The sequence below is a fragment of the Vulpes lagopus genome, chromosome 12 (genome assembly GCF_018345385.1).
Source record: "Vulpes lagopus strain Blue_001 chromosome 12, ASM1834538v1, whole genome shotgun sequence".
In the NCBI taxonomy this organism is placed as follows: Eukaryota; Metazoa; Chordata; class Mammalia; order Carnivora; family Canidae; genus Vulpes; species Vulpes lagopus.
The window spans coordinates 35,693,199-35,837,377 of record NC_054835.1 but is presented as its reverse complement, the minus strand read 5'-3'; the positions used below and the strand labels follow the sequence as shown (position 1 = coordinate 35,837,377).

Here is a 144,179-nt window from a genome sequence, read left to right as displayed (position 1 = left end):
ACCCCTGACTCCCCCTGGGTTCTTGGCAGCCCTCAAGGGGGACGGAGGTCTCTACAGCAGCCTGCCACCAGCCAAGCGGGAGGAGGTAGAGAAACTGCTCAATGGCTCTGCGGGGGACACCTGGCGGCACCTGGCAGGTGAGCTGGGCTACCAGCCTGAGCACATAGACTCCTTCACCCACGAGGCCTGCCCAGCCCGAGCCCTGCTTGCCAGCTGGGCTGCCCAGGACAGCGCGACGCTCGACGCCCTCCTGGCTGCTCTGCGCCGCATCCAGCGAGCCGACATCGTGGAGAGCCTGTGTAGCGAGTCCACGGCCACGTCTCCGGTGTGAGCTGCCCCAGAGCCCCTGCCCTGCCCCCACATTCCGACGACGACTGATGCTCCAGCCAGCCCCCACGGGCCAGCGTCAGAGCTGAGCTTCTCTGGGCAGGGCCACAGAGCCCTGGGCCCCTACGCCACAGCCCTGTCCCCGCTCCTGTGTGGCCCCATCGCTTCTGATCACTCTCTCCAGCACCAGAAGTGCCCCTGCCACCTCTCCCACCCTGCCCCCAACCCCCAACATCACATCTCAAATCTTCTGCTCTCTTCTCCCCACACTGCTGGGTGGGCCAGCCCCTCCCACCTCCACAGGTGTCAGGTCTGGGGGGCTGACACCAAGGCTGGTGTTGGGGGCAAGGACAAAGCCCCAGAGACTCAAAGGGAGAGACTGAGGAAACCAGAGCCACAGGCTCTACACTGTGAACCTGGGGAATGAGGGACCATCATTGTGGCCTACATCCTCCTTCAGCCCCCTCATCCTCCTCTCTGGGCCAAAATGAAGATGATAAGAGGCTTATCAGAGTTGGAAGGGGGTTCTGATCCACCCCCCCCCTTGTTTTACATATAGACAGGCCCAGAGAGAGGGAGTGACTGGCCCAAAGCCACCCAGCAATGGGGAAGACATGTGGGCTGGCCCCCCACTCTCTGAATTAGGGGAGGCAGGCCTCAGGTTTGCTTGAGGGCAGGGAGCAGGGGTTGGGGGGCGCAGGCAACCCTCTGGGAAGTGTCTCAAAGCCAAATCTAGCCTGTCCTCTAGCATCTCCAGGCCCCGTCCAACCCCTGTGGAGATGGGGATGCTTCACCCAAGGCCTGGTCCATTGATCCATCATGGTCAGTGATGGCTTTGATTGAGCATGGTTTAGGGTTTGTGGAAAGGGGTCCCTTTGCCAGTTCTGCTCAGGCACATCAGTGTGGCATCCATGGTGTGGCCCAGACTACAGGTGCCTTCCATCCCGGCACAGACCCAGAGCCAACACAAGACAGTATCTTCTCCTAGAGCCAGCCCGTGGGGTCAGGGAATAAGGACCCCTGATCTGCAGCAAACAGACACACACACACACACACACACACACACACACACACACACACGTTGAGAAATCTGCTTTTCTACACGAGTTCTTTCTCTTGGGCTGGGACCGGATCCTGCCCAGGGCAGCTGCCAGAGAAGCACTGAAGGGATTTGAACTCAGCTTGCCCTCTTCCCTCGCCCCTGGTTTGGCGGGCCAAGGACGGCTGAGGCTTGAGCTGGCGTCTGGAGTCCAAGGGCCTGCACGTGGAGGAATGCTCCCCCCAGTCCTTCCTTTTCCTGCAAGCGCGGGTTTGGCTGGACTCCGGAGGTTGCAGTGGAGAGAAGCGGACCAGTGTGGGAATGCGGCAAGAAGGACCTGAGGGAGTCTGCGGCCCGCAGAGGCGCCCCTCCTAACTGTAGCGGACCCCGCGGAGGACTGTTGCTTCCCTAGCTTGGTGCCAGAAAGGGGCCGTGAAGTCTCATGAAGTCCCTCCTGGCCTGTTCTGTTTTGCTTGACGTTGGAATGAGTGTGGCGCCCCTCTATTTAGCATGAACGAACCCAGCCCCAAGCAGGGTGTGTGGTGACAGCCACCGCCTCCCCTTTGCCCAGGGTTCTCCCAACTCCGTGTAAGGGACTGGGAACCTTGTAAGTAAATGGCATTTCCATGACCTCGATCTGATGGGTCTGACAGCGAGGAGGAAACTCACCTGCTGGCCCCTCCCCTGTGCACCTGGAACCTGGAGAGTGGGACAGAATCTGAGTGTATTTATTGTCCTCCGCAGCAGGTGGGGAAGGGGCTGGGGTACCGCAAGTAGGTTTTAGCATGTGTTTGGTTCTGGGACCCCTCCCGCCTCCCTCTGGGCCAAGATGAAACCCTTTGGCAACCCCCCAGCTGGGGGCTGTGAGCTCCAGACCCCCTGTCACCTCCCCCTTGCATCCTGTGTAATCATTTCTTGGGCCTTCCTAAAACCTACACATAAAACATAAATGATGAGCATTATAATAGCAAAGAAAGAAAAGCAGTGCAAAGAGATTTTTCTGGAAACGTACGTGATTGGAGCCAGTGTGGGGGCAGAGGAGGGTTTTGTGTGGAGGGGACCCAGGTATAATTTCTAACTTGGTGAATTCCTGTCCTATTGTCCCCGCCCCACAAAATGGGGGGTTTTTCACAGAAATCGAGCAAATCCACATGTGTAGCCATGGAGTTAATTGAAGTGGGATAGGGAAGGAGTGGGGGCCTTCTGCCCCCAGATTTTGGAGAGGGAAAGTGAAAATGACCACGCAGGAAGCTGGCCAGCTGTGAACTTGACCAGATGTCAGAAGTGAAACTGACCACAGGGGAGCCAGAGGTTTGCCTCTTTGCCAGGGGAGGGCCGGGTCACAACCCCGCAGCTCGCAGCCACCCACATGGCCTGGGAGACACACACTCACACCCACACACATGCACAGACCCAGGGTCTGGCTCCAGATGGCCTGGCAGGAGCCTGGCTGCTTGGCCTTCAGTGAGGCAGGCCCCTCCCTGGCGGCTCTCTGGGGCAGGTCCCAACCCCGGCTCCTGGCAGCCTGGCTCTGAGCCCTGCCTGGCCCAGGAGCAGAAGGGTTCCCGGCCCCAGGCCTAAGGCCCCCACTCAGCCTCTGCTGATCACTTGGCCAGGTCTTCTGGTGGGGCTGAATCGTAGATGCCGGGGAAGGCCATGGGAGGCTTGCTTTTCCCAGAAAGAACAGCAAACAAATCTTCCTAGTTTCAGAATCATGGCAGGGGCCAGCAGGGTCCCAGCCAAGGGTTAGGCATGGGGTGAAAGCAGAGGGCTGCCTTCTATCCGCAACCCCCAACCCCACCATGTCTGGGAGGGCTATAAGGAGTGTAAGTGGAGGGTTATGATTCAAAGTAGGTAAGAGAAATGATCATGGATAACCCCCAGGGTGATGGGGGAGACAATCTCTGTCCTGAGGGTGCCTCCTGTCTTCTGGAGAAAACACAGCCCCAGACTTTGGGTACCTCTTATCTGATGAGGGAGGCACAATTCCTCCCCTAAGAGAGCCCCCATTCTGATAGGGAAGAGCCAGATGCTGCCTGTGGGAATTAGGGAGACCCACTCCAGCAATCCTGAGGGAGAAACAGTAGACGGGCCGTGTGTGGCATGCAGTGCCATGCTAGGGGTGAGAGGGGCACCCCAGCCCAGGCCCACCCTCACCAGGGGGTAGTGAAGACAGGTCAGAAAAAGGAATCTGAGCCCTTATTGATGAGTCAACAGGCTGAGGGAGGAGAGTATTCCTGGCAGAGGACATAGCTCAGCAAAGGCCCCAAAGAGAGAGACCAGAGTACCCAGGGGTCTGGAAAGGCTTTTGTGCCTGGAGCCCAGGGAGAGCAGAGGGTCAGCGGGGCCAGATGCAGACAGGCTCACAAAGAGACAGGCTAAGGGTCTGGACTATGTTCTGAGAACACGGGGGGGGGGCCACGGAGGGGTTTTAAGCAGGGGGGGGTGCATGGACAGACTTCCACTGAAGAAAGCACTTGGTCTGGCTGAAGTCTGGAGGGTGGAAGTCAATGGCAGCCTGAAGCAAGGGAAGCCACAGAGATGGCAAGAAGAGACCACTCTAAAAAGCTCCTCAGGGTGTGCAGAATTGGGAAGGGGGTACAGAAGTAGCTGATACCAGCCTAGGGTCCCTGGGGTCCCTTACAGACATCGTACTGCAGATTTGCACCGTCTCCCCCAGCACTGGTGGAGAAACCGTCTCTGTGTTCCTTCAGCCTGACCTCTCCATCCCTCCTTCTCTACCCACCAACCCCAAGGGCAAAAATGCTTATCAGCTTCCCATCTCTAATGTGGCCCTCAGGGTCTGCACAAGGCCCCTGCCACCTCCTCCAGACTCCCTGCCTTCCTCCAGCCATCCTCGTCCTCTTCCGTGTTCCCCCACACCTGCCCTCTTAAAATTCTTCAAGCTTCAATGTTCCTTTAGCCACGGGGCCTTTGCACATGCGGTCCTCACTGTCTAGAACACGTTCTCCTTTCCCAAGTGCTTCCTTAAGGAAGCTTTCACATACTGTGGACACAAATCAGGTCTCTTGATTCCAAGTCCAGAGGACATCATATTCCACTCCTTTTCTTCAGAAATCTTTGCAGTCTAATTCTTTGATTACTGTAAACTCCAGAAATCCAGAGATGGGGTCTGGTTTTGCTCACCTTCTAATCTTCAGCACCTTGCCTGGCATATAGCTGGCACCCAACAAAAATTTGTGGAATAAATGAATGCATGTGCACTAGAACAGCACAATTCAATGGAAATATTGGATATATAGGACTTGATCCCAGGACTCCAGGATCACACTCTGGGCCGAAAGCAGGCGCTAAAGCGCTGAGCCACCCAGAGATCCCCTGATTTTTAGTTTTCTAGTAGCCACATTACAAGGGTAGAAAGGAGCAGGTGAGATGAACTTCATATTTTATTTAGCCCAATATAGCCAAAGTGTTATTCGAACATATAATCAATGCTTTTAAATTATTAATGAAATTTGTTAATTTTTTTTTTCCTATAAAGATTTCAAAATTCAGTGTGTATTTTATTCTTACAGCACATTTCAGTCTGGACTAGCCCCATTTCAAGTGCTTATAGCTGCATGTGGCTGGCGGTCATCACACCAGGCAGACAATTCTAGAGTCATAAGTCCCAGAGTAGGGACTTGTTTGGAGCCCCTGGCATGCTCGGAGGACCGAAGGATGCCGCCTTGTTTCTTTCCCTGTCATCAGAACCCTTAGGCCTGAGGCCTATAGCTCTCCCCTCCCACCCTTACCCCCCAGCCCCGTGGCTCTCTCTTCTCTGCTCAGGTTGGGAAACCTCCCTTTATCTCTTTCGTTCTCTGGGCTAGAGGATGAGACCCTTCATCTTTGCCCGCCCACCAGCGTCCCTTGTCATCCCCTAGTGCCTCCTTCCCCTCTTTCATCCAGTTCAGTGAAGCTGAGATAAGATTGGAACCATGTGAAAGGCCTCTTCATCCTGTGAGGAGGGGTGTGGCGGGGCCACTGAGCCCAGGGTGCTCCAGGGGGCTGGGCCAGAGCTGGGGTCAGGAGAAGACATTTCCCATGATGCTCCAGGCTGTGTGTGTGGGGGTCTGCTGACCATATGCCTGAGGGTGGCGACTCCTCTGATAATGCAAAGCAGATTCCTCCCAGCTTTGTGGCAGCTGGTGGGCAGAAGGCCAGGGGACAGAACCGAGCCCCCATGCTTCTGAGTGCAGAAGAGCAGAGGCGGGGTGGGGGGCACCTGCAGCCTCCTGTCCCCTCTTTCCTGACTCTTCTGACACTCCTGCCCTCAGGCTGACCCTCCCAGCCACGCCAGGCTCCCTGCAGGGTTCTCCCCCTTTGGGCCTTCCCCCAGGCTCCAGAGCCCTCCCCCACCCCAGCAAAGACCCCCACTTCCCAGCACATGGCTTTGCTGGTCTTTGGGGGTGATGCCCCCATTCATATGGACACCTAGTATTCTCCCCAAAGGAGACACCGAAAGGCCCTCTTCATCCCCATGTGCAGGGGGATCCTTCTCAGGCCCAGCTGAAAGTTAGAGCTCTGCAAGGTGGTCCCCAACTCTACTCTCTCATTCCCCCAACCATGCCAGAGGATGCCAGGAACATTTTCCTAGGGCTCTGTGATGGAGGAATACTCAGGAACATTCCAACTCTCACCCTCCATCCCCTCAGGGCCCTGGGTCCAACCCTCTTCCCACAGCATCCGGGCACTTCCCAATCCCCTGTGCTTCCCTCCCAGCAATCCCTGCTCTGGCTGTTTCCAGCAACATTCCCAAAGGGCTCCTGGGAAAGGTAAGACCGGGTCTCCTCTCTGCTCAGATGCTCTCTCTGGAAAAGTCTGGGAATCCTCCCATCCTCTTCCCATATTTGAGTGACTCATAGAATCTGGTGGTCCTGTGCATCATCCAGTGGGAGCCCAACACCTCCCTGAGAAGCCCTCGATGCTCTCTGGCCTAGGCTCAGGGCTCAACATCCACATTCCAGGGGCCCAGCCCTACCCTGGGGCCTACGGCTTCAATTAGCAGTCCAGATGGTTCTCATTCTACTCCTACGGACCTTGGGATGCCAGCAGTCGGCGCCGAATGTGCGGGCCAGGGGCACGAAGCACTCCCACTTCCATTGGCCAACCTCGGAGCCCAGGGAGGCCATGCCGTCATGACCCCCTGGAAGATGGTGCTGACAGCCGGGAAGCCAGCCACCTGGGAGCTCTCCTCTCCTCACCCTGTGCACCAGGTCAGATTCTTGGTGTTGCAAGAGGGAGAAAACCCAACCCAGGGTGGTTGAAGGGAATGTACTGTCCATCAGAGGGAAAGGTCCAGGGGTAGGGCCGGCTCGAGGCACAGCTTGATTCAGAGATTCCAACAGCATCCCAGGACCTAGCTTCTTGCCTCCATTGCCTTCATTTCCTTCCCTGGATGATTCCCTCATAGTGATAAGATGGCTACAGCTTTGGGTCCTAGCCTTTGGGAATGAGAAGACCTCAGTTCTAGAAGTCCGTGGAAAGTCTCCAGATGCCCTTGGTTCTGACTAGCCCATCCCTGTGGCTGTGGAATGGCAATCAGTAATTGGCTATGGTGGAGGTCACACACCACCCCTGAGGCAGGAGTGTCACCCCTCTTGAAGCATGGGGACCCAAAGTGGGGGGATGGAGGTACAGTTACCAAATGGGGCTCCCAAATTACAAATGGAGCCCCCATCCTCGCTTAGCATTTGAGTTCCTTCCTCCTTGCCAGGCAACCCCAGAGAGGTGCCACCCCCAGACTCAATGCATCTTTCCAGTAAGAATCGCCATGAAACGACATGGTGGACATTAGGGTCAAAGGCCACCAAGAGGCACTGGGGGGCCCGAAGGTGGAGAACGTCCTCATGGCTGCAGGGACCGGAGGAGGAACTTGAAGGGGAGGCTTTGACCTAAATCTTGGATGATGGTCGAGATTTGGATTGCAAGGGTGGAAAAAAACGTGGGGAGAATGTTTCGGGCAGAGCTGGGACAAAGACAAAGGAACGGGGAGCAGGGAGTCATTAACTTCGACGGGCATAAATAATAATGGGAACAAGGGGAAAATCAGGCCAGATCTGGGCACCAAGTCCCCCAATGCCAGCCTGAGGAATTTGGACTGAACGGGCAGCTACTGGGTTTTATCTAAGCTGGAGAATGTTCTGGAAGGAGAGGAAGGAAGCAGGCAGGAAGCCCAGCTGGGAGGCTTGTGCTTCAGTCACGAGAACTAGCCGCGGGGAGGAAAAGAGGGAAGGAACTCAGGAAATATTAAGAAGGGAGAATGACCTCGCACTGGCACCAAATCGGATGGGAAACAGAACGGGCCGCAGAGGAGTCTCCAGGACTTCTGGTCTCGGGCTTTGGCAGCTGAGGGCCTGCTGCTGCTGTTCAGCCAGTCGGCGGCCCTGGAGGAGCAGACTTTCGTGGAAGATCTTGCATTCCCTGTTAAGTGTCAGAAGCCTGCGGGCCATTCAGGGGAGAAAGGCAGGAGGTATTTGGTTATATGTGTCAGGAGTCGGGAAATTCCAGGCTACAGTGGAATGTTTTTAATTATCTGCCAGCCGCTGGGTGAGGTCCCCACTGGACAGAGGGAGAGAGAGCCCTAAGACAGGCCTGCTTAGGTGACCAAGCAGAAGGAGACAGAGATGATCCAGAAAGGCCAGTGAGTGGAGAGACCAGGACCTGGCAGCATCGGAGCAGCCTAAGAAAGGAGCAAGTTACCAGGAGGAGGAATAGTGATCCCCAGTGCCAGCATGGTGGGGACACCATGGGGAGGGGCTGGGATGGCCACCGGGTTGGAGGAGGGGGTGCAGGAGGCATATGGCAGGTGAGACAGAGGAACCCCTATATAACTCTCCTAGAAGTTTTGCTGAGAGGGGAAGGAGATAGGGCTTGCCTGGAGGAGGGACTTCACTAGATGGAGGAGGAAGAAGGAGGTGATCTCTGTGGTCCAGGGGGGCTGACCTTGAGCCATCCCTCTCCTCTTAGATTCCGAAGCCTGGCTCCATCAGCCCAGCCCCTCTGTGTGATATTCCACAGCTTGAGGGACCAGGCCAGCAAAGGCGAGTGTGCTTTGGTCCTCAGGGCCCTACCCTCTTTGTTGCCCCAACAGTTTCACCATCTATCCGCCACCCATTCCTTGCTCGCCCTCACATCCATCTCACTGCCTCTGGTGCAGGATTAATTGGCAAGAACCAGTGCCTTGTTCTCAAGGAGCTCAAAGTTCAGTTAAAAGGAAGAGGGAAATTGTCTCAAAATCTAAATCTAAATCTAAATTCCATCTCTTTGGGGATTTTACTAAGCAGCCACTGGGCTCCATGAGCCAGTGCCCTGCTCCAGCCCTTCCAGGGCGATGATTGGCTAAAAGCCAGGGCAGGAGTGAAAAAGTGGCCAGCATCACATTTAGATTCCCACAGAAGCCACCTGAACAGCTCTGGGCACCAAGTCCCACCTCTTCCTGGGGTCACACATGGGCTGGGCACATGCCCAGAGAGTGCCACATGCCTGTCAGGCTGAGGCCTGCCTCTCGCCTCTCCAGGGAAGCTGCCAAAAGCCCCAGAGCAAGGCAAACCAGAACAGTGACTCAGGCGGGGGTGGGGGTTGGGAGGGAGGAGGCTGCCGTCTAAGCCAGATCATGCCCGCCCCACCACCACAGCACCAGGTGCAGGCTAGTCAAGGGACAGGAGAGGGAGCCCGGGGGCCAGGGCTGGGGGCCTGGCTCCCCGATCTGCGAGCATGCTACCCTTAATAGGAAGGAAGTCAGCTTGGCAGACTATGGCATAGAGGCAGTCTCAGGGTGACCCACACTCAAGAGTTGGTGCCCCGATACCAGGCAGCCCTCTGTCAACAAAGCATCTCCATCAAGGAAAGGCTGGCGCAAAGGGCTGGTCTGGGGAGCTAGGGGGCCTGGAGCACGGACTGGAATTCAAGCAGAACGATGGAGGGTGAAAATAAGCTGACCCCATTCGAATATTTCCAAAGGCTCGCTCCCCTTCTAGAATCCCCTGCCCCCTCCCACAGAGTGGCAGGGACAGCTGGAACCCACCCAGGGAAGAAGAAAGGGGATCCCTGGTGTTTTAACCTTGATATGGCCACCAACACCCCCTCCCTTCTGCTCCCAGCCCCCCACCCAGGCTGCAGGAGGCTGGCGCCACTGGGAGCCTGGCACAGAGCCACATAGGCTAGTCCTGGTGGAGAGAACATAAGACCAGCGCAGCCACCCTGCAACCCTGTGCCCGGACCCCTCGTGCATCCCCAGCCGCCCACCACTCTGCCAGTCCATGGAGATTCCTCGGGGTCTGAGACCTCAATTTGGGATTTAGAGAAGTCTGCCCTTTCAAGACACCCCACTCCTCCCTACCCTGGGCCCTGCTGGGTCCCACCAGACAGCCCCACAGGAACCATCCCTGGGCCCCTAAAATGAAGAAGACTCCTCCCACCCTTGCTGCTGGTCATTTGGGCTCTATCACTCAAAGGACACAGATGGAAACAATGTGAGTTTCAGAGTCACACAGTCCTGGGTTCAAACCCCAGCCTTGCCACTTCCTAGCTCTGGGATCTTGGACCTGGTAGTCCGTATCCTGGCAGAGCCTTTGTTTCTCAGCTGTAAAATGGGAAGAGACAGTGTCTACCTGGGAGGTTTGCTGGGAAACTTAATGTACGGGAGGCTAGAGCTAGCACAGCCCTGGGGCCCAGTGGGTAGCATCATCATCACCACCTCAGCATCAGAGACCCCATAGGAACCCTACCCTGCCCTTCCAGCCTGTCTCCCACCCTACAGTCAGACAGGTGACATGCGTTCCCTAAGGACAGGCCAGATTCCCCTCGTGAGGCCTTTGTTGCTGCGCCTGCTGCCTGTGGGGCCCTCACCCCAGCCCTGTCTGTAGCCTCAGCCCTTTCCAGCTCCTCCAGGAAGCCCTCCCAGACCTCCCTCTCACATTGCCTCCAGAATCTCCTCAGTGCTTTGCATAGGAGGGGCTCTACTCCACTTAGGGTTCTTGCTTCATATCTTTTATTAGATTTATATCTTTATAGCTTTAAAATATCTTCTATTAAATTCAAAGCTGATCCCTCTCTGCAACTCTTCCCAACTTACTTCACTGTTCCCCTGTTCCCGGCACCAGGAGCTCCAAAGCCCCTGAATACGGATTGCCTTCCCCTTCCCTGGAGCGAGCCCAGCCCATCTCCCTTCCACCTACCCGGACCCACTTCCACAAGACTTCCCACCATTCAGTGAGGACACTGCCATTCAAGGGGAACCCGGATGGTACTTGGAGAGAAAGAGAAAGAACCGAGAAAGCAGCACATGAAGGCGGGCCAGCACTGTGATTTAATCCAGCTTGACATGGTTTGGCAAAAGTCATTCATGGTTGTCCCTCTGGCTCCAGCCAGGCCGGCAGCTCTCGCCTTCCCCCACTCTTGGCTGATGATGTGGAGATGATGTGGAGAAGGAGAAGCCACCCACAGACACCAGCGTGCAAGACAGAAGGAGCCTGGCCCTACGGGCTGGAGCTGGAGGAAGGCTCTGTGTGTGTGTGTGTGTGTGGTGGGTGCGTAGAGTGGCTGAGTCTGGCTGCAGCTGATACAGCACGAGAGACTAATGCACCGGACGCTTGTCTGATTTCTGGGCTGCTCTCCCACATAGAACCCCCTACACAACCCCTTTTAGACTTTTAGTAAGGTCCTTCCTTCATTTCACCCGAACTGTCAGCTCTGTGGAAACAAGGGACTGGCTCTCACTCATCAATCCCTCACACCTTGTGCCTGATGAACAACTATTAGCACAACCACCCCACTGTACAGATGAGCAAATTGAGGCTCAGTGTTTAGTGACTCTCACAAGGTCACACCACAGATGTAGGGCAGAGATGGGAACCCATTTGAGACCTCGGCCTGGAAATACCCTGGACTCTGGTCACCATCCCCTAGGGGCAGGGGTCTGCAAACGAACAGCCAAAGCTCAACAAGTTCTGGAGGATTCCAGGGCAGAAAGCAGACTCCTCTGGCCTGCCCCCAACCTCACCTGCATGCATCTCAGTTCTCCTAAACCAACCTCCTAGCTTAGAAGGCCTTGAGCAAGGTCACTTGCCACCAACCAGAGGAGCCTCTCTCCTGGTTTTGCAGCAAATCCCAAGCTGTCCAGCTTCCCTTGCTGCCCTGGTTCCGCGGGGGAGGACCCAGGACCCCTGCAGCCAGTGATGCCCATGGAAAGCTGGGCAGGGTTCCAGTCGCTCTCGAGCCAACCCTGGGTAAGCGACAAAGCTCAGATCTCCCCCTTCTGCCTTAGACCTAACCTCAGCATCTCCTGCTCTTTAGAGCAGATTTTTTAAATGTCTAGAGCAACTGCTAGGAAGCCCCCAGACTGATGGGAAAGGCACGATTCTGGTCTCTGATCAGCTCCCGGTCTGATGGGAGAAACAGGTCACACGCACAGGACAGCACAGAGACAAAGAGCGGTGGGCACCCGTGCAGGGGGTGGGGGAGGCAGAGGGAAGGCCACACGGACGGACTGGTCAGCAGCAAAGAAGGCTCCGGCTGGAGGGGCGGGTGTTTTTGGCTGGAGGAAAGGCCTGAGGGAGATGGGGAGGCTTGCGTGGGTGGGGGCCGGAGGCCGCCTGCCAGGACCAGCAGAGGGAGCCGAGGTGGGGGTGTGTGCAGGACCCTGGCCCTGGGGGCCCCCAGATCCTGGACTGGGCTCCCGCTGAGAAACCTAAGCCGTGGGCCCTCCCCCTTTCCCAAGGCTCCGGTGCTAAAAAGCCCACGACATTTACGACTTCAGGAGGGTAAAGAGCCTGAGAAACGAATAGCAGACCATATGGATTTGTTTCCTGGGTTTAAAAAAAATCCCTCTAATTAGGCCGGGAAAAGCCATTGGCCTCTGTCTGGAGGCCCCTGGATTCAATTACTGCCCGGCCTCCCCCACTCTCCAGCGACCCTCTCCGCCTCCTCCACGCGCAGGGTCAGGGCTGGGCCCTTGGAGCAGGGTGGCCGGGGTGGGGGGGGGCACAAGGTTTGGATTCATTTCTGATGAGTCCACATTAAATCCCAGCCAGCAACCCCCACACCCCGTGCCCTCACCCCTCCCAACCCTTAACCCCTCCCAGCCCCCTTTTCCCCCCACTCCCTAGCCCCCTACATCTACTAGGCTCTGCAAAGGCCAAGGTCTTGGGACAGGACCTCCTTGGTTCTCTTCCCTTCTGCCAGGAAAAGCTTCTGGACATCAGAAGAAAAAGAAATCTTTGAGCAAGATGAGGGCTGTCATTATGGGTGTTTTCCAAAAAAAATGTTTTAAGAGTTGGTGTCATACCTTTTCCACAGTAAATCTAAATTAGCCATGAAAAAGTCCCTTACTCCTCCACCTGTGCTCTGGATTGTCTCAGAGTCTGTCCTCTTAGTCTATAAACACTCTCTCACTTCTCTTGTCCTATAAACACCTTTTCTGAGCACTGCCACCCTTGGACCTCTGTCCTCTCACCTTCCCTGGCAAACTCCAGATTCTGAGAGAAAGACATTCCCTCCGTCCTCCCTTCTGCCCTTGACCAAAGCACCCTGCTCCCCTCCTCCCCCAGTTGGTGCCCCTCCTTGTAGGATCTGGTGGGGCCTCTCGGGACTCACCCCCCAGCATCTAAGGGCCTCATCTTCCCTGAGCCACGGCCTTCCCTGTGCAGCCATGACACAGTTACCTGTCCACTGCCCCAAGGCCAGAGCTCCTGGGTCCCCTTCTGGGCCTTTACTCTCTGGGCCCTGCTGTCTTCCCAGCTCATGTGATCCACTGCCATGATGACCCCTATGTCTATGATCTCAGCACCCCCTCTCTCCTTGGCCCAATTTTCAGGGTACCTATAAATGCAGACATCTCCAACTCCACATGCTCAAAATGCAAGAAGAATTCTGCACTGCCCCTCCAAAAACAAAACAACAGTAACAGAAGTTCCCTCCCTCAGTGCTCTGTTCTTTTTTGTTTAATTAATAAACTTTATCTTTGGGGGGGTCTGGGTGGCTCAGTGGTTAAGTATCTGCCTTCAGCCCAGGGTGTGATCCTGGAGACCTGGGACCGAGTCCCACATCAGGCTCCCTGCATGGAGCCTGCCTCTCTCTCTGACTGTCTCTGCCTCTCTCTCTCTCTCTCTCTCTCTCTCTCTCTCTCTGTCTCTCATGAATAAATAAATAAAATCTTTTTTTAAAAAAAGTTAAAAAAATAAGTAAACTTTATCTTCTTTAGAGCAGTTTTAGGTTCACAGCAAAATTGAGTGGAAATACCAGGAGTTCCCACATACTCTGTCCTCACAACACACATCCTTCCTCCTGTCTCCATCCCGTACCACACATGCATTACAATGGATAAACCTACATTGGCATATCACGTCACCTGAAGTCCGTATCTACACTAGAGTTCACTTTCCCTGTACATTCTACGGGTTTGGATAAATGTATAATGACATGGATACACCACTGTGAGTATCAAGAAATTGCCAAATCATCTTCCAAAGTGGCTGTACCATTTTTGCATTTCCACCAGCCCTGTTGCTCCACCATCTCACCAGCTTTTGGTGCATCAAATCTGGGCCAATCTAATAGGTGTGGGGTGGTGTCTCACTATTGTTTTTTTATTATTATTATTATTTATTTATGATAGTCATACAGAGAGAGAGAGAGGCAGAGACACAGGCAGAGGGAGAAGCAGGCTCCATGCACCGGAAGCCCGATGTGGGATTCGATCCCGGGTCTCCAGGATCGCGCCCTGGGCCAAAGGCAGGCGCCAAACCGCTGCGCCACCCAGGGATCCCCTCACTATTGTTTTGATTTGCACTTTCCTAATGACAGATGATGTGGAACATCATACATCTCTTCGTATGCTTGCTTGTCATCTGTGTAGCTTCTCTGGTGAAGTGTCTGTTCAGGTGTTTTGCCTGTTTTGAATTGGGTTGTTCATTTTCTTATTGTGGACTTGTAAGAGTTCTTTGTATATTTGGGGTAACAGTTCTTTATCAGATGTATCTTTTGCAAGTATTTTCTCTCTGCGGCTCATCTTATTGTTCTCTTTGACGTCTCCTTTCCCAGAGCAGAAGTTTTAAATTTTAATCAAATCTAACTCACCGATGATTTCTTTCTCAGGTTGTAATTTTGGTGTTGTATCTCAAAAGCTGTCAGTGGGGTGCGTGGCTGGCTCAGTTGGTGGAACATATGACTCTTGATCTTGGGGTCATTGATATGAGCCCCACATTTGGCATAGAGATTACTTAAAAAGAAAATCTTTTAAAATCTATTTTGAAAAGGGACACTTAAATGGCTTAGCGGTTGAGTGTCTACCTTCGGCTTGGGTCGTGAACCCATGGTCATGGGATCAAGCCCCACATCAGGCTCCCTTGCATGGAGTCTGCTTCTGTCTCTGTTTACTTATAAATAAGTAAAATCTTTTTTAAAAATTTATTTAAAAAATAAATAGAAGTCATCACCATACTCAAGGTCAACTAGATTTTCTCCTGTACTGTCGTGTAGGAGTTTTATAGTTCTACATTTAACATTTAGATCTACGATGCATTTTGACTTAATTTTTGTGAAGAACATGAAGTCTGTCTAGATTCATGTTTTTGCACATGGATTCCTACATTGTTCCAGCACCATTTGTTGAAAAGACTATCTTTCCTTCATTGTATTGCCTTTGCTCCTTTGTCAAAAGATCAGTTAACTGTATTTGTATGGCTCTGGTTCTGGGCTCTCTATTCTTTTCCTTGATTTATTTCTCTGTTCCTTTGCCAATGCTACACTGTTCTGATTACCATAACTTTATAGTGAAGTCTTGAAGTCAAGTATTATTAGTCTTCTGGCTTTTTCTCTTAATACTGAGTTGGTTCTTCTGGGTCTTTTGCTTTTCCACATTAAATTTCAGAATCATGTTGTTGATATCCATAAAATAACTTGCTGGTATTTTGATTAGGATTATACTGAATTTGTAGATCAAGTTGGGAAGAATTGAGCTCTTGACAAAATTGAGCTTTTAAATACACGAACATGGAATGTGTCTCCATTTATTTAGTTCTTCTTTGATATCTTTCATCAGTGTTTTGTAGCTTTCCTCCTACAGATCTTATCCATATGTTGTTAGATTTATATCTAAGTATTTCCTTTTGGGGGATGCTAATGTAAATGATGATGTGTTTTTAATTTCATCCATTGCTGGTTTATAGGAAAGTGATTGCCTTTTTATATAGATCTTGTATTCTGTAATTACTTATTAGTTTCAGGAGTTTCATTGCCAATTCTTTTAGATTTTCTATATAGATGATCATTTCATCTACAAACAAAGATAGTTTGATTTCTTCCTTCTCAGACCTTTTATTTCTTTCTCTTGTCTTACTGCAGTAGTTAGGACTTCCAGGACAATGTTGAAACACAATGATGAGAAAAGCATCTTTGCCTTGTTTCTGATCTTAATGGGAAAGCTTCCAGTTTCTCACTATTAAGTATGATGTTAGCTATAGGTTTTTGCAGATGTTCTTTCTTCAGTGAAGGAAGTGCCTTTCTATTCCTAATTTACTGAGAGTTTCTGTCATGAATGGGTGTTGAATTTTGTCAAATGCTTTTTCTGTAATGATCAACATGATCATGTAACTTTTCTTTAACCTGTTGATGTGATGGATTATATTAATCAATTTTTTAAAAGATTTTATTTATTTATTCATGTGAGACACACACAGAGAGAGGCACAGACACAGGCAGAGGGAGAAGCAGGCTCCAAGCAGGGAGCCCCATGTGGGACTCAATCCCGGTTCTCCAGGATCACACCCTGGGCTGAAGGCAGCGCTAATCCGCTGAGCCACCCAGGCTGCCCATATGAATTGATTTTCAAGTACTAAACCAGACTTGCATATCTCAGGTAAATCCTGCTTGGTCAAGGTGTGTAATTCTCTTTATACATTGCTAGATTTGATTTGCTAATATTTTCTGAGGATTTTCACATCTATGTTCATAAAAGATATTGATCTGTGGTATTTTTTTTTTTAAGATTCTGTTTGTTTATTCATGAGAGACACACAGGGAGAGGCAGAGACATAGGCAGAAGGGAGAAGCAGACTCCCCGCAGGGAGTCCAATATGGGACTTGATCCCGGACCCCAGGATCACGCCCTGAGCCAAAGGCAGATGCTCAACTGCTGAGCCACCCAGGTGTCCCTATAATATTCTTTTCTTGTAATTTCTTTGTCTGGTTTATGTATTTGGGTAATGATGGTCTCAGAGTTTGTTAGAAAATATTCTCCCATCTACTGTCTTCAGGAAAATTCTGTAGAGAAATGGTAAAATTTCTTCCTTAAAGGTTAAAATTTACCAGTGAACCCATCTGGACCTGGTGGTTTCTGTTTTGAAAGGTTACTGTTGAATCAATCTCTTTCATAGAGACAAGCTCATTCAAACCATCTATTGGTGCTCTGTTAATTGATGGCACTTCTACCCATGAAGGCTTAGGGTCTTGGTTTTCATTGACTCCATTTCACCCCAATTTCTAACTGCAAACTAAGCAGCAACTACCTTGGTTCAGGTTTCCCCCCACTTCAGAGTAACCAAGAGTTTGGAAGCCATGTTCTAGGAGACCAGAAGGGTTGTTCTGATGACACTGAACGTCTCTGATCTCAGTTTCTTCATCCATAAAATGATGAGAGCTGGTTGTCACAGTCATATTGGATCATAGCACACTACCTGGCTCTGCAGTAAGTGATATTTACATGGTCAGATACTGGTTTTGGTTGTTGTTTTTAAACAAAGATCAACTTTTAGACAAATCACAGAGGACTTATCTATGGTTACAGCCTAGGAGGTAAATGTTAATGGCTTGATGTCAAAAGTACACCTCAGGGGCTCCTGGGTGGCTCAGTCCGTTAAGCATCTGCCTTCGGTTCAGGTCATGATCCCAGTGTCCTGGGATCGTGGTCCACAATCAGTGAGTAGCCTGCATCTCCTCATATAACTCCCCCTGCTTGTGTACTTGTCTCTCTCTCTGTCAAATAAATAAATAAAATCTTAAAAAAAAAAGTATAGCTCATAGTAGCTGGGAGGTGGAATGGAGAGAAGATAGGTGGTGACCAATGTGGAGAATCAAGCGATACCATCTATGGTGGGCTGAAAAAGCAATAGAGGTCCTGATGTGTGATGTTTGATGTTGCACAGATGAGGCATGGAGGGTCTGAGAACAGTGAAGTGTGACCACATTTGGGAGGGAAAGAGGGATAGGGAGGTTGAGAGCCAAATTTTCATCAGTCCAAAAAGGCAAGCAATCAATAATGCCTAAAGTTGACAAGTCAAAGAAGAGAAAAAATGTTTTAAAATAACAGTATAAAAATTAGAGATAAGAAGACAATCACTGTAGAACCTAAAAATAAAAATGATTCAAAAGTTTCCCTGGGGAGCCCAGATGGGACAGGGAGAAGTTGTTTTTCATTTTAGTCTCTTCAGCATTCTTTAATTTTTCAACCATATGCATATTTTACTTAGTTAAAATAAAGATGTTTAAATAAATTAATTAAAAAATTTGACTGAAGGATATTTTAGTTTTCCTTCAAGATTTTTGTTTGTTTATTGAGGTATAACTGACATATAAAAAGCTGCACAGATTTAAAGTGTATAATTTGATAGTTTTGATATATGTATACAACTGTGAGACTCTCCCCACAATCAAGATATGGCATATGTCCATCACCCCTAAGAATTTCCTCATACCCTTTTTTTTAAAGATTTTATTTATTTATCCATGAGACACACACACACACAGAGAGGCAGAGACATAGGCAGAGGGAGAAGCAGGCCCCATGTGGGGAGCCTGATGTGGGACTCGATCCCAGTACTTCAGGATCATGCTCTGAGCCGAAGGCAGGCACTAACCACTGAGCAACCCAGGCATCCCTCCTCATGCCCTTTGTAATCCCTCCTTCTTCCATACCTTCCTTCAACTCAATGCAACTACCGATCTGCTTTCTGTCACTCAGGTTATTTTCTATTTTTTAAAAAAAGATTTTATTTATTTATTCATAAGAGACACACAGAAAGAGGCAGAGACATAGGCAGAGGGAGAAGCAGGTTCCCTGCAGGGAGCCTGATGCAGGACTTGGTTCCAAGGACCCTGGGATCATGACCCGAGCCAAAGGCAGATGCTCACCCCTGAGCCACCCAAGTGTCCTAGTTTCTATTTTCTATAGTTTTACATAAATGGAATCATCTTGCATCTAGCATGCAACTTTTTTGTGGGGGAGGCAGATCTGGCTTCTTTCACTCAGTATAATTACCTTGAGATTCATTCATCTTGTTGCCAGAATCAATAGTTTATTCATTTTTTTATTTTTTTGGAGAATCATATTCCATTGCATGGATGTGCTACAGTTTGTTTATCCATTCCCTTGTTGATGAAGGGAACATTTGTGTTGTTTCTCAATTTTGGCTATTACAAGTAAAGATGCTATGAACCTTCGTGTATGGATCTTTGTATGGACATATATGTTACTTTTCTCTTAGAAAAACACTGAGGGGGTGGAATGGCTGCTGGATCGTATGGTAGGTATATATTTTACTTTTAAGAAACTGTTGGGGCACCTGTGTGGCTCAGTCAGTTGAACAACCGACTCTTGGTTTTAGCTCAGGTCATGATCTCATGGGTTGTGGGATGAAGCCTCCCCTCACCTCCCAATTGGGCTTCATGCTCAGTAGGGAGTCTGCTTGAAGATTCTCTCCCTCTGTCTCCCCTAACTCTCTCACATGCTCTCGCTCTCTAAATTAAATAAGTAAATCTTGAAAAAAAAAAAAAAACTGTCTGCTTTCCAAAGTAGTTGTACCATTTTGCATTCCCACTAACAGTGAATGAGAATCTCACTTCCTCTGTGACCACATTACTTAGCACGATCAGTTTCATTTTTTAAAAAATTTAGCTATTAATTGGTGTGTGTGTAGTAGTAGTATTTCATTGTAGTTTTAATTTGCATTTCCCTAATGACTAATAGCATTGAACACTTTTCATGTACTTATTTGCCATCCATATATCATCTATATTAAAATGTCTCTTTTGCCTACTGTTTATGGGATTGTATGTTTTCTTATTGAGTTTTGAGAGCTTTTTATGTTTCTGAATATAAATCTTTTATGAGATATATGCTTTATAAATATTTTTCTTATCTTTAAAAAAATAAGCCTTTTATTTTAGAACACTGTTAGATTTCCAAAAAAAAAAAACTGTACACAGAGTTCCCATATATCACATACCCAGTTTTCCCTATTATTAAATCTTACACCAATATGATACATTTGTTACAATTAATAAATCAGTATTGATACATTAATATTAATGAAGGTCCATTCTTTATTCAGATCTCCTTCGTTTTTGCCTAATGTCCTTTTTTTTTCTTTTTTTAAAGATTTTATTTGGGCGGCAGCCCGGGTGGCTCAGCGGTTTAGCGCCGCCTTCAGCCCAGGGCGTGGTGATCGAGTCCCACATCGGGCTCTGCGTGGAGCCTGCTTCTCCCAACGCCTGTGTCTGTGTCTCTGCCTCTGTGTGTGTGTGTGTGTCTCATGAATAAATAAATAAAATCTTTTTTTAAAAAAAGATTTTATTTATTTATTTAAGGGAGACAGAGCATGTGAGTGGGGGGAGGGGGAGAGGGAGAGAGAATCTCAAGGAGACTCCACATTGAGTGTGAAACCTAACTTGGGGCTTGATTTCACAACCCTGAGATCATAACCTGAGCCTAAATCAAGAGTCGGATGCTTAACCAATTAAGCCACCCAGGCACCCTCCTAATGTCCTTTTTCTGTTCCAAGTGCCTATACAGGATACCCCATAGTAGTCATGTTCTCCTTAGGCTGTAGCAAGCAATGTCTCGGACTTTCCTTGTATTGATGACCTTGACTTTTTTTAGGAGTACTGGTCAAGTATTTTGTGGACTCTCCCTCCATTGGGATTTCTCCATTGTTTTTATCATGATTACACTGGAGTTATGGGTTTGGGGAAAGAAGTACCATTTTTATTGTATCATATCAAGGGTACATACTAATAACATTGCTTGTCACTGTTTCTGTTAACCTTGATCACCCAGGTGAGATAATGCTTGTCAGTTGTTTCTGCTGTAAAATTATTCCTTGTCCCAACCCCCACTTTCCATACTGGACTCTTAGGAAAGAGCTCCATCTCAAGAATGGGAAACTATGCTCCACCTAGAGTGGGGCATATATATAAATTTTTTGGACTTCTGCATGGGAGATTTGTCTCTTTTCCCCCATTTATTTACTTACTCAATAATTTATATCAATATGGACTTAAGGATATTTGTTTTATGCTTTGAGTTATAATTCAATACTACTTTACTTATTTTGTTGCTCAAATTATTTACTTATTTTGTTGCTCAATAGCCATCTTTGGCTATTTCAAGATTTTTCAGTTAGGTCCTATTTTCCTTTGACATACCATGATTGAGGGGTTTTTTTGTTTGTCTATTTGTTTTGCTTTGTTTTGTTTGAGCACTTTCTTATCTCTGGCACTACAAGATTCTCCAGCCTCATCTGGTGTATTTCCTGCTCAGGTCTAAAATCAGCCATTTTTTTTCCCTCCAAGAACCCCTGGTTTCTTTTGTTGGAGAATGGTATTAGAAATTAAGAAATTAGAAATTTGTAAATGTCTTATCAGACCAAGGGCTAGTATCCAAAATCTATAAAGAACTTACCAAACTCAACACCCCCAAAAACAAAAAACTCTAGTCAAGAAATGGGCAGAAGACATGAACAGACATTTCTCTAAAGAAGACATGCAAATGGCCAACAGACACATGAAAAAATATTCAATATCACTTGGCACTGGGGAAATACAAATCAAAACCACAACGAGATACCACCTCACATCAGTCAGAATGGCTAAAATTAACAGCTCAAGAAACAATAGATGTTGGTGAGGTTGTGGAGAAAGGGAAACCCTCTAATACTGTTGGTGGGATTGCAAACTTGTGCATGGAGTTTCCTCAAAAAGTTAAAAATAGAGCTACCCAGCGAGCTAGCAACGGCACTACTAGGTATTTATCCAAAGGATACAAACATAGTGATTCAAAGGGGCACATGCACCCTACTATTTATCACAGCAATGTCCACAATAGCCAAACTATGGAAAGAAGCCAGATGTTCATCGACAGATGAATGGATAAAGAAGATGTGGTATATATATATATATATATATATATATATATATATATATATATATACAATGGACTATTACTCAGCCATCAAAAGGAATGAAATCATGCCATCTGCAACAATGTGGATGGAACTAGAGGGTATTAAGTCAGTTAATAAGCAAAATAAGTCAGAGAAAGACAAATACCATATGATTTCACTCATATGTGGAATTTAAGAAACAAAACATGAACATAGGGGAGTGAAGGATAAGTAAAATAAGACGAAAACAGAGAGGGAGACAAACTGTGGGAGACTCCTAATCACTGGAAAGAAATTGAGGGTCCTTGGAGGGGAGGGGGGTGAGGGGATGGGGTAACTGGATGATGGGCATTAAAGAGGGTGCGTGATGTAAAGAGCACTGGGTGTTGTATGCAACTGATGAATCACTAAATTCTACTTCTGAAACTAACAATACACTATATGTTAAGTTAAAAAAGGAAGTTAAGATCTGGGCACTAAGTATGCTTATTTCTAATTTGGTGTTGTTACTTCTATGGGCTCTCAGTTGACAGAGCACCAAAATATACGAATCCTAACCCATGTAGATCTTTTCTTTTCCTAAATAATTTATTTATTTAGGGAAGCCTGGGTGGCTCAGCGGTTTAGCGCCTGCCTTCAGCCCAGGGCATGATCCTGGAGACCTGGGATTGAGTCCCATGTAGGGCTCCCTGCATGGAGCCTGCTTCTCCCTCTGTCTATGTCTCTGCCTGTCTCTCTGTGTCTCTCATGAATAAATAAATACATTCATGAGAGAGAAAGAGAGAGGCAGAGACACAGGCAGAGGGAGAAGCAGGCTCCCCGCAGGGAACTCAATGCGGGGCCTGATCCCAGGACTCCAGGATCATGCCCTGAGCTAAAGGCAGATGCTCAACTGTTGAGCCACCCAGGCGTCCCCCCTTGTATCTTGTAGATAGATATGACTACAAATATTTCTACCTATAACCATATAGTAATGCTTCCAACTCTAATCCATAAATCATTCTATCATTCTAACCTCCTTTTCCCGCTTACCTACACCACTACCCCGTGAGAAACCTGGGTCTTGCAGCCTGCCACTTATTTATCCTGCTCAGTTCCAGGATACATCTAGACCAATAGCAGAATTGCTTACCGTACCTATATGAGTGCAGTGCTAACGTACAGTTTCTGTTGACTTTAGTCTCACAGAGGCTACTCAGTTCCAAGGCGACTTAGAAAAGTACCCTTTTTTCCCCATCTCCTTTTGCGATGTTGTTTCATACATTTTCAGTAGATCGTTTTGTCACATTCTGCATTCTTTCCTGAGGTCTCCCAACCTCTTAAATGATTTTTTAAATTTGCATACATGATTCATCATTCTTTGTAAAGTTCTACGGGTTTGACAAATGCACACTGTCATGTGTCCACTGTGACAGTGTCATACAGATTCGTTTTATCACCCTAAAACAGAATGCCCTGCATTTCAACCATTCAACCCTTCCTTCTTCCCCCACAAACTCCTTGCAAACATTGATATTTTTTTCGCCATCACTATAATTTTGCCTTCTCCAGAATCCTATAATTGGAATCATATGTAGCCTAAAAGACTGGTCTCTTTGACTTAGAAATATACACTTAAAATTCATCCATATCTTTTCTTTTATCACTGAATAATATTCCTCTGGATAGATAGATATATATATACAGTTTGTTTATCCCTTCATCCTTTGAAAACATCTTGATCATTTCCAGTTTAGGGCAATTATAAAGCTACTAAAACATGTGTGTGGACATAAAGTTTTCAAGTCAGTTGGGTAAATGCTTCAGAGTGTGATTGCTGGATCATATATTTAGCTTTGTAGGAAACTGCCAAACTGTCTTCCAAAGTGGATGTACCATTTTGCATTCCCACCAGCAGTGAATGAGAGCTCCTCTTGCTTCCCGTCCTTGCCAGCAATTGGTGTTGTCTGTTTTTAAAACTGGAGCCATTCTAATAGGTGTCTTGTTTTTGTTTTAATTTGCAATTCCCTAATGACATATGATGTTGAGTGTCTTTTCACATGTTTATTTGCCATCTGTGTATTTTCTTTGGGGGAGGTGTCCATCCAGACTTTTTGCCCATTTTTTAATTGGTTTGTTTGTTTTCTTGTTGAGTTTTAAGACTTCTTTGTATATTTTGGATACAAGTCATTTTTCAGAAATATGTTTTGCAAATATTTTTCCCAGTCTGTGGCCTGTCTTTTCATTCTCTTAACAGTGTCTTTGAAAAGAAGATTTTTATTTTGATGAAGTTCGAGTTAGCAACTTGCTTTTTTATGGATCCTGGTTTTGGGGTGATAGCTAAGAAACCTTTGCCTAACCCAAGATTATAAGATAAACAATATTTTATTAACATTAATCATTAATATTCTATTATTAAAATAAAAATACTTTTTCTTATGTTTTCTCCTAAGAGTTATATAATTTTAAGTTTTACCTTTAAGTCTGTCACATTTTGAGTTTGTTTTTGTGTAGGATGTCATATGTGGATCAGTTTTTTTGTTTTTTTGTTTTTTGCATAAGGGTATCCACTTGTTCTAGCACCATTTGTTGAAAAGACTGTCCTTTCTCCATTGAATTGCCTTGGTACTTTGTCAAGAATCAGTGGTCCTTACATGAGTAGGTTATTTCTGGAATCCATTCTGTTTCATTGGTCTATTTGTCTATCTTTATACCAGTACCACATTGTTTTGATTATTATAGTTCTATAATAAGACTTGAAGTCAGGTAGTGAGCTCTCCAACTTTATTCTTTTTATAAAGTTTTTATTTACCTATTTAAGTAATCTCTACCCCTAACGTAGGGCTCAATCTCACGACCCCAAGATACAGAATCGCACCCTCCACCGACTGAGCCAGCCAGACGACCCCATTCTTCTTGTTCAAAAGCAGGTCCATGGGGCGCCTGGGTGGCTCAGTGGCTGAGCATCTGCCTTCATCTCAGGTCGTGATCCTGGGGTCCTGGGATCGAGTCCCACATCAGGCTCCCCAAGGGAGCCTGCTTTTCCCTCTGCCTATATCTCTTATGAATAAATAAATAAAATCTTTTTTTTTTTAAGGAGGTCCAGAGCAGTACTTAGTCTAGGGCTAATTTCTCCCCATTCCTGAGTAGTCTACCCAATACTACATGGGTTGTGAGCTTTTCTAGTCCAGCTGGTGGGAACAGACACTATTCCCAGATGGACACTGTTCTCTCCTCCTTTCAGAGAAGAGATCATCTTTCCAAGCCTTGGATAGTTTCCTCATCCATGTGTACTGATCAGTACTCAGCCTGACACTCAAGGAGTCCCCTCTGAAGACCTGGGGGTGCTGTCTGTGCAGACCTCTCCTCCTGGGTACTCTCTCCAACCAACTGTAGACACTGTGTGCCTTGGTCTCCCCCTGGCACTCACTCCTACCCCTCCTCTCTGGGAGCCCCCTAGCCCCCTGCCTGGGCCCTGCCTCAGTGTCTCTCCCTGGGCCACAACCTGGAAACCTCGGAGCAGGAAGCTGGTGGATCTGAGAGCCCAGCTTGCCGTTTCCTGGTTCCCTATCCCTCGGGGATTACTGTCCTTCATCGCCTGACCTTGTTTCACATATCCTGTCTGGTTGTTCGGGTTGGTTTGAGAGGGAGGGCAAACACAATCCGTTCACTCCGTCCAGGGCAGAGCGAAGGGATTGCGAGGTCTCTTCCAGCTTGAAATCTCGCAGTTAATTAAGACTCCTGGCTGAGCCCCCTGTGCCACGCAAGTCTCCTTGCTGAATCTAAGATGACCCTGCCAGGGCGCAGGAGGGGGAGATGGTTGCGGCACGGTGAAGTGTGCAAGGCGTGGGGGTGCTGGGGGCGGGGCCAGGGGCGGGGCTACGGGCCAGATTCAAATAGGAAGCAGGAGAGAAGAGAACTCAGGGGAGGGAAAGTCAGGTACCTGGCGGGAGAAAAGAGCAGACGGAAGAGCAGTGGGACCCCAGGAGGCCCAGGGAGTCACCCTGGGGTACTAGCTGGGGCAGGCCCAACCTGCCTTTGTCTGACCCGGGAGCTCAAACTCTGAGCTGCTTGCAACCCTGTCTGCTCTGAGACCCTGGTGAGAAAGATCGAGGAGGAAGGGGCTTGCGTGGACCAGGCCTGAGGCTTGCAGCCCCCTGGAGGAGCACAAAGGGAGGGCAGACCCAGGTTTTCCTGGGCCCGGGGGTGCTGCTTCCCTCCGGGAGGCTGAGGCGAGTCTGTGCTGTGCCAGAGGCTCTGGCCTGGACATCTCACAGGAGTCCAGAGCTCCCATCCAGTGCCCCGCGGGGGTGCCGAGGACTAGGCTCAGGGGCAGCTCGGATGATTTTTTGCGCCCCTGAAGATTGTGAGGGTGGGGAGTGGTGTGGCCCTATCGTGTCAGCCTGGCAACTTGTTGAACATGCACCCCATGAGGATTTGGGTTCAGTGGGGCGGGGGTCTCTGAGCTCCAGGTGATTCTCCTGCAGCACGTGGTCTGGGGTTCCATCTGGAGAAGCACCATTCCACACAGTGGGCATCTGTCACCCGCAAAGTTGCTAAGAAGGTGGCCTCAGTGCTCTAAGGATGTCCCAGCCAGGAGTCCCATGGAGATTGAGGTCTGGGGAGAGCAGTGGCCTAGATGGAGGGAAGGAGCCCAGGCAGGCAGAGGGAAGCCTGCAGGAGAGGCTGCTGACACCCCCTTAAAGTCTCCTGTGTCCTGGGCTCCTCCCATCCCAGATCTTATCTCTGGGTGCCTGTCCCTGGAGGGAGCTTTCTTCAGGGCACCTCAGAATCCCTGGGGCAGGAGAAGGGAGCAGATCAAAGGGCAGGCGCCCTGACAAGGGAATCTGAGATGCCTTCTTTGTCTGCATCCTGGAGAGGCCCTGCCTGAGACAGGATGGATGGGAGCCCTGGGCCAGGGGCTGGGGAGGGGGTGTGAGTTGGAGAAACCCAATCCTGGGGTATTCACTGTGGACAAAAGGAGGGCCTTAGAGAGGGGGTGAGGCTCTTCTCACCAGCTGCTCTGGCTGGAGGCTTCCGGCAAGGTCTTGGGACATCCAGGTCAGGTTCTCTTTGGGGGCAGAGAAGACCCAAAAGGGGGTGGCGTTTACACCCCTCTCGGTCAGGGACCTGGGTTACTCATACCCAGGAGGAGGCCTAGGAGCAGAGCTGGGGTGATGCAGTAGGAATAGACTCCTCCCAGAGTGTCCTATCCCAGACACCCTTGACCTCCCTGCCCCTCCTGGGAGGGCAGATCAGCCACTTGGGTGTAACACTAACCCTAGGCTCTGGGTTCCCCCACATCTGGAGCCCCAGCTGCCGACCCACCATGAAGGCTGTGAACTCTTCCCCTGAAGCCGGGCCTGGTCTCAACAACAGGAGAAGAGCCGAGGGGAGTAGCAGCTGTCTGTGCGGGGCTGTCTGGGCCGTGGGCAGGCGCCGAGGCCCAGGAGGGGGGTCGGAAGGGGGAGAATCCATGTTTCGCCTGCCTCTATGGTAATTTGGGACCTTACAGTTGGTGTTAGGATTGAGGTGTGTGTTTGGGATACAGTTAACCTTATCCCAACTTTGGTCTGAATTCAAGGAAACTCGGAGATGAGGGCCCCCAAACAATGTACCCCTCAAATCCCCCACTGAGACCTCTGGGACTTCATACAGGCTCGCTGGACCACACCCTGATACTGCCAGGCCATGTCTGGAGGTGGAGCTGAGTGGGAGCTGGGGCGGGTATGGGTTTTCCTCGTACCCCATGACCCCCCACCCCTACCCCTACATCATTCCCTGGGGTCTGTTGTTCTCAAGCCCCCTGGATGAGTTCCTGAGTAACAAATTATCACAAATTTAGCAGCTTACAAAAACAACACACGTTTATGGTGTCCATGGATCCATGGATCAGAGTCTGGGTCCAGCTTCATTTCAGGGTCTCACAAGGCTGCGGTCAGGGTGCTGGCCAGGTGCACTCCTTTCTAAGTTCCGGATGCTCTTCCGAGCTCTCTCTTTTCTTGGAAGAATTCAGTCCTGAGGCTAAGGATCGGCTTCTTCCCAGAGGCTGCCTTCAGCTCCTTGTCATGGGGTCCTCTCACTAAGGACAGGTGACCTCCTCAAGGCTGACAAGAGGATCTCTCTGACTCTTGTTTTAAGAGCTTTCACCTGATTAAGTCAGACCCACCCAGAACAGCTCCCTTTTGATAACTCCAAACCAACTGATTCAGAACCTTACATCTGCAAAAGCCCTCACCTTTGTCATATTTCATCGGCTAGACACGAGTCACAGTTCTGTCCACACTCAAAGGGAAGGGATTATCTGAAGACACGATTCACTGGGCATCACCTTCTCCTTGCCTCTACCACACTCATCCATGGGGGGCCTCTGTAACATAACCATGTGCCCCTCCTCAGACCTCTGTCATCTCTGGGCTGTGTGACAGTGAGCATGCCCTTAGCCTGAGGAAGGGGGCCAGGTGTGGACCTTTCCTTTTTTTTTGACTTCCATTCAACAAAGGGCAGTTGAACATGCATAAGACATGCAGGTTGGTGAGGCCATGACCCTGGCCGCTGAGATCCCCATCCTTGAGGGGGAGGCCAACTCCACATAAAGAAGTCACTTTATACCTTTAGGGGAGTCCAGGAAAGTTTTAGGGAAGTCCAGGAAAGCTTCTGAAAGGAGGAATGCTCTGAGTTGGCTCCAGTGGGATTTTGAAGGTAGCCAAGGTTGGGGGTGGGCAGGGGAAGGGTTGTTCTGGCAAAGGGACAGCTTGAGGGAAGTGAATTTGGGGAACAATGTGGCTCCTGACCACAGGGCTTCAGATTGAAAGATCAGACTAGAAAGCCGAGAGGGAGGGCTGAGAACGGACCAGCTGGGGAGGCAGCAGGGAGCCATGAACATGAACTTCTGTGAGCGGGGGAAGGACATGATGATATCTTGTCACGGACACCTCCTGAGAGTCCTGTCTCCCTCTCTCCGTGGAGCCCCCGCTACGAGACAGACACTGGGGTTGGCGCTGTAAACACGATATTGAATCAGCAGAGAGGGGACCTCAGGATCTCAGACGAGTCGGGGCACACGCAGTAACCAAATCATCGATCACATCTGGAGTATGCGCTGGGAGTGTGAGCGGCTATCGGAAGAGCAAGGATCTGGACCCTGACCTAGTCTGCCGAGCCGCTGAGGCTGGGGGTGGGTGAGGGTGGCCCATGTGTCACACCCCGGCAGAGAAAAGAACGTGGATGTGTGCCTGGCCTGCTCGCCCACGCGGGTTCCCTCGGAAAGCAGACTGTCCCTAACAATCATCCTCTCTCAGCAAAGGCCGCCAGTGCTGCTGCGCGCCCAGCCCTGGGCCAGCGGCCCGCTCCCTCCACCTTCGCAGCTGTGCAGGGAAAGCCCCTGTGCCGAGCCCCCTGCACGACACAGACCACGCCAGCCGGAGGAGCTTGGCAGTGTGTCCCCAGGCCCTGGGAGCCCCTCTGTGCCTCCGTGACACACCAGGGGCCCGGCCCCACTGCCTCCCAGCTCTGCACACCCAGCCCCAGATGTTCTCACGCCCCTCGTCCCAGACACGGTCTCAGACAGCTGCACAGCTGGCCGGCTGGCCTGTGGGACAGCGGGCCTGCCAATAGCCCTGGGAAGGAGGGCAAAGAGGGGACACCTCAGGCAGACAGAGCCAAAGCACACACCGGTCAGAAGCCTGAGCAAGCAGGCTGATGGGTGTGGGGTGTTTAACCCCTTCTTTCTCAGCATGGCCCAAAGAAGTCCCCCACCAAGGCTTCTCTGCCGTTCCCTGCTTCCAGCCGGATGTCCGTCACTCCTTAACCATCCCAGCAGACTCCTTTGGCTGGACAAGGAGAGTCCTTCCTTGCTCTCTAATGAACAAGTTCACTCATTTTTACAAAAACAAAAACACAGGTCTTGTCCCCAAGGAGTCAGGGTCTGGAAGTTTTTTCTGTTGTCTGACCTTGCTCCCACTCTGACTTGGTCACAGCTGTCCCTCTGCCATGATAGCTGCCGACCACCCCTCCTCTCATCTCTAATTCTCCTCAACCTCCAAGCAGAGAGCCAGGAAATGGGCCCAGGAGCAGTAGGAGCAGAAGCGGTGGTGGCAGGGTCTGGAGGAAGGTGTTGCCTTGCTCTGGAGGCAGCACAGCATAGTGGGTGAAGCCTGGGCTCCCACTAGAGCCCCCCTGGCCCACCGGCAGCATGTCACTGGCCAAGCTGCCCAGGTCTCTGCTACCGTGTTTGTAAGGGGACATCCGTGCAGAGCCCCCAGCCCGATGTTGGCACATCGTAACCGCTCAGCCAGTGTCCTCGACCATCATTTGGGCCATAGCAGTGCCCAGCTTTAGGCAGACAGACATAAAATCAGAACCGTCTTGAATTCATGCTTTAGTGGCCGAGACAGACACTGACCATGTAAGCAACCAGCAAACAGGATCATCTCAGACTGTGGCAGGTGATAGGAAGGAACTCAGAAGGTGGTGAGCAGAGCTCTGGGTGGGTGGGTGGGAAGCAGCGTGGGGAGGGCTGGGTGTTTACCGGGGGGCCGTGGGCCTATCTCTCCAACTTCCTCATCCTGGTGTTTGGACAGAGGTTTGCAGGTGAGCAGGCCAAGACTTCTAGGTCCTGAGAGATGCTCAGAGAGACAGATTACAGGAGCACAGAGCCGGCAGGGGAGGTGAGGCTTGGGGCTTTGAGGCTAGGATGCGGGAAGGAAGTCCTGTGAGGCTGGGTGTGAAAGGCTCTGAGTGCCAGGCAAGGAGTCGGGTTGCTCCTGGGGCAGTGGGGAGCCATGGAAGGTTGGAGGCCTGGAAGTGGCTGTTCAGGTGCGGGTTTGGCTGCAGTGAAATTGGAAGGGCTGCCCCTACTCAGGGGGGCAGGTAGGGGGAGCCAGGGAGCCCAAGCTGGGGCCATGTCTGTGTTTAGGAGGAGAATCAGTAGCTCCTGGAGAGCATCCAGACCTCCCCCGCCCCCCACCCCACCCCACCGCCCCGGCCCGCCGCCCCAGAAGTCAGCAGACTGGGACTCCGCACACACTGTTCAATGCAACACCTCTCTTTGAGCATCTGCGGGGGGCCAGGTGTTGTGCTGGTGCAAGACACAGTCTTGAACAAATCCAATGAGGATCTTGCTGAGATCCCAGCCAGTGGGGGGAGACAGACATTAAACAAACCGCACTGGGAAGGATGACTTGTGAATTATTAAAGGAAAGTGGGACGGGCTGTCTGCTCTAGACCTGGGCTCCCTGAGGGCAGGGGCTGTGTTTCCCCTTCATACCAGAGATGCCTGAGGTCAGGGCAGTGTTTGCTCCGGAAGAGAGGGTCTGCTTCCTGCCAGTGCTGGGGCTGCTCCAGCCGCCAGGCACCCGCCCGGCTCCCCACTCCTCCCAAGGGGCCAAAAGCAGGGGGGATCGGGTTGTCTCATCCTGAAACACCCGCAGGCTGCCTGTCATTTCCTGAGCCGGTCCACTGCAGCTGGGGTTGCAGGGCCCCCACTGCCACCTACCTCAGGCACATCTCTGGGGTGTGGCCAGGCCTGGGGACAAGTCACCTGCCCAGGGAGTCTCTCCTGGGGCTCAGCCCTGCTGCCTGCTGCCCTCCCCGCCACTGTAAGCTCACTCAGCTGCTGACCCCAGAGGTGGGTGCTAATGGGAGCACTGGGCTGAGACCGCAGGTCCCAGCTCACCATCAGAAGGGGCCTGAGGGCAGGACTGGAGTTGGAAGAAGACCCGGGAGAGGTTACTAGAACAAGGAGGGCCTGAGAACAAGCTCTGGGAGGCATGACTCCCAGCCTCTGCCCTCAATTCCTGCAGGCCTTGGGCAATCCCTTTTTACTGGTCCGTTTTCCCATGACACGATGGGCTTAGGCTGGTCACTGAAGTCCCTTCTGGCCTTCAGTTTTTCCCCTTTTTATTACAAAAGGGACAAGACATTGTGGAAAACTGCAAGGTCAGAGACCTCGTGCAAAAGCTCCATGAAGCCAAATGAGAGGAAGTGCTCCAGCACGAGAGATTTGAGGCTGATACTAAGAAGGACTTCCTGGAAGGAAGGGGTACAGGTCTCTGGACAGAGCCTGTGTCACTGCTTCCCTGGGCCCCACCTGGCTGAATAGCAGGAGGGACCTGTGGCCAAGGTAGCATCGGGAGGTAGGTGAGGATACCTCTTGGCAGGATTTTGGCTGGGTCAGGCTGGATTTCCCTTCCTGGCACTCTGAGGCTTTACCTTTGACTCACCACCCCCAGGGAGCTCTCACCTGATGGGCCATATGCATCTTCTGCCTTCAGAACCCCCAGGGGAAGGGAAGAGTCATAGCCCCTGCCTCAGGGAAGAGAATTTTCCCAGGGAGAAATGACCTAAGAGCCAGACAAACACCAAAGCTCCCCTTCTGGAGGCAGCTGGACCCCCCAACTGTGTGTGAACCTGAAACTAGATCAGAGAGAGAGATGGCAACATGCCCAGCAGTGAGTTGCAACACATTGGGGGGCTTTTGGGGGCCAGGAAACCATGCACCCCTCTGCCCGCCCCCCCCCCGCCTGTCTGGAGACATGTGCAGGGGTGTAGGGGAAGAGGGGTGGGTGAAGGCCCTGCTGGACATCCATGGACCGATGTCTGAGCGCCTGTGCTCAGGCCTGGGGGTGGGAGTGCCCAGGTAAATGGTTCCAGGTGCGGTAACAGGCTCAATGCAGAAACTCTGCAGAGCGTTTGTGGTGCAGTTGTGTGCACTGCACAGGCAGTGCATGCGCATGTGTCAGGATGTGGACCCCTGGTGAAGTGGGGAGCCTGGGCCATTGGACCCCATGAAGTCACATTGGGTGGTCTCTGTGTGATGTCCCTGGGTCCCGGGTCCCCTGCACACAGAAAGGGGGTCAGAGGGTCGCATGAGGCTTCCCCAGCCTCATCTATCTGTGCTCTGAGCTTCAGAGAAAGCCCCACCGGAAACCCCAGGGGCCCAGTTGCCCACCTCCAAGGCTTCTGTCTGCCCTTGATCCCTGTCCTGGCGCCCAGCAACTGCGTCTGACCATCGAATGCAGGCTGGGCCAGCTGTCACTGTGACATCCATTCTCCTCGGAGGTCTGGGAGCGCCCACCCAGCTCCCAGCCGCCCCCCTCCCACCTTTCTCCCTTCTCACTGCACTCCCACAGCTGGGAATCAGTCTGAGGGCACCTGGCGCCGGCTCCGATAGCCACAGAGCCTCATGGGGTTCAGAGCCTTCATCCGTGACCTGGGAGAGACCTAGGGGACAAAGAGCTCTGTTCCCATCACCCACGGAGCCTCAATTTCCACTGACCCTGCCCCTGAGGACTCTCCGGCCTCAGCGGACTCTCCGGCCTCAGCCCCGGCCAGGAAGGAAGAAATCTGCTTATTTGCACATAACTTGCATCTGATTTACATGTGCCTCCAGGTTAGTCATTTCTAAGGGACTCCAAAATTCTGATCTCTGGGGTGCTGAGCTTTCTCTAGAGGCCTGCTTCTCTCTATTGCCTCCCCCCATCAGATGCATACTAAGGGAGAGTCACACACATAAACACACACACACACACACACACACACACACACACACACACGAAGAGGCCAAGTGCACCGTACACGTGTGAATTGGTGCATGGTACACACGACTCAGCCTTCCCTAGGGCCTCAGGCCCTGTGCTGGGTCCCCCTGCTGCGGCCGGCTGCCAGTAAGTGCTTTAAACAGCGGACTCCCGAATGGGCAAGACTGGCAGGGGTCCTGCACAGGAGACTATTTTTAGTAGCTCTCCCCCCAGTGGGTCCCCAGGACACTGCAGTCAAAGCTACAGTCCTGCAGTTGGAACCTTGTTGCCCCTGCAAGACGCTCCAGCCACATTCTCTGTCTTAACTCTGCTGCTCCCCCTCCCAGACCTTGCCCTATGAATCCTCAACACGGTTCCCTTGGGGGGCTTTGCCTTCGGACTTCATTCACCCTGCTCCCCACCAAGAAGACCTCCCTGACCCTCCTCCATGATAAATACACCTCTTTGCCTTTGCTCATGCTTTCCTTCTTCTTGGATGGGCTTCCCTCCAGAGGGCGCACTCCTATACATCCTTCAAATCCCACCTCCAACGTCACCTCCAGGGTAAATCCTCTACTATTACCACTCACTCCGCAAATCCAGAGGCCGAGCAGCGGGCTGAAAAGACAGGACTGGCTCCAGTTATCTGTCTAGGGGCTGGAGAGGGCTTTGAGGCCTGCAATCCTCCATTTGTAAGAAGGGGCTAGCCAATTACACGGAGCGCACTTTGGTCTAAATTATATTTTGTTTATTTTAGGAGGAGAGCTGTGTGCCAGAATCAGACAATGCTGTTTCTACCCTTTCTGCTGTGAACCTTTGGGCAAGTGTCACAGACTCGCAGGGCCCTGGTTTGCTTGTCTGTAACGTGGGCTCACCGCAGAGGATTATGAGGACCAAACAAGAGTCTGAACATTTATGGTCTGAATTCTCATTTCATCAAACAGGATAGACTCATTTGGCTCTAAGGATTTCTTTAGTTTAAGATTTTATTTATTTATTTGAGAGAGAGGATGGGAGTGTAAGCATGAGCAAGGGGGAGGGATTAGAGAGACAAACAGACTCCCTGCTGATGCGGGGCTCAATGCCAGGACCCCATGACCTGAGCCAAAGGCAGGTGCTTCACTGAGCCACCCAGGCACCCCTACTGTTCACTTTTTACAACAACCTTGTGTTGCTGAAGATATGTTTTCCCTACTATACAGGTGGGGTAAGTGAGTCTGTGTTTAGGGCTTGTCCTTGCCCAGATTTGAACCTGGATTTGGCAGAGTCTTAAGCATGGTGCCCTCCTGCGCACCACCCCACCCCATCATGGTGACAGTTCCCAGCAAACCGATCAAGTGCCCAGCCCATGCCTTCCTGATACAGCTTATTCACACATGGTCACCTCCTTCACTGTATCTCTAAAGTACATAGATGTGAGCTCCTTCTGGACTCAGGAACCAATGACAGCATGGAACACCCTGAAAAGGAGCTGCCCATTGGTCCGATTCTCAGAGCCAATCAAGGTTCATCAGCATCCTGAGAAGAGGACTCTGCATAGGGAAGGGGGGACAGGGGATGGACTTGGGGTATGGGGCTTTGTCCACACTGGCCCAAGGGTGCTGATTGTTCACTTCCTCCCCACACATTCATTCAGCCTCCCCGCCCTGAGAACCTGGTGGGAGAGACACTGTCCACTCTGCATGTCAGTTGGTGAGGGCCAGGGCTCCTCCTGCGAAGCTTGACCTGGAATGCATTGTCCTGAAGCCCCACCAACCCACTACTGACCCTGGATCAACAGCTTCATGGGGGCCCTTGGTCCTGCTGAGGGTCATCCCGGGGACCACAAATGGCCGGGGAGGCATGGCCAACATAGGTTTCCCCTTTGGCAGCTGGGCAACAACCAAGCCAGAGAGTGATTCCTCTACCTCCCACAGCAAGTCTGGGCCTGCCCAGCTCCTGGAATTGGTGGGAGCCCCCTTTCTCTGGCCCTGCTGGGGGCTTGGCCCACAGGCAACCGGAGTCCTCTGTGTTCTGCTGAGGACCTGGTCCATCTGTGGGCCCAGGCAGCTCCAGGGAGAGTAGCCCGGATAGCCAGAAACCCAGGAGAGTCAAATGAGGCACCGGAGAGGCAGCAGCGCTTCCTCTGATGCCAGGACAACCCACACCTAACAGCCTGCTGGGTCTGGAATGGCAGAGCCAATGAGGCATGAAATCAGGAAGGAGAAACTTTCTTGGGATGAGATGAAGCAAGACTCCGGAGTGAGAGGCCTGCAGCTCAGGGCTGATCCTGCCCACAGATGTGGGGCCTGGGGGCCCAGCCAGCTCTGGATTTGGGCAGGCCTGGTGGGGTTGGGCGCGGGGGGTGGGGTGGGGGGAGGTAACCCCCGGGGACACTCCAGGGAGGGAGGAGGAGAGGTGGAGGCATGGAAGGAATGACTCTCTGAGCCCTTCAGGCTCCAGATCCAGCCTGCTCCCCTCAGCCCAGGCCCAGAGAACCGGACACCCGAGTCCTGCGGACACTGGCGCGACCAGGGGAGCAGAGAAAAGGATCCGTGGATGCGGAGGCAGTAGACTCAGGGGCACCCCCAGGCCCTCAGCCCGCAAGTGGCTCTGAACCGCGCGGAACCCGCCAGGCCCGGCGGCGCCGCAGCGCCCTCTGTTGGCCGGAGGCGGAGGCGGCCCGTTCAGGGCTCCGGGCGGGCGGGGCAGGGTGGATCCGGGCTGCGCAGGCTCCGGCCCCGACGCTGGTTCCCCGGGCCCCGGGAGTCAGCGCCCACTGATGCGGCCATCCAAGCTGGGAGAACCTATTGTTGGAAAAACTGAAGCCAGGAGAGGGGAAATGAGAGGTCCCCACGGGGGCTTGAGCCAGGGACTGGACCCTGGGACTGGCTATGTCCCAGGGGTCACTCCAAGGGATGGCCAGGATTCCCAAGTTCCCCACCAACCGCCCCAAATCAATGCTAGACAGGCTTCCTATTCCACCTCTGCCTCCCACCCCTTCTACCCAGACCCTTCCTTTTTTTTTTTTTTAAGATTTTATTTATTCATGAGAGACACACACAGAGAGAGAGGCAGAGATACAGGCAGAGGGAGGAGCAGGCTCCATGCAGGGAGCCCCATGTGGGACTTGATCCCAGGTCTCCAGCCCTCTGAGCCACCCAGGCTGCCCTACCCAGACCCTTCCTATAACAATTCTAGAATCTCTCTGTCTCCCCCCAACCTCTCTTCTGCCACCATACCCTCGATCCTCTTCAGCTCACCCCAATCCCCAGCCTCAGGAGACTCTCTGTGCTCCCAGCCAAACAATTTCCCACATGAAGCCTTCCGCTTTTTTCTGATTTTTCTCCAGGAAATGAAAACTTTAATTTATTTCCTTTCTTTTTTTTTATTAACTTTATTGGATTTTCTTTTTAATTATAAGCCATAGTACTACATGTTCCTTGTAACAGCTTAAACAAACCAGAGGGATCTAGAGAAAACTTTGATAATCCCCTCTCTCCCTTTCCAGCCCCACACCTTTGAGGTCATTGACATGGTTGAAAGAGTGGTGGCTTTCTTTGTGTCTCTGAAGCCGTTTGCTCGACAAATTGGAGGCAGTGAGACCTGCCACATGTCTGCTGCCTGCCCTGCATGAACCTGGACTTCCTGGGGAAAATCAGACAGCAGCCTTGATGCCCACTGCCCTTAGGGGGCTTACATTCCAATGAGGGAGGGGAGACAATAGGGAGGAAATGAAGACATTTCTCTTTTTTTAATTTAAGATTTTATTTATTCATGAGACACACAGAGAGAGGCAGAGACACAGGCAGAGGGAGAAGTAGGCGCCCTGTGGAGAGCCTGATGGGGGACTCGATCCCAGGACTCTGGGATCATGACCTGAGCTGAAGGCAGATGCTCAATCACTGAGCCACCCAGGTGCCCTGAAATGAGGATATTTCAAATGGTGATGAACTTTCTGGGAGTGATGGTAGGTGATGGGCTGGGACTGATGGGTTCACCAGGCAGGCATCCCCGCAGAAGGGCTCCAGGAGGAGGGAGATTATAAATTGAGCCCCGCTGGAGGGCGCTGTAGGCCACTGGGATGGGTTTGACCGTTCGAAGGGCTCCGAGAAAGCCGCTGTCAGGAGGACAGCGTTGTGCAAGGATCAGAAAATGTCGTCCCTGTCTTCTGGGGAGTGAAGGGGAAATAACAAAGTGCAACAGGTGCAACAGTGCAGTGCGGTGGGGACAGGTGACATGGGGGAACAGTGTTGGGAGACATGGCCACTGCATTTCAGGAAAGCTTCAAGAAGGAAATGCTAAAATAAATAAATAAATAAATAAATAAATAAATAAATAAATAAATAAATAAATAAATAAGAAGGAAATGCTGTCTGAGCTGGGGAAGCCGCCACAGGTGAGCAGGTGTTTGCCCGGCAGCCAAGGGCCGAAGGTCCGCCGGAGGGGGCAGGGTGCACAAAGGCACCAGGGCCAGACAAAGCCTCCTGTGTCTGGGGAGCCACAGGGGGAGCCAAGGCCCCAGTCAGGGGGGTGAGGGTGGGGAAGGAAAGGGAGAGGGCCGTGGGCCAGGTAAGCAGGGCCGGGGCTCTCGCAAGCCTGCTGAACAGACTGCCCTCCTCTGCTCAGCGTGCTTCTGCAAGGACACCTGCACCTTTTTCACTTCCACATTCCACCTGTGCTAGTGGATACTTAGTACTTGTCTTTCAATTAGCTACTTTTTCCCCTCTAAAATTCGTTTTCAAGGGACATTTTATATGCCTTCTGTAAATGGGGAAACAGTATCCCTTGCTATATGTAAAGGAAAATAGAAGAAAAGCCGTAAAAAGAAACATTTCTATGAAAATTAACATTGTTCATCTGTGCTATTAAAAAAAGGAACCTCCTCACCACCACCACAAATACCTCACTTCAGGACGCCTTGGTGCGGCAGGTGAAAGTATGGGCGCTGGAAGCCAGACCACCTGGGCTCCAATCCCAGCTCTGGAGAGTATTCCCCGTGGATCCTTGGGATCACCTTGTCTGCTGAAGCTTGTTTTCTCTTCTATAAAATGTGGCAGTGACAGAAACTACCTCATTGAGTTGTGCAAATAAATGAGAGAATTTGGGTAACATTTCAGCAGTGCTCTCAGCCTGGCTTGGCTAGTTTGGGGCTATAGCAAAACTTCCAAGGATCTGAAGCAGGAGAGGGACTTGGAGGGTGGGGCCCTTCGTGGAGTGGGGAGCACAGGAGGCCACACGTCTGCGGGTCAGCCTGTGCGGAGTATGATTTTTGCTTGCCCTGAGTTGACAGTTTGTGAAATCCTGGAGGTGGCTGACTTCAGGCAGGGCATTCAGGAGTGAGTAGGTCATGCCTTCGGGCTGAGGTCAGGCCCCACGAGCCTGCCTGCGAGGGCCAGGAGTAGGCTGGTGCTGAGCTGGCAGGAAGTGGGTGTGGGCAGCCACACTTCCCTGGTGGTCCAGGACAGAACAGGGCTCAGCAAAGCATTTCCAGGTGGCATCCTTCCCGCTGCCCCTCCAAGTCAGCTGCTGGTCTCTAGGCCTCTGTGCCTGCAGACTGAGGCCCCTTGCTGGCTGTGACCATTCTTAGGCTCACTCTCCATCCCACCCCCAGGCACTGCCCTGCACCACTCCCATTGAAATCTTGGGGGCACTGGAGCACCAGAATAATGATGACCCCAAATGGGGTGGAGGGAGAGAACTAGGGAAGTCTTCCTCTGAAGTCCCCACTCCCCCTCTCCCCTGCCCCATCTCTGATCTGGCTTGGATGGAAGGCCTCAGATTCCATCTCCCTAACAAGGATGCTGCCCTGGGGAGCTCTTCTACCCTCTGGATCCCTCTGACAGTGCCTGCTCCCCATCCCCCCCCCCACCCCCCAACGCCTACCTAGCCCTAACCTCTCCCAGCGCTGCCCCTGAGAAGAGCTTCTCAGCAAGGATTCCTTGCTGGGTGGAGGTCGCGGTTGTCCCTCCCTCTGCCGCCAGGCGTCACCACCGGCCTGGAAATGGAAGGCGCAGCCCAGGGCCTCTGGACGCCCCGGCGACTGTCGGCGGGTGAGGGGCAGAAGCGTCCGGCAGCCCTTTGCCCCGTGCGGGGGTGGCGGGGGGCAGAGACGGCTCCCGACCTCCTCCGGAGGCGGCGGCCACTTGGCGCTCCGGCCCAGTGTCTAGGGCGGGGGGGGGGTGTCCAGAGGGCCGCGCACCCGTATATTCGGGCGGGTGTGGCCAGAACTCAGGAGGCAAACCCGAGGACCAGGGGTGCGGGAGACCGTGCGGATCCTGGGGTGCCCTGCCTCTCCGCCCACCCGTGAAAAGGAGGCGGGAACTTCTCACTACAGATGTTATATTGACCCGTTGCAGAAATAAAAAACCTGAGGTGCTCATTTCCGGGCACCAAGTCATAGGAAGCCCCTGTCCCCCTGGCAGCTGAGGCTACTTCCACCATGGAGCTGCCCCCCCCCCCCCGCGCCGCACCCCAGCTCCCGGGATTTGAAAATCCGTGGCTGAACAGTAACTGAATGGGAATGTAACGACAGCCAGCATTTATTGAGCGCTTACTATGTGCCCGACGCTGTTCTCAACAACCGCGTACGTGGACACTGTTATCGTCCCCACGAGGGAACTGGAGCACAGACAGGTGAAGTCGTTTGCCCAGCTATAGCGGTCCCCGGGCCATCCGGCTGCGGAACTGGGGCGCGCAACGACGCCACTGGGGGGGCACACGCTTGTTTTAAAGGGTCTTTCGGAAGCGCCTGCCCGCGGGGCGCGGGGCGAGAGGGGAGGGGGGGGAGGTCGGCGCTCAGGCGGGCGAGGGGGCCCGGGGGCGCTGCGGGCGCAGGTCCTCGCCTTCCCGAGGCTCCCCAAGTGCCCACCAGGTGGCGCGCTGACCCCACTCGCCTCCGACACGACACGCCCGCGCAATCTCTCCACCGCCCCCTGCGGGGAGTCGGTGTTGACCACAGCGACCCGGGTCCAGCCGACAGGTGGCGGACAGGTGACCCGGTGCCAGGTGTCGGCTCCTTGCCAGGTGTCCTGCAGTTCAGCAGCGCAGCTCCGGCCTTGTTTTCTCCCCTTTGCTCCTCACCTTTGAAGATACAGAGATGCAGCAGCAGGGAGCGTGGCCAGACTCCTTTTGTTCAGTGCTTCTCTGTTTACAAAGCATTCTCCACTAGCTCAATTCCCACGAAAGATGGGGGGGGGGTACTCTGTTCCCAGGGGAGAGCCAGATACACTCATCAGTCCTCACCTCATGAAATGGGCACTAGGATTCCCCTAATCCAGGAGGCTGAGGCCTGAAGAGGAGGAGAGGTTCACCCGAGATCACCCAGACAGCAGATCTCAGAGATGCCCCCTGGTCCGGGCCTGCTGGACCGCATGTGCTCGCCTTCTCCACTCGAGGAGAGCGCATACGTGAACCCTGACACCCAAGGTCCTTCTTGGCTGGTGCAATCCTGCCAGAGGCAGGGGCATAGACCACATGACCTCTCAAAACCTCAGCCTCGCAGGCTTGAGATGTGAGGGGGCAGCTTCCCTCGGGGCCCTCAGGGCCACGGGTCTCCCACCTGCTTCCTCTGCTCCCTTGCCCCTCCCCTGTCCTGGTGCCCCCTCTCTTTCCTCACTCCTGCCTCCACGACTGGCCGTGGCAGCCCCATTTTGCACCCCTGCTATGCTCTGTTCTGTGCAAGCTCCTTACAACCTCATCTCTGAAGATCCTCCAAGCTCCCACAGCTCCCAGTCTCATCCCTCTAGTGGGCCCTGCACTTGGCCCCCAGCTGTTCACTGCACCTGAGCACCCTGTAGCACTTGATACTCCACCTGTCGAGGGCAGGCGCTGCATCTCCCTGAGCAAACCTGCTCTTAGCCTTGTTCTCTGGACCAGAAAGCCAGAGGTTATCTTTGACGCCTCAGCCTCATGTCCTGGAGTCGATCTCTCTGTTGCATCCCTTAAACATCTTTCTTTCTTTTAGATTTTATTTATTTATTCATGAAAGACACAGAAAGAGAGAGGCAGAGACACAGGCAGAAGGAGAAGCAGGCTCCATGCAGGGAGCCGGATGTGGGCCCAACCCCGGGACTCCAGGATCACGCCCTGGGACCAAGGCAGGTGCCAAACCACTGAACCACCCAGGGATTCCCCCTTAAATATCTTTCAAGGCCATTCCATCCTTCCCATCCCCTTGTCTGCCACAAATCGGCCCATCCTCACCTCCCAGCTTCATTTTACCCTCTCTCAAATCAACCCTCCACATGGCTGTCAGAGTGGTCTTTCTAGTGATTGTTCTGAGTGCAGATTTGACCCATGTTTAAAACTTGTAATAAACCCAAACCACCTGAATCGCAGGATGAAACCCGAAACCTTTAACTGGACCCACGAAGCACCAGGCCATCCAGCCCCGCCTGCTAGCCTGGTTCCCAGTCTCATTCTCCCCTCCTGGGCCACACTTCAAAGTGCTGGACTCTTCCAAGTCCCGGGGTCCTCGCAGGTACTGTTCCCTCCACGTAGAAGACCCCCCCCCCTCCAGGCTGTGTGGTGGCCCAGGCCTCCTGGCCATTAGGTCTCAGCTGCAATGTCACATCTCACAGTTTTCCCTGGTCCTCTTTAGCTTCCCTCTCACTGAGAACTTGCTGTCCTGCCCTCACACCACTTGCCACCATCTTCTAGAGCTTGTGTGTTTGTGGGCTTGGCTGGTTCATCTCTGTCACTGTCAGAGCCTGTGCATAAGGACTGCCGATCACAGCTGTACCCCTACACCCAGCCCAGGGCCCGACATAAAAGTCGAGGCCCAATGACTATTTGTGGAACAAATCATCCTTTCATCTAAGCTTCTCAGAACCCCAATCCCATTGCTCTCATCTCTGGCCTTTGCAGTTGCTTCCCCTTCCGGGAAGGTTCCTTCCTTCCCCTCCCACCTGGGCTGATCCTCTTATCACAGGACCGATTTCTTTGCTGAGTCCTCAGCCTCCTCATTTGAATTAGGATTTCTCTCTGGGCTCCCCTGTCCCCTGTACATAGCACTCCATCATGACATTTTAAACTCGCAAACTGCCAGGTAAACATGAGAGATTGTTAACAATCATGATCTGCTGCGATGTGATGATCCGCCCTGCCCCACCCCCAGACTTCTTGGCTCCAGCTGGCTCAGGAGCATCCACTCTTTGCCTTTCAAAGCATCAGGAACCCCATTTCCCATCCATTCAATAAGCACTGGTCAGGCACCTCCTGTGCCGTTGGCTTTCCTGCAGCACTGGGTGGGGGGACGGAGGAGGAGAAGAAGGCAGACAGGCTCCTTCCCCGGGGGAGACAGAAGCAGGTGGAAGAGGAGGTGCTAAGCAAATGCCTACTGCGGCCAGCAGCCAGCGTGCACGGGGAGGGGGAGGCGCGGGGGAGGGTGGAGGCTGAGGGGCAGGCCTCGTGCATTGGGTTCTGCCCCTGCACTGAGCAGCTGCCCTCTGCTGGGCATGGAGGAGGGGAGCCTTGGGGACGATGACGACAAGGAAAGGTTAGCCTGAATGGCAGATGTGCAGGAGTGGGGCCTATGTCCTGCAAGCTGTGCACAGAGTTCACAGTATTTGGGGTCTGTGGTCTCCCTTCCCATCCTGGGAGCAGTTAGAGGCACCAAGGTGGGGTACAGTTACCAGAGGAATCTCAGCCAAAACCAGCGGTCACTTTTCTGTCTCTCCCTTGCCAGGCCGCCCTGTTCCTTTGAGCCGCTGCTGCACATCCCCTCTTTCCGGACCTCCCCACCCACCAGAGCTCATCAGAGTCCAGAGGTAACCTCCACTGGCATCACCTGGGACTGGGTCGGGGCTTATAAAAATACATGGTAGTGGGCTCCCAGCTTCTGAAAGGCTCCCTGGGGTAGGATCCTAGGATCTGCAGGTGTTGCAAGAACCCTCACTCTGCTTGGCACACTCAACTGTGAGAACCCCAGCGCTGCCGCCACTTCCGAGACCAGTCAGCCTGCCTTTCTTGCCCCTGGCCGTCAGGTCCTTGCTGGGGTCCTTTAGGGGCTGTTCTTCCCTCTGCCCATCCCTTAAATGACAGGGTGCCCGAGGCTCCCATCCAAGCCCCTTGTGCCTCTTGTATATCCGCCCCTCCTGCACCCCAGGTTAGACTTCATTTGGCCCTTGGGTGACCAGCAGCACCCAGACTTGAGATGACCAAAGCTGACCCCCTCACCCTTTCAGCTCACCTCAGCAAGCATCCTGCCTTCCTGCCCATGCCAGAAACTTGGGTATCATACTCGACTCCCTTTCTCCCTTCCTCTCTCGTCTCAGCAACAACCACATCCAGATTATTTTGCCTCCTAAAGATGTCCTCTGCAGTCCTCTCTGTCCTCAGACCTTTGCCTTAATCCCCTAACTGGTTCTTTCCCCTTCCTTCCCTTTCTCTCCCTCTAGTCTCTCCTCTCTCCGGTGAAGAGAGAGGAGCTTTCCAAAATGCAATCCGACTATAATCACCAGCCCCCTGAAAACCCTTCCAAAGTCCTAACCCGTGACCCGACACACTGAGAGCCTCCCGCTCCAGCCTCTTCTCCTCCCCTCCACACCTCAGTAACAACGCACAGCTTCTGCTTCCAACCTCCTGCCTCTGACCAGTCAGTGCCCTCTGCCAGGAATGGCCCTTGCTTGGCTGACTCTTCCTCACAACCTCAGCACCACCTCCTCCAGGAGGCCACCCCTGACCCTCCTGGACCCTGCCCGCACCAGACTTGGTGCATCCATAATGCCTGTTACAGGGATCCGTTATTCTGCTCACCACACTGAATTATAATCATCGATTTCCATCTCGGTTGCTCGCTAGCCAGTGAGATCCTGGAGGGCAGGGACGGCGTCCCATTCATCTCTGTATCCCAGACCCTGCCTGCCACCTGGCACTGAAGCCAGGCTCAGCTAGTGCTTGTCAGGTGAATGCAGAGGGGGCGCTCGAAGGAAGTGAGCGCCAGAAATGGCCGAGAGGGCAGGGAGGGCAAGCCTGGCAGGAGGCGCAGCCAGAGCAAATGTGTGGGAAGTAGAAAAGCGAGAACTTCCCTTTATTGCACTCCCACGACTGCCCGCCAGCCACTGTACCTGAGCTTTGTTTGCACATTTTGTCTCTTTTAGTTCTTGCAACAACAGATCAGGATACTGGCATCAGAGAACCAAAGCAACCTGCCCAAGGTCACACAGCCAGGCCTGGAGTGGAATCCAGGATTGTCTGGCCTGAAAACCTGTGCTCATCCTCCCGGGTATAGGACCTTCTGGGGATGGACAGGGAGTGGGCCCGGCTCCGCCTCTGCCTAGCTGAGCACCGGAACCAGCTGCCCACGCTCAGGCCGACAGCTTCTCCCTCCCAGCCTGACCAGAGGCTCAGAGGCCAGACAAGGATTTATCTGTTCCTTCTTCCCCTGTCTTTGGGGGTCTTTGAGAGACATGCACAGACCACCCCCCACCCCACCAGGGAAGGGTGCTGCCTCCTGGTGCTGCCCAGGGCGCCTGAAGAATGAAGGGGGCTCTGCGATGCTGTCTGGGTTCTGCAGAATCTGTCTCCCTCATCGCACTTGGCCCAGGCTGATATTAAGATTCATCTGCATTCCCCGCGCACCCGCCTGGCAGATGGTGGGGGAGGAGGCTGGGTGCGTGCTGGGGGCTGCAGCCAGAGACCAAGCCGGGCCTGGAGGGCCACAGAGCAGAGTGCCCACCCAGCGTGCTCCCTGGGCCTGGCCCAGGCTGGGGCTGCTCCAACTGCTGGGGTATCTCCTCACTCTCACAGCCTCCAGGGGTGCTAGGACTTGACCTTTGCTTTTTCTAAGGACTAAGAGGGTCCTGGAATTCCAGCAAGGAAACACAGATATGAGTGGGATGATGGAGGACAGGACCCCTCTACCCCGCCCCCCTGCCCCCCGGCCTTTGGGGATTTCGCATCAGGGCCCTGCTCTTCCTCCTGGCCCTGGAGGTTTGCAGAGGTCAGAGATTACAAAGGACCCCTTGGGATAGGAGCACCATGTCCCAGCCTGGTCAGTCCCTGGGTCCCAGGGAGGGTATGTAGTGAAAAGCACAGACACAGCTTTCAGGGAGACCTTACCTGCCTAGTCCTCAGCTTCTCACCCCAGCCCCAGAATTCAGCCTGGCCCCGAGTGACCTTTTCATCCAGGGCTCTGGCCAAAAGTTTCCCATCATAGTGAATGGACAGAGTGGTGGGGGCTGGTTATCGTAGCCCCTCCGAGTAAAGTAGAAGAGAAAGAAACTGACATTATAGCAAGGGAGCACAAGCTAGACATCTAGAAGAACTTCCCTCAGCACAAAAGCGAGTCTTGCAGAGAGAGTGACTTTCAGCTGTGGGGATAGGCTACTCGTTATTGACGTGCTTTTTTGGCTGTTGGAATGGGTTTGGAAAAAATGACCTTTCCCAAGTCCAGGTCTCCTGGGGTGCAGGGTAGGGCAGCAGGTTCCCAATGCCCGCTGCGGAGGAACAGGCGCCTTGCCAGGGGGATGCAAAGGGTAGGGTCCCTATCCCAGGGCCACCATCCTCTCGCCGCCTCGCCAACACGTCCCCCGCCCCCGCGTCCTGCCCCCTTCGTCCTAGGTCCCCCGGCTGCAGGCCGGCAGGGGAGGAGTTAACTCCGGAGGTACCGGCTGGGCTCACCGTACCTGCCGCCGCCGCCGCCGCCGGTGGGAGGGACGAGGAAGCGGGAGCCGCCTGGGCGCCAGGAGCGCTCCAGTCTGGCGGGGTGCTGCGCGGGGAGCGGGCGGCGGGGCTCGGCGCGGCCGGGGGCGTCCGCCAGGGGGCGCGCCGCGACGGGGCGGGAGGGGACGTCTGGTCTGGGGAATTAGCGCCAGGGACGGGCGCGCGCGCGGGTCCCCAGCACATCTGGGCGAGAGCAGCGCCGCTGGACCGAGGGGGGCGCCGAGCGCAGATCTGGAGCGGCAGAGGCAGCGCGCGGCTGGGGCCCTTCGAGGCGCTCGGGGCGCACATCTGGGACCTCGAGAGGGGGCCGCGCCGCGCGCAGCTGGGCCCAGGGAGGGGGGCGGCGGCTGCACAGCTGGCCCGGAGGGGGCGGGGTCGGTCCCGGGCGACCGGCGGAGGGGAGGGCCGCGAGCAGCGGGGGACCGGAGCATGGGACGGCGCGCCTGAAGCAGCAGGGGCGAGGCAGGGGCCTGGGAGCCCGGCAGGAAAAGAGGAGAGAAAGGGGCCCGACAGCAAAGGAGGAAGATGCAACTGACTCGCTGCTGCTTCGTGTTCCTAGTGCAGGGCAGCCTCTATCTGGTGAGTGGCCCGCGGGGAGCTGCGCCGAGGGGCGGGGGCCCGGAGGACGGGGGAGAGCCCGGAAACTTTCTCCCTGCCCCCGACATCCCGGGGATGGAGGGGAAGCCCGGAGGCTGGGGGAGAGGGCGGGTCCGAGGAGCGAGACCGGACCGCAAGGGTTAATAGGGGCGGGGAGAGGGTGCTCGGCTGGCCCACCCACTCGGCCGCCGGCGGCGGGAGGTGCGACCAGCACGAGGGAAAAGGCCGGCCGCGGGGCGCCCAGGGTTACCCGACCGGGTCCCGGTGCCCCGGGACGCGCGGAAGGGGAGTGGGGTGGGTGGCGGGGCCGACCACCTGCCGGGTCTGGGGCCGCGGGCTCTTCCCCGACCGCGGGGACCCCGAGGGCCCGGGACCTGGGTCCCTCGGCGCGCGGAGCCTGTCCAGGCAGGGGGCGGCCCCGCGGCCCCCGCTCGCGCCTTCCCTCCCGCTCCCTCCCTCCCCGCCTGTTGTTTTCCTCTCCTCTCCCGGCTGCGCGCAGCCCGAGCCCCACAGGACCTGGGCAGGCGGCTCCCGCCCCGGGCGCCCGCGGCAGCTGAGCGGAGCGCCCAGAGCCCGCTCCCCGTGCGCTCGCTCGCCGCGTCCTGCCGCCCGGGACGCCCGGGACTCCCACCCCGGCCCCCCGCCGCGGGCTTCACTCCCCTCCGACCGCCCCGCCCCCAGTCCTGCCGTACAGAAGCCTCGGCCCCACATCTGGACCTGCCCGTTTCCTCAAAACAATAACCACCCGCTCTGTGCCACCTCCCCTTTGCCACAGTGGAAGCACCCTTCCCTTCTCGTATCCACACCTGCTGTCCCACTCCCCACCCTCCAGCCATTCAGCTGCGACCCCCGTGGCCAAGTAAACAAGGGTCTGCAGCCCCAGGTCCCAGTCCCCCTGGAACCCCCTCTCCTGGCTGCCCCTCTCTACCCTACCCCTGGGCCTAGCAGGCAGGGCCACCTAGCACATGTCTAAAGGCATAGACAGGGCCGGGGTGGGGGGCATGAAGGCCCCGGGGGCCCCAGAGCCCTCCAGAGCCCAGCACTCAGGCATCCCCCTATCCTCACCCCAGGGGTCACCAGCAAACCTACAGGCTGCCCAGCTGTGAGCTGGTGCCCCTGGTGCTCTAACGCAGACACATAGGGGGGAGTACTCTCTTTAGAAGCTGAGTAAGCACACACCAGGCGGCTGCCCTCAGGAAACCTTGTCTACTCCCTGATGTCCTCCTGAGCTGTCCCGTGTCTGAGCTGGGTCACGCTGTCCTGCTGGCCCTCCCCATAGCTCCTTCAGGAGGCCTTCCCAGGTGTTGCCTGTTGCCATGGCTGATCCAGCAGATGCTGGCCAAGCCTTGGCAGTTTGGCAGAAGATTCCAGGTGGGGATGGAGCTTGGACAGAACCTCCATAAACGAACCTATGTGGTCCATGAGGCCAGAAGTGAGGGGTGAATCGGAGGGCTGACCCTCTGTGACTTAGCCTTCTAGGGATGTAACCTTTGAGTCCTGGTGGCCTCATCTGTAGAACGGGCAAATTAAGAACTCCTGCCTCTTGGAGCAACGGTGTCGGGGCATGTCATCATCGGTGATCCTCAGAGATTTTGACCTTCCATATCTTGGCCATCCTGGGTGTGGAATTCACTCCTGGGCTCCTTATCCCTTCTGCCAAAACCTAAGCTGCATTTGCACATGGGAGAAAATGTCACTGGGTTCTATTAATTCTCTTAACCTCAGGGGATGAAATATCCTAGGATAAGGGGGGCGATGTCTCATCCCACAGACTAGGGAGTCCCAAAAAGCAGGGGCTGCCCTTCTCCTGTCCACCGGGGCTCTCCCAGCACAGGGGTGGGGCTCTCCGATTCCACTCAGGGCTCCCTGAGGGCAGTAACTATGCCTCCCCATCGCGTTGTGAATTTCTCAGAGGCAGGGAATTTCCTCTGTGAAATCGTGACCTTATAACCTCTCCTGCGTCAGCACAGGGCTATGCTTCTGACATCAGCTGAGGACCATTCCCAAGATCGGAAGCTGGGCCTCCCCCATCAGACTGGAGACTCCCCAGGAGCAGGGGCTGTGTTTCTCTGGTGCCATGGCCCACGGGAGAGCATTCTCGACCATCTTTCCAGACTTGGAGTAGTGGCCAGAGGCAGGACAGTGGCGGGGAGGAGATGGAGGCGACCTGAATGTCACAAGGCAAGATGGGACCATGACACAAGCCAGAGTGTACACACCCAGCCCCTAGCGTAAGTGGGTGATGTGCAGGGATCCGTCAGCCTCAGATCGGTAGAAGGGTCAGGCTGTTGGTAGGAAACAGCGACCAGAACTCCTGGGTCCTCAGGGACAGGGCTCTCACTCTCCTCCCAACTCCCCTCACAGGTCATCTATGGCCAGGATGATGGCCCTCCCGGCTCAGAGGACCCTGAGCGCGACGACCACGAGAGCCAGCCCCGGCCCCGGATGCCTCGGAAGCGGGGCCACATCTCACCTAAGGCCCGCCCCATGGCCAACTCCACCCTCCTAGGGCTGTTGGCTCCGCCTGGGGAGGCATGGGGGGTCCTTGGGCAGCCTCCCAATCGCCCAAACCTCAGCCCCCCACCTTCGGCCAAGGTGAAGAAAATCTTTGGCTGGGGTGACTTCTACTCCAACATCAAGACGGTGGCTCTGAACCTGCTCGTCACAGGGAAGATTGTGGACCACGGCAACGGGACCTTCAGCGTCCACTTCCGACACAACGCCACAGGCCAGGGCAATATCTCCATCAGCCTCGTGCCCCCCAGTAAAGCTGTAGAGTTCCACCAGGAGCAGCAGATCTTCATCGAAGCCAAGGCCTCCAAAATCTTCAACTGCCGGATGGAGTGGGAGAAGGTGGAAAGGGGCCGCCGGACCTCGCTCTGCACCCACGACCCAGCCAAGACCTGCTCCCGAGACCACGCTCAGAGCTCCGCCACCTGGAGCTGCTCCCAGCCCTTCAAAGTCGTCTGCGTCTACATCGCCTTCTACAGTACAGACTATAGGCTGGTCCAGAAGGTGTGCCCAGATTACAACTACCACAGCGATACTCCCTACTACCCCTCCGGGTGACCCTGGGCGGGCTGCAGAGGCCAGGCTGGGGCTGGAAGGACAGGCCTGCCCAACGGAGGAGGCCATCTGGCTGGACACTGGGCAGGGAAGGGACCGGGGGGACCTCAGGCAGGGAGGGTGGGTGGAGAGGAGGAGATGCCAAGTGGGGCCAGGGCCAAGTCGCAGGTGGTGGTGGGGAAGGGGTCCTGAGTGTTGGCCCCAGCCTGAGGTGGTGGAGCGACTGGGACACAAGAGCACTGGAGGAGGAGTGGGTTCTCTGGGCAGCCCCACGGGGCTTCCCCACCAAGCAACGGGAAGATGTTGGGTCCAGGAGGTCCCTGGGGAAGTCAGACCAGTGTGGCCCCAATAAAGTGATGGAGAGGAGCCTAAAGCCTTGGCTCCCTCTTTGCCATCCTGAGGAAGAACAGCAACAAAGAGAGGGGCGTTTCACCAACGTGGACACCAAGTAGGCAACAAAGGATGGCAGAGATGGGGCTGCCTGGGCACCAGCTCTAGGTAGGGGGAGGGCCTCCCTGAGGTGGCCCCCCGTAAGCCCTTGACCTAGACTATGGACTGAGCTTGGCTTGAGGCTGAAGTGGTGACCCTTGAAGTCTTCTTGATGTCTTGACAAATAGACCATCTGTTCCCAGCCAGGCCATACCTTTCCAAGATTCCCTCTCCTGCCATTGCTGCCCACCCCACACCCTGCTCACCCTTGTGCTGATGGGACACCCATCCTTAAGCTGAGACAGAGGGTGATTGTGGGTCTCCCAACACCAAGGCCACAGATGGAAGTCCACCCTTGCGCCGTGTCCCTCTGCTATGCCATCCCCTGCTGGCTCCTCTAGGAGTGTCCTTGTCCAGTGGGTGAGCCTTGCCTGTCTGCCTGGGGCTCACCTGGGTAGAGCCAGCAGCTCCCCTCTTGGCCCATGGGGCTGGGGGCCGCCAGATGGTCAAGGGCGTGCTGGACCTGTTCCATGGTGTCTGTCTGTGGGTGGGGGAGGGGTGGGCGGGGTGTGACATCACCTGATTGTCGACTTCTGTGTGCAGAGTCTTGTTCTGGAACCGGGAATAAAGCTTTCCCAAGGCATTGGATTCCGAATTGTCTGGGGCAGGGAAGGGCCCTGGGTGCCCCATGTCCAGCCAGCCTTGCTCAGATGGCAGCAGGACATCTCCTGGAGACCAGAGCTGTGGTCTGGTCAGTGGCTGCTAGAGCTGCCACTCACTGACAGCTTTGGGGCTCCAGCCCCCTTTCTGGAGCCTTCGGGAAGTCTGGGCAGACATTGCTTGGCATGCTCCTGGATGTAGGGGGGCAGCGGCTGCAAAGCAGCGTGGGGAGGAAGAGCTAGTAGGTGGGATGGGCCATTGTATTTCTTGGCTTCCCTAGGCTATTATCTGGGTGGGCCCGGGGTGGGGGAACCTTGCTCTCGCCATCAGTATTTTGCTCCGTGGGCTCAGATAAGTCCATTCTCTTCTCTGGGTCTCTTTCTGCTTCTTTGTAAACTGAGGAGCTTGCCCCACCCAGAGCTTCTCCAATGTGAGTGGGCATCTGAATCACTGGGAGCATCGTTTAACACATGCATTTCTGGGCCCCAGTTTCTAATTCAGTAGGGCTGGGGTGAGGTGCAAGGATTTGCCCTTCTGACAAGGACCCATGGTGGATACTGATGCTCCTGGCCCAGGGACCACACTCTGAGGACCACTCACATGACCTCTGTGTTCCTCTCTGGCTCTGGCTCCCTAAGATGAAGAGACACCTCTGAGGTTCTCTCCCCACTGTGACTTCCAGCTGCTTCTCCTGGGGAAACCTCCTGGAAGGGTCCTTTCAGAGAATCGGAGTGTTGGTTTCTCAGTCTGGTGATGTGCTAGTACGGCAACAGGCCAGGTTGGGGGGAAGTGGGGACAGAAGGAGGCCTGGGAGCAGCCATTCTCCTGCCCCAGCCTATGGGAAGGCCTTGGGAAGGATGTCTGCCCGTGGCGCCTCGCCTGGGAGTCAGCTGGGCCCTTTGAGGCTCAGTGTGCAGAACACTGAGCCCCGGGTACCAAGATCACAATGCCCTCTCTAAGGTCATCTGAGGTCTGCTCACTTGGGGGGGCAGCACTCAGGCCCCCCGGGTCCCTTTTGGCCACACAGCCACAGCTAGGAGAGTCATAGCAGGAAGGGAAGGTGGTCCTGCCACTCCTAGCTTGTCTCCCCTGCCCACCAGCACTCAGCACAGCCCCCTTGCTCCTCTCACTGCAGATTAGAGCTGGACGAGGCCTTAGAAGCCACCTTGCTTATGAAGTGACCCAGAAAGGGCACATGACTCAAGCTCACACTCCTGTTCCAGCTTTCCCCTGCATCGTGCCTCCTGGGGCCACCTCTCCTGAGCAGAGATTTGTGACACTCCTCCCACCCGGCCATGCCACTCTCTCCCTTCCCACCTTGGGACAGGTGCTTGGAATTCAGGCAGGCCCAGGGGCTCAGGACCCCCTGAGTGGGGGGTCCGGGGCTGCTGGAACCTGGGGAACTCTTACCTGTGGATGCCTCCAAAACACCACTGCCTCCCGCACCCTGTGGGCACCGGAGGAAGAGGAGGGCAGTGGTCCTGACCCTCCTCACCTGGCCTGGCTGAACTATTAGCAGGACCAGGGGATGCTCTGACCCACCCCCTCTGGCTCCTCTTTCGCGGAGAGCCAGATGCTGTGGACAGCTGGAGGGCTGGCCTGCCTGGCACACATTCCGTCTGAGCAGGGGATGGGTTCATTTTAATAACTTCATTTCACCCTCGCACACACTCCACTGCCTCATCCCTCCTTTTCTGCCACACTAACCTGGCTGCTCTTCTCGGCTAGGATCTTGCTAATAGATTTTCTCCTGATTTGTAAGTCTTGTGGAATAGACCTTTGGGCCCTGATATTCTTGCCACCACCAGATATTTCCTATGCCCCGTGGTCCTCACAAAGGTGAGGGGTCTACACAACTGCCTCTCGTCACGAGGGCGCCAACCTCTGCCCCCTTGGTGAGCAATGTCTGTGACATCCTCCCCAGGGAGATGGATCCCCCCCAGGCACTACATAAACTGCTGCTTGATCTTGCCAAACACTGGAGAGCAGATTCCTCTGGAAGGAAAGCTCCAGAAAAGAAGCTCTAGGTCCTTCCCTTACCCAACCCTTTGGCCTCCCCCACCACTGCACTTCAGTGACAGGGCCTTTGGTCCTGTGGTCCAGCTGTGCCATCTATCTGCTCAACCTAGCTGGGGAGCTTCCCCAGGGCAGAGTCCTTGTCTCCTTCATCTGAGTGGAGCAAGCCTAGCAGATTGAATACTCTTTGAGGTCATGGCCCAAATCACCCTATGAGACTGAGGAGCTGGGGTCTGTAACCCCACATCTGATTGGAGAGCCCGTGAGGCCAGCATCTGTGCCTCCCTCATCAGATTAGAGTTTCCTGAGGGCAAGAACTGCAATATGGACCTAAGGAGGAAAGCTTGCTCCCAGAACACGTGGAGGCTGCCTCTGACCTTTGGCTTTGGGCGCAGGTACTGTCTAGGTCTCACTGTCCCCATCTCTGATGGGGCGAATCTTCCCAGCCGTCTGTGAAGCTGACAAGAGGGAATCCATGTTAGGTCAACTGGCAGCAAAGCTGAGTCTTCCTCTGAATGAAGCTTAAGGCAAAAGCAATAGGTGTCTAGGTCCCTCTTCTCTCCTCCTTCCCCCTCATTTTTCCTCCCTAGGATGAGCAAGCGGGAACTGAGTCACCCCCTTCCCCGTCCTTGGCAGGGATGCTGGTGACCTTGCGTGTGGCAGTCTCCTGAGGCGAGGCCCATTGCTCAGAGATGCACGAGGTGGTGGGTGGATAGGGAAGTGGGGGAAGGGTATGCATGGGGGTGGAGGCAGCTGAAGGTGAGGGGGTGACCAGGGATCTAGATTATCAAGTTGGGTAGCTATTGGGGGTTGTGGGAGACACAGTGAACCAGTTGCTACTGTGTTGGGAAGTGATCCAATGCCATGACTGGGAGTGGGAGAGAGAAATGTTACTTCTAGAGACTCTGAGTCCCGTGGTACAGCAAGGAGAATGGGGGTGGGGGGGTGGGGGGAGTGGGGTGACAGGCAAAGAGAGGCCCCACCAGCCCCACCAGGGAGGAGGCAAGATTGGGCGGGGGTGGCACCTGTCAATTATGCCAAAGTCCTGGAGTGGCAGCTGCCGTCATCCTTAAGGCGTAAATGCCAGAGGAGACCTGGCAGTCAGTGGTCGGGGGCTGGGCTCTGGTTCCATGGGGGCCCATTTCCTGTCGGCCTGCCAAGCTCAAAAGCTGACCGGATGATTCAAGTGACGGATGCCTACTTCAAAGCTTTCCAGTCCATCATCTCAGGGCCACCTGGCTAGATGGTCCCAAAGGACCAGCTGGCACCTCGCAAACCACAGAGGCTGCCCCTGAACCGGCAACATATGTGCTGCAGGAATTTATATCTGTGTCCTGATCCTGGGTCTGTAGTTCATTAGCTGGGTGGCTTTGGGCAAAGGACATCATCTGCCACACCTCCTTAGGTGAAAACCTAGGGACCTACCTACATTGGAGCATTGGGGGAAAAACTAAATGACTTACTCGACAAATATGATTTCTTCCTCCTTTGTTTTTGGATGTGGGCTTGTCAGCTTCACATAGCTGGGTGGAAGGGCCCTGGGCTGGAGGGAGGAGACTTGGCAGATTCTGCCCCATAATGCATGAGGCAGAGGCCACTAATTGTCCCATAATATGCGTTTCCCCTTTTTCCATAGGAATAGAATCCTTAGTGTTTAGCTGGGCATATGGCTACCTGAGGTAAATACTACATCCCTCTGCCTCTCTTGTACCTAGATGGGGTCCTGTGACTGAGATCTGGCCAGTGAGCCAAAGGGTTATTTGGCAACTTCTAGAAAGACAGTTGATAAGACAGTTGAAAGACAGTTCTCGCTGTCATCTTAGACCATGGGCATAAGAGTCACATCCTGGAAGTGACAGAGCAATGAGTGGGGGAAGGCTTGGTTGCTGAACGCCTTGTGAAATAGAAAATGTTGTGGACTAGAAACACCATGTTAGCCCTAGGCTGCCTCCCTTCAGACTTTTATGTGAGAGAAAAATCCAATTTCTACCTCATTTAAGCCACTGTGCTTTGGGTCTCCATTTCTTACAGTTACATCTATCACCACCCAACCCAGTGGATGTGTTTCAGTGCTTCCCTTCTGTGGACTCGTTTCCTCATCGGAGAAATGAGCTAATGATCACGTATCTTGCCGCACATCAGAGAGGTCTTATAGGCTTGCGGGCAGGAATGAACTGGGGAGAGCTCTGGTCCTCCCCTCCCCCGCCACCCCCAACCACTCCCTGGCATGGAGGCCCACAATCTCCATTTTTGGAGGTGGAAAGAGTGGCTGCACCATGGCAGGGAGCCCCTGACGGGCTCAGAAGGATTCTCCACCCCTTCTGAAAGGCCTCCAGTACCCAAATTCAACCCCTGCACGTCTGAGTCCCCATCCACATTCTGATGTTGGTGACACACAATCCTCGTTAAGGGCCTGACTGATCCCAGCCAGATGGGATCCTAATTTAATTAAAACCCTTTAATTACCTGCAACAACACAGCTTTGGAAGTCCAATGCAGGAGGGGCCCTGTGATGGGAGGGGAGAGGGCAGGGCAGCACAGTGGTACCTCCACCCGGTGGATACAAACTGCACGTAATAGCGTGGCCCCTGCCTCTGGCTTGGTCTGCAGCCAGGCGGGGAGCCAGGCCAACCAGGCCCTTAGCTGCAGAGTAGCAGGATCTAGAAACTGACACTGTCAGCGTTGGTTTGGTGCTTGCACTGGGACCACCAGAGGCCGCAGAAGCTCGGGTCTGAGCTGCCTGAGACCCTGGCCCTGCCTAGGACACTCTGGGTAAGAGCAGGCCCGCTATGGATTCCTCCCGAATTGGTCGGGCTTAAGAAATGGGGCTGCCTCCGCATCCACCGAAGGAAAGTCATGTCCCTGAGAATGGGGTCTTTCCTCAAGGACAGGCAACTGCCTGGGGAGGGGAACAAAAGCCAGTGGCCTAGGTGGGTTGTAGAGGGCTGTGTTGTTTCTTGGGCACCAGTAAGGACCTGCATGGTGCTGGGCGTCAGGTGGCTCCGACTTAGGAAGGCAGAAGGAAGGGACCCGGGCCAGGCCAGAGCCCACCAAGCCTTGGCAGGGGCAGATTCTGAAACCCAGGCTCTGTGAGCCGGGCTCTTCTTAAGCCTTGTGGACACCACACACTAATACCCATCTGTTCTCCCTTAGTGCTCATTCATTCAACAAATATTGTTTAATAAAGCCTCTGAAAGTTCCAGCAAGTCTCCATGGCACCAGGAGATCCAGAAAAGGTTTCGGTTCACACTTGAGCCATGGCCTTCAAGGAAATGTTCTATTGGAGTCAGCATGATGTCAGTGGTTGGAACTGGAGCAAGAAACTCCAAGGTGAAGGAGAAATGCAAGGGGAAATATTGGGAGCCACTGGGCCCTGCCACACCACTCCAAGGGTTCTCCTTCCAAAGCTGAGCTGGGGAGACTCCGTCCTTGGCTCTGATGGACATGCTCCCCAGGAACCTAGGCCTTTCTGCTCCCACCCTTCCCACCCTTCCCCCTCTCCCTGCCAAGCCTCACTTGGCACTCTGTCTCGTGTCCTCTGCTGTCCCCTGACACCCACAGCTTTCTCTGAAGATCCTGCTCCTATCTCTGACTCAGGTTGAGTCTGGAGTGCTGTGTCCCTGCCAACTTGGGGACTATAACAATAGGAAATGTGGATTTCCCCCCTAGACTAATTGAGAGACTGGACACAGGAGCTGTTGGTGCTTCAGAATGGAGATTCTGTGAAGGCGTGGGGTATGTGCCGCTGGCCAGCTGGCCTGGAGTCTCCCCAGAGGCAGAGACCCTACCTCCGAGGCCTAACTGATGAACAACTTGCACCCCCGTGTCCTGCACACCAAGCCCTTCATGCTGAGGCATGCCCACGGCTGAAAGGAAGCGATGACAGGAGGACAAGCCACTGTCCCCACCTGGCATGCCTGACCTCCTGGCTAGGAGAGAGGCCCACCTCTCCACCCACCTGTCCCCAGTATTATATGTTTTTTTCTCTAGAAGGGTCTTTGGAGACCCAGGTTAGCTCAGAGGGCACAGTGAGAGGGGCAAGTTCTCGAGCTGAATCACTGAGAGTCATGGGAAAAGCCAGGGCCTTGTGGATCTTAACCCAATACCTGCTCTTTCCATTAGAGCAGGCTTCCTTGCCCCAGATCCCCTTCATGGCTTATGAGGTAAACCCACCTGGGGAAGAATGGCCTGCTCAGTCCCAGGGAGCCAGGGCACCCCTACCTTGGGGTCAAAATAAGGCCATCCCTCAGCTGTAATGTGTTTGAAGAGAGTTGGGTTTACACCGTAGTTGCCATGTGATCTTGGCCTGGTCTCAGGCTTCTCTGGGCCTTGGATGGCAGTTCTTTCCCTGCCTCCTCACATGGTTCCTGTAAGGAACCAACTGACTCTGCGAATGGTGGCACCACGTCAGGGCAGGGCTACTGTCATCTAGCACTGCCTGGTCCTCCTACCCACCTGCCAGGCCCCACGGGCATCCCAGAGCCTCACAGCAAGGGGGAGAAAGCTGGTTCCTCTTTCTTTTTGGGGTAGGCCATGTAGGACAGTGGTCAAGAGCCTGGAATCTGAAGCCAGGCTGACACTTCCTAACTGTAGGCCTTGGGCAGGTTACTGAACATCCGTGTGTCTCAATTTCCCCATCTGTAAAATGGGGATAATCCTTACCTGTGAGGGGCTGTTGTGAATTAGAACATGTGTAGCAGTTGGAACTGTGTTTGGCACTGAGGCAGCGACCAGGTGAGCTGCTCTGAGTAGTCCCACACTACGGCCCTCCCAAATCTTGGCCAAGCCTGTGGGGAGGGAGTGAGGGGAAGAATGGCCATGGGTGCATTCATTTCTTGCTGCAGGAAGAATGTGCGGGAGAAGCCCACGCAGGGGAGGTCAGAAGTCTGTCCTGTCTATAAAAGATGATGCATACAAAGGAATCTATTTTTGTTTTCCTTGATTCCGGTGAAGAAATTGGGCCCTTGGTTGCCTTACTACTTAGCTCCTTGGGCCCAGAAGCCCCCTTCTGCACTCCAGAAGCCCCAGTGGTGCACTAAGGAGGTTCGTCTGTGTCCTCCCCTCCTGGGACCTCTGCTTGTAAACATACCACAAGGCTCAGAGAATGCAGGTGGCCACAGGGTCTTTATTTAGAAGCACAGGATTATAGAGCAGTCAGCCAAGCGTACTGAGGCAGCCTGCCCAGGGCCCCTCCTGCCTTACCTCGCCCTACCCCCTACCTTGTCTTTGTCACCTCCACTCGTCACCTCCATCTGTCACCTCCACCCCACGGATCAGTTTCTCATTACCCTGGATGGCCCATGGTCCCTCGCTGGCCCCCCTGAGAGCAGGGTATGCAAAACGTACCCACCTCAGACTTTACCCCTGAGGATGAGTCCCCTGGGGACTGGGCCTTGAGTGACCCATTTCTTCCACACTTTGAGAAGGGCCAAGGGCCTGGGGTACACGCACAACCTCGCTACTACATCTTGACTCACAGATGACGTCCGAACTTCATTGCTCTCATGGGAGTCTTCGACAGGGAGGGAGGAGACCCGGGTCAGGAGGTGGCTAGCCCCCGCCGGGCAGCATCTACACAAGACAAGAACGATGCTGGTTTGGGGAAACAGGGGCTAGGTGGAGGATACAGGAGTATGGAAGGGTATACAAATGCCCCATTTCCCAGTCTTGGCAGCGCCGGGCCTGGGATAGGAGGGGGCTGCTTACTCAAGCTCTGCCATCTGCCTCATCTCAGCAGAGATCAGCACTGGAGGGCTCGTTGTAGGCAGGCTTTTTTATTTTTTTAATGCGGCAGGATCAGGCTCAAGATGTCACTCCAGCGAGCCGGACGGGAGACAGGGGAGGGAAATGTCTAGGAAAACAGGGGAGAAATGGACGCTTCCATGCTCTAGGAGGAGGGAAGGACGGGGAGTAGAGAAGGAGGGGAAAAAAAGAGGAGCCCAAGAACAAAAATGGTGCGGAGGAGATGGGCTTGGATTAGCAGCTATGCATCACCCGTCTTTCCCTGGTCCCTCAGAAGCCAGCCAAAGCCCGAGGCGCAGGGCTCCCGGGTCCCAAAGTTCCGCCGGCCCCTCCCCAGGCCCTGTTCTCACATCTGCAAGTCCAAGGCCTTCTGCCCCGCCTCCTACCTTCCTCCCTGGAATGCCTCATGTCAAGCGCTACTCGCTTCCTTCCCGAGACTGTGACAGTGGCGATGGGGGTGATCATACATGCGCCATCCCAGGTGACTGAAAGATGTGGTGCGGGCTGACTCCTTCCTGATACTTCTGGGGACTCCCCCTCCTCCACACACCACAGCAGGCCAAGGGCGTGGAGCTCACGGACGCCAGGCTGGCCGCTGGACGCAGGTCCTTTCTCCGCAGGGAATTCTCCCAAACCTGCCCATTTCAGTGTCTCATTGCGGATTTACATTCCATTCCAAGAAATCAAAAAAGGGAATGGGCCCCAAAGGCTGTATATGGCTTAGGCTAGAACCAACTGGAATTATGTGGTGATGACATTAACAGTAGCAGCAGTTTATCCTTCTGAAGCCCTGTTGAATGACAGTCACCGTATTAAGGACTTGACATGTACTTTCTCATTAATTTCCCAAGAGAACTCTATGCCGTATGCCCATTTTACAGATGAGAAAATTAAGGCTGATGCAGACAAGTGCTTTGGCCAGGATCACGAGTGGCGGCCGGAGAGCAGAGCCAGGCTCCCAGACTCCAGATGCTGTGCCACCAAACACCAGCCTGGGCTGGCCCCTCAGCGCTGCACTCTTACCAACTGCACACCCCCTGCCCACCGCCACCTGGTCAGACCACTCCTCCACCCCACCCCATCCCAGTCAATGGCAATTCTCAGTCATTGACCTTATTCTCTACTTAACACTGGAAAACTCACAAGTCCCCAGGGGCACACTTGCTCTGCCCACCTTGACACAAACTGCCTGTGTCTGCAGGACTCTCCTCACACCCACAGAAGGTGTTCCTCCGCGGCCTTCTTAAGCTCCCCAGCCCTCTGTGTGCTCAGCACCTCAGGGCATGGACCATCCCCTCTCTACTGGAGACTTGCCACCAGCTTCAAACAGGTTTTGTCCTATGGGAAAGCCCACCACCTTCTACTCATTTCCCCCTCCAGGCACCGCCGGAACTTCTCTTCACAGCCATACCTGAATCCGGAGCCTGTCCTCCCTCTCCCGGCTCATGCGTCACCTCCCACCCCCTCCTCACCTCCCCCGACCCGGGCCCTTCCCTGAGTGGCCCTGGCTAAGGTCACCAAGGACTTCCATGTTACTAGCTCCAATGGACATTTTTAAATCCTTGCTCTCATTCGACAGCATTTGACACATTTAACTCTTTCATATTGGTCCTCTTCACTTCGATTTCTATTTCTGGCCACTTCTCCTTTGTGACTTCTCTTCCTCAACCGGTCTTCAAGGCTAAGGATTCCTTAAGGTTTAATCCCAGGGCCCCTTCTCTCCTCACTCTGTACTCTTCTTTGGATCCAACACACCCAGGGCTTCAGTTCCACCTATAGACCAGTATCTCCAGAACCTTCCGACTAGTCCCGTCTTCCCTGAGTGCTAGGCTCATACATTGAACAGCCCACATGATGCCTCTCATGGCATCTCATGATCAACAAATAAGATGAAATCAGTGATCTAATTTCCCTCAAGCCTGTTATCTTCCCATCCGTCTCTATTTGGGTGAGTCCATCCTGGTTGCCTCCTCGTCTCTACTCATCCAATCCATCATCAAGTTCTGCCAAATCTGCCCCCTAAATCTCTCTCAAAAAGATCTACTTCTTGGCTCTGCTACCTCCCGAGTGCATGTTCTGTTAGCTCTGGCCTTCCCTCTCCCCACTGCCAACATTAACTTTTCTAAACTCTAGCTAGAGATCTTATTAAAATGAAATCTTGTCACCCTCTTCCACCTAACACTCTTTAATGATTTCCCACCATTCTCAATTAAGTACCTAAATCCTACCCGTGACCTAGGGAGGTCCTCCCAGCTCTGGTGTCTAACTCGCTGCCACACTCGTCCACAGTCCAGCCACCCAGACTTCTGGGCTCTAGGGTGCTCTGAGTTCCCTCCCGACACTCAGGACTTGACATGTGCCGTTTCTTTTGTGCAGAGTGTGCCTACCCCACCTTCCCAGGCTGATGGCTCTTTGGCCTTCAGCTCTCACCTCAAAAGCTGCTTTCTTAGGGAAGTCTTCTGGCTCCCCCCAGATCAATTCCCTGCTCACAGGCTCTCAATGGTGCCCCATATATTTCTTTCAGAACACTCAGCATGGTTTGAAATCACGTGTCTGTCAAATTATTAAGGACACTCTCTCATAAGATTCTAGGCTCCATGGAAGTCAGGGAGCAGTTAGCGGGATTCGCTGTTTACCCCTAGAAACCAGCACAGTCTCTGGCACATCATATATTGAATGTGGAAATGAATAATTAGTAAAGAAAACAGAAGAAAATACATTCTTAAAAGCTAAACCAAGGCAAGGTTCTTAAATTTAGGTTGGTGTGGAAGACCCTGGGGATCACCCAGTGGTATGTTGACCACTCCCCTTTTTCTCTTCTGATTTTGTTCAGAGGTAGTGGGGGCAGGAAGGATACTCAGTGGAGATCACAACCCTGGAATGACTCGAAATTATACTGGATCATGTTGTCAGGGGAAATGCCCATTTTTCATTAGTGGTTCAATGAAATACTTCTAATACTTATAAGAGATAGAAGTAAAATGTTTATTTACCCAAAAAAATATATATAGTAATAATAGGACTATTGGTTCATGTATGTCAAACTACCTATAGATTGCTTAATATGGGTTTGAACTGCGTGGGTCCACTCGTATACAGATCTTTTTTGATACAGTGCAGTATTGCAAATGCATTTTTCTCTTATGATTTTCCTGTTATTTTCTTAAGCTTACTTTTATTGTAAGCATATAGCACATAATACACATACAAAATACGTTCATCAATATGTTTATGTTACTGGTAAGGCTTCTAGTCAACAGGATATTAAGTTTTGCAGGGTGGGGGTCAAAAGTTATATGCAAATTTTTGACTGCACAATGGGGGCAGGGGTGCCTCTAACTGCATTGTTGTTCAAGGGTCAATCGTACTTCATTTTACCATTAAACCACAGAGTTTAAAGCATTTTCAAGTGCTGTGGCATAACAGGAAATAATGAGGGGCACAGATGTTGAGAGGACAGATTTGAAACCATACCAATGATGTGTGCTGGAGCTGGTTCACGCTGGCTCTCTAGAGCCAACTGTTAAATTTTTAGGAAGGTTGAGAGTTGGTTAAATAGCCAATTAAAAATTAAATTATATTAACGTATGATTAACAGCAAAGGTAATAAATGTTCCAAATTCATCCCTAATTTTTTCACATTTTGCTATTACCTACACTCTTGAGGTTCTATATGTCTACTGTAACTGCATGGCAGAAATACTAAAAGCAGCAGTGAGCGGCATGCTTCCTAACTCTGTGCTTCATAAAGTTTGAACTGGGCCCCGGTGAGAGTATCTACACCATGGAAACTGGCAAAGCTACCCATTACGGGATACATTTTGGGGTACTGAATGTTACACATTTTGGTAGCTCACCACCTAACCAAACCACTGGCTCCTTAAAATATTTTAAAGGTCACTAGTAAACGTGAATCTAACTTTTACTTGGAAGATGGACAGATTGAAAAAGTATAGAAAACATAGGTCCATCTAAATTTAGGAAATCATTCTCAAAATTGTGTAAGGCTGAAGGTGGTGACTGTTTTCTTCAACTTAAACCTGTAATTATTCTATATACATTTTATTACAAATATCAGTTACTGGAGTGTAATTTTACGGAACCCGTACACCATGACTTCTAGACAAAAATAAATGTGTTGACTAAATTGAGGCATAAGTCCTTAAGAGTGGGCGGGAGAGATTCCTTTTTCCTCTCCCTGCCAAACTTCTGGAAAGCGTAGCTTCTACTCATTCTATATTTGCTTACCTTCTCGTCAGTCTTGGCTTCTGCCTCCTGCCTCCACCATTTGACAAACTGCTCTAAGGTAACCAGTGACCTCCTTACTGCTAAAATTCTCTTCTCTTCAGTCCTCAATGTCATGACCTCTCTGTTTCTGAGAGCCACTCCCCCGCCTCCTCCATTAGACTGAAGTAGTAGATGAGAAATCCCACTCTCTCCCCCAATCCTGGCTTGGCATGATGTTTGGCACCTTCTGGGTGCTCAGGCCATTGTTTGCTGGATCACTGGCCTTTTATTTTATATTTTTTAAAAAATATTTTATTCATTTATTCATGAGAGACACAGAGAAAGACAGAGACACAGGCAGAGGGAGAAGAAGGCTCCATGCAGGGAGCCCCTTGTGGGACTTGATCCCGGGACTCCAGGATCACACCCTGGGCCAAAGGCAGGCGCTCACCGCTGAGCCATCCAGGGATCCCAAGGACTGAGTTTTAATCCCTGTGACCTTGGAACATGTCATCTCACTTCACTGGATGTCTGTTTGTGATGTCAGAAGAAGATGAACCATGGGCAGGGTTGGGGGGGGGGTGTCTTCTTTCCCTTTGGCTTGTCAAGAGCTCACCTTAAGGGGTCTTGATAAAGCAGCTACAACTTCCCCCATTTCAACTGAGCCTCACGAGCAGGCATGTGTCCACTTCACTGCCAAGCAAACTCTCGGGAGTTTCATTTTTTCTTTGGGCCTTGGGCCTAAGCCCTAAAGCTACTCCTTTGCCTTCTGTTGCTTCTTAGCTCAGAGTCAGGTTGAGTGACCTTGAGGAAGTTATGCTATCACCTTCCCAAGCTATGATTGGGATGAATGGGGACCATGTAAGACAAGCTGGCAAGTGTTCAGAACTCCTGCGAGATCTGTAAACTGCGGGTCCTGATGCTACATTCCTGTACTTGAGTAACGAGTATTTTATCTTCATAATGTTTTCCCCGTAGAGTTGATCCCCTTCAACTCCTTAATCATTTCTGTTGCTTGTGCTGAATTCCCTCAAGTCTAAAATTCTTTTTTCCTGGAGCTGCAGGAATCAGAACCAAACAGTATTCCAGATGCCACTTTCTATTCCAGCATTACAGGATTTACAGAGGGGGAGTGCTCATCTTTCTAATGGCTTAGCAGCATAAAGATCTCATCAGTCAACAACATTCAAGTTTCTGCTCTCATCTGGAGGTCAAAGCTTCTGGTTCTCCCAGCTCATTATCCCAAATACTGATCATCCTACATTTGCTTTCTTGCTCACTGCCTCCGTGAGGTATCCACCTATCGGGTCAAAGGCCCCAATGTGGTGCGGTCACCTCTGAAATTAAAAGGGGGAAAACACATTCACCCTGTGCATACACGTACATAAAGAGCAGTCCAACGATCCTCACCTGAATGTTAGATTAGTCAGCCAGCCATTAGAAATGAATCTAAATGATGTAGGGCAGAGTTCAGTAAAAAGTCATGAGATAAAGGAAACACATGGGGCCCAGGCTGATTAAAAAGATAATTGGTTGTGGAAAATAAGGTTGGGTGCCAGCCAAGAGTTTGTCTTTGACGAAGATAAACCGAAGGATCCAATACAGTCCTATTGGGGGATTCAGATACTGTTCTCTAGGAGTTGAGGAGCCAGAACAAAGCAACAGTCAGTTTCAAAGTACAGCTTGACTCCCCCTCTGTTTGTTGTTCTGCTCATAAACATACAAGCTGTTTCCTTTCATCTGCACAGGCTCACACAATACAGAGAACCCACAATAGGTTTAAACCAGATTTATAAAGGGATGTGCAGAATGGGGAAGCCAGAGATCTTTCGGCCTAAGAAAGGATCTTGATGTCCTTGGCTAGAATTAAAAAAGAAAAAAGACTCTCTCTAAAGATCCACAAGCCCAGCAGACTTACCAGTGATAAGAGAAAGGCCTCTCTTACCTGAATTGTTAAACCCCATAAAGGTGTTTGAGATGCCTCACAGCAACACAGAGAGGTTTCATCTCCACACAGGGAATGGGAAAATTTTCCACGGATGGCCAGATATAGGAGGGCTGACAACAGGGAGGAGGGGAGGTGGGGAACAATGCCAGATACTCTGTTTGGACCTCAAACTGCAACTCCAAAGGTTCTGTGAAACTACTTGCCTGAAATATTGTTTTGATAAATAAGCTATATCCTTGTGGAATTGAAATCTCCAACTGTTCCACTGGCACGGACATCTCTGCAGTGACAGCACATGCCCCAGATTGTGGAGTTAACTTGAATTAAATTTCAGATGTGGGGGAGCTGAGGGAGGGGGTGGTGGCAGTGGGAGGTTTATGAACAGTATGCTGGGGCTCTGATGTTGTCATAACCAGATGGCTTCAACTGTATCATTTAAACAAAAACAAACATGTCCAGAAATAATATAATAATGACAGGAGAAGCATTGGGCAGGTTCACCTATACCTGAAATCCTAACAGCTCTGTACCCACAGTAAAGCCCACAATGGAAATCCCAAAAATATTAGGAAATCCCCAGAGACCTTCATCCTTATGGAAGCCCAGTGCCAGGACTTCGACCCTCCTGAGGACTTTTCTCTGAACCCACTGGCCCCCAACCCACAGCTTTCTACGAATGAGGAGGAAAGCAAATCTGAAGCCAGGCTGGAACCCTGGCCCCTGTGAAGAACAGGACAGGAGACCTATCTTTCTATAGCTTTGCTCTTGCTATTCCCATAGGAAGGAAGCTTTACCTCAGATTTTATACCGAAACTTTTCAGAAATGGAACTTCCTCCCAACATTTACATAATCTTTTCAGGGTACCACATCAGAAGAACTGTCACTCGACAATTGTGTGATCTGTTGCATGTCACTTGACTTCTCTGGGTTTCCACTTCTCTTTGCTCTAGAATGGGAGGGTGCTGTCTGTCACATGGTGGTTGGGAAGTGTCAATGAATTACTGTATGTGAAGGTTCAGTGAAAACTGAGAAGAGCTGAGCAAATGAGCGAATGGCCCCAGAGTGTCCTGAGAGTGGCCCGAGGAGACTCTGTACATGCTGGATCCTGGGCCCAGTGTGCTGACCTGGAAAGTGGAAATGAGGTGGCCCCAGCCAGCAGCCACAATGCAGGGCACTGGAGGTTTCCTCATGTATGGGACATGTGGGAGGAAACCAAGAAGTACGATGGAGTGGTTTCCAACAAGCACATCCTGTGTTTGACTGTATCAATGCTACACCATAGCTAGTCCATTCTAGGACCGCCAAGAGAAATGAAAACTGGAAAATCTGCAAAGGCCAAAGTCACTGAAGGGAAATTGGAAGGTAGAATAGGTTGAGGCTCCATCTAAGGTCAAATAGTACACATGTTGGCCAGGTGGCCAATGCATTTTCCAGCATGTCCCACTGTCCTGTCCTGTCCAACACTGCTATGAGAAAGGCAGAGGAGCCCAGGAGAGTCCTTGTGAGCCCATTGGGAACTCAGACATTAACTTTTCTGGAAACACATCAAGTCAGTGACAGAACCAGTTAGAGATAATAATTTCCCTTTATTTAATCTCCACATTCACGTCCCCTTGATCTTTTTCTAGTTAGCTAGGAGAAGGGAGATTGGGAGTTAGGTGTCAGAACCCTGTAGGGCATAGAAAAAGCCCACTTCCATTACCTGCATTAGCAAAGGCAGGAGCCTGATCCCTCATTAGGATGTGGCCTGTGAGATACTCAAGAAGGACAAGACAGTAATAGATGACGGGAGCTCACAGAGGAAGCTTGAGATGAGGGAGACGTGATAAATCCCCACAGACAGACATTTCACATATAATCTCTGGAACTGAAGAACCAATCTAGGCCTTCGAAATCCCTTAAGGAACTCAGACCCCAAAAACCAGCCAGGTAAGTGAAACAAAAGACCAGAGATACCACACAGTACAAAATAGTAATTATTTATATTTTCAAAAAGAAAAAAATTAACATTTGGAAGTTCTCCCCTGTAGGAAAGGGGTGAATTGGAAGGAACAGGACTGGCTCCTATGCAGGTGGCAAGTCAGGTACAAACAGCTGAGCAATCTGGGCTGGGATTTTTGTCACACAGTATTAATAATAAAATTTCCTTTTCTTTTCTCTTCTTTTTGTTCTGTTTTTGTGTTTTGTTTTTTTAGAAAAGGGGGGGAGGGAAGAGAAATAAAATCAGAGAAAAATGCCAAAAAACATTTTCCACAATATCTAAAAACAGAGAACCATAGTTCTTGTCAAGACAGTATGAATTCTGGATGAATTATTTTTTCCAGTTTTCAACACCAATAAAGATTTTTTGCAAAAGCCACCACATCAGAACACGCATCTTCCAGCTCAAATAACCTCCTTCCCCTCTCGCCTTCACTTGTCATTTTTCATAAAAGGATAAAAGGATGTATTCTGTTCTTGCAAACAATAAGTGCTAACAACAAGAAAGCTCTTCTGATACTTGTATGGTGGTGAGTTGTCACAAATATCCAAGTTTTAGCACAGCTGGATGGACTAAAATTTCTCTCAACATAAATACTACTGGAATCCACAAACTGATTTTTGAGAAATTCTGCAAAAATCTTTTCTTCTTTTCTTTTCCCTTCTCTTAAAACTAAATGTCCTTTTTTTTTTCCTTTTTGCTCCAGGCACCTGACGATTTGCTCTGCTCCGTCAGATGCAGACAGGTTTCTCCGAAGTACCACCGCTGGGATGTCCTCAGGGCTGGTGCCTAAACTGAATCCCCACAGTATCAAACTTGGCCAAGCCAAAGGGAACACAGTGACGCAGCAACAGGGTTTTCATTAGGTTGAGCAGCCCCAAGTCCCGGGCCCTTCCCTCCCCCCACTTCCCCCAAGTTTATTTAGTGCTGTTTTAAAAGTCTGGGGGCCACGATGCAGTCTTTTGCCCCCACAACAGAGTAAAAGCTCCACAGATTGCGCTGTCTACCTGGTGGTCAGTGGCAGCAACAGTGGCTGCTGCTTCAGGAAAATAAACGGAGTCTTACGACAGGCAGGATCTTAGGATTGCTTCAGGCGCTTGCGTGGGGGTCCCAGAAAAGGGCACTGTGCTGAAGCCAGAGAGCGGTATGCCTCAGCCACCAAGTGGGGATGTGACACCACCATTGACTTCCACCCGGAGGTCTCCAAGACATCCGAAGCATGACTAGGAGAAATGTGGAGAGATGGATTACCAACGGCGAGAGAAAGGGATGGAGTAAACAGTCCCTGGGCAGTCTAACTTCCCAGAGTTCACTATAAAGGATGCCACTGCAAGAACCTCAGGCCAAACCCTTACTCTACATGGAGTCTATCAGACAATGTGTGGACAGGTGATTAGGCTGGGGCTGCAGCAGCTCTGAAAACCTAGATTTTGAGCCCCTATACTCTCAAAAACGAAGGGTAGAATGCTGCTCAAGCTCTTCTCTACACTGTCAATGCTCTTTATATCCACCGGTGAGGCTAATACAGAGAAAGAGGAAGGGCTCTCTTGGTTGAGCAGCTCTGAGTTTGCACTTGGCTCTGCCATTATTGTAGTCCCTGACCACAGAGCAGATCACAGCCTGGGGCCTATTCGATCAAAAAGGAGGGGATCATAACCACACTCTACTGAATGGTTAACATCTAATAAGCAGCAGCCAAGTATCCAGCACAGAGCAAACAGTCACTAGAATGAACATTTAGGGGTCTCTTCCCACCCACCTTTGCCGCAATTGGTAAATTCCTTTGAAACAACCTTACCAACAGCCTTACACAAGAGGAAGTTGATTCCTGTTTGGGGGAGTTTTCTGTGTTGAAGAATGTTCATCCATTCACCTGGCAACCTTTAAGTCCCGCCTCAGCTGGGAACTGCTGCTATAATGGCTTTTTAAGTTCTGCTTCTCCCTTTTGGTTTTTTCCCAACTTTTGTTCTCCAAGAGGCAAGGTAGTAGAACATGCCCCACTGAGAATTACTGCAGAGTAATATGGCCAGGTCATTTGTCATTTTAGGATGAAGGAACTAGTCTACTGAGATGAATGCTTCTTTCTCCAAATAGTATTTAACAACTTTGACTACTGGTTATCCCTTCTCTTTTCCCCATTCCACAGTCAGTTGTGAGATACGTTTTACTAACATACAAAACACACTTCTGTTCTTCCAGAGATCTACATGCTCTAAGCCAGGGAATGGGAAGCAAAGGCACTACCATTCGGGGCACATCGCTTTTCCAGGCCAGCCACTTTTATCATTTCATCATTTCCCATCACCGTGAGGAAGGAAAACACCTCTCTCACCAATCGGATTAGCCCTATGAGACAGAGCAAAATCATCTTCCATTTTGTCAAGCGGAAGGGAAAGATGAAAACCCTCTACTTACTATTACAAGGGGTTAATGAAACCACTTGCCTGTTTTACTCGCTAATTCAAAGTCTTTCTCCTTTCTCTAGCTAGCCCAAACTCTCCTGAAAGAACAGCTTTGAAGATGCCAACTCACTAGTTGATGAAATCCACCGCCTGAGTTTTCAACTGATCGGCGCTGTGGAGGTCAGCCAGGATGAGAATCTCTGCAGCATTCTCCACGGAGAGGTTACTGCAGAGGGCGTCCTCACACATGACCTTCAAGCGCTCCAGGGCATACTGTAAAACACAAGCACTGCTGTGGTCAGGGCAGGAGTGCTTCTGGGCTGCCTCCGCTGAAGCTGTTGCTCCTCAGCGGGACCGCCAAAGAACTGGATTCCCAAGCAAAACTGCACAGAGCGTGACAAGGCTACTACTGCAATGATAAAGCACAAGCATGCCCCAAGGCTGAAAATAATGCGCATGGCTGCCATTCAAGTTCTAAAGTCTACCTACTAAGAAAAATGGCAATGAGGGCATATACCCACAACCTCAAGTTCACCCTGCCTCAAGTATGACTGAAGTTGTTTCTTGGACCACCACCATCTACCCTCCCTTACAATGAGAGGCATAACCCTGCTTCAAGCCAACAGGGCATTACATTTTACATTGCTGCTATCCTTTTAGTCAGAGGCAAACTAGGGTGATGCACAGTCCTTTCTACTTAAGCAATGTCACCAGCCCGGCAGGGTATCCCAACTGGCCCATCGGGCTATGAAAAGAAGCCCTGTGGTGACTTTCACCAGCATCTCTGCCACTAGCTGGTCCTGAATGAGGGTCAACCAAAGGCCTCCTTTTAAAGAGAAAAGGATAAGTGGAGTCTTCTTTACTGGGATTGAGGTCAAGATCCTCAGGGTAGAGGAACAAAGCAGCAGAGACCCTGGATCCAGTTTTGGTTTAAAAACTTCTATTTTCCAAGTAGAGTATAAATGTTCTGGAAATGAAGGTCTAGGTTAATACTGAGCACATCTGATCTAGCTGATTTGTTTTGATGTCACTATACTAAGTGCTTTCAAATACGAGATTATGAATTTACTAAGGAACTTCAGGAGTGAGGAGGAGGAAGGGATAAAAGAAGGCACAAAATAAAATGCCATTAATTGGCTTACAGGAGAACAGTTTGCTTTAAGGGTATCCAGTTTCCATATCAGTCCCACTTTAAGGACCTCAGAACTCAATGACACAATAACCCCTTCTGGCTGAATCATGGCAATCAAACCAAGACAATTTTATTTTTATGAATTCTGGGTGAGGAGGCATATCTGCTGGCACTGTGATCTCCTGCAGCAAAAAGAGTTTTATTGGTTTTGGTACAGCTTTAATTTTTTTACATTTGAGTAACTGGAAAACAGTTACCATGGAAAACAGGAATGACACCAGACAAGCAAGAAATTAGGTTGCTGTTTTTGTTTTAGAAGGCTGGAAAAGGTTGAGTAAATGTTCAGACTTTATACAGTGCCTGCACAGAACATTCCTCTTATCCTTTCTCGATACATTCTTTTAAAAGGACTTTTACTGTGAATAGTTCTGATCCCTACTGCATAATTAGACAAAAGTAGCCATTCTTATCCCTTGGGGGACAAAGTTTTTTTCTTAATTATGCTTCTGAAAAACCTGCCTAATGGCTGTACTTACCCAAGAGATTGAAATTGTGTCTCCCAGGCCTGGCCGACGTGTTTTGTTTTGTTTTTGGTCTAATTACACGTGTCCCCAGGAGACTGGAAAAGCTCAGAAGAAGCTGTTTCAGCCTCTGGGGTAAATTCTAGATGTTTAGATCCTTCCATGAAAGATTTCTTATTCTATTTTCCTGACGCTTACAACAAGGTGTAAAGGCAAAATGTTTTCAAATAAGCTTGGAGCAAAGACTGTCTGAGGGGAAATTCTGAATGGAATTTGAAAATGCACCCTTCACTTCTCATTCATAAATTTAAAGCACTGTTGTGATTCAACTACTTTATCTCTTAACACACTGTACTGAAAATACCATCCATAGAATGTCAGTTCAGGCTGATCCCTATACTCTGTGTACTTACAGGGGGTTCCCCAGTGGGTTCTCTGGCTGAGGAGCAGGAACGAAAACCGAGGAATGACACAGATGTCAAACACTGGTCCTGAGAATATACACTGCTGAGCCTCAGTATTTCTGTCTGAAAAGTGAGCCTTTTGATACAATTTATCCTTATGGGGGCTAGAAGATGAGGGGGTAAATACCTGCTGTGTCTAAACTTCACTGAAAATCAGAGGGTTGGTAAGACAGGATCACTATAAACGCATGTTTACAAAAAGCTGTGTCTTCTACTTTCCCAGAGCTCACAGTATATATTTTCTTACTGCCTCCACTGAAAGCAAGATTCCTGTGGTCAGAACGGAACTAGACTGGGAGGGTGGAGTATGTTCGCACTGCCTAACTGGATTCACAAAATCTTGAAACGATACAGCTACCACCCAAACTTTTTCATCAGCAGGGCTGACAGTTTATGTGCCTCATCCTCTACCAACACTACAAAAAGCTGATCAATAAAGACAAAGCTTCCACTGTCAAAACATGCACTTTCTCTGTTCTTGAGGTGCAAAGAAAGGTGGAAGAGACTCTTCCTATGGGTAAATCCTGGGAGGGCTCTAGTGCCCTCAGGTCAGAGCCAGCTCTGCCCCCCAATGGGTGCCACAGCATGATGGCAGGAAGAGAAGCTGGCAAGTCCAGTAGGGAACGGTCTTTCTCACAGGGTCTACTGCTGGCCAGGTATAAGTACTTTTAAGACAAATTTCAGAAGGAAAAAGAGCTACCCACTCCCACCTCCTCAGCTTGTGCTTCCTCAGACCACAGGGGCCTTGGAGGACAGGTTATTGAGCTCTTTCATGTCTACATAATGAAAATCAGTTTCCTAAGTTGTGTTTGGGGGACATTAATTCCTAGCAGTGGTTCTTGAGGAAAAGGATTTCAGGGCTAACTAAAGAAATGCTATCATTCTTTTAGAAAACTCACAGTGTACATTAACATACTAATAAGATTCTGAGAAATCTTGCAGTAAGATAGAAACACATGAGAACCCCAATTTGACTTGTTTAAACTCAAGTATTTCACTCACATTTTCCCCCAAACTTCTTTCAGGAATCAATCACTGGCTTACTGTTTTTGGTCTTTACCCTATTTCCTTGGTTCTAAGATCCATACTTTAATTTTTACACACTAACATTTCTCAAATCTTATGAAAGATGTATGCATGTACTGCAGTAGTATTTCTTTTTTCCAAAAGAGCTACTGATCATCTTGTAATTCTGAATGCGATATATTTCAATAGATACTTAGGTAAAAGTTGAAAATGCTAACCATGACCCTGGGTAAAAGATTATTCTCTTCCTGACAAAGTTTAAATCAAAACTCAAGGGGAGGGATCCCTGGGTGGCGCAGCGGTTTGGCGCCAGCCTTTGGCCCAGGGCGCGATCCTGGAGATCCGGGATCGAATCCCACGTCGGGCTCCCGGTGCATGGAGCCTGCTTCTCCCTCTGCCTATGTCTTTGCCTCTCTCTCTCTCTCTGTGTGACTATAATAAATAAATAAAAGAAAAAAAAAAAAAACTCAAGGGGAGGTGGGTGAGGGAAAAGGTGAAAACAGGGGATGGAGATTAAGGAGTGCACTTGTCCTGTGATGAGCACAGGATGTACAGGATTGTTCAATACATTGAACTATGTTGTACATATGAAACTAATATAACACTTGTATGTCAGTGTCAACTAACTGGAGTTAAAAGAAAAACTGTAAAAAAATAAACAAGGGATCCCTGGGTGGCGCAGTGGTTTAGCGCCTGCCTTTGGCCCAGGGCGCGATCCTGGAGACTCAGGATTGAATCCCACGTTGGGCTCCCGGTGCATGGAGCCTGCTTCTCCCTCTGCCTGTGTCTCTGCCTCTCTCTCTCTCTCTCTCTCTGTGGGACTATCATAAATAAATTTAAAAAAAATAATAAAAGCTTTTAAAAAAATAAAAATAAAAATAAACAAAACCCCTATTTAGAAAGAAAAAGTTTATGAACTCAAGAACTTTGTAAATTATAAAGCCAAACGTTAGTGTTATCTTAATCTTTTATATCGCTACACTTATATGGGAGATAGGGAAGAGAAGAGAGGTAGACATCAAACTTACCCTTCTTTTCTATAATTAGGGTGACCACATAAATTACTTCATTTAAAGCAGGGCACTTCAGAAAATAAAAAGGGTACTACATGAATAACTGTGTTGGCACCAAGATGTAACCCAGGACTCTCCTGGCCACACTCAGATACATCCTCAGCTTACCCACTATGTAACACAGAGGCCCAGTCATCAAACCCAAGAGGTCACAAACACTCCTCCCCTTGTGGTGCTCTGTCTAGTCTTATCTCACCTTGTCAGCAGCTGCCAACAAGTCATCAGCCATTTTGTCGAGGTTCGGAGCCTTCCCCGTGTAAATGAAGCACATCATTTCCTTAAAAACTTCAGGCTCCACATCATTGATCTCAACCCGATTCTATGCCAGAAAAACTGAAAATGAGAAACATTCCAACAGAACAAAATCCCTAAACAATTTTCATGATTTTAAGCTCTGCTGAGAGAAAAGGCTTGCACCATCTAAAACCTAACATGGATGGGAACGGAACTCTCTTTGAACAGTCTTCTCTCCCATCATATGCACCACCTTTATCTTCTCAAATACAAGAGCAAGATAACTATCTTTGATTTTTTTGGTCTTTCTTTGCTTGAGTAGAAACACATGTCTAAAACCCTCACCCAAAACTGGATGATCTACCTGGGATAAAGTGAGTCTGCTTTACCTAGAATGCTTCCGGAACACCTATCCCTGCTCTCAGAAAGTGTTTGTTCAGAGAATGGTACTCCATTTTAATAACACGACTGGAAAAATAAATCTGGTGTCAAATTGGGAAATCATCTGGATCCAGTCACCTAGCTAAAAAGATGTATCTTCATTCTGTTACATACCTTTTTGCTCTCCTCCATTTCATGTTCAAACATGGCACTAAAAACTGGAGAACGAGCTACAAAATGAAAGGGAAACAGAGACAGATAAGGTTATCACACTGAAACTCCTTGGTTCTTCTGTTATGAAGAGGAGATCGCTCTCCTTCCTATCCCATTGCTACAGGAAAGGGCTTAGCCTCAAATTATACCAGAATAATAAAATTCCTCTCTTCCTACATTATATCAAGAAGTGAATAATAATACAGAGGGGGAAAAGTCAGTACTTTCAAAATAATTTCTCATTAGCTCCATTCCAACCAGATTCATATTTGAAGGAAATTACTCAAGTGACCTATGTTAGATGACAATGATCTCCTCAGGGCAGATCTAGGGGTTCAAACGAAGACCCTTCATGGCCTAAGCAGGGTATCCTAATACCCAGATTTTTGCCTAGAACAATGACACCAACTTTCTCCACTTGTAGGGGACCACAGGGCAAGGAGACCAAGAACAGGGCAGGGCTTGACAGCATCCATTAACTAGATAAAGTGCATGCTTGTTTATGGCAGGTGGTCTGTTCCTCCAAGCCACGTGTTCACAATAGAGATGATTAATATCACAAAGAGGCAAAAAAAAAAAAAACTTAGGTATGATAACCATTTGTGGCCCTTCAAAGTTCAATCCTGCTTGATGAAAGCTTAATCCTTAGTATTTAATGTCTTCCACTAGGAATAATTTGATTTTTTTCCTTGGGGAGGTGGGGATAATGGAGAAAGTTGAGAAATGGAGTTCTAAGCCATGCCCACTGTGGTCTAATAAACACAGAAAAGTAAGTCAACTTAATTTCAACCATGAAAGTTATAAAAGGCCTAAAAACCTCAAATTTTATCATGTTGCCCAATAAGTCAGAGATTTTGGTGAAAATGGAGACTAGCAATCTTCACCCGAGAGAGGAGGACCAGATGGAATATATAGTAGGACTCTGAGCTAAAAGGTAACCTGAATTTTGACCTATAGTTTATGTCAGAAAAGACTAATTTTGGATTTGTCATTTTCTAAACACATTATCTTGGGCAAATCACTTAACCCTTTGAGACTCAGTTTTTTAATCTATTCCAAAGGGACATTAATCCTCACTGCTCTTATTTCAGAAGCCTTATCAACTATAAGGTACTAAGTAAATACATCACAGAAGCTAAAGATTAAAAGAACTAGTGACTTTTAATAAAAAATAAAAAAGGAAGGGTCCAAAGCAGGAGTATGCTTAGAGGGTCTTCAGTGGCTAGATATGAACTGCTGCTATGAGAATAAACAAAGTCACCTGGGGGAGGGAGCAATAAGCAGAGGGAGAGAGGGAATAAGCGAGGCAGAACCTTAAGGACACCAATGTTGAAGAGGGAGGCCATATATCAGAAGGAGCCAGAGCACCAGGAGAAAACCAGGAGAAAGAAGTCAAATAAACTATGAGCTAAGGAATCCCTCAAATTTAGGAATTAGCAGGTCATAGAACTTTGGAAAACTGCTTTCGTAGCATGGAGGTGAACTGAGGATAAGTGGGAGGAAAGAAGTAGAGACAGTAAATGTGCTAACTCAAGAAACTTAGCTCTATTTAAAGAGAGAGAAGGAGAGAGAGGGAGAGAGACAGAGAAAATGAATATGAATGAATGAATAACTAGAGAGAGAAGGCTGAGCCTGTTTCCAGGCTGAGGGTAAAGAGGCAATTGGAGAAAGAGAAATGGTGGAGATACCAGACAACAAAGGGATAGCTGGCAGAGTAAGGCTTCTGAGAAGGCGGCGTGTGATATGAAACAGAAGTAGAAGAGACAGCCTGCTTTGGACACGAGGAAGAACACCTCCTCCATGGAGAAAGCAGGGAAAATGCACGTGAGGTGAGAGGCAAGAGCCAAGGGAGAAGGGCCTCAGTTTTCTCTCAGAAAAAGTAGCAAGCAACTCTTTCAGGAGTTGGGAGATTAAAGGAGACTAGTAAACAGTATTAAGTATCTACTGTTAAGGAAAAAGAAAGAGAGCTGTCTATCTGTGGAAGAGTTCGTGGCAGTGCCAAGAGCTTAGCTGAGCGTGCAGACACTACCCTAAGAGCTGGTGACTTCCTTTGGCAATAGACAGTAACCACCTAGTTGAGAGCAGGAACAGGAAGACGGTGAGACTGAGCCAGACTGAGGTTCCGCCAGGTGTATTTTTTAGAATGATAGAGTTCAGAGTCTTAGTAAGAAATCTGGTGCCTGAAAGTTCACACAATTTCCTCTTACGTCTTAGGGTCTGAACAGGAGTCTATGGCTGACTGCTATGCCTTCCTTCATGGGGGGTAAAGTTAGTCCTGCCCCATCAGCTCCTGCTCTTTGTCAGCCCTTCTGGTCTTCAGGACAAATGCCTATTATTAAAGCAAGACCTGATCCTCCACATCACTAGCAAATTCTCATTCTGCTAGTATGTCTATATTGAAGGAAGGGCTAACACTCCAGGGCTGGGGGCACTCAGCTAGATGGTGGTTAAGTACCGTAGCAGGATCTTCTCCACTACAACCCAAGTTCCTATCTCGGGGCCACTACCTGCTCTTAACCAGTGTTTTGACATCCGCCCTCTAGGTGCAAAGGCATTCAATACACATCACCATCCAGTGCTTGAAAATGGTGGCCTAAGTCCCCTATAGAGAGGAAAAACCAAAATACCACTTTTATGGAGAGCAGGCTACTGGGTTATGATGACTAATGCCCCCACCCTAAAAAATATATATATTTGATTGCAGTTTTTTTGCACCAGTTCAAAAAGCTAATGTTATTCAAAAATGATTATGCAGCCACTGTTTTCCCTTGTTTCACCAAAACTAAAGCTCCTGTGAATAATGACCGACCTGCCAAGATAGCTTTGTGAGCCTGGAACTCCTGGCCAGCAACGCACAGACAGCAGTCCGTGAACCGAGAGTTCTCCCACAGCCCTCCCAGCTCATCAGCCAGCCGGCACTCAGGGACCTTCACCATGTTCATGGTGTTCTGGCCAGAAATGTTGACAGAATCTTGCACCACGCTCACCTGTGAAAGACAAGGAAACACAATCCGAAGGTTTTGTTACCAGGAATTTTCTTCCCAGCAGGAGGAGAGATGACTTTTACCTCAATGCTGTAGTACATTCGGATACAAATGTTAGTCATGTTCTCTTGAAACCACCTCCACAAATCAAAGCTTTATCCTGTGGATCAAGTAATTTCCAATCTGCCACAATCACAATCATACTTATTTTACACCATCTTAGGATGAGAGGCAAAAGCCCCACAAATCTCCTTCTCCAAATGCTAATAAACTCTTCCTCCTCTGCGCTGAAAACCTGGGTAAAACCAGGGACACTGATCTAAACACATATTAAATATTTACTTACCTTATTCTGCCTTAAGCAAAAGGTTAAATACAAAGAACTCTATGGAAACTACCACTTAACACCCTATAGAAGAAAAAAAAATCTTTGATAATCCTTAAAAGCAATTCCCTTATTTTAGTTAGGTCTGGAACATGAAAATAAAATACAGCTTCTATTGGGCCTGGTAAATAATTAGCACTTCCTCACAGATGTTAGTCTAATGAAAGAATTGGGCTTGGAATGATACCCTTCCTCAGTCCTTAGTGACAATGACCTACAAGATGGCTTGCCCCAGCTAGACATGCACTTATAGCTCTGGAACAGAATGACAAAAGATTTACAGAGGGATCCAATTTGCCACTATGACTTCAAGAGCAGCATGCTTTAACTGGTTGAACTAACTGTTCAGCCTAGATAAAAACCAAGGTAACTTCTAGACGGGTCAGTGAAACTCAGATAAATTTGTTACGATACCAAGTACAAGGATTTATAAATCATGTAGCATTCTGAAATATATGGAAGCTACCAAACTGAAGATAAGATCTGCAGTCTCTGCAGATCAGTCTTCTAACAACCACTGCTATGCTTCACCTCCTCCATCATATGGGGTTAGAAATGGTAATATCAAAGCAGATCTCACAAACCTTGAGAATCAGCTCCTCATTCTTGTTATTGCTACCAGTTAGATGAGAAAGACAGCTTAGGAACATCCTAAATGATCCAAATTTCTCTCAACCTTCGAGATGCAAGTCATCTTTTAAATGTAGTCATAAACCCAGAGGCAAAGTGAATGCCCTGGCATCCAAATGACCTGTAATCTCTTTTGTGAAGGAGTGAGATATTTACCATCAGGTCAAGAAATGTTTCAAACTAACTGTTATGATCTCAAGCAATGAAGAAGCCAAGTTAATCAATTATGAATGTACTTAACATCAGTAGCACATTAATCAGAGCCAGATTATAACATTATTTTAATAGCTCAGGACCCAGTACAAACTACCCCACAGAGATTTACTCTTGCCCTGTGTAAGATCTCTAATTTGGTTCAGCCACTTTCTCATACTAACACCAAAAGTAGAAGTCTCCGATTTCCAGTTACAGCCTCAAAATACTGATTTAAAAAAAAAAAAAAAAAGGAAAAGGAAAAAGACCAATTAAATCCAACTTCCTCATAGGGAAAGGCAGGAATCTCTTGGGATGCCCAATGGAGGGAATGGAGAATGCTTTTGGCATTGGGTTCCTAAGCTTAAATTAAATCTGTCTGACAGGAGCTCAGAGTCATTAACACTTGATGACAATTTACTAGATGGGGTAAAATGAACTGGCAAGAACTAACCTGAATGTCAAGCTATGGTTACCAGTGGACCCTCTGCTGGTCGGATGCATGCTTGGTAATGAGTGGGGCCCATAGACTGTGACTTGTCTCACTAGGGCAATTCCTCTCTCCAGACACAGACAGGAACACAGCAGGAAGGAGAATGTACCTTTACTGTCTGAGCCAGACTTGTTCTGTAGATATATGGATGCCTGGAGTCTCCAGAGCGCTGAATGTCTGGCACCTCTTACCAACATTAAATACGTTTAATTAAAAATAAATTTTAAATGGCATTCACAAATGAGTCTTCAGAGCCCAAACTTTTAACTTAGGAAGGGATTGTTTTCCTCTGCAAATGATGATGCTAAAATGAGACCATTTTGAGAAAAACGAAAGATTTTTTTAATGCCTATAAAGTTGACTATGGAGACTCATTCAGAATTGCAGCTGTGAAGATGACGTGACTGTGACATTTATGTCGTCTTATAAATGACTACATGAAAATGTCTCAGGAAGGCTGTATAACCCTCTACATTTCAAGTCATAAACGGGCCTCACTTTTAAAGTCAATTCCTTTTCTTAAAAAAGAAAATTTCGTAAAAGATTACAGACTGTGCCAATTCTTGTACATTTTATCTAAACATAAAAAAGTCAAAGTAAGATCAATGGAAATATATTTTTTAACTTCTATATAATCAAAACAATCAAGGAAAAAATAGACTGCATATAGAAGGTTTATAGCAGCAGCATGACTTCTAATCAAAAGACTGGTCACAATCTAAATGTCCATCAAAGAGAATGAGTAGACAAACTGTTTATTCCCACAACACACTATCACATAGCACTAAAAATGAAAGAACTATAGTTACACCCACCATATAAATACATTTTAGATGTATAATGTGAAAAAAAGCAACATTACCTACATGACCTACATACATTCTGATACCTTTTATAAAGCACAAAAACAAGCAAACCTAAAAAAGTACATTGTTCAGGCATACAAATAATAAACAAGGGAATGATATCCTACAATCTCCAACAGCTATTTATTATTATCCTCTGAGTGTGGGGACAATACGTCTAAGGGATAGCAAAGAAGCATATACAGGTTAGTTCCAAGTTACTGGTGATGCTGTTGGGTCAGGTGCTAGGTTTACTACCGTATGTTTATAAACTAAATAATGTTACATATTAAAATCACCTTTTTTGTAAGTCAAGAACAATCAAATATTGGCGTTATCATACAGTTCAACTAATATATCCAAATAATCCATTAACAAAATGATAAAAAGAAAAAAGAAAAGACCCACATATTTAAAATCTGATAAACATACATATTCCCAAGCTAGGAAAGGATAGTTTAGGAAGGAAAGGGATATTTAAAGAGACAATTAGTGTCTACATGAAACATTTCATATTTCAACTTTAACTACAACATTACAAAGAGACCCTGGAATCTTCTACCTGTCAAAGGTATGTACAGTGAAGGTGGAATATCTGCATCTTTAATGTTAGTAGCTATTTGTTTTTAATATAAACAGAGGGAAGGATCAATAGAAGCAAAAACGTTTCATGCATATTTTCTGTGAACCAAACTATTAAAGAGAAAATTTAAAGTGTAAAGCATTCCTGATTCTTTCATTACCAAAGTAAATATTCTTGCTAGGAAAATCTGGTAGCGTTGGTGTTTCCTCAGGTAAATGGCTTTAGCTCCACTCAGTGTCACACAGCAGACCAGAAGTGGAAAATGAGGAGTTGACGTGGAATGACACTAATTTGCTGTACAACAGTAGGAAAAATTACCTGACCTCCCTAGGCATCGCCTCTCTCCCCTGTAACATGAAATGAAGATAACAGGACTAACCCAGCTCAAAGGACTGTGACAAGAGAAATTCAGGGAATGCTTTGAAAATGTTTCCAAATAAATTAAGTACGACACATCAACTTGGAAGAATCGTCATGTTTCCTAACAGACAAAAACATCACTGAAAACTGGAGGTGAATCCAGTATGGCACCATTATAAACAAGACCACCCATTCATCATTTGGAGAGTATGCAGTCTAATTTCATTTAAATGTTCATTAATAGTAATACCACTGAAATAAAGCCCAAACACAAACATGTGATTCTCAGCCTTTCACCTTAGGGTTCCTTCCTGTGGCCTTTAGGAACAGCCAAAAGAATCCACAGAACAGGGACACCTGGGTGGCTCAGTGGTTGAGCGTCTCCCTTGGCTCAGGTCATGATCCCGGGGTCCTGGGATCAAGTTCTGCAGCAGGCTCCCAGAGGGAGCCTGCTTCTCCCTCTGCCTTTGTCTCTGTGTCTCTCATGAATAAATAAATCTTAAAAAAAAAAATCCACAGACTGTACTTTTGTATCAAGATGCAATACATTTGTTTTTAAATAATCCATCAGCAGATAGGTTGAAAGTGCCATGGCCAAAGCCTGAATGAAGAATGGAGCAGTGGAGAACTCAAGACCTAAATTTGTATGTGGCTGTCGACTTCATAAAAGCCTCTGAATAGGGATCCCTGGGTGGTGCAGCGGTTTGGCGCCTGCCTTTGGCCCAGGGCACGATCCTGGAGACCCGGGATCGAATCCCACATCAGGCTCCCAGTGCATGGAGCCTGCTTCTCCCTCTGTCTGTGTCTCTGCCTCTCTCTCTCTCTCTCTCTCTGTGACTATCATAAATAAATAAAAATAAAAAATAAAAATAAAAAAATAAAAAAAAGAATTGTTTAAAAAAAAGCCTCTGAATAATAATAATAATAATAATAATAATAGTAACTAAATCAATAACATATAAAATATAAACACGAACTAAAATACTTGTTTATAAATAATCCACTGACCGAAGGGAGCAACAGGTCAAAAGGACAGAGTATATAGCAAAGAATGATCCAGCTTTGAAAAGCACGAAGAACTCAGATGAGCTGCAGACATTTTTAAAACCCACACATCCAACACACACCCCCACGCAACCGTCTTGCAATGCTGAATGCTACTAAGTCCACAGAGAGCCTTGGAACAGAAACGAGTCTCACTAGGCACGAGCCCAAGTATGAGAAGCAACACTCAGCACCTGTGGCCAACGGAGAAGTGTGAGTGGAACAGATGGCACACCTGGTTCGCTGGTAAGAAACCGATGGCATCAGCAGAACTCAGCAGACGCTTCCCTGTTCAACAGCTCCTCATTTCCAAAGTGTCATCTCACTTCCTTCTAAGTCAGTAAGACAAAGCTAAACTTAACCACAGGATTTCTCCTCAGAGAATTTCAAATGGGGAAGTGAAGCCTTGGACTTAGCCACAGGATGAGAGACTGCCAAGTGAGGGTAGTCCAAGAGGTTCCCAAATCGAGACTGTCAGTACAGGGGTTGGAGCGGCTGGAAACGATCTGGGGGGATGGGGTGGCAGGGGGAGCAAGAGAGAAAAGGCTGGACTATGGACTGGAAAATGCAGCAATAAAGGTTAATGCTTTGCCTAAAACATCACAGGCACTATTTAGTAGAGGAGATTTCTCTTTCTTCAGAGAACAGTTCAAAGACTGGCTTTCATTTCCAACAGGAATTAGAATTTTCCATTAGTTTTAAATCTTCCTGAAATATAGATCTCTAAGGTAGGTGAAGATTGAATGGATGGTCTTAAGTTTTCATATTGTCGTACCTCACACAAAACCACCTATTGTTCTCATTTCTTCACTTGTGCAACTGAGTATGATCTGTAACTAGTAGGACTTCTGTTTATAGAGATGCCATCACTCTAGCATATACTTCTTTTACTTCGCAACAAAAAAGGAGAGGAGGTAACTATTATGCAACTACTAGTATTCAGTGTAGTACTTTAATAAACTCTGCATCCAAAGTTGTTTAACCCTCAGCAAATATTCTGCAGAAATACTCAATGAGCTGTGACTGGGGAGTGAAGCTGGTTACTGCTGGCCAGGCCTCTGCCATGAAAGGGCAAGATCCTTAAGGGACACCATCCCCTGCTGCACAGGTGGCAGTAAGCCTTTGGAACTGTCATTAACTCACAGTGTGAGCCTATTATTTGGCAGAACACGCTGGTAGTTGGGGAGCTTGTTCGCACCCTCGCCTTGAAAACACAGTGGTCACTCTCAAGTGGTGCTGCTCAAGAAGTGGTTCTTGACCATACAGAGTACAGGGAATACAAAGATCCCATCAGACTGGAGGTTTTATTCACTTACTATGCTATGAGCTTATGAGTATTTGTAAATGTACTGAGAACAGCAGGAAGTAACTGGTTAGTATATACTCATTAAAGAAACCACTTTCCAACTCACTTTCACTTTGGGAATATTACTTCAAGGTTTCTCCCATAAACCCAGACAGGCTCTTAGGTCACTGGTGAGAGAAAGACTCTCCTGGCTGACAACAGATAACTCTCCTAGATGACCACAACTTAGAGAGCTTTATCTACCCTTCACTCTAGAAAAAATGGCTCTTGCCATCCTGTTTCACAACTATTCCAGCAGCACAAACTGGATATACTCAACTCCTGATAAGAGTCATCTAGTAGTGCAGAAAAGGAAAGTGATCTGTGGTCAAACACAGTGGACTTCATATTTCAGAAGTCAGAAAGTTTAAGGGACAAATACACATATCGAGCTGCTGGTCATTCTCCCCACTTAGAGTACCAGTTCCTTCCACATACTACCTAAAAACACCCCCAGTGAAAAAGCCAGAACCCTAATCTAAGCAGTCAAAAATCACTCATGCCAAGATAGTGCACAATCTTTGTTTTTAAGAACAGTAACAAGAGGAAAGCTGAAGTGCCCAACAAGCCTGAAATCGTGACACAGTTTCAATCACAGAAATAACATTTATGCAGCACCACTCCACTCTGAGATTTTTCTCACTCTCCATCCCTGACACAGTGTAATTAAGTCACCCATACCCATCAGGTCTGGGAATTGCTACTCTCACCTTGGAGTAAAAGGACTCACCTCACAGAAGAGGGTAAGCTTGTCATCAGGGAGAAGCCCGTTAGCCTCATCCAAGAGAAAATCTCTACGGATGAATTTTTTGAATCCCCAGTCTTTGCCTTGCACAAACCTATATGCCCGTTGACTCTCTGAAGTGGAAAAAAAAGCCATATTTAGGTTTAGTAAAAAAATAAAAGATCAAATCCATAACTTGTCTGCTTACAAAGTTGCTTGATGTGAAAATAAAGAGTCAAATGAAGATAAGAACATTTACCCATAGCTTTGGTTTCTTCTCCCTTAGCATTCAGAATGGAGAATTTGAATTTTGCCCGAACTTCACTCTTTGGACAGCTGACCAGTAACAGGTAAAGTGACAGGTAATCTTTGCTTTCTTCATCTAGCCCTTTTGGATTTACTCGCAAACACCTGCCCAAAACAGATAGGAAAAAAAATATATGTCGGAAGCATACATGTTTATAGGCTTTGTTAAGTGACAGGAGAAACACAACATCTATTTCTCAAGAGAGGAAGATGTTAAGGAAAACCAACTCAGGGGTGCCTGGGTGGCTCAGCTGGTTGGGACTCCAATTTTTGGTTTCAGCTCAGATCCTGCACTCATCGGTCATGGGACTCAGCCCCACGTCAAGCTCTTCGCTCAGCACAAGTTGGCTTGGATATTCCCTCCCTCTGCCCCTTTCCCCACTTGTGCTCCTCTCTCTCAAATAAATAATTTAAAAACAATAAGAAAACAAACAAACAAACAAACAAAAAAACAAATCCAGGCCCCTTAGTAGGAGATTCTGATTCAGCAGAATGGCTACTTGGGAACCACTTTTTGAGAGCAACCTGAGTCACCTGTTGAACAACAAAAGTAAAGGGGCATCCTACAAACTGAGAGTACATCTTTTACATCTCTGCTTCTTTCCTAACCTCCCAAATCACCCTTTTCTCCCCCTAAAATATTTTAAAATTGAGCCTATTTCCACTCTGTTCTAATCCTCAATCTCAGGAAAGGCAGCCTCTTCTTTTCTCAGGACTACAGTGAAATAATGAAAAACAAAATGTTGGGGGCATCTGAGTGGCTCAGTTAAGTTGCCTCTTGGTTTCAGCTCAGGTCATGATCTCAGGGTTGTGAGATCCAGTTCTGCATCGGGCTTTGCACTGGGTGTAGAACCTGCTTAAAATTCTCTCTCTCTCCCTCTGTCCCTACCCGCTCTCCCTAAAAAATCTTGTTGAGCTCTTTACTATCACCTTATGAGAGAAAAAATATTCCACAGAAATATGTGAATAGTACCTAATCTTTTACAGATATTTTATCAATCTGGTAATAATATCCTAAGATTAAAATAAAGAAGACAGTATGTAAGAAGCAGAGACAAAAGTAAACTCTCATTACACAGGGTAGAGTTCCAAGCTAGGCTTCCAAATAGAGTTAGAGATGACAATCTGTTGCCAATGAATCAAAACAAATTTCAGGCAGATTTAATAGGTTCAATTGAGTTAAGTTCTAAATGTCATTAGCTGAACTGCATGTGGTTCACACTGCTTCTACCACATATAATACTTAGGCCATATGTAACCTTAGGCCTTGCCAGTGTTATGGCACCTCTCTCAAACAGGTGGCCCAATCTAGTGCCTCTCTGGGGAATGCAAATGCCGTATACATTGTGGTCAGCATATGAATTTAAATACAATGCCTAAGCGGGGTGCCTGGTGGCTCAGTCAGTTAAGAGTCTGCCTGCTATCAGCTTAGGTCATGATTTCAGGATCATGAGATCACTTATGACCCCTTCCCCCTTGTGCTCACTATCTCCTCACTCTCTCTCTCATTTATTATATAAATACAATGCCTCAGAATAAAGCATTCTCTCAACACCTAGCAATACACTGCTTAGTACACATAGCCAACAAATATTAAATGGAAGGAGAGTGGTTTAACTCTTCATGGTTTATAAGAGATCAAAACTGGGTGGCTGACACACGCGTTCTGGTCTTGCCAGTGAACATATGGTTGTATCCATAACTGCCAGCTCCTCTTCAAGGGGACACATGCTTTGGATGGGATTGACCCAACCACTCTCAGATTATATTCCCCTTGCCACAGAGATTGAGGGAACTCAAACCTAAACCAGGCAGTGCATGTATTCTTGGCCACAGAGTTAATTCAGAGAAATTTGTTGGATAGTAATGGGTTATACCCACTGCTACTGCCAGTCAGCCTTTAACCACAAGGGATGCTAGATTTGAGATGGCTAACAATGTGGAGAATAGAGAGATGGGATCCTTAATCTCACCACTGGGATGCTGGATCAAACTACCTTCAAAACCATCCTACACCCTGGGCATTCCAGTTACATAAGCAAATAGATCTCCTTTATTGTTTTAGAGCAGACAATTTAAAAGTTGAGATTTTTATGCCAAATTCTAAGTTTCTTGCTCTTCTTAAAACATCAGCAAAAACAATAATAGTCAGCCCTTATTCACACATAGCTAAAGACAGTTGGAGCTGAGCAGCTACCATCCCTTTTAGAAGGGTGCTCACTCAACACTCATATCATATATAAATATGATTTACAACACTGGCCCTCTTTATTCATTTATATTACTCTACAGCCATTTGAGTTTGCTGATCCCTGACATACTCACTGAACTAATTCAACAAATATACAGTGAGGGATGTATGGGTGGCTCAGGGTGTTAAAAGTGGCCAACTCTTGATTTCAGCTCAGGTCACGATCTCGGGTCCTGGGATTAAGTCCCGAGTCAGGCTCTGTGCTCAGTAGGGAGTCTGCTTGAGGATTCTCCCTTTTCCCAGGTCGTGCTCTCTTTTGCTCTCTCAAATAAATAAATAATCTATCCTTAAAAAAAAGATATGTGGGGCAGCCCGGGTGGCTTGGGGGTTTAGCGCCGCCTTCAGCCCAGGGCATGATCCTGGGATCCCAGGATCGAGTCTCACATCAGGCTCCCTGCATGGAGCCTGCTCCTCCCTCTGCCTGTGTCTCCGCCTCTCTCTCTGTGTCTCTCATGAATAAATAAATAAAATCTTAATACACACATACACAGTAAAAACACCCATCATGTGCCAGGCACTGTTCTAGGCACTGGGGAATATATGAAGAACAAAACAAAATCTCTGCCTTCAAGGATCTTATGTTCTAGTGAGACTCTGTTGTAAAACTATGCAAGGGACACCTGGGTGGCTCAGTGGTTGGGCATCTGCTCAGGGTGTGATCCTGGAGTCCCAGGATCGAGTCCCACATCGGGCTCCCTGCATGGAGCCTGTTTCTCCCTCTGCCTGTGTCTGCCTCTCTTTCTCTCTCTCTCTCTGTGTGTCTCTCATGAATAAATAAAATTAAAAACAAAAACAAAATAAAAAACCACACAAAACAGGTGACTTTTAGAAAAAATTTTACAGCTAAATATAGTCTTCCTCACCATTTCAGTTTATCATTGGCTCCCGATGAAAAGGTTGAACTTTTAATGACTTCACCCATTTCCTCCCGGCAAAAGCTAAAGTTATTGATGGTCCACATGTAGGAGAATTTCACTACTTTGATCTGTTGACAGAAAACCAAGAAGTGATTAAATAGGAAGTGGGCAACCTGAAAAACAGGCTGATCAAATAATCATTTCCCATCCTCCCTCCATCTGCATGATTCCCACAGGAAGATAGCCCTGTCTGGCCAGAATGGAGGCTCAGCTTTTTCTGTCCCTCACCCACATTTTAAGAAATCTCACAGTGACCAACTGCTTTCCTAACATTTCTCCACTTCTGAGAAACACTGGGTGGAAAGTGAGAAAAACACAGACAGGGGTGGGCAAGTAGATAATAAAGCCATACCTAAAACAAGCTTCTGCTCAAAGCAGTGTTTGACAATTGAGATGCTGATGCCACTGCCTGGGGTTGCAAATGTCAAACCTGGTTTCCTGTGAGTGCCCAAAGAGGAACACATTTCCATCAAGGTGGATATAAGTGGATCTAGTTTCAAAGATGCCCCCGCTTTCAATCTCCAGTAAAAAACACTGGCCTAGGACATACGGATGCCATGTGGAAAACCGACAAGTACTTTATCTATCTGCCCTTTGACAGTTATGTCCTGAGACATTTCCGGAGAAAGCAGGAAACCGAGCGAAGAAAAGAAATCTTACTCTTTTCATTCACCAAAATCCTCCCAAGATATACAATTTACAAGGAAAAAAAGCATTAACTTACCTGTGTGTAGCACCAGCTCTCAGCTACAGGGCCACTCGACATTTCTGCCGGAGGTGGAGGACTTGGAACCCTTGACATCGCCAGTTTGAAGGTTAAACAAGATCTCCAAAGTCAGGGGACAAAGATTTCTGTTCTCTCTTCACCCTGATTGACCCAAGAAGCATGAGGATTTTATTAGATTAATGGTATACTATCCTATTTCCGTTTGACCTTGTAGACTGGAAACTGGGTCTCCTGCCTGGAATGCTCTACCTTATCATTTAAATGGCTCCTTAGCATTCAATGTTAACTTCAGAGAAGACCACCTATCTAAGGCAGCCTCCTGGTCACAATTCTATCACTCTATTTTAGTCCTCTATCCAAATCCTAATATTATCTTATCAAATGAATTTACCCAAAGTTCATATAAAGTACACCCATGAAAAGGCTGCCAAAGAGGAGACAGCATAATGAACACCACATACAACTGCCATTGGCTTCTTTCTCTGGGGGCACAAATACTCCACTCCTAAAAGAAACTGACCTTGTTACCTAACTACTGTCTCATCTTCTCCTACACTTCAGTGCAAACTTATTAAGAGCAGTCTTCTATCCAACTCATTGTTGGCTGCTCTCTTGAAAGGCAACATTAACCCCTTTCTTGGATGTGTTCCTTTCTCTGCAGCATTAGAGATCTTCTCACTGACATACTCCATCACTATCCAATTTTTCAGACTCTTTTCCTTGCTCTCTCTGCTTTCTGATAATTCCTCAATCTTTCTTTCTTTTTTTTTTTTTTTTTTTTAAACAGTCAGGACTCTTTTTTTTTTCTTTTTTAAATTTCTTTATTTATTTATGATAGGCACACAGTGAGAGAGAGAGAGAAGCAGAGACACAGGCAGAGGGAGAAGCAGGCTCCATGCACCGGGAGCCCGACGCGGGACTCGATCCCGGGCCTCCAGGATCGCGCCCTGGGCCAAAGGCAGGCGCCAAACCGCTGCGCCACCCAGGGATCCCATTCCTCAATCTTTCTTATTGGATTCTCTTTCTCCAGTGTTGTTTGTTCCTATGGTTTAATTTTCAATCATTTTCTCAATCTACATTCTCTTTCATTTTATCCACCCCCAGTGTCAAAGTTTTGCCTTTATACAAATGACTCTGAAATCTGTACCTGTCTCATAACCCTCAGACCAACTTCAAATAACTGCACAGCTCAACAGATGTTCCAGCAGCAAATCAAATCCAAATCCAAATTCTCCCCTCTAAGGCCTTTCTAAACACAAAGCCATTCAAAACACTGGTGAATTTGGTTACAATTTTTAAGTACCATAAACAAAGCCAAAAAACAAACTGGGGGAAAAAAAAGACTTTGCAATGCATAATGAAGGGATAATTTATAAATTGATATGTAAGTATTTTTATAAAATCCATAAGAAAAAGGCCAACTACCCTATAAAAAATATTGTTTATAAAAAGGGAAATAAAATAGCCCTTTAAGTTTTACACCCTCCAGACAGCAAGAAAAAAAATCAACCATACCCTGTATGGGGATATGGGGACTCTCCCACACTGCTGGTGAGACTGTAAACCAGAATGTATACTTTGGACAGGAATTTCCTGTATGAGGTATATTGAATATACACGCACCCTAAGACTTAGTAATTCTACTTTAACTGTATATGCACTAGTTTAGGGTTTCTCAAACTTCAGCGTGCAACTCAATCACCATGCTGGGCTCCATCCCCAGAATTTCTGATTCAGAGGTTGGAGGGAGGACCACAGATTTGCATTTCTAACGAGTTCCCCAGTGATCTTGATTTGCAGGTCCTGGAACCACATTTTTAAGAACCACTGCCCTAGAGAAACTCTGCACGTGGGCAGAAGATGACACAGAGAAGGCTATTCAGGGTAGCACTGCTTATAACAGTGAAAAACTAGAAACAAACTAAAAATCCATTAAGAGGGAAATAGAAAACTAAATTGGGTTATTTTCATATAGTGGAAGGCTATATTTCAGGATTTAAAATTAATGAACTAGATCTGCAGCACCAGGGAGAGGAGATCAAACACAATGCTAATGAAAAAAAGCAAGTTTTGGAATGTCATATGCAGTACCTTATTTATGCAAATTTAGGATTTATACATTATTTACAGATATGATATATGCATTCAGTAGAAGTAAAAAAAAAAAAAACCAAAACACTGACAAGCTATGCATCAGATTCACAATGGGAGAGCAGGGGAGAATGAAGCTGGGAGAAGAACAAGGCTGGGACAAGGATATAAGACATCTCGAGGGGATCTCTGGGTGGCTCAGTGGTTTGGCCCCTGCCTTCGGCCTGGGATGTGATCCTGGAGACTCGGGATTGAGTCCCATGTCGGGCTCCCTGCATGGAGCCTGCTTCTCCCTCTGCCTGTGTCTCTTTCTCTCTGTCTCTCATGAATTTTTATTTATTTATTCATGAGAGACAGAGAGAGAGAGAGAGAAAGAGAGAGAGAGAGAGAGAGGCAGAGACACAAGGCAGAAGGAGAAGCAGGCTCCATGCAGGGAGCGTGATATGGGACTAGATCCTGGGTCTCCAGGATCACGCCCTGGGCTGAAGGCGGTGCTAAACCGCTGAGCCACCCAGGACGCCCCTCCTGTTGCTTTTCAAATGAGGATGATCTGAAGCAAATATGAAAATATATAGGCCTGTTAGTTTGGGATGACAGCCACTTTAGTATATACCATTTTTCCTACTGTTCTGCTTTATTTAAAAAAATATATTGTATTGCAGAAATAGTGTTAGGGTGTATTCCATTATATCAAATACTGGTTTATAATATCTAAGGCAGAAATTTCTTTCCTGATCATCTGGTTTGTTTTCAGCTGTTCATAGACAATATGAATATAACTGATCATATCACCGTCTTTGCTTGGCTACTAGGAAGCCATGAGACAAATTTGTAAGCCATCTCTTGAAACTGTAGGATCACATGCTCATTCTATAATAGCTTTATTATTTTCTTTTTTCCATTTCTATTTATTCATTTATTTTAGAGAGAGAGATCAGGGGGAGGAGCAGAAGGAGAGGGATAAATAGGCTCCCTGAGGGCTGAGCTCAAACCAGGGCTTGATTTCATGATCCTGAGATCATGACCTGAACTGAAATCAAGAGTTGGATGCTTAACCGACTGAACTACCCAGGTGCCCTAGCTTTATTATTTTATACTTTTTTTTCATTTAATTTTTTAAATTTAATACTGTTACTCATTTTGCTATAATTCTCTCAACTATTTACTCTTTTTATGTTAACACTTCTGGAAACTGCCTCAAATCCTTTGTTGAGAAAGGTATAAATGAACAACAACAACAAAATCACTCAACTCCTACACATTCACTGGCTACTTAAGTAATAAGCATGGAAAGGGATTAATAGGGTACAGTTGTATTCCCGCAGAGTAATACCAGTGGTATTACCAGAGTCCCCACTGGTTTTAAACACTATCCTACAGATATTTACAACTAAAGCATCCCATGCAATCGCAGATGGAATTAACAGTTATATATACATGACATGCTATTTTGCTTAAGCTAGCAAACTAAGCCATACAGGGGCAACTGGGGCTCTCTGGTTTGTGCAATTCATGATTCCATGATATACTCAAGAAACCAAATGCTACACTTGATAACCTGTGATCAAGCTAGGCTTCCATTTGATGGAAAACACATTCTCAAGAATTGCTTGTCTAGTGACAAGTAAATGCACCTTAGTTTTACAAATCCCAGTTACCATTACTCCCTGTAAGAGCCAGAATGAAATTTCCAAATTCCCACTTAAAACTATTTTTTGGGCAGATTGGCAATGAAGATGTGAATTTTACACATTACTTAAGAGCATAAAATTTGGCTCTGGAGGTGTGTGGTGCAGCTCTATACTGAGGGATCATAAAATACTAACAAGTTTATTTTGAAGTTTAAAAAAATACTACATATTTATCTAACAATTGATTTAAGAATTCTCTAAGCCTAAGAAAAAGACAAGTTTAAAAACCAGTTTATTTTAATGGCTTAAGTGTTGTTACTAAACCATGGTCCATTATTACAATCAGAAAAAAAATACTACTTTTGTCTTGGCTATTTTTTCCTCTCTTTTTTGCTTCTCATTTATTTTGTGGCCAAGTCTTTTTGGTCTTTCTTTTCTTTTTTTAATACTATCACCTTTATTCCAATTTTAAAGAAATGTCCAACCCAGCAGCTAGTAGAACTGGAAGATGAGCTTAGACTCTGAGGAGCTCTAACCACACAACCTGCTGAGAGGGAAATTGACTAGGATAGCACAAGTCTAATTAATTTCACTCATAGCAGGCACCATGAGCAAAGTGTTCATCAGCAAAGTAGCCTGGGGTTACATGAACTCTCTAGCACTTCATGCCAAATGCTGCAGGTGCCCAGAAGAAAAACAATTTCAGAAAAGAGGAGGTCTATTTGAGGGTCATGGTTTGAGTACCTTTGTAGGAGACAACTAGCACCAAAATATAGTGTCCCTGGTTTCCAACAAGTTAGGACAAGTCCATCCAAGTTCTCTAGTGAGAAATTTCTTTTCCAAAGCTTAGCAAATTTCCCAGTATGCTGACAACTCTGAGGCTGAACATATCTATTATATGCCACCATTTATTTTCCTGTTTACTCTATTAAATCCTGACCCATGAGGTGACATGTCTTCTGAGTCACACTAAAAAATATACTTTAAAATATCTGTCAACTGTAATACTGCTCAACTTCCAACGAAGGTAGTAACAAGTTAGCAACCAATAGCAATCACTAATAGAACGCATCTCAGCAGGTATTAGGAGACCATAAAGTTGTTAATTATTTTTGCCAAGAGACTCCAGTCAATCAATATAGTAGTAGTAATATTCTAATGAAAACATTAAATTCTGGAGAGCAGGGCACAGTGGCTGAGTGTCCGCCTTTGGCTCAGGTCATGATCCCAGGGTCCTGGGATGGAGTTCTGCCGGCAATGCGCTCCCCATAGGGAGCCTACTTCTCCCTCTACCCATGTCTCTGCCTCTGTCTCTCATGAATAAATAAAATCTTTATAAGAAAGGTAAAACTCTGGAGAGTAGACAAAAAAAAAGAAAATATACTAATGCTGTCATGATGCACATGCATGGTGCTTTCAATGGAGCCTATAGGATGCACTTCTTTTTTGCCATCTTTTACACTTATGAACACTTCTGCTGCCTTCAGTAGACTTGAAGCTCTTTAAAAGGAACTTGCCATTCTTCTTTATGTCTTGTCACCTAGCACAGCCTGCCTAAAACAAGGCATTCAGCGAAAATACTCTGATGACTGAGAAACATTTATCCAGTTGCATTCTATCTAGTTCATTAACTTTTCTGTTTGTTTCTCTCACATATCTCCAAAAGAGCCCTTTGAACAGTGCTGAGTATATTAGAATTGCAATGTAATGAGAATCATTAATTTGTTCTTTTCGGTGAGTTACACATAAAGCCAAAAACTCCTTGGCACTCTCAAGTATTAGCCCCGGTAAAACTAAGGTTCTCATCCAGGACCAAGTGTATCTGCATTCTACAAGGGGGAAAGAGTCCGGATAGAATTTCCTTCATTTTGAAAACATGAATCAGGAATTTGAATTAAACTCTTATGTAATCAGGATTCTTTGAGAACAGAAGATGAATACCCTGTACAATGGAGGAAAACGTCCCAATAGTTTAACCTGAAGTATACGCAGAGCTGGGTTAGGACTCTCTGATAAGGGGATCCCTGGGTGGCTCAGCGGCTTAGCACCTGCGTTTGGCCCAGGGCGCAATCCTGGAGTCCCAGGATCGAGTCCTGCGTCGGGCTCCTGGCATGGAGCCTGCTTCTCCCTCCTCCTGTGTCTCTGCCTCTCTCTCTCTCTCTCTCTCTCTCTCTATGTCTATCATAAATAGATAAATAAATCTTAAAAAAAAAAAAAAAAGGGACTCTCTGATAAGTGTTACAAAGAGCTTCTACAGGGATCCCTGGGTGGCGCAGCGGTTTAGCGCTTGCCTTTGGCCCAGGGCGCGATCCTGGAGACCCGGCGTCAGGCTCCCGGTGCATGGAGCCTGCTTCTCCCTCTGCCTGTGTCTCTGCCCCCCTCTCTCTCTCTGTGACTATCATAAATAAAAAAAAGAAAAAAACAAAACAAAACAAAGAGCTTCTACAGTTCTTTTTTATCTTTCTTTTATTCCCTGTAAGCATTCCTCCATCTTCAATCCCATCCAGTCATCCAGAGAATTAAAAAAAGTATCAACAACCAACACAGGCATATCACATACATGATTATCTGTAAGTTAGCCATATAGATCCAGGAATTTAAAAAATTACAGTAATTAAAAAAATAAATAAAAATAATACAAGAATAAGACTGAGGAGATAGGAGACTGAACCATGAAATTGTTTTGTAAGTCCAAACTAGCCAAACATTGGCAATTTCATGGGGTTCAACATAACACACAAACATGCACAAGCTAATGGCTGGGAACATAGCTTCTTAAAAGAATGGTTTATTAGGGACTTTTTAAACACTTATTACTTTTTCTTCTTTTAATTTAAGGCCTTGTACAGTTTCCAAGTAAGGAAAAAAAGCCCAATGTCATAACTATTTTAAACCTGAGAGACAGGGGATCCCTGGGTGGCTCAGTGATTTAGTGTCTGCCTTCAGCCCAGGGCGTGTCGTTGGGCTCCGTGCATGGAGCCTTCTTCCTCTGCCTCTCTCTCTCTCTCTCTCTCTCTCTGTGTGTCTCTCATGAATAAATAAAATCTATAAACCTGAGAGACATTGTATTTTCCCAAAAAGAAGATGCAAAAAACAACAACAAACTCCAAAAACAAAAACAAAAAACCCAACCACAAAACTCTGGGAAGACTTGGATATAATCATTTTCAAGAAACTGATGTGACCTCAAAGTAATGTCTGTATTTCTTCTGTTACAGTGTCCTCCGTAATATACAGCCTATGAGGTAATAACCTCTTTCTCATTACCCTAAAGATAGATTATTACAGGTCATACGGACTTCCTCTGTTGCAAGGTTTGAATGACTTTTGAAAAATTTGTCATAGGTAAACTTATTGCAATAAGTCTAACAAAATACTAAGTACTTGTCTAACAAAATACTAAGTACTTGTTTTTAGTTTAAGAAGTGTCGATAAATTAAAAAAAAATCAGGAGACTTCAATAAACAAAGGAAAGATAGGAGTTTCTCTTATATCCTTTATTAGATTCACACTACATAAAATTTACAAGTTAAAGATAACTGTTTCTGTCTTTATAGAGACATACACAGTATTTGTTTTAATTCTTTTTTTAAAATTTTTATTTATTTATGATAGTCACACAGAGAGAGAGAGAGAGAGGGGCAGAGACACAGGCAGAGGGAGAAGCAGGCTCCATGCACTGGGACCCCGACGTGGGATTCGATCCCGGGTCTCCAGGATCGCGCCCTGGGCCAAAGGCAGGCGCTAAACCGCTGCGCCACCCAGGGATCCCTGTTTTAATTCTTTAACAAAAGAATTTCATGTTATGTGAATCTAAAGATCAAAAAGAAAAGTCAACAGCCTAATGGAAAAATGGGTGAAGAATAGCCCATGGTTTGCAGAAATGTAAATACCAGTGGCTCTGGAATATATGAAAACATGTTCAACTCTCATTCATAATAAGATAAATGCAAATTAAACCACACACTGATTCACCCAGTGAATTGGCAAAGATCAAAATGTTTGATAACACTTGCTCAGGGTAAAGAGAACATTTCTGATTAGAGTATAAATTGTTACACTCTCCATGAAGGGAAAAGTATATCAGAATGAATAAGAAATGCACATATCCTTTGATCCAGCAATTTCACTTCTAGAAATTTAGAGTTTCACTTTATCCTACTGATATATTTAATATGACAAATATAAAACACTTTTTCACTGTGGCATTATTTGTAATCACAAAAGAATGGAAACAACCTAAAAGTCCATCAACAAGGGTTTGATTAAATGAATTATGATACAGATAGACAATGTAACAAAAATCTGTGGAAAAAAATGAGAAGGTCCTATTTAAAGAGGCAAAAATATTTATTTATTTTAACATATACATAATATTCTCTATAAAGCTATGTAAGATTCTAGGAATACTGGTTACTTCCAAAAGTGGGAAACTGGGGTACTTGAGTGGGAATGAGACTTTCCATTGTATTTCCTTTTTGTACTATTTGAATTTTGAGCCATGTGAATATATTACCTTTCCAAATAAAATTTAAAAAATTTTAAAGCTATTAGTAGCCTTTACAGTTAATTTTTCTAAATGATGAGATGGCTTACAAATCAGACCCTTATGAGAGACAAGCTAGGAATTCTCCAGTGGTTTCCACTGCTATCTGAGTAAAATCTACCTCTGTCATGACTGCCAAGACCTCAGTGTATGTCCCTGACCTCATCTAACACTTACCCTTCAAATCACCATCCTTTAGTCACTCAGGTCTTTAATTCTACTTAGCACATCAGGCTTTTTCCTCAGCCTGGAAAGCTCTTTCTTCCGTCAGATCTTTTCATAGCTAGCTCCTTATCATTTAAGTGTCCTATCAATATAATATCTTCAGAGAGGCCTTCCTTGACCTCACACTTCCAGCCTGCCCCTCTCATTACCTTACCTTTTTTTATTTTCTTCATTATCACTATCTGAAATGATCTTGTTTTCAATTTCTCACTTGTCCATTGTCTTTCCCACCAGAAGTTAAGCTCAATCAGGGAAGAGTATTCCCCATGCTTAAAATGGTATGATAACAGGCACCCAGTAAATATTTGTTCAGTAAAATTGTTGAATAACTAGATTACTGTCTTTGAGAATCATATTTTTCCTTAATGAGCTCCAGTTAGAAGATTAAAGTTTGGGAGTTGCTGAGTGAATATCAGCTATAGGAATCCAGGCGCATTTTTAAAACAATAAAACATTTTCAAAAAGAAAAGTATCAGTTGATCTCATTTCAATTTCAAAGAACTCATTATGTTCCAAAACTATACTCTCCTTCAATTAAAAAAAAAAGTCCAAGAAAACTTGGGAGAAAAAGGTAATTAAGCCTTTAAAGCTAAATGGGGAGTTCCCAAATCCTAAGACAACAGTAACATAAGCATATTTTCCAGAATAGGCCAGTCTTGATTATAAAAAGTATCACTACAATAGCTACCAGGAATTCAAGATAGACCTTGAGGGTTCTTTCAAGTTGTAGTCTATATAATAAAATTCCAACATATCAATAAAACTGAGGCAGATCCTTAGCATCTTTACTTAGATTTGACATTAAATTTTCATATCTGATGTGAGGTTTGATTTTCTTAAAAATGAAGTACAGAGAAAAGATATTTAACATTGAATATATACACATGTAAACATGTCCCTGTATAAATATATAGAGACAGACATACCTTTGAAACATGCCTAGACATATAACTAAGTTTTCGATACCAGGCTAATTTATAGAACATATTTTCTGCCACTGCCAAATATTTATCTAATTAAGAGTTGAATTATTCTTGCAACTATTATATTCAAGGAAAACTCAGAAACAAGTATACTAATATGTATGCCGGTCACTACCTTTAAGATTCTTCAGTTTACAGATACCTTAGGTGAGCATAGTTACTGAAATGATTGTACGGGTTAGATATACTTTCATAACATAAAAGGCTATTTTACCTTCTTCTCAATCTAAGTGTTATGAGATTTACAGAAATAGCCTGGCTAGTAAGGCTCATCCAGACAAAGCCAAGATGAAGACGAACAAGAAGGTACATGAAAGAATCTCAAGTCATGGAAAGAGTAGGATAACCAACAAACAGCTCCCACTGGCTCCCAAACCTTAGTGTGTGCTGGCTGTTTACAGCCTACTGCCCTTCTCTACAGGTTATAAATAACTGCAAAGTGTCCTTGTCCCCAAGGAGACCTTAGCAGCCAGCTCAAAGGTTAAAATATGGAATAATTCTCACTTTGGATGAAACTCTTCCAGTTACCAGAAAAATGAAAGAGTAAAAAAATTTATTGCCAATTTAAGTTAAGGGCTGGGGAATCATTCCCTCTCCCTAAAAACCATCAATTATATAAGGGTTGTTGATACAGACATACTAGCATAGTTCACTACCTCAAAAACATATCCAAGGAGAATGCAAATGCATGCTGTTCCAAATGCAAAGGTCTGTCCTGAAAAGGGGCAGATGCCATTCAGCAGTCTTATAGGATAGCATCTCTTGAGACCTTAAAAAAAAGACTTTTTGAATTGTTTTGCTTTTTAATTTAGGTAAAAATGACTAACTGAGCTAAATGCATCTATAGAACACGATCTTATCTCCTCTTAGATAGGGGATCCAGCACAACCAATCATGGCTGCAATAAGCATAGGTCTCACAAGGTCTGGGCTAATACCATCAGGTGATGTGCTGCTGTTGTTAATTACTGAACCCCTGCTAGGAAAACAAAAACAAAAACAATTCTTCCAACCACTTAAAAAAAAAAGGTAGATACGGTTCATCAGATTAAGCTTCTCCACAAACCACTTTCAAAATCCATCATTTGGGAGATGTCTGAAATGGAATGACATGAATTCAAATCAGTAAACAAATCTGATTATAAAGGGGCTATTTCACTTCAAAGTGGATCTCAGTTCCAAAGGAAAACACCTTCAGAAATGAAGTTAGATAGGCAGAACCAAATAATCAGCAATTTCTCTCTTTCTGCAAATTATAATACTGTGTTGATTACACTGATGACTTGGACAAAAATCTCTAGGGCCACAAAGAGCAAACTTAGGAAAGATGAATATTTTAACACATCCCACGTGTTATCAAAGATTTCTCCTCTAGGTTGAGAAAATTCATTCTAAAACAAGAGCTAGAACAGAATTTAAAAAAAGAAGGAAGAGGAGGAGGAAGAGGGAAAAAACCTTATGGCTAAGAAGATATGTTTATTATATAATTATATTCTCAAAGCTGTTTCGAGATTTGGGAGATTATAGTTTTTCACCCTCAACTACAGAGAACCTCATAAAATTCAAATAGTAAACAAATGAAAGGCTTGGCCCTAATACAATTAAGTGTGTCCAATCTGCAAGGAATTCAAAAACAGAAGACTCATTTCATGAAGCAAACAGGCAGAGATTGCATAACCCTACAGGGTCCTCTGGCTTTTCTAGAAGCCAAATCTAACATACAGTTCTCTTCAGCCATCTATACTTTAGTCATGCCATTTAAAAATATTTCTTGCCAACACAAGTTGGCTACAGAAAGACCTCAAGGAATACATATCAAAGAAGATCGTCCAAACTGGTCTTAGGGGTACTGTGTGGACTAAGTTCATTAAATTCGAAGCTGAAAAGGCCCATCTACTCCAGAAAATTTGGTATACTACAAGGGCAACCAATTCTCTCTAGCATTTTTTTTAAAGACTTTATTTATTCAATCATGAGAGACAGAGAGAGAGAGGCAGAGATATAGGCAGAGGGAGAAGCAGATTCCCTGCGGGGAGCCGGATGCGGGGCTCGATCCCAGGACCTGGGGATCACGACCTGAGCCAAAGGCCATCCAGGTACCCTTATTCTCTTAAGTATTAACTACTACTATCTAGCAGTATAGAATGTGGTATTCTCTGAAGGTGTTGTTCTTTATAAGAGACGCTTACAACTCCCTTCAACTATGAAAGAGAGATCGAAGTATATTTTTGCTTTAATCTCCTTTAACTGTGGTCTTGCTAGAAAAAACCTGATGACTTTCATATAGATCCATGTCCATGCTCTTTACTTAGAAACCATCTGCAGAAAATAAATTCCCTCTTATTCTAAAGTTATTAAGAATAAGCCAATTTCTGTGTTAATGTTAAGGTTCTAACTAAGCTAAATGGAACAAAGGACAAGCAGGAAGTTCTCAGTTTTAAATGTTCATTCCAAAATTCATGACACAAGGAAAAAGTAAAACCACACAGGCAGACAAAACAGGGGAAAGTTAGACAGAATGTCTGTCTTAACAGAATTTCCTGGCTCCTCACAATTTGTCAGATTTTAAAAGACCAAAATGCAATAATACCTATTTTACCCAATTAAACTCTGTAAAAACATACATAAACATTTGAAGCATTAAAAAAGTAAAATTTTTAAGATGCTGGCCCGAATGGTAGAAATATTTTTTAAGTTACCCATACAGAGATGAGCTCGACATTCATACACAAAGGCAATCTGCTCAGAATCAAATGCCTTGAACATTGTAAAATGAAGCCCCTGAGTTGCTTTATTTCTGTTTATAAACTGTAATTCTCATTTCCCTGAAGATCTTTTCTAGGGAGAAAAATCATCATACTCTAAGGTCTCTATATTACTGATTACAAATGTAAATCCAAACTTTTCTCCCTTCCACCATTAGTGTAAAGCCTTCTATTACAAGCTGTAGTCACCAGAGAAGATCTGAACAAATAGCTAAGTTTACATCAAGAAAGAATATTTCGAATAAGACTTCTTTTGAAGTCACTTATGAAAAACGTTTAACACCATTTGTAATGCTCATTATTCAAAAAAACCAAAAACTTTACATGTTTACTTTATATGACTTCCAACTTTACATACCATTTGCATTGAAATGAAACAGTAGATTGTACTCCAGATGTGCATTTTTTAAAGTCATGGTAAATATCTTCGTGTATTTCATTTGCTTTTTTCCTCATAATCTTAAACTATGTTTAAAATAAAACTATGTAAAAACTCACCAAGTTAAGTCAGTAGGAAGAACTCTAATTTGTCTTGTCTAACAGGAAATCTCTGTTGGAAATAGAGATGATGAATCAGACTTAACTAGACTCTGAATCTCATACAAGTCTTTACTTATTTTGGCTATTCTGAAAGGGAAAATTTTACAAAAGCAGGTAATACATTTGCTAGGATTTACTAGTCAAAATTACCATTCTTCTGTTTATCAATAGTTCTGAATATTCTATTTTCTAGTCATCTCTCAAAAAGATTATATACTTAGATATATGAAAGTCCGAAAAATCCAAGCTAATTCTTCTAATCAACTGGCCTATGAGTGCAGCAAAAACGAAGTAAGTGGTTTGCTTCATGTCAACACATACAAGCATGGGGGTGTTAGCATCACATGTGTCGGCTACCTCACAAACTGTTGAAAGAACGATTTTCTCTTTATGTAAAATGCCCTTTATAAAAAGTGCTCTGTGGGTCAATTACCCTAAGAAAGATACATTTAAACAAAGCCACTTATCCTACAGTTTTAACTGCTACTACAGTGAGGTTCCTGGTGAAGACTGGGGAGGTGTCTTGGCTAAAACACCACCACCACCCTAATTATCTCCCAAAGTCTACAAAGTAACTCAAAACAGAAACAGAGATAAGAGTGGTTGCCAGGCTTCTAGAAGCCTAACATAGGCAGAAAATTCTAGCACCCTCTTGCCTTTTGTGGAAAAATGAAGTACTGAATACACACTTGAGTGATTTCTTAAAAATGGCATCTTTTCTTGCAAATGTAAACACTAACTTTAACTGGTACATATACAAATAAGCTTCTCTTATTTTCATAAATCAGTCAATACCAACATCATCATTAATAATGGAAGAAGCCCTTACTAAAAACTGTCCTCAACTACTGATGCTAAAACAGGTCAACCTTGATCAGAAGATTTAAGAGTATCAAGAGTCAGGCTGAATTCATTTAACAAATATTTACTCAACACCAACTGTGCAAGGCATTCTTTCAGACACAGTGGTAAAAACAATAACAACAACAAAAAACCAGACAAGGTTCCTGACCCTCTGAGAGTAGACAAATACCTCTTAAAACTCTGTTAAGTACTGCTAGGCAGAAGATGCCAACCAACTCTTAAGAAATAAAAATGCTCTGAATGTTGGTGATTCTTAAAACAGAAACCAATACCTTTAGTTCCTTACTCTAATTTTTTTAAACTTAAGGCTTTGGTCTCTCAATTAATTTGCTACAATGAACACTTTCAGTCCCAATGGATTGGCAAAATTTAAGGAGTCTGACAATACTGGTGAGGACTGGGAGGAACAGGGACATGTCTCACACTGTAGGTAGGAACGCAAATTAATATTAATACAACCACTTTTGAAAAAGTTTATTATCTAATAAACTAAAAATCCAGCAATTCCACTCCTAAATATGGCCTAGAGAAATTCCATCAGGACATCCATCAGCACACATAAACAAGAATGTTCATAGCAGCATTGTTCTAACAGCCTAAAGCATCAACAGTAGAATGTATACATAAATTATGGTACATCCATGTACTAGGAAGCTTATATGGTAATGAAATTGAACTACTGTTCTATATAACAACATGGATGAAAGTTACAAACATATTGTTAGGTTCTGAAAGAAGACACAGAACAACATAGATATATTATTCTATTTATATAAAGTTCAAAAACAGACAAAACTAAATTATAATGGTTTCCAAGAATAGGTGGTAAAATCATAGAGAAAATGATTATCAAAAATGTCAGCCTCTGCACAAGAGTATGGGTTATGATTTAGAAGGAATGCACAATACAGCAAACTTCTGGGTGCTGGCAATATTTTCTAGGTCTAAGTGGTGGTTATATAGGTACTTGCTTTTTAGAATTCATCTTTATACAGTCATGTTTTATGCATTTTTGTTTTGTATTTCATAATAAAAATGTTCAAGACATATTAAAATAGAGTAGCTACATATGTATATGCATACATACACACATATATGTATATATCCTCCTGTATCAGTGAATACAATGTCTTACACGGAATACACCCCTGACTTTTTTCCAAGACAATTCATAATAAGAAGTCAGTAATAAAGAAGGGTTATCTAGGAATGAATACTTATAGACTGTCTTTCCTATCGTACTTTCTTTGAATTTAAATGAAACACCTAAGACCTATATTTTCAGGGAAATTTATAGTATGGACACAAAAGTTTAAATCTACATATGGCTACCAGGAGCCATTAGTTAAAACCCACATTAGTATAAGAAATAATCCAAAGCTTCTGAAAGCAAAGCCAAGATACAGTATTTTTTGTTTTTACCTTTATAGTTTAATCGTGGCCTCTGATGGAACCTCCAATGACTTCCCATCTCACTTGGAATAAAAGCCAAAATCCTTGTTAGGGTTGAAAAAGGCCTGGCCTGTCAATCGGACCTCATTACCTCTCTGGCCTCACCTCCAATTATGTTTTCCTAAGCTCACTATGTTCCAGTCAAACTGCCTTCTTTGCTGTTGTTCCTGAGACAGAACAGGCCCATTCCTGCCTCAGGGCTTTGTACTTGCCTTTTTCTCCACCTGAATAACTCTTCCCCTAGATATTCTCCTGGCACACTCCCTCACCATTGTTGGGTTTTTCTATAATAGTCACTATCTCGGTGAGGCCTTCCTTGACACCCTTAAAAATACCATCCCCGCCCCCAAGGCTACCATCCTGTTCTCCTTCACTACTTCATTTTTTCGTCTAGCACATAAAATCATCTATCCTACTGTATCTGGAATGTACAAAAGAAAAATTCCTGTCTGTTTGCACCCAAACTGTGTCTAGCACAAGGGAAGCCAGAAATAAACACTTATTTAATAAATGGCTGAATTAATCTTTTTCTTTTGGATTTCCATTCATGAAAGACTAGACAATACCTCCATACATTAAAGAAAAATGTTTCCTCTCTATGTCAATTTTTTTTAGAAGATTTTATTTATTTATTCATGAGAGACACATAGAGAGAGGCAGAGACATAGGCAGAGGGAGAAGCAAGCTCCCAGGGCCCCAGGATCATGACCTGAGCTGAAGCAGATGCTCAACCACTGAGTCACCCAGGTGCTCCTCTATGTCAAATTTATTAAAGTTTGTTTCACTAACAAGTTGCAGGTTTCTTAGTATTAATGAGTAACAGGTAAGGTAAGACTTACAAAAAGTTGATACAAACTAAGTTGCATTTTCCCCTAACAAATGCGCAGTACCTCTTCTAGTAATAACAATGCTGGGAAACCTCAGAAAGACAAGAGCTCCCTTATACTGTGGTGAGCTGTATACCGGTGGACCTGCTACAGGAACTTCTTGACAAGCAGCAGCACGAAGACAGACTGCCTCCTTTACTCTTTTTAAGTTGTTTTGTTTTAAATGAGCATGTTTTAATAGAAGGGAAAAAAATATGTTTTTTAAAAAATTATGTAAACAAAATATAATTTTGAGAAGAAAGTTCTTTATATTTCTTACTCCTACAGAAACAGAAGGCTTCCGTTATATATCCGGATGAAATATCCCAAGAAGGTGACTACAATCTATTGTAGTTTAAAAAAGTTAATTTTAATTTTTTTAAAATTATTTTTGAGTTAGATATCAAAGATTGTTAAAGCAGTTTCCAGTGAAAGGGAAAACAAAACTCCATACTATTAGTGAATCATATAAGAACATAATCTTATTCTAAAGAAAGATTAAAAATAGGAATATTTCTCCCCAGCATATATAAATTGTGGGATTGACGTGAAAAAGAGCAGGTAAAGAACTCTTCAACCCTTGAAGGGCAGCCCGGGTGGCTCAGCAGTTTAGTGCCTCCTTCAGCTCAGGGCATGATCTTCCCACGTCCCGCTCCCTGCATGAAGCCTGCTTCTCCCGCTGCCGGTGTCTCTGCCTCTCTCTCTCTCTGTGTCTCTCATGAATAAATAAATAAAATCTTAAAAAAAAAAAACTTAGTAATTACATTGCCTGCAGGAAATAATTCACTAAACAAAACTGCCTATTGAGTGACACAACAGATACATCTGAGCATATAGACAGAGCTTATACTTTTGATGGAATACTTTGTTTAAGTTAAAACTGGAGTTAAGTCTAGATCCAAAAGTTACTTTCCAACCACAATACTTGTGACCTGAACCATATCCTAAGATATGAATAAATCTGCAAGAAAATATACAGGCATCTGCTATTTCATAGTTATACTTATTACCAAGGCTTCTACATTAAGGTTTTATCAATTGTCTAAAAAATACTTCACAAAGAAATTCTTATCAAATCTTTAAGATAGTACACATATTCATGAGGTTAAAATGTCATAAATATATATTCATACATGAGGTGGTGGCCCAAATTAGTTAAGAAAGGAAGTCCTACTCAAACACTCCCAGCAGGGAGAGTGTATTATTAGAGAAGAGTAACAGTTTTCATGTGTAACACTTCAGCATTCCAAAAACGCTCAAAGCTCTGAATAGCATCCACATTTAAAGGGGAAAAGACAAGGAGCATAAAAACTAAAAATATACTCAACCTTGCAATAATAAATATAGTGGATTAAAGAGTCCAAAGAAATTATAAATGAAAGTCACTGAAACATATGGTCCCTGAATAAAATTTATCAATAATAATTCTAATATAAGGTGAAGGCTTATATTTTTTAATGCTTACTTTGGCTAAGAATGCTCTAAGAAATTCTTTCATAAATATCAGCTCTGGCTAGATCACGCTGAATTTAGGTAACACAAGAATTGCCTGAACTGGCCTGGAGATCAGTGAATAGGCCTACACTTAGTGGGTGGGAAGTATTCTAGGAGTTAAAAGGAATAAAGAAGGGAGAAAAAGGAAGAGGTGAGGAGTTATTGATGTTTATGAAAAACAGCTATTGGATATAATAAAAACAAAATACTGAAATGCAAAAGTTGCCAAAGTTATCAGATTCCAAAGAGAATCCATAGGAAAAGAAAATTTCAGAACCTCCCAACCTAATAAAAGAAATTGGTATTCTGAGTTATGAAAGGGTATCCTCATCCCTCCTTCTCCCCCAAATGATGATGTGAATACCAAAGTGGTGGGACAAGTGGAGAATTTCAGTAAGATACTTAGGAAAAAATCAAGCCACGGAAGCAGCAAAAACTATAACAACAAGGACGACGAAACCAACAACTAACAACAAGGAAAGCATAAGGGATACACATGTGGCTGCTGTTCACTGGAGTTCTGTCTGTAAATAAAAACAACTTAAAGATCCACCAAAGGGTTTGGAAAACTAAAATATTCATAGTGAAATAAAAATTAAATAGCTAAAACGAGGGACTGAGATTTATATGCATTCAGATAGACCCTGAAAAACAGTAAGAAACAAACAAAAATCACCAAATGACTGTCACAGAATTTACATATTCTCTCTCTCTCTCTCTCTCTCTCTCTCACACACACACACACACACACACACACACACACACACATTGCACTGCAAAGATGCACACTAAATTCAAAATAATAGGGCAGCCCGGGTGGCTCAGTGGTTTAGCACCGCCTTCAGCCCAGGGTGTGATCCTGGAGACCTGGGATCGAGTCCCACGGGCTCCCTCCAGGGAGCCTGCTTCTCCCTCTGCCTGTGTCTCTACCTCTCTCTGTGTCTCTCATGAATAAATAAAATTTTTTAAATCTATAAAAATAAATAAAGAAATAAATTCATGATAATAGGCTGTCTCTAGGGAGTGAGGGTGGGGAAAAAGAACTAGAGGACTTCAGCTAGAGAAGTTTGTCAAAATCTCTCCACTTTTTGTTTGTCTTTTAAAAAAATGTTTCAAAAACCATGAATTCAGAAGGAAAAGTAAATTAGAAAAGATTTTTAAAAAACGACATCAGAGAAATCTCTTAGACAATAATGTAGTCTGAATCAAACCAAAAAAAAAAAAAAAGCCAGTGAATTCAGTCCAGATATTCTCAATAATGAAAAAAACTAGCTGTTGTTGGTAAAAATACTTTTTCCAGTTGACCAGAATTACATAGCACTGGGCTTACTTAAGCAGAGGGAGGAAGAGGCTGACTTCATATATCTCAGCAAGAAAGCACATTTTGTTTTATTTTTATTTATTTTGGAGAGAGAAAAAGCATATGTGAGAGCAAGCATGAGGTCAGGGGGAGTAGGGGGAGAAGAGACAGAGAAGCTTAAGTGTTGGGCATGGAGCCCCACATGGGGCTCAATCTCATGACCCTGAGATCATGACCTGGGTTGAAATCAACAGACACCGAAACAACTGAGCCACCCGTCACCCCAAGAAAGCACATTTTACACACAACTAATACAGCAATCCAGCCTATCTTCAGAGACTGCATATCCTTATAAACCAGCCATGTTTCCACAAAGGACCTTCTCTTTCCTCTCCACCATCTTATGGTCTAACCTCCTGAAGCTCTGTCTTCCAGTCTTCCCTAATTTTATTCATTCCCCTCAAAGGATTAATCCCTCCTTTTGTAATCACCTCAAATTTTTGTGCCTGAACTCAAAGACAGATTTTTTTTTAAAGGAAACTTGAGACTTTTTGAAATGATTGAAGCTTTTTCTCTGCTTTTAATTACATTTCTCCTCCCTCTTCCTTTGCTTTTTGCCATCCCCAATCCTTTTTTTTCCCCTTCCATTCTCTTGCTGACCAACAGCTGCTTTCATATACTAGCAAGCCTCTGGCATATTTATACTTTTCACTTCTTAAGGAAAAGATACTCCCAAATAAACCAAATGAAATCCCATGCCAGAGCCTAAAGGTCAGCTAAAGGGGAGAAAACTTAAAAGTAAAAAATACTAACCATATTTTGCTGCCTTTCATTTTGGCATGAAGGCCAGGAATACAGCAATACAGCTTCAACTACCAAATAAGACAGCAAAACCAAAATTTCTTTTATGTTTTATTATCTTTATAGTATTGAAATGTATCTGGGGCCGACTGTTTCATAAGACATTTTGGTTAAGAATTGTAAGACCACTGAGAATAAATAGGTCCATACAGTTAGGTATGACAACCTAGTGGAAACCACAGCCTCAAGATTCACAACAGAGGGTGACCCACGGCACTACTTCCCCATCCTCTTGGTCTTTGTTAAAAGGCCTTCTGAGGTCATCCTGTGTTAAATGTTTTAAGCTATATAACCATTTCCTCACAAACATCAGTCACTGCTTCAGTCTCTAAAGTATTTAAGATCTTATTTGGGACTTTTAACAGCTCCATGAGGCATGTGGGGCAAATATTTTACAAATAAGGAAACAAAAGCTCAAAGGTCATGGTCACATGGCTATGAAGAGGTCTGAGTTCAGAACTCAACTCTTGGAGTTCTCCTAATCCAAAACTTTATCATTCCTATGACTAAGTGATTCTTCGGTCAGGTATGGGTCTTTAATTCAACATGTAGGAAATGGAAAAATATCTGATAGAAGATACATTTTTATACCCTAGTTTTCAATTCCCACTTCATTTTCAAGTGGCAACACTGTTGAAAAGTATGCTCTTTTTTCTAATGAATTCCGAGCACCATTATTAAGGAAGACCAGGGCTAATCATTGATAGGCTCATGCCTGCTTTCAAGGTTGGACCCTGGGAACAAATCATATGTCCTAATACTTTAAGAATGACTTTCTATACTTTAGCATCTAACTGTCATTAATTTTTTTAAATAAAATGTCTAGTGTTCTAACATACCAGAGTACTTTTCTGGCCTGAGTTTCCAAAAAACCAGCATCTCTCCCCGAGAGCTCTCTCCATTGCCATAAGCTAACAGAATTAAAAAGCACAATTTCTACCATTCCTTAATATTTATTTGAGATGTCTACCATGACTAAAATACTAAACAGCACCCTGTTCTACCTAATTGCTCAAGCCAAAAACCCTCTTTTCCTAGGGTTCCCATTTATCAGCAAGTCCTGTCAGCATGCTTGCTGCCTAACACATTCCACATTTATCCATTTCTATGTAGTTTTTTTTTTAAAGATTTTATTTATTTATTCATGACAGACACAGAGAGAGAGAGAGAGAGAGAGAGAGAGAGAGAGAGGCAGAGACACAGGCAGAGGGAGAAGCAGGCTCCATGCAGGGAGCCCAATGTGGGACTCGATCCTGGGTCCCCAGGATCCCGCCCTGGGTGAAGGCGGCGCTAAGCCACTGAGCCACCTGGGCTGCCCTCCATGTAGTTTTCTCTCGCCTGAACTGGTGTTAACTGGTTTCTAATTGATCTCCATTATTAGAAAGGATACTAGAAACGGAGCAGCAAACACATCTACCATTGACATCCTCCAGTCTAGCAATCCAGTCTTACCTCATGTGGTTGTTTGAATTCAGTCAACTGTCAGAATATCCACTTCCATTGCTCAGTCTACATTAACAACAACAGAGCTAATAACATGGCTATACAGATTGGATTCCTCCCTAAGGGTGTGGGATTACATAAAATTGCCACTCTATTTGTTCTTGGCCCTCTAATGAGCCTCTTTTCCCTTTCAATTCAACCAAACCTTTACTGATTAAAACTGCACAGACATTATTTGACTCTGATCCTCAAGATATTTTCTTTTTTTTAAGGTTTTAGTTGAGAAAGAGAGAGCACACACAAGCACAAGCAGGAAGGAGGAGCAGAGGGAGAAGGAGAAGCAGACTGGAGCCTGACATGGGGCTCGATCTCAGCACCCTGAGATCAGGATCTGAGGCAAAGGCAGACACTTAACTTACTGAGTCACCCAGGAATCCCCTAACAACTCCTCTTAACATTAGTAAATATGTTTCTATTGCTGGAGCCCTAGAGTCAATCAACTATAAAAAATATATTCATTGAATATTTCCAGTCCCATGTTGAACTACTAGCCTTAACATTACCAATTTCTTTGCTTTTTTTTTTTTTTTTTAGATTTATTTTAGAAAGAGAGAGAGTGCAAGTGGGGAATGGTGCAGAAGGAGAATCAGAGGGAAAGAGGGAATCTCCAGGAGATTCTCTGCTGAGTGCAGACTAACACCCCCCCACCCCCCCCCACCCCCCGCCCCAGGGCTTGAGATCGTGACCCTGAGATCTGACCTGAGCTGAAAGCTAGAATCAAGAGTCAGATGCTTAACCAACTGAGCCATCCAGGCACCTCTGCTTAGTTTGAATAAAGCAGAAAATCTTTCTGGCCTTGAAAAGCCAGGAAAAAGACTCAGAGGTTTTGTTTTGTTTTGTTTTGTTTTTAAGATTTATTTATTCATGAGAGACACAGAGAGAGGCAGAGACACAGGCAGAGGGAGAAGCAGGCTCCACGCAGGAAGCCCAACGTGGGACTCGATCCCAGGTCTCCAGGATCACACCCTGGGCTGAAGGTAGGCACCAAACCTTTTAGCCACTCAGGGATCCCAAGACTCACTTAGAGTTAAAAGAACTGCTCAGACTTTCAGGAACTGAGAGCTTCTCCTTAATATATAAGTTTTCTTCCTTTAAACAATTTTCCTACCATCTTTTACAGTACACTTTGCCTTTAAATAGCAAGCCCTTTTGAATCACAAAAATGATTTCTTCATCTATTCACCCCTGGATACCAGACAGAATGAAAATTCAGTAAAATCAATTAAAAAAATCTAGAAGACCGATGCCTGGGTGGCTCAGCGGTTGAGCATCTGCCTTCTGCCCAGGGCGTGATCCTGAGGTCCTGGGATCGAGTCCTATATCAGGTTCCCTGCATAGAACCTGCTTCTCTCTCTGCCTATGCCTCTGCCTCTCTCTCTGTGTCTCTCATGAATAAATAAATAAAATCTTTAAAAAATAAATAAAAATGAAAACTCTAGAAGAGTCAGTGAGGTATTCAAATTAAACAGGGAGGCTCTGGACAAATTAACATTCAAATATTAAAAGCTTACAGAACTCATATATAATTTCACTTTTAAGGGACTGGGCCTCTAAAGTTACAAAATGTGGGTAAAAGTTACCACTATCACTTTATCTTTACTGCCAGAGCTAGTTACCTTAAGAACTATCTTACAAAAGGTCAACATTTTATTGGGTCTTCCAAAATCAATTCTTCACAATGAGAAATGGACATCAGTTAGATAAATAGAATAAGAATAGAACAAGTCAACATATTCATAAGCTTCTGCTGTCCTTGGGACCCAAATTCTAGTGCAGGCTTTCTAGATGCTTTCCTAAATCTGAGTTTTCTCAGCCTTAAATTGAGGATGACTGTCCAAGGTCTCTCTCAGAGCACAAGTCTACGCCCCTCTAGAAATAATGTTAAAATTATATCTGCCTTGGGACACCAGCATAGTCAGTTGAGTGTCTGACTCTTGATTTTGGCTCAGGTCATGATCTCATGAGTCAAGGGACAGATACCTGTGTCAGGCTCTGCCCTCAGCAGGGGGTTCCTTAAGGATTCTCTTTCTCTGCCTCTCCCTCCACTTGCACTCTCTCTCAAATAAATCTTTAAAAAATCATATCTGCCAATCTTCATATATGGTTTCTGAAAACTAAAATCAATACAAATACGGTACAAATAATTCAAAAGCTATAGAAAGCTATGAATGAAAAGTAAAAGCTTCCTTCCAGACACCCAAATCCCTCTTTCTAAAGCCTAGAGACAACCACTGTTTTGTAGCTTCAGAAACAAATCCAAAAAATGTACAAAATCAAAATGGGGCATGTACCAACAAACTCACACACACGAGCATGCACACACATATTCATGTTTCCTGGAGGCACACATAGACCTATTCTTTCTAAAGGTTGCAAAGAATTCCAGTGTACCCTGATATGTGGTTTCCAAGTGTATGCTACAGCAAACAACCTAGCAAACAAGTGTATCTGAACATATATGCAAGCAAGCCGAAGAGCCTGTACACTGTTTATTTTGATAGATAATGCCAAATTGCCCTACAAATGTTGTACACACTCCCCCAATGATTGCCAGATTCCTTGCATCTTTGAGCATCTATCCACTGGACAGATACTCATCATGGCCAAAGACAGAAAAACAAAAAGAACCAGTGAGACTTAGACAAAAAAAAAAAAAAGAGAGATCAGAAATATCTTTTATGAATTAAGTAGACAACTTCAAATAAAAATATAGCAAACATGATATGTGGTACTTTTTTGTTTGTAAGATTTAAGTGCTGGGACACCTGGGTGACTCAGTGGTTGAGCGCCTGCCCCTGGCTCAGGGTGTGATCCGCGGTCTCAGGATCAAGTCCCGCATTGGGCTCCCTGCCTGGAGCCTGCTTCTCCCTCTGCTTATGCCTCTGCCTTTCTTTCTCTGTGTCTTTCATGAATAAATAAATAAATTTTTTTTTCTTCTTTCTATTTTTTTATTGGAGTTCAATTTGCCAAGATTTAGCATAACACCCAGTGCTCATCCCGCCAAGTGCCCCCCTCAGTGCCCATCATCCAGTCACCCCAACCCCTTGCCCAATAAATAAAATCTTAAAAAAAAAAAAAAAAAGATTTAAGTGTTGCTGTTTCCTTGAGGTGTAAGAAGATATTGATAGAAAAGTAAATTTCAGGTGGGAAGCAAAAGGAGCATAGGTGAGCAACTTGTATGTATTGCAGAGTCTATGAATCCCAAGAATATGTAGCTTTTAGATCAGGTTGTGGATTTAATGACATGTACAGCTCAATTCCTTCACATATAATCTGGCTATTTTCACCTAGAGAGGTTTATCAACACAGTGAGGTCAATTTAGTTCTTTATCTTTGTCACTGGCAAAGGATCCCTATGAATTTAACTATTTATTCCCAAATTAAATGGGATAGTATATGATTCCAAAGGTGATAAAACTGCTAATAAAGCATATAGGAAGCAACTCGATGTATTTTTAAAGTATTCATCCACTTTGAAAATTACCATTTTAGTTTAGTAGGAAGTATTTACAAAGGACCACCTAAATATCAAGTGACTTTTAAAGTGTGTGTATATGCACATGTATGGGGGGAGCACATGTGTTTCTAAAAACATAATAAATATATAAAAAAGTTCTCATTTTACTTTCCTATAATTATCAGTATTACATCTTCAATTGTAGTATGCTGTCACATTCTGGAGAAAAAACAAAAAATACTTTTGTGTTACACTGAAATGTGAAAAAAAAAAAAAACCTTTTTATTTTAGAGTCAGGAAAATGCAGTATATCTAATGCAGTATACTTTGTTTTTGGCAGGAGCTTCTCCTAATTTTATAAGAACACTGGGAAAATATAATTTAGGAACACCTACTATGAGATTATTCCCAACACATTCTTTCCTCTCCTCACTCAAGTAAACCAACCATACCCAACACTAAATCTCTTAAGAAATTGCCAGTTTTTTATACTCTCAGAGGATCACGAAAAAACAAAACACAAAAGAAAACCTCACAATCTTAAGCACCAATCTGAAGCACTCAGAATCAAGGCCTACATACAAAACTAACCAAGCACAGCACATCCTACACTGAGAGCCAGAAGCATTTCTTTCAAAGTGAGAGTTTAAAAAAAGAGAGTGGTTTTCTCAGCCCTTACTCTGAATACACCACAAATGATCAATGGGGCCCAACTACAGACACTGGACTTAGAGCAGATAGTTCAGTATCCAATGAGGCATCAAGTGGGAAAGGGAGGGGGAGTTGAACTAAATGGGATGCAGAGTCAAACACAAGGGTTACCTGGCAAAGGTCCTGCTCATGACACTAAAAAAAATCATGTGAGAGGTCCGCAAATTCTACTACTAATAAAGAAGCCCTTACCTGTAAGGCCTATGATTGGTCAGCCCTTTAAGACTGCAGCTGAAGAAAAATTAAAATCTTCTAGGTGCTGGCAAATTCTACCTAATGGAGTTCAATGTCCCATCTACCAGACTGAAGTTAACAGCTTAGTAGATAAAAATTTTAGGTTAAGAGTTTTCAAATAAAAATTATAAACCAAACAAAAACAAATATTCTAATTACATAATTGAAGAGGCAGACCTCAGACTGAGACGAAATAATTACGTCCTTCACTGCAATCTACTGTTTCCAAGACACACAAGAATCTGTTTCTTGGATTTGAGATTGGTATTAAGTGGCAATGAATCAAGGACAGAAAAACAAATGACTACTTGAAACTAATCCAAAAATCAAATCCAAAGACATTCAATTTAATACTGAGCTTGCACATACTGTCAAAAACAAACTAAAGCAGCATTTGGTTGAGTTGCTATGTTGAATGGCAGACTACTATGACCTAAAAGAAAGCAATGGCTTATGATTGGCTACGGACAGTCTGGGAATACAAGTACGTATTCATTGGTTACCACCCATCCTTGCCACAAAAGTTTATCCAATCAGATCATGTAATACAAATAACTTCCAAAGTAAGTAGTTTGGTTTTTTTCCCCACTGTAATCAGTTTTTAACGCACATGCACTCTAAACAAGGCACAATAGTCGAGGCAGCCTAGTGGAGAAAGGGAGGGGTCTTATTTTTCTACTGTTGCATGATAAACGGTCAAAATCTGATGTCCAATGACCTTGAGACGTCCACTTAGAATTAACCCAATCACCGCAATAAATATCCCATGTCTATGAACTCTGACTTTTCATAACTGATGTTAATTTAGCTAATTCAGAATATCTTTAGAGTTGACAATAAAAATGATACTGTTATCCTAATTCTTTATTCTGGAATGAAATTATGACCTCTATTCCAATCCTTACAATATTTGAAGGAGATGGGAACTTATTCAAAAAGAAAAAATCATGGGCAGCCCCAGTGGCTCAGCAGTTTAGTGCCGCCTTCAGCCCAGGGTGTGATCCTGGAGACCCAGGATCAAGTCCCACTTCGGGTTCCCTGCATGGAGACTGCTTCTCCCTCTGCCTGTGTCCCTGCCTCTCTGCCTTTCTCACTCTCTGTCATGAATAAATAAAATCTTAAAAAGAAAGAAAAAAATTATTTATTTTAAAAAGCACTATAGACATTTACAGTGAAATCATTCACAGTTTATAGGCGGGGGTGGGGGCGGTGGGTAGTTCAGAGACTGGAGTCAGAACGGTGCTCACTATCCAGTTTGTAGATTCTTCAGCTCTTTTCTTGCCTCTCTGCTTTCCAGTAGTGATAATCAAGTAAGAGAAGAATGGATACATTTAAATCCATCCATTTTAGTATTTGTGAGCTTGGTTAAGGAACTGGAGACAAAGTTTAGAGAAATTTGTTAAAATGAGGTTTTGGCATTATAAAAAGCTCTAACCTGGGATCCCTGGGTGGCGCAGCGGTTTGGCGCCTGCCTTTGGCCCAGGGCGCGATCCTGGAGACCCGGGATCGAATCCCACATCAGGCTCCCGGTGCATGGAGCCTGCTTCTCCCTCTGCCTGTGTCTCTGCCTCTCTCTCTTTCTCTCTGTATGACTATCATAAATAAAAAAAATTATAAAAAAAAAAAATAAATAAATAAAAATAAATAAATAAATAAAAAGCTCTAACCAGATCCTTTTAAAAGGGTCCAACCCCCCCCCCCCCAAAAAAAAGGATCCAAACTCTGGATGCACCTTTTTTTTTTTTTTACAGTTTTTATATGCAGTAAAATTAAACTTTTTGTGTACACTCTGTGAATTTTGACAAAAATCACATGTAAGCACCACTGCAATCAAAATACAACACAGTTTTTGTATAAATTTTAAGATAACCACCATAGATAAAAGAATTATTTAAGACACTTCAAAAAACAAGATTTCTACCAAGTCAAAAGCAGACAACACAGGACCTAAAAATTTAAACAAGGATTTACTGAAAACAGGAATATTGCCCCCCTCTACTTTGCTCCTGCCTTCTAGCTAATCTACATCCCTACAAGTGCCCCCATTTCATGACTTCCCATGGCTTTAGTCACCATGTACATGCCTATCTCTTCTCCACTGCAAACCAGCTTCCTGCTGGTCAACATCACATGGCTATCTCATAGGCATCTTAAACTCAGCAGGTCCAAAATGAAAGCCCATCCTCCCCTCAAAGCCTGATCGTCTTGAATGATCCTACCATCCACCCAGTACTCAAACCAGACGTACTGGAGTTAGCCTTAACTCCCCAGTCTCTCTCACTACCTGTACCTCCACTTCCCACTCCCCAATTTAGTCAATCACCACGTCTTGTCAATTTTACCTCAGAAATTTTTTTCAAACCCATTTGTTTCTCTTAATCCCCACAACCAACAGCTTAATTAGTTCAGGACATTATTATACTGCAGCATTATCATAATTAATGCAACACTTTCTTGTTTCATTCCTGCAGAGTAAGCTAATGTTTGGCACAACATCTTTGCATAAAGTGTTTCCTCTACCCAGAAGGCCTTTCCTCCACCTCTGTAAACATCCACTCCAACCTCTCCAAGTAGAATTTAAATGCTTTTCCTCCTTGCTTTCAACGTGCATATCTCTTGCTGCTCTAATTACCTGTCTTTGTCACTAGACTCAGTCCCAGGAGGGCAGCACTCAACTGTAGTACTGACCTCGGTAAGCCTGGTGTCTAGGCAATATCCAGCAAACAGTAGGTGCTTAATAAATGCTTTAAAAAGGAATGAGTGACTATATCAAGATCCAGATAAAACCGCCTCGAGGATTTTTACTTCCCTTTGCTAAGATTCTAGGCTTACCAAGTGACCTTTTGCTTAATACCACACAGTAGTTACTAGTTACATATCTCAGGCAAGTTATTAAAAAAAACCTCTGTGGCTCAGACTCCTCACCAGTTAAATACTGGTAAGAATACTTCCTTTGTAAGGTTATTATGAAGATCAAATGACTTATATACATGTAAAATGCTTGAAGCAGTGTCTGAGACACAGTAAGTCCTCAGTAAACATTAGCTATTAGTTTTTGCTAATAATACCTTGACACTACAGGAAGTAGACACTACAGGACTAAACAGACAGTTTTCTAGGTCATAGAAAAGACCACCCTTCAAGGAAAATTAATAAAATGGCATTCTTGGGTGCCTGGGTGGATTATTAAGTATCCCAACTCTTGATTTCAGCTCAGGTCATGATCTCAGGGTTGGGAGATCAAGCTCCACCCTGGGGATGGAGCCTGCTTAAGATTCTCTCTCTCCCAAATGAGTGGGAAAGATCAGGGAGGGTGACAGAACATGAGAGACCCCTAACTCTGGGAAACGAACAAGGGGTGGTGGAAAGGGAAGTGGGCAGGGGGTTGGGGTGACTGGGTGATGGGCACTGAGGGGGGCACTTGATGGGATGAGCACTGGGTGTTATGCTGTATGTTGGCAAATTGAACTCCAATAAAAAGAAATTAAAAAAAAAAAAAGATTCTCTCTCTCCCTCTGCCTCCCCTCCCCAAAAGGGAATGAATGAATGAATCAAATGGCATGCTGGTTTATTTGTCAACCCCTTGTGAGTTTGTTTAGCCACTCTTCCCTGAGACCAGTCAACTCTGGTGACACTAAAGAAACAGTTTACCTGTAAAACTTCAGAATGTATCCTGAATCTTGAAGACATCACATTAAACGAATCCTGAGAGGGCTTATTAGAAGAGCTAGTTGGTCACTTTACAACTCTTACCTTGGTTCTCTCTGAAATACATTTTAGTCAAACGCAATACAGTTTAGTGAAAAGAATGGGATGCTAGGTGGAAGGCATTTATAGTTATGTCACTAATAGCTGGGAACCTGATTGTACATTTTAAGTTTTATTTTATTTTTTTTTCAAGATTTTATTTATTTATTCATGAGAGTACACAGAGAGAAAGAGAGAGGCAGAGACACAGGCAGAGGGAGAAGCAGGCTCCATGCAGGGAGCCTGATGTGGGACTCGATCCCGGGACTCCAGGATCATACCCTGGGCCAAAGGCAGGCACTAAACCACTGAGCCACCCAGGGATCCCTTAAGTTTTATTTTAATTCCAGTTAGCATACAGTGTTATATTAGTTTCAGGTGTACAATATAGTGATTCAGCACTTCTATACAATACCCTGTGATGACTGTGCAGTTTAAATAGGAAGTCTCTGAGTTTAAAAAAGTACTAGTCAGTTCTCAATTATCCATACAAAAAGAGGTAAAAAGTGCTGTTATGCAATTCAAAACAAAGAGTAAAAAATAAATCCTTACCATTTTACTACTAATAAAATGTATTTACATAGCATGGCCATACATTAAAGTCATCACGGGATTGATTTCAAAATAAAAGGAGGCCAGCATAAAATAAATTCCTATGGATAATAACAGGAAGATCATTTAAAACTATTATTATATAATAATCCCTCTCAACCTCCCAGCATCCTCTTGAGGCTCAATCTTGGCCACAAAATTCTTTTGAACAAAAATCTCTAAATGTCACTCAGAAATAAAAGGTGAGAACAACTGAATTTCCAAAGGTGAATCATTCTAGACCTGAGGAGCCAGGAGACAATCATCCAGCAGAAGATTTTTGCTCTCAAAGATGTGGGGGTACATTATTATGCCTAAGGAGCTAGGAGTGGGTATCAGCCTAACTGCAGACCAATTTATGTCATAAAATCAAGGTATTCTTTTTTTAAAAAAAAACATTTATTTATTCATGAGAGACACAGAGAAAGACAGAGGCAGAGACACAGGCAGAGGGAGAAGCAGGCTCCATGCAGGGAGCCCAACATGGGACTCGATCCCTGAACTCCAGGATCCCACCCTGGGCTGAATGCAGCACCGAGCCATCCGAGCTGCCCAAATCAAGGTATTCTTGAAAGGTTACGTAGCAATCTCAGCACCAGAAAGTACTTCAGCAACCACCTTGTCTAAACTCTTTCGTTTTATAGAAGAAACGGAGATCTACAAAGTTGCAACATATCTGTGAAACTACATAATATTTAAATACTGGGAAGTTCACGTATTTATTTATGATATAATTGACATGTAAGAGTGTATTAGCTTTAGGTGCACAACATAATGATTTAATATATGTGTAATACTACAAAATGATCAATGTTAATGTCCATCATCACATAGTTACAAAATTTTTTCTTGTGATGAGAACTTTTAAGATCTATAGAAAGTTCATTATTTAAATAATACACTTATGTAAGTAAATTTCTTCTAAACCTCTTGTAAAAAAAAAAAAAGAGAGAGAGTTTAATGCATTCAGTTTAAATTGGGCCATATCTATGTATCTGCTCTATCTTCTAGTTCCATACTGAACAACTTCAGATGTGCTTAGAATAAAATCAGTCCTCTGGAATATAACTTAACTCCCACACAAACCTCTCCACTACACCACCACATGAACCCTGCTCTCTAGTTTGTTGGTTAGACTATAGCCTATGTGTCAGCTCATACACAATCATGTGGCTTCCTTAAATCTGGTCACACCATTCTGAAAGCCAGGAATATTCTCCTACCTCTTATTTGAATATTATCCTTCTGGATCCAGGTCAAGTTCCATATTGCCTTGAAGTCTTTCCTGATCACCCTAATTCCCTCTGAATTCCTATCATACTTACTGACACTTTCTTGGCAGTTAACAAAGATTACTTAGAACCCTTACCTGATAATTAACATAGTATGCAGAGTATTATAATTCTTCTGTGTATGTCTTTCCCTACTCCCAAATTCTCTTTAGGTAGGTCTAGTAAGACCTAAAACTGGGTATTTAAGAAACAAAACTTATCAGATGGAAAGAGGAAAATGGCTAACAAAATAATAGATTCTTTCCTTTATTAAAATGTTCTTTAATGCTGTTTAAATATCCAACTATAAAAGTATCAGAAGAATAATTAGGACAAAATGGAACACTGCATACCCCTTAACACACAATTCCACTTCCAGAATCCATCCTAACAAATTGATCTGATCAGTGTATAAATATTTATGTATAAGGATGCTCATCAGAGCATAATTTATAAGCAAATATTAGAGAAAAAGGAAGTTCATTTGTAGGGAATTGACCAAATATGATGCATTCATACAAAAAAAAACTCTATGTAGAATTCTATGTAGTTATTTTAAAAGATTATTTTTAGTGACATACAATGTTTTTAAGTTTGGGGTTTTTTTTCTATTTCCTATTATTTTAAAATCAGAAAAAGTATCAGAAAAATATTTATTATTTAAAATCAGCAAATCTTTTTCATTCTGAATAAAAATACAGTATAGATTTTGCAATTACATACATCTCTTTTCAAAGGCTTGTGTGTATGGTGCATTACTCACATTTACTACTGTCACTACCACTTAAGAAGTGATGCACCAGCTCGTGAGAAGCAGTACAGTCCCTAACAATGCATCAAAATCAACATGTAACTCATTTCCCTGCTGTTTTCATGTGTTTCTTCAAGCCAGAAGTTTCTGAAATAATTTACCAGCAGTTTTCACTGAAGGAAGTTTTTCACCTACACAGAGGACATTTCCGTAAGTGGTGACAGGAGGGCTATCAGTCAGGTTATCATCAAGTCAAGTTATATTTCAAAGGACAGGGCAGCCCGGGTGGCGCAGCGGTTTGGCGCCGCCTGCAGCCTGGGGTGTGATCCTGGAGACCCAGGATCAAGTCTCATGTCGGGCTCCCTGCATGGAGCCTCCTTCTCCCTCTGCCTGTGTCTCTGCCTCTCAGTCTCTCTCTCTCTCTCTCTCTCTCTCTGAATAAAATAAATAAATCTTAAAAATAAAAAAAAATTAAAAAAACAAAGGACAACCACTACTCCATCATCAGATCACCAACGTGGAAGGGAACTACCACTGACTGAGCCTTTCTGGTCAACAGATTGGAGTCCTGCAGTACATAAGACCAGCATAGTGTTTGGTGTCTTGGTGTCAAAAGAACCCCAACGGTCTATGGCTCCCACCACCATTCTACTTCAGATGCTCACCCACACTCTCTACCCAAGCCAGGATCTCTTGGAATATTCTCTACTCCCCAGATACCAACTTCCAAAGTTTTTTCCCTGAACACCTATTCCCTTTACCAAGTGGAAAAGAAGAATCAAGATGAAGAGGTACAAAAGCCCTGAAGGAGGACTTAGCTGGATATATTGGAAAAATAAAAAGAAAGCCAGGGCGACTTGATCACAACAAAGGAAAACACCGTACATGAGATAGGCAGGAACCACACCACAGAGGACCTAACAAGTTATGATAGAGACTTTGGATGTTTATTTTCATAAAGTTTGCCGCTCCCACGGTGAATCAATTTTATATAAATGAGACCTAGATCTATCTTTCAAGCCTCATCTGCTCTTCGAAAACCCAGGGCAATAGATTCAACTGCATGCCTGCTAGGCAGCCTCTCCTAAATGTCAATACATGCAAAGCCAAACACTATCTTTTTTTCCAAAGCAGCTCCTCCTGACTATTTTATATCTGCTAACAGACCGATCATTCATCCAGGCTTGGTATCTCAAAGCTGTCTTGCATTCCTGGCCTACTATCCACCTCCACCCCTTCAAGGCTCCTCAGGGCCTCAAATCTCCAACTCACTTTCTTTTCTCCCAGTTCACACTAGCACCAATCCCTGTGCAAGTTGCTGGAACAGGCTAACCAGTTTCCACACCTCTAGTTCTTTCCATCAAATCTATCCTATGTGATGTCATTTAGATACTTCTAAGACCATCGTAAGCACATGATATACAAATTTATTACCTCAAGTTCTGACTTCACTTCAAGCCCCACTCATATATCTGCCTACTTAACATATTTATACTTAGCCATGTTCGCATCTCAAATTTAACATGTCTAAAATTGAACTCCTGATTTCTAATCTTCCCTCCAAAACCCACACTTGCCCCTCCATTCTTATCTCCCACTCCCATCTCAGTAAGCGGCACCTCTACACATCCAACTGCTTGAGCCAGAAAGCTGGGAGTCAGTCTTGACACTCTTCTTCCTCAACCCCCACAACCAATCTATAATTAAATGGATTCTTTCTTTAACATACTTTTCAAATCCATCTACTCTTCTCCACTGCCTCTGCCACTGAGTCCCACCTGCAAAGGTTCTTATTTAAGTGGTATGAGGTGCAGCCCAGGCACCCAGATATTTAAGAGCTCTTCAGGTAACTCTAAGAGGCAGTTATGGGAGAGAACCACTGTTCTGCAGGTTCTGGACTCCCACTAACCTCTCTGCCCTCACTTCTACTTTTTCTCTTGCTCACTTAACTCCAGCCACACTGGCCTCCGTGCTTGCTCCTTGAACACACCAGGTGCATCATTCCTCATGGCTTTTGCCTTTGCTATTCCCTCTGCCTAGAGCTCTGGCAGCTTCTACAGATAATTTACTCAAATATCACCTCTGTAGTGCTTTAGTGAGACATTTCATGGCCATTCCACTTAATACTGCAACCCCCACATCCACCCCAACATACCCTATCTCTTTCTTAGGCTTTTTTTTCCTCCTTGGGACATACTGCCTTTTAACATACCACGTAATTTATTTACCTTATTTACTGCCTGAATATGCACTTCATGAGAGCTGGGACTTTTGTCTGTTCTGTTCCTTATATATCCCCAGTACTTGAAAGAGTATCCAGCACAAGGGAGCTACTCAGTTAATGTTTAGCTCCCTCAGCAGGGCCTTCCCAGATTCCCTCAACTAGACCGAAGTATCCCATTATTCCCCAACAGTAATTTATTCCTTTCCTTCATTAATAATTTGTAATTACATTTGTGTTTATTTGCTGAAGTTTCTTTCCTAGATGGGAAATTCCATGAGAATACGATTTTCTATTTGGTTCACCATTGTATACGCTGTTTTTCATGACTAACTGGCACAGAGTAACTGTTTTATTTTATTTTTCAGAGTAACTATTTTAAAAAACAGTCAATGAATGAATGAATAAATGAATGAAATTGAATACATTTTCTGAAAGCACACTCTGAGCGTGTTATTTTTCAATCAAAATCTATCAAAGTCTCTCCATCACTTACCACATTAAAGCCTAAATGCCTGGCCTTGATAGAAGACCTTCCATGTTCTGGGCCAATTTCTCTCCTATTTTACCTCCTATTATCTCAGGCATCTTTTGCTTCAGTTCCACCGCACTGTTCATTATTTCCAGTACACACCCTATACTAACACACACTGCATTTCCCCACCTCCACATTTTTGCTTATGATGTTCCTTCTGCCTGAATTCCCTTCCCATCCCTGCCAATCAAAACTCCAGCCTTTAAAATACCTACCCTTCAAAACCCAACTCAAAGGTAACCTTCACAAAGACAGTCCAGACTCCCACCCCAGCTTTCCCAACTGAATGATCCCTTCCTCTTATAAATACCCAAGTACGTAATACTGGTTTACTTCCCCACTCATTTCACAACATGTTCCTTCCCTACTATTTACAAAACCTTTCATTTATAGTCACTCAATAGATACTTGTTGAAACAAAGTCAGTTAACACCACTACTCCTGTTTCCATCATAAAACATGTTTAAATGGGGGTGGGAGGTGGGGGAAGGGATATTCTCTTTAGCAAGACCTTTAATAATCAAAAAGACATAAGGCTGGAATGGCAGATTCTCACCCTTAATCCCCCCTTCTATGCCTTTTCTGCTAAGGCAAGATCTTCCCAAATTTTTGGATTTCATATTTTTTAATGTAGTCAACTTCTGGAAAAAAAAAACATTAAGCTGCATGTGCTACTACAAGGATATAAATCCCATAAGCTATATTAAAATGGGTTACCTTAAGATGATCACATACCTGAAAGAACATCTGGTTGAAAATCTGGATACCTTAAACTCTGCTGTTTGAAAATGATCACGACTAGGAAAACATTTCTGTTCAACAAGAAATCTGAAACTTTTAAAGTATTCTATTCATTTCTGTATCATGTTAAATGATAGTAAATAATAGCAACAATGCAGTAAAATTCTACCACGAACACTTATTCTATCTCAAGTAATAGGCCTTTGTTTCCCTACTCACACCCTCTCATAAGGCTGTGGTTCCTAAAATGTAGTCCACTGATCCCTGGAAGTCCCTTTCAAGGAGTTCATAAAGTTGAAACTATTTTCATACTACTAAGAAATCATTTGCCTTTTTCCACTGCGTTGACATTTGCACTAGTGATACAAAACCAACAATGGTAATACTGGTGCTTTAGCATAAATCAAGGTAATGACATCAAACTGTACCAGAGTCCGGTGTCTTTCACCATCTTGTACTGGTGATTCTCCTTTTAAGTCAATATCACTTAAGAATGGTTTTGATAAAGCAATAAATTTTCTTGATAAAATTTGAACTTTTAATCAAAAATTAGAATTTTGGAAATCTTGTAGCTCCTGACAGATTCCCAATACTTACAGACTTTTCTGATGAGATCGGTTATGATATTAACTAATGTGGGCTTTTTATTTGTTTTTTTAAAGCAGGTTCCATGCCCTGCATGGAGCCCAATGCAGGGCTTGCACTCACCACCCTGAGATTAAGACTTGAGCTGAGACCAAGAGTCAGTTGCTTAACTGACTAAGCCACCCAAGAGTCCCTAACATTTTTTTTATATTGCATTATGAAATGTGTCATATGGAAAATTTGCCTAACTCAATGAACCAATGTTTCCCAGACAACCAATGCGTGTTATCAAATCATGAACAGGTGAAAAACCCATTCAAACTGCAAGACAGACCAATGGATTTTAACTTAACAGTAACATCAATGATTTTATTTTTTTTATTTTTTATTTTTTAAAAGATTTATTTATTTACTTATTCAGAGAGAGAGAGAGAGAGAGAGACAGGCAGAGACACAGGCAGAGAGAGAAGCAGGCTCCCTTACAGGAAGCCTGACGTGGGACTCGATCCTGGGTCTCCAGGATCACACCCCGGGCTGTAGGCGGCACTAAACCGCTGCGCCATCGGGGCTGCCCAACATCAAAGATTTTAGATTCCATACTGAAACTTAACTTTTAAGAAACTACAACTGTCAAGTTTTGGTGTAGTATCAGAGAAGAATATGCACAACTGTTTGCAAATACTTCTTCCTTTTCCAACTACATATCCCTTGTGGTTGAATTTTCTTCAAATACTTCAATCAAAACCATCAGTCATATCAGATTGAATCCACAAGTAGATATGAAAATCTATCTTCTATAAGATATTTAAGAGATTTGCAAAAGTGTTTTTAAAAAGCCACAGTCTTCTAATTTTTTGAAAAGTTATTTTTCATGAAGATATTTATGTTAACATGAGATAGGTCTTTACAAAGTCATTAATTCTTTGAAAAAGGGGTTCCCTGGGTGGCTCAGCGGTTTAGTGCCTGCCTTTGGCCCAGGACACGATTCTGGAGTCCCGGGATCGAGTCCCGCACTGGGCTCCCTGCATGGAGCCTGCTTCTCCCTCTGCCTGTGTCTCTGCCTCTCTCTCTCTCTCTCTCTATGTCTATCATGAATAAATAGACAAATAAAATCTTAGAAAAAAAAAAAAAGGAATCTGAATTAAGCCTCGTGCATACTGAAAGTTTATTTACAGCAGAACACCAGAGCCCATTAAGTCTCACAGCTGAAGTCCTTGGAACTGTTTTGGTTCCAGGAATTTCTAAGGTCTTGTTCAGCTTTTCCTTGGATTCTACTACAACTGTTTCCTTTTGATAAATCTTTTATATGTTATATTAAATAGGTTTATTTTCCTTACGATCAAGAAAGCCTTGATGCCACAGAACTTCAATACTGTTAACAAGAGTGCTTTACTGGTGTCCTTATCAAGGTTCTCCTCCATTTGAAGATCATATCCCCATATAAAAATGAAAATCACTCCAACAAAACTAAAATTTGAATGGAAATTACAGGCTTATTCAGAACAAGAGACAAACTTAATGGTCAGCTGCTAGGTTAAGTAAGCTTGGTTTGTTTCTTTTTGAGAAGGCCATTATATATTATGTCAATATATTTTAGACAGCAAATGGCTTCATTAAAATATACCAACCTGACAGGGTTTTTCAGGGATGCTGATGAACAGAAAAAGAATAAGGTAGGAATACCTGCCATACTAGATATGAACAATTATAAAGCTAATTAAGGCAGTGTAGTACCAGTATGAGACAGGCAAACAGACCAACATTACAGAAGAGGCAATGCAGAAACATTTAAGTGGCATTATAAAGTAGTAAGAGGCAGACATGACTATTCAGTACATAATCGTGGGGTACTAGGTTATCTTTACAGAAAAAAAAATTAAATTCCTACTTCAGGGTTATCCTTATGGAAAAACGTTAGATTCCTACTTCACGCCAAACATCAAAATAAATTCTATGTGGATTAGAGACCTAAATGTGAAAAGCAAAACTTTAAAACCTTTAGAAGAGGGATGCCTGGGTGGCTCAGTGGTTGGGTGTCTGCATTCGGCTCAGGGCGTACTACTGGGTGCAAAGATCAAATCCCGTATTGGGCTCCCTGCAGGTAGCCTGTTTCTCCCTTTGCCTATGTCTCTGCTTCTGTGTCTCTCATGAATAAATAAAATCTTAAAAACAAAACAAAACAACACAAAAAAAACAGTTACAGGCTATAACTGTCAGTATAGGGGAGGATTCCTTCATTAAGACACAAAAACCACAAATGAAAATGGAAAAACATAATAAATCTGACTCTATTAAAATTTAAAACAATTTCAATAAAAGATAAAATAAAGTTAAAAAAATTAAACACACCCTTAGGATGGCTACTATCAAAAAACCCTCAGAAAATAATAAGAGTTGGGAGCATGCAGAGCAACTGGAACCCTTGCATGCATACTGTTGGTAGAAATGTAAAATGGTGTAGCCTCTATATTAAACAGTACGGCAGTTCCTTAAAGAAATTAAAAATAGAAATACCATACGATTCAGCAATTCCACTTCTGGGTATATACCCAGAAGAACTGAAAACAGGATCTCAAAGAGAGAGCTGAACACCCATGTTTGCAGCATGACACACGGAAGTCAAAAGGTATAAGTAACAACACAAGTGAACACCGATGGATAAATGAATAAACAAAACGTGGTATAAGCACACAATGGAATATTATTCAACCTTAAAAAGGAAGGAAATTCTAACATGTGGTACAACAGAGATGAACCTCAAGCGCATTATGCTAAGGAAATAAGCCAGATACAAAAGGACAAATACCATATGACTCCACTCATATGAAGTATCTAAAGTAGTCAAAATGACAGAAACAGAAAGAAGCACCTATTTCTAAATACCTAAATCTCAAATTAAGGAGATGAATGATGACATACACATTTTTTTCTTACAAATAGGTATGCTAGAGAGGAGGAATTAGAGGCTTTAAGAGAACTACTGTAAGCCCTTTGTAATGTAGCTAGTGCCACAGGAGGAAGATTTGTGCCAAAAGCTTCTTAGAAAGACACAGTCAAGAATAAAGGTCTTCACAGTCAAGTAAGGGTTAGTGTCTGAATGTTTAATTTCCATTCTGAGGCCTGCATCCAGCTCTCCCCAAGCAGCATGACCAGCTTTGCCACACCGAGTGGCCAGGCAACTCCTGCCAATTCTATTAAAACGTGACTGTAGCTGTAAGAATGAAGACCCAAGTCATTTCTTTTTTTAATTTTTTTTTTAATTTTTTTTTTTTTTTTTTTTTATGATAGTCACAGAGAGAGAGAGAGAGAGAGAGGCAGAGACATAGGCAGAGGGAGAAGCAGGCTCCATGCACCGGGAGCCCGACGTGGGATTCGATCCCGGGTCTCCAGGATCGCGCCCTGGGCCAAAGGCAGGCGCCAAACCGCTGCGCCACCCAGGGATCCCCCAGGCCCAAGTCATTTCTTAAAGAAATTATAGTTCAGAATCTTTTTCCTATAATGAGTTTGTCAAAAACAAAAGTAAAAGAAGCTATTGGAACTTAGCGGCAAATGTGTTAGCCTTGCTTTTCATAGTGATTCGCCACGCCTGAAAACAAACACAAGAAACAGGTGCACTTTCCTGAATACACAACCAGAATTTAGTATGGGGCCAGTATTGTTATGAAACCAGGTTAAGAATTACTTTACTAAGTCTGGAAGTAAATACGACAAGAGAGTTTTAAAAAAAAGAATTTCAGATAAATATTACAATACTGTTATTATCAGGCCTTGAGTAGCTCGAAATCAGTAAGATTACTCAAAATACCACTACATGGTAAGAGTCTAATAAAACATTTTCTAAGACAGGAGTTAGTCCAGCCCCTAAAGCCCTCTTTAGAATGCAGTTCCACTATTTCTTTTGTTTGTATTAACCTTCATTAATGTGATGGATTTTAAGAAAACACTTTGGATATGACAACATTTCTCCTGAGTCTCAGGTCATGACAAAAATCCACAGGATTCAGCACTGTTCCAGACCCTGAGTTAAGACAGCTAGATATCAGAGTTCATGGCCTATCTGAAAATTTTCCCTAATTAAGAACAATTTGTCTCATTCCTTTTTTTATGATGAAAATCTAGTGATAATGAAAAAATTATGCTATCACAGCGTAATATTACATAACATTCCAACTATGTGGAGAAATGAGGAAAAGGGAGGAAAAACAAACATATACTTGTGCACGTACATGCCAAGATGCTTTTTCAGAACACTCAAACCCCACATCTCCAAGAAAGCTCATAAACACAATTTCTGTCTCTAAATTCCATTTTGTGTACCTTTCATCTCAGAAAGCAAGCAAGGTTACTCAAGAGAGAAGAAATTCCCAGACTCTTCTACAGCTAACTTTATTCTAGGGAGGTGGAGGGAGGCAGTGCTGTCTTCAAAGGTACTAGTACTACCCATCTTTCACAAAGAGTACTCAAGACAAGGAATCTGTGAGGTGCAGAGTCCAGCAATGCCAGTGGCACAGAAGAAATGAGTCCAACACTAGGTGCATTATGGTAGAACAAAGCCACCTTCAGGTTTGAGATGTTGGCTCCGTAAGCTCCATGATGAACAACATAATAAAAGGGAAGATGTGGTATACGTACATATCCCACATATGGGTGTGTATACACACATGTATATGGATATATCTCTCTCACACACACACACACACACACACAGACACACACACAGAGATGAGGGTTCCACACCTAGGACAGGAAAGACACAAAAGTGAGGCAGGAACTTCTTGTACCAGAGGGCAAGGAAGCACTCACACACCAAGCTTAAAAGGCTTCCACAAGCCAAATATGGAACATTTTGAGCTTCAAAAAAATGTCTACAATTGTTGGTAACATGTAGAATAAATTAAAGTCCATGCATTTACAATGGTACTAAAGCAAAAAAAGTGAGAAAAAGAAACAATTAATTTACCACCATTAGTGAGGTGATTATTATATCATCTCGTTACTCAGGAAATTGTTGAAAGGAAAATTAAGAATTTTCCTAACTTTTTGATAGAAATTATTATTCTGAACTGATGAGGGAAATCTTCATAGAAGACTGAAGGCTAATCAATGTAAAAGGAATAGAATTAGAAAATTAGCATTTGGCAACAACCAAAGAAATAACTGGTTCAGACAAGGATCACTATCATTAGGTGAAAGACTGCTAGAAAAGTGCAACAGTATAGTTCCAAAGTGTTACCACTCTACAGATTACTTACTAACTACAAAAGGAAAAAAATGTCTCCGCTGGAAATCTGGTATTTATCATTTTGAACAAATGATCAATCAAATTCAACATCATTAATAATGGCATAATATGAGATTATATTTCTCTTATTGTGACCCAATATGAAGTACAGAGCAACACCTATGAAGAATTCTTACCAAAAGTATTTAATCTGAATCTAATCAGGCCTTAGACTTAAATGCTAATTTGTGGGAAATACAGAGATAAAGGAACAAATTAAATGAAACTATGAGGAAACAATCAGAAAATTCCAGAAGCAATATATTCTATAAGAAAAATGGCCTAATCTCTTCATAAAGGCAATTTCTTGGGGTGCCTGGGTGGCTCAGTGCTTGAGTGTCTGCCTTTGGCTCAGGTCATGATCCTGGGGTCCTGGGATCCAGTTCTGCATCAGGCCCCCCTCAGGGAGCCTGCATCATCTCCCTCTGCCTGTGTCTCTCATGAATAAATAAAATCTTTAAAATAAATAAAGGCAATTTTTTGTGGCTTCTAAATAAAATATTTAAAAAGACTAAAGATATATGTTTGGAGAAAAATCTGAACATTAACTGGATATTAGATGGTTTTAGGAAATTACTGTTAATTGCCTTAACTGTGACAATATACCATAAGAACACTGAAGCAAAACAATCTCTTTAAGAAGGTATATCTGAGGTTTTTAAAGTATGAAAGTGTTAAGATGTCATGATGTCTGCAACATAAAAATTTACATATTATACATATAAACACATGCACATATGTACATAAAGCAAATATAACAAAATGTGAATTATGAAATCTAGGGGATAATTTGTATAAAGGTGATTATTGTACTATTCTTTGAATTTTTCTGTATGGTTAAAATTACAAACAGTTGTAAAAGGGAGGGTGAGGGTGGGCTCAAAATGCACTTCCTCCAGGAAGGCTTCCCAAAGGAACTCTCCTCTAAACCTTATCACTCTCTTACAAAGTCCTCTCAACATGGAACACAGTGTATTATGGTTCCCATTTGAACCGCTCTCTTACTATTTCACATATTCAGGAGATCTGGTTTTCTAACAAGACTGTGAGCTCCTTCAGGCACAGGCATTTTAAAATTATTTTCAAATTCCTCACAGCTTTACAATCAGCAGATTTTTAAAAAGTACTAGTACCAAGATTTTGTGAAAGCACTCATTAAAGCACCTTTAACTAGGTTAGCTTTTCAATTCCTCAACAGAATGGCAGTTTGCTTGTACAAACAATTTTGAGTCAAAGCTATCAAAAGGAGATCATAAAACATCACTTATGGGCTTAGAGAAACTAGCATCTAAGAGTTAAAGGAAGCATGAGTTTTACATGTCTTCTGAGCAGTGTCATGAATTTGCTGTTATCCAGGCATATATATGACTTTATTCTCATGACATTACTCTTCAGTCAAACAGTATCTTCCATCACCACTCCCATCTGCAAAACTGTGACGGCATTTATCCACAACTCCTGGGAGTAATGAAACTTAACAAGCCACGTAAAGAACTTAAAATCTTAGATGAAAGGCTACACAAAGATAAAAAACATGTTGATAATACAGTGTTGGTGAGGAAGGAGGCAGCGTCCTACACTGCTGGCAGGAATATAAATTCGTACAACTTCTACAGCAAGCAGTTCGGCAATATCTAACAAGATTAAAAATGCATATATCCTCTGGTCCACCACTTCTGCTAGGAATTTACCCAAAAGATACCCATGTACCTAAAAAACACATACAAGGAATTAATTGTAGCACTGGAAACAACCTAAGTCCCCAGTAATCAGAGCTGGCTGAATGATGGTACATCTGTACAAGAGAGTATCTGTCATCTTTCAAAAAGCAAAAGGTATTCTATTACTGTATGGAATGATGGCCAAGATATACTAAGTGAAAAAAGCAAAGTGCAGAATAATGGCTATAGTATCTTCCCATTTGTGTAAAACAATAAATAAAGACAAAAACTTAAAAGGGTATATAAGTAGTATATACTTGTAGAAGCGCTATCTCTGGAAGGGTAAACAAGATACGAGTAACAACAGTTTCCTTTGCAGAGGTTTTAACTAGAGGGATGAAAAGAGGACAAAGAAGGAAAATTTTTATCTCTGTGTACCTTTTGAATTTTGTTTTATGTTTATGTGTTACCCATCTTATTTTTTTAAAGATTTATTTTAGAGAAAGAGTGAGCGAGCGCATGATGGGGGAGGGAGGGAGAGGGAGAGAGTCTTAAGCAGACTGTGAGTTGAGTGTGGGGCCCTACTCGGGGCTCGATCTCAGGGTCCTGAGACCACGATCTGAGCCAAAACCAAAATGGGATGCTTAACTGCATACACCACCCAGGCGCCCCATGAGTTACTCATTTTAAAAAGCCTTTGAAAACATGGCTCTGCACCAATACAAATCAATGATACTCATCTTAATCCTAAAGGCAATCATGCCTTCACAGCATAAAATTTTTTTAATATGCCATTAGACCAGGTGAAATGTTTCCAGATAAAAACAAAGCACCAAAAAAAACCCAAAACATCAGAGATGACAGAAACCTTCTGAGAAATGGATATTTATTACCTCGATAGTTTTATTTCAAGATTTTTACCAGAACCGGATGCAAGTCTGGACACAGGCATCAGTGAACATCTTTCAGTTCACTAACCACTATGAAGGGCTCAAACAGAAGTCACCAAAGTGCCATTGTACACCAACCATTCCCACCCTAAGTGTGGAGCTATCACAGTAACTTATACTTCTCACTCTTCACACAAGGAAAACAAGATGAGTCTCCAGCTCTTTCCAGGAAACAAGATGATATATGCCCCCTAAATTCCTGTCCTGCTTCCATGTCATCTCTTGGTTCCCACTGAAACCATGGCAACAGGAAACAGCACAAAAGACAGCTGAACCATGCAAAGGCCAGGGTTAAAAAGGGAAGTGAAATTATGTATGTGTGTGTCTGTGTGTATATATATATATATATATACACACACACACATATATATATAAATATTATATATATATATATATACACACACACACACACGTTAAGGCCCCAAAACATAAGGTTCTACAGTTAAGAATCTTTGCTAGAATACCAAAGAAAGGACACAAAGGAAAGAAAATAGAAAATAAGGCTTACTAATACTGCCCATTCCCAGTTATCCAGATAGGAAACAGGTTTGGCAAAGATAATTGAAAAACACACAAAAGGCTGCCCCCCACCCCAACAATTCAACTATATTCATTTCAATGCTATTCAGCAAATCCTCTGCTTGTAAGAGTTTATTATTTCCTCACCCTGTTCTGATGGCAGAGGGAAGAAGCATTGAAGTATCTGAGAGTGGCAATAAAGCAGCAAATTAAGGACTATGAATAATCTGCCAACTGAAAACCTAGGTCCTAGATCACAGAAATATCAATGTACTTTAGAATTCCTTATTTTATATTGCTCTTCGTTATCTGTAAATGTGCAAGAAACATCACTCCCACTGCTTCAAGTTAAAACCTCCACAGGGTTAAGTTATTTTCCACTCGTAGTTTCAGATTGCTTTTGTTTTCATGTCATGTTCACAGAACATCAATAATGTACAGCTAAAACTGAAAGTGCTAAGGAAGATCCTTTTTTTTTTAAAGGAAGATCTTTTACAAAAAAAAAAAAAAGAGAGAGGCAAATAGGTCACACGAGGGCTAGAGAGAACCCTGATGTCTTGATTTACAGTTACTGCTCTAAGCCTTACACTGTGTTCTTTATCGCTACCTTATCTACTTCTATGACAATTAAGAATTTTACTAAAAGGTAGTCCCCCTTATTTTTGTGACCCTCAGTAACTCCTTAGAAAGGCCACCAAAATCCCCTGCCAGAATTACTGAATGGGTTGGGGCACCTACTACTAAGTTTAGGGGATGTTTATATTAAAAGTACAGCATTACTATGAGAGGAAAGAAAAGTAATGCTGGAACTAGAAGTTGCAGTGACAGTTTCAAAAGAAGGGTCAGCGTGGGGCACGTTGGCTCTGGAAGGCGTTAGTAGCCTGGGAGTCTCTAGGGCAACACCAGATGCAAACAGTGCTTTGTCAGTAAGTCTGTCAAATAATTTAAACTCTCCGTTTTGGATACGAGCAACAGGCGCACTATCTGGCAGCCCACTGTCTGGGAAGAAGGCGGGCGCGTGGTCAAGGGGCTCTTTATCCCGCAGGTCCCTGCAACACAGCGATGCGCATGCGCCCCGGGGGCAGCGAACAAGCACCCCTAGCTCGTTCACACTCGCGCATGCGCAGTCACCCATCTCGCCGCAGGCGACAGCTCACTATTTGGCAAGGGGGATGGGGCTGGGAAAACGATGGGGGGGCTGAAGGCAGGGGGCGCATTTGTGTCTCCTGAATGCTTGGGATTGGGAGAAGGAACGGTTGATTAGGCTCTGGCATTCCCAGGCCACGTAACCCAGGATGTGGGATATGGGACAGGGAAGAGTATATGTGTGGCGGGGGGGGGGTTCCGGGGGGGGGGAGTTGGGGTCAGTCACCTCTTAAGGGAGGCGCCCCCCCACTCCGACAGGACAGCCCTCTCCCTTGACTATCCTCCCCCCACTCACCTGAGAACGGCGGCGACAGCTGCTGGTCCCCGTCCCCCTGCGCTCGCTTCATACTGTCCGCAACATCCGGGACCTGCGGGACCGCCGATACACAAATACACACACACTCGGAGCGCGCACACTCACACACACACACACCGACACACACCGGCCGAGGCGTCATGGCGTCAGCACGTCGACGCAGCGAGCGCGTACCCGCCGGGCCCCACCCCGCGCGGCCTCCGCCCCTCTTCTCCCCTCCCTGGGTTCTCCTGCCCCTCCTCCCACTTCCTCAAGACTCCGCCTACCTCCCTTAGTGCGCGTGCGTCCGGGCGGCTTCCCGGGGCCCGAGGGATTTGAGGGGGAGGAGGGGCCTGACTAGAAAGAGGCGGGAACGCGGAGGGGGTTGCACGCGGGGCGCGGCGGACTACACGGAGGTGCGAGGCCCGAGTAGAGGCCTGGCAGGGCGGGGGGGGGAGGGGAGGGGGGCGGGCGGCGTAGCAGTAAAGGCATTAAACAATAGCAACCTATATTTGCCAGAAATTCGTGGATTACCAACAACTTTAACTTGCATTCCCTCGCATTTTCTAAACAGCTCTGTGTCAGCAAAATATTTTTTGGACTTTACCATGATGCTAAAGACTTTAGAGTAACTGAATGTTGGCATTTGGAAACAAAACCTCTCGGTTTTCTTGGGGGGGGGAGGACGGGCATGGGGGTGGCTTAACTGAAAGGGAGCTGATTCAATGACAGTTTGTTGTCTTGGACACCTGGGTCTCCAGTGGGCCTCACATCCTGGCTCCCAAGGGCCATCAGGGACTCCTCAGTGGAGTAAAAGGAAAAATAGTCACCCCATGTTAGAGTGATGTCAGTGATAGGCTATTCATGATTGCTACCATCTTTTCCTTTTGCTTAAACTTTTAAACGTTGCTCCTACTGAATCAAGCCAAATCCCTGGGAGCAGATAGTGTGTCTTCTCCACACTGAGATAGTGTCATCACACAGACACATGCACTCAAGTGCCAGAGGCATTAGACCCAAAAGAGCAACCAGAAGTACCTGCAGGTCATGAGGTGATAAAGTGTGGGCCCTCCCTTGGGAACAGCTTCCGGAAGCTTTGCTGCCATGGGACTGTCTCCAGGAGACTGTGCTCACTTGTCTCCTGCCACACGCATCCTGGCGCCAGGTGGCGGGTGAGTGTGTTCATTAGGGAAGGCCAGGAGCTCGTGAGCAAAGCCACAGGGTTTTGGAAAGAAACCCCTGATGGTGCCAGGCTGCCCTCTGCTTTCAAGGACACGAGCGCGCCCTACAATCGCACAGCTGAAAATGTCCTAGGAGTCCTAGACAAAGCATTCCAAGCTCCTAGAGTTGCTCCAACTGTATTTCAGAGAGCGTGATGGAGAAATGGAGGTCCTGACTTTCACAGTGATGTAAATACTGGGCCTACCTTGCTTAAAACAAAAAGAGCTTTCGTCACCTGGTAGGCTGATGCTTGCAACTTTCCAATTAGGTTCCACTCATCATCATCATCCTCAACAGTCATTCCTTTAGCGGAAGCCAGCAAGGTTTTTGGTCCTTGTGAAAACTCGGGAGCGCCCCACAGATAACCCGGTAACCCGGTTCAAGTAGCTGACTCCTGGTGGCACTGAGCATGTTCAGTTCCTGTACTCTACTTGAGAGTTCACAGATCGGCAAGGAAAGAAAGAAAAAGTGTACTCCTTGAAGGGAGGAGCACAGAGTGGGGAAGGGGTTCAGGAAAAGGAAATGAGGCATGGACAACATACTTTAGCTACCTCACACTTGGGGCTAATCAATTGGTATAGTCAGCTTCTGCCTGGAAACTGGGAGGAAACTCCTCAGGGCTAGTGAGTCTGTGCTAGCAGCGTGTCCAGGCTGGCCCTGAATCTCCAGAGATCTAGAAGGACATGAGTGCCATCTGTAGCCTGGTGCAATGAGGCTCCCGTTCTGCTGTGGGGACCATCCCGCCCACCTGAGATGTGATCCACCAGCCTCTGTGCAAAGGGCTTTGATTTGGTGTAGATCTGATTAAACGACTGTAGATGTCCTTGGAAACACTGTGTGGAAGAATTTTAAACAGCTTCTCCTTTTTAATATGCACTTCCTCTTCGGTTTTAATTATTTTGTTCCTACATTTTCCCTTTCAATTTACTAAAATCTAGAAATGTAATTAGAGCAGAGGCTGGGCTCAGAGAAAGCTGCCAGGATTTCTACAGCATGATTAAATATACGAGGCATCCCTTTAGTGTGGGACTGAAAAATAGGATTCTCATTATTATCTTTCCCTTATCCAGGAAAGAATCAGCGCCACGTACAGATACGGATTTATTGAAAACGAAGCACTAATTAAAAACTCACCCAGCCTGTTGACGAGGTTTGGGGAGGGAAAGTGGGGTTATTTCATTATTTCCTCCATTTACTGTTTTGTTGTTGTAACCGCAGACAAGCAAGAAGCCCCCCCCCCCCCACTCCTCTCTCTTCAAAAGAAAATTCTTTTCTCCTCTTGTGGGACTTAATGAGGGTTTTATCTATGCAACAACAATCAAGCTTACAATGGCACCAATTCAATTCACTGCTCCTTGTGGTGGTCGGAAACGTGCTGAACTCAGTTTTCTTAATTCCAAAACACAGATGACAAAGTATTCCTTGGCTGTCATGAGCCAGGTCTCGGCAAGGGCTCTGTCTCAAAAGACCGTAAGACATCTGGTCTTTATCCTGCCAACAAGGATCTTCAGCTCCATTTTACAGTCCAGTAAGCAAAGGCATGATTTCCCTTGAAGCTATAGAGGAGGTAGAGGCAGGCAGGACTGAACAGATGAGTACAGACTCCCATCCAGTTGCAACCACTGTAGCAAGATGCAGTCCTTCTCTCCTCTCTATACAATAATTCAGTTGGCCAATCAGTGAACCCCAGCCCATAGCCTTCCATGGTGGAGCACCGCATGGACATCAGAAAAGTGTCCATATGTCCATGTGTCCATACCACATCTCATGTGTATGCAGGAAGGAATATCCTTAGTGCAGAGGCCTGGTCCTGTGCTCCAGAGGTTCCCAGTCTAAAGGAACAGAGACAGATGACACCCTCTGGGACACAAGTGTACAACCATATGCAAGGAAGCATGCCAACAAGAACACATTGTTGAGGTGGTGCTGAGGCCACAATAGGATTAATGGAAAATTGACAATGGAGAAATATTGATTGATTAAATTTCACAGTGAGGTAGTTATGGCTTAATGAGTTCCAGCCTCCTTGTCTGGAGACTCAAGTTCAAACCCAACACTAACACTTATTATAATATAAACTTGGACAAACCTCTGTGAGCCTCAGTTTTTCCACCCAAACAATGGAGAAAATAATGTCCACTGGATCATATTGTTGTGAGGATTAACTGAAATAATATTTGAGCATAGCAGAGTCCCTGGCCTAGAGCAGACCCCATTTATTTATGGGTGTGTTACTGAATGTGGGTTTGGTGGTAAGTGTTTTACACAGCTGCAGGTCCTCAAGCTCTGCTTTACTCTGTATACCATTCACCACCACCACCACCACCACCTCCCGTTCTCAAATTCTTTCAAGTTCTTTGGGAAGCAGGGAATCAAAGAAATACCACAGGTGTCTCAGCCAGAACATTACCACTTGCTAGCTGGGGTCCCTGAACAAGACTTGGAGTCTGTTTCCTCACAGATGGGTCAGGGTTTCTGGTTGCAAGAACTACACCAGCTCCGGCTCTATCAACCTAAACTGGAATTTCCTGAAGAGATACTCTGGTTTCCAGAACTGACAGGAACTGAAGAATCAGATTTGGAAATCTGGCTCATGGAGGAAGAACAAGCTTCTTCAGCAGGACACTGTGGCCAGGAGGTCCCATCTCTGGGCACTGCTACAAAGTGCCACCACCAGACATATGACTTCCACTGCTGCTGTGGCAAAAGATGTCTAAACCCCTTTCATCTTTGTGCGTCATGCTGCAAACCCAAAGCCCACACAGTAGCACCCAGGTGGCCAATCCTGGTCGACGTCCTGGGCCCTGATGCCACGGGGAGCCCGCTAGTCAAAATTACTAGTAGTTCATTTATTGACCTCTCTGTGCCATCAGATAGCTCAGCTTGACCTGGGCCCTGACCACCATACTGCCATGGTGTTCATGGTGTAATGTTTAGCCCTCCTTCTCACTGATGTTATCCATAGCAGAGGACTCATCTCACACAGGAAGCAGATCAGATGCTAGATGGCCAGTTCTCCCGTCTCATCTGTGAAGTGGGCACCCATCACAGGGTAATATGTGGCATCAAATGATGTAATATTTGTTCAAAATGGCTTGGCATACGAAAGCCATTATGTTACTTTACTTCCCCCTTTAATAAAATGAAAGGCTTAGAATGACATCATTATCTGAAGATTTGACCGATATGCTTGGAGATCAATTGGAGTTCTGAGTTTTTAACCCAGAAAAATGGCTGGCAAACATGATGGCTGAGGAGTGGGGAGCCAGGCAAAGAAGCAGCAGTGGGAAAGAGAAGAGAGGAAGTGGCAACTTTGAGTCGTAGCTTTTCTCTGATTTCTGCCTTGGACTGGCAACACAGTCATCTCATGCGTCTTTAACTTGCTCTAAAAATAACCTGAAGTCATTGCTTCAAAATAAGTTTTAGAGGGTTGATATTTGTTCTCAACAAAGAATATATTAGCAAATATAGATTATTCACTGTTATAAATTCTTTTCAGTGGGTTTTTTTGGGTCCTATTCTAAATGGGATTGACCCACCACCTGTTGGCATTTGTGCTAAAATAACATATACTTAAATGTAGATCATTAGTTTAGCAAAAACACATTTTTTCCTCTGCTTCAAGTCAAGCAGAAATTACTTTGGATTTTACAATTTTAGATCATCCTTGCCATGACTCTACTTTATCAAGGTGAATTGATTTCAATTGAAAGTTTACTCTATGATAGAATCTTATATTTTTTAAAAAAGGATTTAATCTAAAATTCAATTATTGGAAGGTCTGTCCCAAAGTGAACAGTCAACTAGCACTTACTGAATGCTCCCTGGGTACAGAGCTCTACCAATGTAACTACAAGAGAAGTCAGAATAAATAGGAATATTTTCCTTATTCAGATAGAATTTTCAGTTTAGAATTTAAGGAAACCCCAAACTGGAAGGAACTGTAAAGATTCTCCAAACCGGTGGTTTTGGAATGACACTTGCTTCTCAAGCTCTGGGCTTCTGAAGATTTGCATCAGGAGCTCCAAGGAAGGGGATGGAGGGACAAATGAGGCTGGGGCAGGTCAAGTCAAGCCATTCTGGTTCTCTTTCCACTCATTAAGGCCAGGAATCAGGAATCATCTTTCAACTCCTTTTTTCCCCCAATACATCAGCAATTCCCAGAATCTCCAGTTTCAAAGTATCCCTTGAATCCATCCACTTCTCTTCATCTTCCCAGTCCCATTCAAGTCCTTAGCCACCACCCACTTTGGCCTGAACCACAGTGAGGGGATCCTAATTAGTCTTCCTAGTATTTGGCTTGTCTCTCCATCCATTCTTCACCCAGCCACCAGGGCAATCTAATTATAACCTAAGTCAGATTGCACTGCACCCTTGCTCAAAACCTTTGAATGCTTCTCGTTGCACCACGAATAAAACCCAAACTTTGTACCCCTGCCTACAAGAGTCTCATACTCACCCAGGTCTCATGTCCCTTTTTCCCTGTCTTTGCATCAGCTGTCCTGGCCATGTGTCAATTCCTGGAACTGGTAAAGCCCATCAAGACCTTTCTCTCCATAGACATTTTCAGTTACTGTTCCTCCTGCATGGAACACTTCCACCCTAACTTCTCACATGGCTGGTTCTTTTAGGTCTCAGTTTAATTTCACATCCATAGAGAGCCTTCTCTGACCACCCACCCTGTCCCAAATGAGGACCTTTCATTATCCTCTATCATGGTACCACATTTACTTCCTTCACAATACTAACAACAATTTTTAATTTTTTGAGTATTTACTTGTTTACTGTGGGTCTCCTCTGATCAGCTGTCAGCTCCGTAGCAGCCTGTTCTGCTCTCCATAATGTGCCAGCATTCGGCCCATTGCGGATGTGTGGATGGAAGGTGCTTAATTAAGTACATGCTGAATGAACAAAGAATGAATGAATGAATGAATGAATGGTAGAAAACTCTGGTCTTGTCTGGAATATCAAAGAAGGCTTGAGCAGAAGTTGGAAGCCTACATGAAAGGTCAGTAGGCTAGGGATGTGGAGAAGGAAAATGAAGAAGGAAAGTGACCCAGAGACAAGGAGCTCCTAGGGCCAAGAAGAGGAGGGAGACTTTGTGAAGCTCAAGAGAAATGAGTAGCTGGAGAGAGAGAACAAGTGGGAGGGGCTGCAGGAGGTGGGTCACGAGGGTTAAGCAGAGCCAGCCAGCCTCCCTCCCTAGGACCCAAACCTCAGGCCCCAGATCAGGGAGGAGTGAATTCCTAAAGAGAGTTCAGAGCACTCGTGGCAGGTGAACGAGGCCGACAACAGAAGACCATTTTTCCTGGTTTCCCTTCTGCTCCTTTGGCTGCTCCTTCTCAGTCTCCTTTGGGGGCTCTGCCTTTGGCCATCCTTTTTATATCCATTTTCTTTAGCTTCTGTTCAGTTCCTCTCCTCTTCACACTGTCCTCACTTGCCTCCAAATCGCTCATTCACTTTCATGGCTCCACTGCCACCCATCTGCTAAAGAATATTCCAAATCCATCTCGAGCCAGGTCTTTCTCTTGATTTCCCATCTTAACACACCCAGCTAGCAGATTGGTATCCTCAGGTGGATGTCCCCTAGGCACCTCATAGCCTATCTAAAACGTGCTTCTCTTCCAAGGTTCTCTATCTCAAGTAGCTACGTCTGGGAACTGGGTCCCTGATTCCTCCAGCACACTTCAGATGCAACACCATATTCTGACAATTCCATACTTCAGTTATAGCTCAACTCTGCCTACTGCCTTCCATCCTCACTGACACTTCCCTAATTCTCCCCTGAATGATGGTGACCTCCTCACTGGCCTCCCAGCCCCTGGTCTCCCCCTTCCAGTTCATTTTCTGCTCTGCAGCTAGAGTGAGATCTGTAAAATGCCAGTCCAATCGACTCACTTCTTTGCAGGCAACCCTTCCATGGCTTCCTGTTACCTTCAAAATAAAGTCCATACTCCTTAATAGGGCGAAAGACTCAGGGGCGCCTGGGTGGCTCAGTGGTTGAGTCTCTGCCTTTGGCCCAGGTCATGATCCTGGAGTCCTTAGGATCAGGTTCCCCATCAGGCTCCCTGCAAGGGAGCCTGCTCCTCCTTCTACCTATGTCTCTGCCTCTCTCCGTGTCTCTCATGAATAAGTAAATAAAATCTTTAATTAAAAATAAAATAGGGTGAGAAACTCTTGACCAGGGACAGTGCCTTGTCTCCAGGGCCTCTCTTACCCTCCCCATCCCACTTAGCAATACAGTTTTCTATCACACACAGGACTACTTTTAATTCCCACCAGTAAACCAAGTTCTCTCTTTCTGCTCATGCTGTTACTTCTTACCAGAACAGTCTTCCCTACACCTTTCCCTGGCCCCACCCCTGACCTTCCCCTGGCCAATTCTCTGCTGGTTATCCAGGCTTTGATTTTTACCCATCTGGTCCTCCAGGAAGCTGTGCGAGTCCCCCACCCCAGAACTGAGTTCCCCCTCCCATCTCACACACCCCCCTCACTCGGGCTTGCAAGGCCCCTGTCTCTATCCTTCACTTGGTGTAAACTACATAGGGACAGGATTTCCTTTTTCTTTTCCTCTGTCACGTTTTTAACACCAAACAGCCTTCCTAGCACATAGTAGGTATTCGGATAAATGCTTGTGTGATGAATGAACAGATGAATGAGTGATATAAACATTCCTCTTGAGACCTTGGTTCCTGTGGTTTCAGGCACAGAAGCCTCCAGCAGCTTCCTCTTCCTGCCTCCACTGTTGGGCCACAGGCCGGTCAGCTGGCTGGTCTTCGGTATTCTCAACACTGGCTCAGAGGCTCTTTGACTCATACCCTCTGCTTGGGAGCCCAGTCTTCCCTTAAAAGGCCACCTTATCGGAAAGTGCCTGTGATGGCATTTATGAGCTCTATTTTTATCTATGTTGGAAAAGTCTCAAAGTTAATTCCCAAGCCAAAGACATTAAACTCAGGAACGTGGATGAGCAAGGAAAGCATCTACGTGACGCCTTTGAGTCACAGCTTTGTTTTCTGTGGCAAAGGTCTCCAGTCCTCCCTATCACTGGGCTCTTGTTTCTAAGGACTGGCTGACTAAAAAGCTTTTGATCCTACATTCATTAAAACTAGATCCTGCAGCCCTTAATGCTCTGTAAAATGGTGTCCTCTTCCAGAAGATTCTCTTCCGGGGCCCTTGGACTGGAACGTAGAGCAGATCGCCAAATATCTCCCAGTTCATTCCAGACAGTTTTCCACCCCCATCCCCAAATGGAAATGAATTGTGAGTGATAGCATTGCCAGCAGCAGGAAGGCAGGAGTCAGGGTGGCCAGAGGAGAGGGCTCCCAACCAGCCTGGCCAGAGAGATCATTGGATAGAAGCTACAGAATGAGGAGAGTAATCCAGCAGGGCTGGCGAGCAAGTGGAGGGCCTGTGCCAAGGAAAGGATTTGCCATCAGAACTGCAGGGAGAGAGAGAGAGACAGAGAGACAGAGAGAGAAAGAGAGAGAGAGATAGAAGGTAGGAGTATGGAGAGAGGAAAATGATAGCAAAGGACCAAGGGAGGGAGAGCAGAGAGGAGGGGAGAGGGAAGCAGAGGTGGAAGGAATCAGATAGTTCGTGGCTAAGTTCAGGAGGAGAGAGGCAGCATGAATCACCCTTTAATCCAAGTAGGGTAATCTGGAGAAGAGGATGTTGGAGAGTCAGAGAGATGGTCAGCCACCACCTCCACCCGCATGGCAGATTAGAAATGAGAGCCAGGGAACATATCAAAGGATGTTCTCATTCCCAAATGCAAAGTATTAGCATCAGCCCCATCCCTGCCTCTGGGAACGTGGAAAAGATAGATTTCATCAAAAGGTGCTGGAACCCAGGGGCTCAGGCCACTCCTGAGTCCCTTTCTGCATTTCCCTTAACAAAAGCTGAAACAGTTCAGGGTCCACGCCCACTTTGCCCCCCTTTTCCAGCAGTTGGAGCCCAGCCCAGGAGCACAGCCCCCTATGCGCCTCTGCCTTTGCTGGCTAGTCCGGGACAAGGACCAGACTTAAAGCATGGAGTCTGGGCTGAGTCAGCACCACCTGCAGGAGACATTGCTTCCTGGAAGTCTTGCTTCAAAGCTTCTGGCTGACCAAGCACCGGTAGGGAACAAGAGGCACCCTGCCTGGAATCTGGAGGTGGCTTTGGTTTTCAAGATACCTCTCCCCAGAAAGGGAGTCATGGGGCAAAATGTTCACAGTCCAGCTGGAAGAGTGACTCCTATGTGCTCCAGGCTGCCCCCATCCCCTCCACACTCTCTGATTCAGAATGTTGCGTTTTCAGACCTTACAAGAGATTTCAGGGCCAAGATGGAGGCTCTGATTCCTGAATGATCTAGTTAATTCTCCTGAAAATTAGACAAAAATATACATTCTAAGCCTCTGATGTCTATTTTCTGAAGAAATGTTTTTAAGCAGAGGGGTAGGAAGAATGTATATGAGATGCCCTGTGTGGGCACGAGGAAGCATCCTCTCCTGATAAAAGAGGACAACATACCATTAGCAGAAACCCGCAGACTGCTCCAGTGGTCAAGCTCCTGCTCTGTCTTTGAGGGGCTGCAGTGGGGGGTCCTTCTCAGCCACCCCTGTTTTTCTCTTTAACTCATATATGTTTGACCCCCCGGTGCAGGGTGAAGGGTCATTTTGATGATCTCACTCTGATCAAGTGAGCCCCCCGCAAACTGCTTGCTATGCAGTGGGCACTCGAGTGGGTAGGCGGTGGGTGGCAGCAGCTGCCAGACACCTTCCCCTGAGGATGTATCAGTTGGTGCCAAACGCCTATATAAGCTCTTTCTGATCTCTGTGCCAACGACTACAGGTCCTGGAAGGAAGCCAGGAGGCTACCATGAACCCTGCATTCTTCTCCTCCCTCCCATCCGCCAAGAATGGGGAGGGATGGCTTGGGAGCCCACCAAGAGAGGAGCTGATGGTTCTTAGACACATTTTCCAGCTGTCACACCTGCTAACATGGGAACTCACTCACGCACACAGGCACGCTCAGCAACAAACTGTTTCAGGTTTCCTTGTTCCATCTGCCCCACACCCAGAGCAGTAGTAGTAAGAACTTCCATCCACCGACTATTGTTCCCAGTCGTGTCCCTCTTCCCTCCCTATTTTCAGCCCTCCCACAGACATTGATTGATGTTTGGCCCCCAGCATTCACCAGTCACTGGGTTAGGGGCGAAAGACACAAGGATGGGGTCTTGGGGAAGCAAGTATCCATAGATATTAATCAGATACAAGGCAGTAATATAGTGTTGCTATATGGTAGGTGGCAAACTAGTGGCCAGAAGGCCCAATCCACCCTACAGGTGTGTTTAGTTTACCTAGTAAGAATTTTAAAAATTGAAAGAGTTCATATAAAAATCAGTATTTCCATATCTTTTTGAAACGATGGATTGATTTAGTAACAATCGGGAAGAGATGATAAGCCCTTTGGATGGGACACGAACTCTGTTTGTCACAGGGCACACACCCCCACCTCTCCACCCTACCCCTTCCCTGTTAACGTCAACTGGCTATCTTCGTTCATTTGTGCTTCTGCAACAATTGTACAGGTGTTAGAAT

The 144,179-nt window shown here is 46.1% G+C and overlaps 3 protein-coding genes across 4 annotated transcripts in view; 2 read left to right on the top strand and 1 right to left on the bottom strand.

The window, feature by feature from the left end:
- The window catches only part of NGFR (nerve growth factor receptor), a 22,297-nt gene extending 19,955 nt beyond the window's left edge, over positions 1-2,342 (top strand). Inside the window, exon 7 of the mRNA XM_041726814.1 lies at positions 30-2,342. Coding sequence (XP_041582748.1) covers positions 30-331 — 302 coding nt within the window. The 3' untranslated portion in view covers positions 332-2,342. The remainder of the gene's footprint in view (positions 1-29) is intronic.
- A 43,389-nt stretch (positions 2,343-45,731) lies between these two features.
- On the top strand, positions 45,732-50,328 carry NXPH3 (neurexophilin 3). The gene is made up of 2 exons (XM_041724094.1): positions 45,732-46,244; positions 48,627-50,328. The coding sequence occupies exons 1-2, from the start codon at positions 46,191-46,193 to the stop codon at positions 49,329-49,331; spliced, it is 759 nt and encodes a 252-aa protein (XP_041580028.1). The 5' UTR covers positions 45,732-46,190; the 3' UTR covers positions 49,332-50,328.
- Positions 50,329-66,314: 15,986 nt separating this feature from the next.
- On the bottom strand, positions 66,315-133,579 carry LOC121473398 (speckle type BTB/POZ protein). 2 transcript variants are annotated; one of them, XM_041725739.1, is made up of 11 exons: positions 133,381-133,579; positions 100,303-100,354; positions 87,562-87,705; positions 86,784-86,905; positions 83,623-83,774; positions 83,370-83,497; positions 76,588-76,765; positions 73,740-73,795; positions 73,147-73,269; positions 68,865-69,007; positions 66,315-67,555 (listed from the first exon to the last, which is right to left on the bottom strand). In XM_041725739.1, the coding sequence occupies exons 3-11, from the start codon at positions 87,637-87,639 to the stop codon at positions 67,411-67,413; spliced, it is 1,125 nt and encodes a 374-aa protein (XP_041581673.1). In that variant the 5' UTR covers positions 87,640-87,705; positions 100,303-100,354; positions 133,381-133,579; the 3' UTR covers positions 66,315-67,410. The 2 variants fall into 2 exon arrangements, with proteins under 2 accessions (XP_041581673.1, XP_041581674.1); XM_041725740.1 differs by lacking the exon at positions 100,303-100,354 and having other exon boundaries at positions 133,381-133,578.
- Between the last annotated feature and the right edge of the window lie 10,600 nt (positions 133,580-144,179).

Excerpts from the sequence above, each read along its gene's own strand:
- NXPH3 (XM_041724094.1), top strand. The coding sequence starts at position 46,191 with ATGCAACTGACTCGCTGCTGCTTCGTGTTCCTAGTGCAGGGCAGCCTC. Across the intron at positions 46,245-48,626 it reads TGCAGGGCAGCCTCTATCTG|GTCATCTATGGCCAGGATGA; the intron begins GTGAGTGGCCCG and ends CTCCCCTCACAG.
- LOC121473398 (XM_041725739.1), bottom strand. The coding sequence starts at position 87,639 with ATGTCAAGGGTTCCAAGTCCTCCACCTCCGGCAGAAATGTCGAGTGGC. Across the intron at positions 86,906-87,561 it reads AGAGCTGGTGCTACACACAG|ATCAAAGTAGTGAAATTCTC; the intron begins GTAAGTTAATGC and ends TTCTGTCAACAG. Across the intron at positions 76,766-83,369 it reads AGCTTACCCTCTTCTGTGAG|GTGAGCGTGGTGCAAGATTC; the intron begins GTGAGTCCTTTT and ends TGTCTTTCACAG.